This window comes from Amborella trichopoda, chromosome 3 (assembly GCF_054954075.1).
Source record: "Amborella trichopoda isolate Santa Cruz 75 chromosome 3, AtrichopodaSantaCruz75HAP2 v2.0, whole genome shotgun sequence".
Lineage (NCBI taxonomy): Eukaryota > Viridiplantae > Streptophyta > Magnoliopsida > Amborellales > Amborellaceae > Amborella > Amborella trichopoda.
In genome coordinates this window covers 60,380,607-60,502,162 of record NC_142338.1, presented here as the reverse complement: position 1 = coordinate 60,502,162, position 121,556 = coordinate 60,380,607, and the positions used below count along the sequence as shown (strand labels likewise).

Here is a 121,556-nt window from a genome sequence, read left to right as displayed (position 1 = left end):
ACAATGACCAAATACCTCTTAAATTTATAGGGTTATTTTGGTCATTTTATTTTAGAAAATTATTGCAAATATACCTTAATTGGAAAAAAAAACCAAAACTTTTGTTTATTTCATCTGCACCCTTTTTTCTCATTTTCGGTTTTATTTTTACCAAAATAACTTTCTCATTTTCGGTTTTATTTTTACCAAAATGACATTCGCGGTAGTCGTATTACCATAATAGTTAGTGCATCCTATACGTAATACTTAGGGAATTTTATACGGTACTTTTAGTACCGTAATACTGAGGGCATTTTATACAGTACTTAAACTTACACTAACCCTTATACGGCATTTTAAGTACCGTAAACACTAGCCCATATTATACCTCACTTAAAATGCCGTAAACCCTTTTCTTATTATGTTTATCTATTCTTTCTCACTCTAATTCTTTTTAATATCTATCTCTGCTTTCTCTCTCTAATTCTTTTTTATCTCTTCTTTCTCTCTCTCCGATCTCATCATCGTTTCCTTAGAGAGAGTAATAAAACATTGACTTCGGTTATGCAAAACATATGACAAGATCTATCTAAGTAAACAATGATGAGATTGTAGAGAGATAAATAAGAGATAAAAAATAATTAGAGAGAGAAAGAAAAGATAAATATTAATAAGAATTAGAGAGAGAAATAATAGATAAATATAAAAATAAAAATAAAAAGAGAAAGAAAAAATAATAAGAGATGAAAGAGATAAATATAAACATGATAAGAAAATGATTTACGACATTTTAAGTGTCGTATAAGATGAAACACTGACTTCGACTATGCAAAATAGAGGACACGATCTATCGAAGGAAACAATGATGAAATTGTAGAGAGAAATAAGAGATAAAAAATAATTAGAGAGAGAAATAAGAGATAAATATTAAAAAAAATCTGAGAGAGAAAGAAAAGATAAATATTAAAAAGAATTAGAGAGAGAAATAATAGATAATTAGAGATAAAAGAGATAAATATAAATAGGATGAGAAAATGATTTAGCATTTTAAGTGTGATGGATTAGTTTTTACGGTACTTAAAATGCCGTATAATGGGTTTTAGTTTTTACAGTATTTAAAGTACTGTAATTGGCTTTAGGGTCATGGTCATAGTTTTACGGTACTTAAAGACCGTAATATTACTTGATGTTACTATGGTATTTTAAATACCATATAAAATGATACGTACTACGGTAGCATGACTACCGTGAAGGTCATTTTGCTCCAAAAAAAAAAAAGCCAAAATTGAAGAAAAAAGGTGTAGATGAGATAAACAAAAATTTAGGGTTTTTTTTTTCCAATTAACCTTAAATTAAGGTATATTTGCGATAATTTCCTTTTATTTTATTGAAAATAGAATATTTATTTTATATTTTTGAAAATTATCACTAATATACCTATATTTTACTATAATAGGAAAAAAACCCTCAATTTTTCAAAACCTCACCTACACCCTTTCTCACAATGTTCGGTTTTTTTTGGACAAAAATAACCTTCACGGTAGTCTTTTTACCATAAAAAACATTATGGTAATTTAAATACCATAATAAGTTGAAAGAGTATTACGGTAATTAAAATACTGTAATACTTTAATAGGTATCATTTTATACGTTATTTAAAATCATAGTAACTTCAATTAGCATTACGGTACTTTAAGTACCGTAAATGGCTATGACCGTGAAGCCAATCACGTACTTTAAGTACCGTAAAAACTATTTTACAACATTTTAAGTACCGTAAAAACTAACCCATATTATACGGCATTTAAAATGCCGTAAAACCCTTTCTCCTTATTATATTTATCTCTTTCATCTCTATTTTTTGTATGTTTATCTTTTATTTCTCTCTCTCATTCGTTTTAATATTTATCTCTTCTTTCTCTCGCTAAATCTTTTCTCATCGTAACTTGCCGTAAAACCCTTTCTCTTTATTATATTTATATTTTTCATCTCTATTTTTTTTATGTTTATCTCTTATTTCTCTCTCTCATTATTTTTAATATGTATCTCTTATTTCTCTCTCTAAATCTTTTCTCTTCCTAACTAGGATATTTGGCCATGTCCAAATTGGCTCGTAGAGTAAGATTGTAGAGATAAAAAAGAATGAGATAAAAAAAGAAGAGATAAATATGAAAAAAATTAGAGAGAAAAATAATAGATAAACATAAAAAGAAATTGGAGATGAAATAGATAAATATAAACATAGAGAAATAATAGATCAACCTAAAATAAATTAGGGATGAAATAGATAAATATAAAAATGGCTTTGCCGTATAACATGGGTTAGTGTTTACTGTACTTAAAACACAGGTCAGTGCAAGTTTACGGTACTATAAAATGCCGTCAGTATTATGGTACTTAAAATATCGTATAAAATTACGGTACTATAAAATACTGTCAGTATTACGGTACTTAAAATATCGTATAAAATTCTTTACTTAAAGTACTGTATAACATGTATTAACTATTGTGGTAATACGACTACCGGGAAGATCATTTTGATAAAAAATAAAATAAAAAATAATAAAAAAGGTGTAGATGAGATAAACGAAAGTTTGAGGTTTTTTTTCCAATTAAACTTAAATTAAGATATATTTACGATAATTTCTCTATATATTTTTTTACGAGTGTAAATTTAAAAGAGAAGTGGACACCCAAAATTTGGTGTCCAAATGTTTTGTATAAAAATAAAATAAAAATAAAAATAATGTAAAAATATGACATTATAATTAAGGTCAGGTTAGACGTCCATTCATAATGGGTTGAATAGAAGGAAATATATAAATTTTATACATGAGCAGAAGTATAGAAAGCTTGCCCATTCTTCTGTTAGTCCAAGAACCAACCATCACCCTCTGACAAACAGTTTCTACGGCACTCGATTTCATGGAAGAAACTATGGGTGGCAATCGACAGGGCGGCTTTGACTTGAAGTCCATATTGTACGAATCTCGTTTTATTTGTTTTTCTTATAAATTTAAGGAAAAAAGATATATAAAAATCAAACCCAGCCGGACCCCCCTTAACAAGGCCAGGCCATGCCACCCAGTCTAAAGAGTTAATACATCTATGTAATTAATATATTTAAAATATTGGGGCTTGACAAATATTATCGGACTCGGGGTTAGACCCAGACCCGAACCCAATTGGATTTGGATCCAAATAGTGTTCAGATGTAAGATTTAAACCCAGATCCAACCCATCAGGTCCAATTTTTTAACCCATACCTAGATCCAGATTAGGCCTACCCCTTAAGTCCCAAGTTGGATCCGGATCCATTACCACCCTTACTAATAGTGTGGCCAGGCTTGTGCTAGGCTTGGGCTAGCCCTCTAACTTCCAGAGCCAAGCCCAGCGAAGCCCATTGCCAACCTTATCAAGTTTGACGCTCTTCCCAAAAAAAAAAAAAGAAATTGTAAGGAGGAAGGTTGAAATGCACATGGTATTTAATTGTATGATGATGGGCTCCAATCCAACAGGCGTGAATTTTCGTGTGTGTGAGAGAGAGATTTATGTGTCTGATGGTTTGGAAGACCCGCTATTTGATAGTATGCATCAGTGATTTAAAAAAGGGAAAAGTTTATATAGAGCTGAGGCTCTAAACAATTACATTCGAGCCTACATCAAAAATTTTGCTAGACGAGATTATTTTGATGTTCAAATGTCTTCAAATTGATCATCTGGACATCAAGATGCATGAACATGAGAAAAAAATTGATTTTAAGTTTTGGAAATAAAGTATTTTCTTACTATAAATTTTCAAGAATTTTAAGTTTTCATAAATCTATCGATCTATACCATTTTTTAAGCTTTAAATTTTATAAACAAAAATGAAAATATATTTTAAGGCTATTACAAAGATATCTAGTGTTGAGACCACATTTCTCAACACTTTTTAAAGGTAGGCTTCAATTTGATTGTTTAGAGCCTAGGTTCTATGCAATCTGTACCCTTAAAAAAAATAGACTTGGACTAGACAACACAAAAATTGGTCCAAATCGGTGAATCAATAGTTCGGGTCATTGTCTTATTACTATACAGAAAAATAGTGAATAAGTAAAAAAACAATGAACCGACCAAAAACATGCCCGTATCTATGAATCAACAATTTTAATGTAGCAAAACAACGTTTTTATTGCAGCAAAATAACGTTTTGTTGTAGCAAATTACTAGTTCTCTAAAAAATGAGCTGGGTAATAGTCGTAGTAGTTGTATTCTCACCGTCAATTACTAAAATATGATATCCATTCCTAACGCTTCCGATTTAACACTTTCAAAATGTAACTCTCCAACCTATTAAAAAAACGGGTACGACTTTTCTTTGTAAGAGGTACCCAAAAAAAAATTAAAAGTTCCCTTCTAGACCTCGACGATTACGTATATTGACCTCAACGATTACCTATATTTTGATGTATCAAGGACGGGTCGGGCTAATCGTGTATGAATTTCTATGTGTCTTTTTTGGCAAGGCTGGGCCCACCCATCCCAACAGCATTAACATGCGTACCACTTTTAAAAGAGGTTGATTATATTTTCTTCGAGTACATCACGTTTGTCATTCGGTGCATACGGATGCATCCGTAGAGCTGTAGAGGTAAGATCCGTCTTCAAAATTTATCGTGATATATAATTTTAATGTAAAATACTTTTAAGATTATTTTAAAAATAATAATTTTATAGGACTTTTTTCTACTCATATGAACTCATATGTACATGACCCCAACTTATCACTATTTATGTTGACACGGATCTTTAAAAAATTTATCACATAAATGTGTGATATTTGATTTTTCTATAAATCCATGTCAAATTTAATGGTGATCTTTTGAAATCCTATTAAAATCAATTTTTATATCTAATTATAAAATTTTAAATTTCAAAAGGGTTAAAATCAAGTAGATCTATAAATATATGAAAATCTTGAAAATTGACAGTATACATAATATGTTGTAACATGCACTATTTTTAAAACTTAAAATATTTTTATTTTTCATGGTCATACATCCGGATGTCGAGATGATCAATCAAAGGGTTTTTCAACTTTAAATCTACCTTTTCCGATGGATTTTTTAGGTGCACCCGTAGTTCTACATTATAAGGTTGCATCTTTATATAAACTTTTTCTTTATTTGAAAACCACGGACTATGAAGGTGAAGTACAAGGCTTTTAATGAACCAATAATGTTTTCCCGGTCATTTTACCAAATGTGAGTCGCGACATGGGCATCAATAAGTTCACAAAAACGCTACGGTCCCTATGCATTGCGTCCACTCGCTTAAAAGGTGTTTAATGGTTTAGATTGAACCAGACCCCTCCAAAGGCCAAAAATGAAAAGAAAAAATTATTTTAAAATAATATTAAACTGGAATTTAGGTTTTAACTTTATTTTATAAGTACATTTGTATAAAATTAATATATTTTTTTAATAATATACTGATCAAATTAAAATTAGAGGTATTTGCATAATTTTTTTTTAAAAAACTATTTTTATCATTTTTATTTAGTTCTCTTTATAGAAATAAATATACACACCAAAATTCAAATAAATATTTATTTAAATAAAAAAAAATGAAATTAATATTTTGCCATTCAATATATTCATGTAAAATTTCAACTACACCCATCCACATGAAATGTATGGGACAATTTTAATCCATATATATAAAGTATGGTGCACCTCAAAAATCCCCTGAAAATTTTATCTTGATGAAGAAAAACCCTGTAATTTATCATTTCAACATAGATATATATGTATATGAAAAGAAAAAGGATTTTATGGCCTAAAACTAGTATGTTTTGTTGGTAATAATATTAATACTAATATTAATACTAATACTAATAATACTGCTGATGATAATGATAATAATGATGATGATGTTGATGATGATGATAATGATAATAATAATAACAATAAAACATATCTTGTGACGCACTCGTTGGACTGTCCAATTTCAAGGTTTTGAAAATGACCTAGAGCATCAATGAGTTCTCAAAATGCTATAGGCCCTTTATATACATGGAAAACCATATGACTTAGATATGAATGTATTTATGAAAAGAAAAAAGATTTAAGACCCTAAAAATAATGTATCTTGTAACATTTTGTTTGGACCATCTAATTTTTAAGATTTTTAAATGTTAATATATCTATAGCATAATTGTTTTAGCTTTGGATTTCATACTTGTTGGTGGACACATTATTATCAAGTCATATTAGGGTTTCCGGTATTGAACATGTCATCAAGCCATCTAAGGGTTTGGAATGTGCCTTACATTGATTTTTGAAGGTTAGTGCCTCGTAAACCATACCTTTTATCGATATGCCCACTTTAGGTTTACACTATTTTTAACTTTAGATGTATAGAGGAAAAAAATGAACGTTTTTTATTTTAAGCGTGTAAAAAAAAAAAATCCGCTTTACCCGGTAGCAATTAATCTCAATTTCAAGTCAAACCGGCGATATTCTAATCCTATCCTTTAAGCTTGTCATAAAACAAAGAGAAAAGTTTATATGAGGTTGCAACCTTATACGGGGCCACTCAAAAAGTAGAAAAGAGTATTTCGAAGTTGGAAAATATTTTAGTTGATCATCTTAACCTCGAGGCATGTAGATACAAAGAAAAAAAAAATTAAAGTCTTAAAAATATTGCATCTTGTAAAAAACGTTTCTTAGACCATCTATTTTTAAGATTTTTAAATATTTATAGATCAGCTCGATCTATCTAATATTTTCAATTTTAGATTTTATAATTAGGGTTGAACATTGATTGTCAAACAATTGTAAGGTTATCGATACCAAAGGTACTGCTAGGAAAATTTCGACTTGAATAGTATAAGGTGGACATTTTATGCAAACTTCAATCTAAAAGCAAAATATATCCAGACTATGATAGGAAGAGAGAGGATCATCATCAATAGGAGAGAGAGAGGTTTTGAATCTTCATTGTTAAAATAATAATAATAGTAATAATAATAAAACGATATTTTTATTATTAAAATAATAATAATAAATAAATAAATAAGAGAGGTTTTCAATCCCACCTGTGAGAGAGCGAGATTGGGTTGGTTTGTTTTTCTCCCAATACGACCACTCGTTTTTCAAAGTGCTTTTATGAAGGTTTTTGTCTATTTGCCTGCTATTTTGTCTTCTTTTTACTGATGCATGTGCTTTTGTCTTTTGTTAATTGTCCAAGTATAGCTCCATTTTACTATCCCTATTTTACTCTAAGTGTTTGATAACTGGAAGTTAGGAGAAATTTTTTTTTTTACTTATTATTGTTCATGTTATATGTTTGATAAAAAATAGAAGGTAATTTGAGAACTCCTTTTTACTGTTGAAGTTCCTGCCTTTTAGGCTTGAGTAAAGTTCCATAGTAAACCATGGAACTTGAAAAGATAACTTTTTATTTTGTCTATGATCTATATATAATATTATATATATATTTTAAAAATAAATATAAAATATAGTATATCATATATTATAGTATGTTATAAATATTATATATTTCCATTTAAATTATTATCTATATAAAAATATAATATATTTACCATATATCTTAAGAGTTATCAAACACATAAACTATGAACTCCTTAACTTCCCAGTGAGGTTATCAAACACATAAACCATTAACTTCTTAAGTAATTTCTAATTTACAATTCTTTAATAACTTCCAATTTCCAGTTCACGTTATTGCTTCTTGTTTTCAAACATGTCCTTAAAGAGGGACATGGGCCTATTGAACACCATAAAGCATAGTTATTGAGACTCAATTGATTGAGCCAGCAGATCGGTCTAATCGGTTTTGGTTGGTCTAGTCTAATTTATCAATTATTTAGAATTAATGTTCGACTAATTGTAGACGATTGGACTTGTCGATTTTGTTTAGATTAATGGGCAATCGAACCAGTTTCTACTTTGACCAGATCCTTTGATAGCTCATATATGTGGAAAGGGTGTGGACGGAGAAATTGAGATGGGGATTTGGAAGTTGGCATTTATAGGTGTTTCACATTTACCAAAATATATGATGCTCTCAAGAGAGTATACTATTTATTTACCCCCTTGAATAAAATATCATCTAGGATTAATTTAGGTCCCCAAATCTTGGGAGTGTAATCGCTTCAATCTATAGATGGGCAAGCTTTTTATGCTTACCCTACAACATAAAACATATATATTTCCCCTTATCCAACCGCCCATTATGAATGGAGGGTTAAGATTGCCCCAATCACAATGTCACGTCTCAATACTATTTTATTTTTAATATTTTTCTATAAACTATTTTGACACCAAATTTTGGACGTCTAATCCTCTATTAAATTCGCACTAGTAAAAAATATAAAAAAAATATTTCCAATAAGATAAAATAACCAAAATACCCCTAAAAGCTTTAAGGGGTATTTTGGTCACTATATTTTATCGAAAATTTATTTTTAATATTTTTTATAGGTGTGCCTCAATGAGAAGATGACACGTACCAATTTTTATATTCATATAATTGTATAAAAAAAATAAAAAAAATAAAATACTTTGAGACATCGGATCTGAGATCAAACGGTGAGTGGCTCTCTTGATCAAAATTGGACGGCTAGATGGTAGGGGAAGCATAGATCTTCTATGTTGCAGGAGAAGTATAGAAACCTCTTCCTCTATAGATTAGCCTCAATAAATAATTAAAATTTAATTGCACCCTCAATACCTTTAAAAAAATCATATTTCAATATTGAATAGAGACTGTCTAATTATTAGAGGATGAGATATAAGTGTTAGAAAACTCAAAATTCATCATTTTTCTTTTGAGAATAACCATCTAGTGATTATTCGGTAGTTCCAAAATCTCGTACTGTAAACTCCTCCCAAGTAAGCCTTCAAGCAAAAACTCATAAGTCAATTTTTTTTTTTTTTTTTGAGAATAATCACCTAGCAATTCTTAAGTCGACATCTTCCCAAGTAAGCCTTCAGACGAAGAGGGTGGATGAACACTATGCTAATGTAGGAGCACGGTATACCTGTCCCATGGTTTTATAGTGCTTTGTAGAATTGGATCTAGGGAAAAATATTAAGAAAATGGGTTGTTGCGTCACGCTTTGAGAGACGTTATATAATGGAATTAGTGGGTCACGCCCCATATGTGGGTGTTGTTGGGCCAGGAATCTTACATATAAAACAAGAAAAAGGTTATGTAAGGTGTCACTTTAGATCATGAATCTTTCAAGCGAAACGCATCATGCCACTCGACTGCCAAACGAATTAAAAAATCTCCAACAAGTTATATATTCTTTTGCTTGATTATGACGGGGATCCGAATTTAGCCGATTCCCCCGTCAAATTGGGAATCGGGGAATTTTATAGGTGGGGAATGGGAGAGGTGAAATATGCAATTTTCTTTTTTTTGTTCTTATTTGTTTTAAAAATTCAAAATTGGACTCGCTAATTTGGCCATTCTTGAGTGGATAGGGAGGGACCAATTGGACAGCCGATTCGTGTTTTAAAACCCCCAATCATGACACTATTGAACACTATTGTTTTCCTAATTGGCTTTTAAAAGCAAGCAAATACGTCATTGAATGTGACTGCATGGATCATGATGTATTTCCTCTCTTGTAAATTAATATCAAAACGTTGAAAGGCTCAAAGTTTTAGGAGAAGAGAGATATGTTTTGGGAGCTTTGATAAAGAGGTGTGGCAAATTATGTTCCATCTTTTTACCCTACGTTGTTCCCTCTTCAGACGGGATTGTTTATAAAAAGATTTTTTATTTTATTGGTACGTAAAAGATCATAATCATTATTATTTTTTAAAATTTTAAATGAGTAGTTTGTTGGATAGATATGAAGGTTAATTTTTTTTTTCAGACCTAATGGCTCACTTCAAACTATCCAATTTGATATTGAGAATAATTGCAATCTCTATATATAAAAGATAAATGAAATCTTTATAGACAATCCCTTATTTAACCCGTCTCATCTCCCTATTTTCTTTGCGTTTACTCTATTTAAGGATTATCTACAAATAGATCATTTATCTTTTGTACATAAAGGTCATCAATAATTTTTGTCTTTTAAATTTCAAAATAGATGGTTACAAGAGTGTTATTGAATAGATATAAAAAATAATAATTATTGGACTTCGTGATTCACACCAAACCATATAACTAATTGTGACCTCCAAGTATCCAAAATAAATATATATATATTTTGTTTTGTAGATAATCCCCTCTATTTGACCCCATCCATAGTGTGTACAGTCGTGTACTTTTTGCGGTAGCTCATGTTACGTGTATATTTTGTTTAGGTAATTCAATAAAAGAGGTAATCACCGTACTTTTTTTTTCAAATAGTTTAAGAGTTAGTTTTGTAAAAGTGTTATGTGATTATAATATAGGAGTGCTACCACCACGATTTCAGCCCCTTTTACATTTTATTGATTTGGGGGTGATAACCCTTACCCAAAAAATAAGAGCATGGGGCTGGATTGGGATGGGCTTGGGCGACCACCCCCTATCTTACTCCTTTATATCTGTTTCTACATCTACCATTGCACATTTATCTCCTCACCTTTTGCATATCTCTTCAACCTTCCTTTCTTTCTCTCTCTAGGGCTCTGTTTCTTTATTTAGGGCGTCTCTCTTACGCGAGGAAGTACGAAATAAGACCATTTATTTTTGGCAAAGGGAAGTTACAACTATTAATAGTTCTCATGTATAAATTCATTGTGAGTGATTGTGAACTTTCTATACTAAAAGTAGACGCAATGTTTATAGACAAAAACGAACATTGTTTTCACCCACAAGGTTCATGCTGTATGATTTTTTTCGAACGATGTGGATAAATTGATCGCATCAGACATGCCCATTATGGTACGATCAAATTTTCACGCAAAAAATTCGGGAAACATCAAGGGATCTACAAGAGTTGTTGAGATTTTTTCGGCAAAACCACAACTGCTCTATTGGACAACATACTATTCATTTTCTCCTTGTGACGTTTTTAATATTTTTTCCTAAAAATAAATGATCTAATTAGTATAAAATCTCCTCTTGTATACTCATATGCATTTACATCTTCACTCCAGTACCCTTATTTTCTTGCTTATTAGCTCTCTCTCTTCAATCTATTCAAAATTACTCCAACGCGCTGTCTCTCTCTCTCTAACGCGTTTCTCACGCTTTTATAAGAGCGGGCGGACTTGTCTCTGCCCCTCTGTAGGGAAGCGGGCAGGGGACTCTCCGTACGTTAAACGGAGCGGAAATACGTTCTCTTGGGTTTGGTTTCCTTTGCCCGCTCCCTGTTTCAAATATTAAACGTAAAAGTAAAAAACAAAAATCCGTCCTGATCAGGCTTCGCATAATTGAATCCCTAGTTTGCCCTAAAAATCGCTGTGTTTGGATGGGATTAGTCGATGTTCAGAACGCTGGATCATCGCCTTCTTCTTCTGGTTCGTTTTCATGGGGCTTTCAGAGCCTTATAAGGAGAAAGCAAGTTGATTCTGCTAATAATAAACCAGAGGGTACACAGTTAGCTAAGGAATTGTCTATTCTTCAGTTGATTGCCCTAGGTAAGCTTCAAAGTTCCCACCTTTTTCCTTCTTCTTTTTTCTAAATCTCATTTTTTGTTTTTTTGTTTTTTTTTGGGTAATTTTACTTGTACATTTTCTTATGTTTTTCTATTTTTCTCATTTATTTGAATTTTGTTTTACAATTGGTTCCTGTTTCTTTTTCTTTTACACCAATTAGTTGAAATTGTTTTTTTGGGTCTGAATTATGGGTTTCTGGGTTCAATTTTGAATTATTTTCTGATATAGTTTTTATGTGTTGATGTGAGGTTCGGGAATTTTGTGTCTTGTTTGCGTATGTGGAAATAATTCTATTTGCAAATTGTTAGGTGTTTATCACTGCTTTGCTGCTCCTTTCTGAGAAATTTCCCAGGTTTGGAACTGTTTTTTAAGGTTGAGTTTTTGAAGCTTTCAAGTCCCCGAAGGTTGCCAGATATTAACTATGATGGTTTTCAGTTGTTGTTATTCCTTCTCTGTGCTGTCACCACTTACCATAACTGTACTGTTCTATTTTATTTTCTATTATTCCAAATTTTTCGGAAATTTTAATATATTTTTCTCTCACAGTAAATAGTTATATCAACTGGCTTTTGCTGTTATAAAATGTGTCCATTTTCTTACGTTTTTCTATTTTTCTCATTTATTTGAAATTTGTTTTACAATTGGTTCCTATTTCTTTTTCTTTTACACCAATTAGTTGAAATTGTTTTTTTGGGTCTGAATTCTGGGTTTCTGGCCTCGACTTTGAATTCTTTTATGATATAGTTTTTATGTGTTGATGTGCGGTTCGGAAATTTTGTGTCTTGTTTGTGTCTGTGGAAATAATTCTATTTGCAAATTGTTAGGTGTTCATCACTGCTTTGCTGCTCCTTTCTGAGAAATTTCCCAGGTTTGGAACTGTTTTTTAAGGTTGAGTTTTTAGAACTTTCAAGTCCTTGAAGTTTACCAGATATTAACTTTGATGGTTTTCAGTTGTTATTATTCCTTCTCTGTGCTATCACCACTTACCATAATTGTACTGTTCTATTTTATTTTCTATTATTGCAATTTTTTCTGAAATTTTAATAAATTTTTCTCTCACGGTAAATTATTATATCAACTAGCTTTTGCTGTTATAAAATGGGTTTTCCTGCCATTAGAGATGGGGTGGCATAGTTGATTTCGAGTTTTATTCTCTTCCCCCCCTCCCCAATGTATGAGAACTAGATTCTTGCATTAATGTATTCGACAAATTATTGTTGATTTTGGTATTGATCTTCTTTTGAAGGTTTAAAGCTTGGGAAATACTGGAATTACTTTGTATTAATTTGTTCCTTGCTGTGCCATTGTTATCAGGCATGGATACAAGGGTGCTGAATATGCATAATGTGTAACTTGTATCAATTTTATTTAAATCTTTAGGCCAATATCTGCAGCTTTTCATGTGCAAATATATGTCACAGCCAACACACACACGCACTCTGATGGAAATTTCTTCTTTCCTTTAACATGTTGATTTATCCCATTAGGTGTTGGGTCAACAATTGGAGCTGGAGTATATGTTCTTGTGGGGACAGTTGCTAGAGAACACACAGGACCAGCACTTACCATATCATTCTTGATAGCTGGAATAGCATCTGCCCTTTCTGCATTTTGTTATGCAGAGCTTGCTAGTCGATGCCCATCTGCTGGGAGTGCCTACCATTATTCGTACATTTGTGTCGGAGAAGGGTAATATATAATCAATTATGGACTATTTCCAAATTTATGTGCTTTCTCTACCTGTAAGTTATTTTAATCCTGAGAGTTCGTGTAATAATGGAAAAGCATGATGAAAAAAAAAAAGTGGATATGCATACGTTTTTTCTCTTGCATGCTTCATGTTTTCTTAGGTGGTCTATTGAAGAATAGCATTATACTTTCTGAGGTTATTATGGTTTGCTTTGGTTGGGAGGCATGGTTGGTAGGCAGTATGATGGTTGCGTTAATTTACAACCAAGAGTTGGACCATGGGACATGACCTGTAAAATAAAAATGGGAACAGAGTTACAAGTAAAAGAAAGGAAAGGAATGATAGGTCAGGTGAGGGGAGCAGAGTCCCTAACCAAAATTTCAAAATGTGCATAAGCCTTTTGTCTTCTGAGAACAAATATAAGATCTTAGGCAAACATTATGATTCTTATTTATTTTCATGTATATCTTATTATTGTTGTTGGTTGTACGATCATTTCTATTGTATTTTTATAATGATTGCCATTATTTGTTGGTTGTACAATCATTTCTATTGGATTTTTATATTGATTGCCATTATTTTCACTAGTATTTTTTTATTTTGATGGGTCATCTTTAGTAAATTGATTACGTCTAGTTGCACTATTGTATACCTAAATGAGGGACCATTCTTGTTTCCTTTGTTGAATAATCATTATTTCTATCTGAAGTTTCTGATTTTGGCAAATGGAAATTTTTTTTCTCAGTATTGCTTGGATAATTGGTTGGGCTCTTATATTGGAGTATACTATTGGTGGCTCATGTGTGGTTCGTGGCATATCTCCAAATCTGGTAGGTTAGAACTTCATTTCGTCACTCTCTTTATCTTAACACTTTAAGATTGTCGTGAATCTTTATTACCAAGTGACATGAGGATCCGTCACACTTGGGGGGTGGGGGACAAGAAGATGCATCACACTAAATCTTGAATACCATCTATCTATATAGTCTTGCTTACTCATGAGTCCTTTGATGGATCTCTAATGCATGATTTAAGTATTAGGGAACATTGTTGTATGGGATTACTTCAATACATCTGTCTGTAATCAATTCTGATTTTTCTGAGTCCTCTTTAAAAATTACATCTTACATGTCTTTACTTTCTCTCTCGTTTATTTAATATTTTGGTTAAATATGTTTTTCTTTCTATATAGATTTATGTTATGTTCCAGAATTACAGGTTTAATTTTCATTCTTTTGTTTACCTATGATTCTGATGTTTCAGGCCTTTTTTTTTGGAGGGGAGGACAGTTTGCCTGCTTTTTTGGCTCGTGTAAGCCTCCCTGGGACTGACATCATTCTTGACCCTTGTGCTGCTTTTCTTGTACTTGTCGTAACTGGGCTCCTATGTGTGGGAATCAAGGAGGTAAGGAAGTATGTGACCTTTTTGTGAGTTCTTATTGTTGTATGCTGCTATTCTTTATCTTGTTCAGTTCATGAATGCTATGTCTTTGCAGAGTTCATTCGCACAAGCTGTGGTCACGACAGCAAATGTTTGCATCATGGTTTTTGTGATCATTGCCGGTGGCTATCTCGGTTTCCGTAATGGATGGGTGGGATATTCCCTTCCTAGCGGGTGAGTTAACGCTCTCGCTGTAGACACATGTTTTGTATTTTTTTTTTTTAAAAAAGAAGAAATTGTTAAGGCGACTGTTTTCTCTAAGTTGCTTTTTGATATGATGATTGTGTGACCTGAACATGTGGGACTAGTTTGATTTGAACTTACCATGTTTCATTGAAAAGACCAAGACCTACCTAGACTTTTGGAACTGGTTCTTGTCCTTCTCACTTTGCAAAAAATATTTGGATAATGACCAGCTCACTTTCAAGAGCTCTACCAGGGCTGTGGGGAAGAGGGGGCAACTGAAGTTCAGGATAATTGTCGTTGGGCATTCAGGAAGTGAAAAAGTGATTTTTTTTTGGAACTATCAGTCACTTCAGGATTTTGATATTATGATTTATTTTAGAAAATAAAATTCAATTTGTAGGGTTTTCTTTCTGATAATAAAATTTGATGTGCTAGTGAGTAGCATGAAAATGATCTTACAATAGCACAGCGCACAAAAAAGTTACAACCCAGAGAATGCCAGACCCTCAATTTTTAGACTTAGCCAACACCATTGCAGACAAATGAATCAGCAACCTTGTTGGCTCTATGTTAAATGTTGAAATGAAAATTTCAAAGCACTGGCTTTATCATGGATCTTTTCCCAAGCATTCACATCAATCTTGAATAGGTTAAGTCTCACTAGCCCATCGGATGAAATTAACCCCCTTCCTTGAGATCTGGAGAAAGAATTGACATAGATCCCCCGTGAAGAAGCATTGGTTCTTGAACCTTTTCTAGATTCCTCAGTACCAATCATTTTATTGAGGTCTTCCTAGGCCCTACTCACTTCTTTGTGTATAACTATGGTCCATAGTTTCCCATTAAGGATTGAAAAGAAATTTTTTCTCTACACTCCTGGGATCCCAGATTCTCACTCTTAAAAAAGAAATCTCTTCTTTTTTAGCTACTTCTGTCAAATGCCCTTTTGATTAATGTTGTTATTTTGCAAATCAAGGAATTACTAATCCATCTACTGCTATCTACAGATACTTCCCCTTCGGATTTAATGGGATGCTTGCCGGATCTGCAACTGTTTTCTTTTCATATATAGGCTTTGATACAGTTGCAAGTGCTGCTGAGGAGGTAGGAAATAACAGTTTTCGGCACATTATTGTATTGTGTACACTCTTTTGGATTGAGTGTAAGAAAAAGAATATGCAATTAGGAGTTGTTTGTAACTTAACAATAGAGTATTTGTTGGGTTCATCATTGTGGGTCTGTGGGTGCCTAACTGTATGCATGTGCGCATACATGAATGATATGATTCCTTGGTTTCACCTTCCGATTTGAAGCCAAGAAAGTACTATATGACAAGTGAAATGTCTGTGGGCAAGAAACCAACGGCTCTCCAGATTTTGATGTCCCTTGCCTTTGATTTTTAATTCCCCTTTTGTTTCTTTTGGCCTTTCTAACTACTTCATTCTTATTTCTTTCTCAATTTGCTAGTTCACTGTATTTTGTGAGCCTCATTTCTTGGCATATATAGAAGAGAACATTATCCTTGGATACTGCCCTGGTTACAAAACCTATTTGGGAGAATGCTTTTAATCTGAAGTTCTGGGAACCACCTAAGAATTACTAGATGATTATTTTCAAAAGACAAAACTTTGAATCTTGAGTTTTCTAATACTACATCTCACCCTCCAAAAACTGGACGGCCTCTGTTCAATCTTGAGACAATTTGTTTTACTTTCTCAAGCCCATAGAGAGTGCAATTTGATTTTTTTTTTTTCTTTTGAGATTAGTCTATGGGTAGAAGATGTTACATACCCAGAATTTGAGATCCTAAAGTTAATCCTAGATTGGGTTTTACATGAGGGAGTAAATGCATAGTATACTCCCACAGGAACATAATATCTTTCGGCTATTCAGTACTTACTTCATCTATATCTCATTCTTCCTTGTCACAGGTGAAGAATCCTCAGCGTGATTTGCCTTTGGGCATAGGGCTTGCATTGGCCATATGCTGTGTTTTGTATATGTTGGTATCTGCTGTTATTGTTGGTCTTGTACCATATTATGCTATGGACCCAGACACACCAATATCTTCTGCATTTGCTAGTCAAGGGATGCAATGGGCATCGTAAGTAAAAAATCAAAATTTAATGAATCATTTGTTTTTTATATTTTTTATCTTTTCATTGTTTTTGCATGTTCTTTTGCAAGCTTGTTGAGCATACGTCTGTTATGCCTGTTTTCTTGGTTGGGTATTATTTGATGGCATTTAGTTGTACTTCTCTTGGCGCTTCTTTTACAGATACATTATCACTGCTGGGGCAGTTACTGCTCTTTGTGCAAATTTGATGGGCTCGATCCTTCCTCAGGTACATCGCAAATCATTTAGATATGTTGGGAATATCATATATGATGTCCTAATCGCTTGACTATGATTGATTGTTTCATATGTTATTGGGAGTGGCACTTCCATTTTAGGAATTGTTAATCCTTATTTTGGAGAAAATATGTATAATTGGTAGGCTTGCTTTTCATTATGATAACCAAAAAGATACATGGAAAACAACTTATTTATCTAGGCAATATACATTTAACTAAAACTGGCCTATACTTTGGTAGTATGAGATCGATTTCAGCATTTTATGTGATAAATTCCCATTGTTAGAAATGTGAGGGAGAGTTACTGCACTAATATCGAATATTCTTGAACTAATAACAGTCAATGTTTCTAATTTTGACCTCATGCATTCAACTAAGTGCCTACTGCATGTCTTCGGATTTGTTATTTAGCTCATTTTTTATGAACAAGTGATATGTCTAACCTATGGCTTATGCGTTCACAAAATACTAGGTTAGAGGTGATGCATGGTCATAATGATGACCTCTAGATATTAGTGTGGTGTCCTAGTAGGGTTATATTCTTCCCGCGTTTCTGCAATTAGTAGTAATGATACAAATATTTTGCTTCAATGATTTAGTCAATGTCATTATTTGTTTGTATTCCAATACACCCCAGAGAGACAATTAGACATAATCCATAGAATGAATCACATTTGCTTGGTCACCCTACTCAATTTGGAGTTGTATGTACTCTGCATACAAGTGATTGATAATAAAGGATATTGGTTCCATCCTTCTGGCATCATCTTCAGTAATTTTTCCTGTTAAGATTATTTTGCATGAGGGCGTGCACACCATTCTCCCATGATAGGAAAAAAAATCAATTTAGTCCCTCGGGATCTATAGGAGGATTTTCTCGATTTGAAAATTTGGGTTCCACTTTAGAAATGCCAGATGAATATCTTTTCGGAAAGTATATAAAGGGACCTTTGGCCTTTTGTACAAGGTGGTCACAATTAATCTTGACCGCTGGATGTGAAATTGGGTGGCTGTATTTATTTCTTCTTGGAATTTGGTGCGATGAGTTACAATGAATTCATATTCATTTGGTAACACTTGATATTCACTTTGCTCTCTTGGAACACAATTTCATTTATTTTGTACACTGATCTCTCCTTGAGTGTAGATGTGAAATGGTCAAAGTTATTATTATATATAATTCCTTCAATTTCTACTCTCTGTGAACCATTAAGTACGTTAAGAACAAAAATTAATGAATTGAGAATTTACTGCAGTAAATAATGTAGATAAAGGATGTGCATTTATTTTGTGTGGGGTACCTCCCTATCTATAAAGAGTAGCCTCATGATCATGTTTGCATTTATTTTGTTTATTCATCTCTGTTGGCAAGTTGTTTTGTCTTTGTCCTTACAATTAACAATCGACCTTTTATATGATCATGTTTGTTTTACTCGAATACGTGACTGAATGGGTATCTCTCGACCTTCCATCTTGTAATCTGAACTAAGAAATTCTATTAATACAAAAAAGGATGTTACTTTTAGTTGTAGCATAAAAGCTTCAATTATTTTAGGTCAATAACATGTCTTTTTACTGGGAAGCTATGGTTTATTGTAAATTTCTTTATATACGATATTCTTTGTGAAATTTCCTATTTGTAATGAATATTCCTTAATAAACACTTTTGTGGTCTCTTAGCAGACATCCGATATTTTCAGTACACAGAAAAGATAATTTTTTTTTCAAAAAAACACTTGTGTTTTGTCTGTTGTACCCCTGGAGAATGCAACATATAGTTCCCCATAAGCGAAGACATAATACTCTAAAAAAATTCGAACGAAGGGGGTTGCTTGTCCTTGAGTTGTGTTGATTGTCATGGCAAATGCGAGGTGAATTGAAAATTGTCTCCTCTTGCATTTTATTGGATAAATTGAATCATTTGAAGGAAGTATTGGTATCATATGACTAAACATGTAAAATTTAATCAAGTCCATAATTCATCGAATTCAGGTTTGAAATATATGGAGCAAATGGTATACCCTAATTGACAACACCACCATCCTCTCAAAAAAGAGAAAAAATGTCACGAACAAAGAAAATAAAAGAGATTTCGAATATGCAATTTGTTGAGCTTCAAAAGGTATGAACTCAAAATGGATTACTCTATCATTTACTAATTTCTACATAGACTAATATCATGTTATCAAAGTATATGTTGGTGAAATGCTTTTTTTTCACAACTTGAAACAACAATACTTCATGTCGACAATGAAATATGGTATAGGAGATTATTGAAATGCTTAAAAAAAAACTTACTAATCGAAGAAACAAAATACCATAGCTCAATATGCGTTTCAGATGATGTGGGGATACTGGCCTCATGTAACTTAGTCATAAACCAAACTTATATTTCTTAATATTATATATAATATCTAAACATTTCACATATCACAAAAGCTTCTACAGGTATTGTCTTAAATGTCATCCAATAGATGATACGACGGAGTTAAAAATAACTTTCTTCAGTAAAGGCATAGTGCATTTATTAGGTACGACGGTGGAAGAGCTTTACAACCTTCAACAAAAAGTATAAGCACCACTGCACCACATGGAAAAGTCTTCCCAACGCCTATAGGCAAAAATGAACAGTGATTTCGCCTACCCTCATCTCCGTTCAAAGTTCATCGCACGGTCATGATTGCCCGATATTGTTTCATTTTTCATTTTTTTTTTCTACGAATTGGAATGACCTGAAATTTGGAGCGTATGTACACTTTAGTGAGGTGCACCTAATAAAAATATAAAAAAAATAATTCGCAAAAACAATATTGACCAAAACATCCCAAAACATTTTGGGGGTATTTTGGTCAATTTTTTTCATGTAAAATATTTTTTTTTATATTTTTCGTAGATGAGCTTATTTTTTATGAACACACGCCCAAATTTCAGGTCATTCCGATTTGTAGAAAAAAATAAAAAATGAAATACTACCGGACAGTCGTGAATGTGCGATGAACTTTGGACGGTGATGTGGGTAGGCGAAATTACTGTTCATTTTTGCCTATAGGCGTTTCGTAGTATCTTCCGCACCACCTAGTTTACTGTTCCAAATGCATCTTTTTCTCAAATTTATTTTACTACTTAAAGTCAATTACTTTTTAATGCATATATTTAACATTCTACTTGGAAATATTGTTGATGTTGCACAACATGCCATGCAAAAATAGAGAATTTTGAAAGTATGGGCCTCACTAAATATTTTTTACAATCAAGCAGTAGTGAAGTACATGGTTACAAGCATATCTGATATTCCGTAACAACAAAAGACAAAAGGAAGCCTAATGTACATAGATGAACTATAAAATTGATTCATTGTCCTTATTTGGTTTGAATATACTTACACTTTTATTCAACCTCTATTTAAATGTGGACAATATTTCCTCAAAGCACATAACATTCTATAAATAAAAGTTATTGCTTGCTTTTCCACTATGAATAATTTGTTATTCTTCTAATGTCATTGCATATCTATGCACTCTCCCATTGGCAAATCATGTGATTATTTATGTGATCGCTTATTGCATATCAGTGTGTTGTTACATTGCATGTCCATTAGTTTAATATGATAAATTATTTGTGATATTTAAAAAATCATAACAAATGAAGTAAATTAGAGATGATATTGATATGATTTACAAATGTATTAATTAGTTATAGACTTAAATAATTAGCATTTTTAATATTTATTATTACAATTCTGTATATAATTATAATAGGAAAATGGTTTGATAGTACTGCAGCCCTATGAAAATAAGTAAAGCCTCACCTCAAAACTCACCGAAAATTGCAGTTTTGGCATTGGAAAACCTTCTATGGATCATCCCGGCCTTGACCATTATGGTTGTGAAAACAAAAGATTTAAAGCTCTAAAAATTGTATATATAGTAATACAATATTTAGACTGTCCATTTCGCCCTAAAATTAAGTGTTCACAGATCCACAAGATTTGTTCACAGATCCACAAGATTTGTACTATCTTTTGAGCTTCTAATTTCATATTGATGTTGGAAATTGATTTTAGAGCCATCGTGGAGATTTCCCGATGCCCAAAATGCTTTCCAGACAAGGATATGAGGTGTGGCGTTGCTTTGTTTCATAAGGCCTAGGCCGTATAGAAACTGCATCCATTATAATATTGATAATTTTAGTACTATTGATATATAATTACATAATTAGATCGATATAATTATAAGATTTTCATAATATTTGCTTAGGATTGTAAGTATTTTTTGTAAGTATTATAATATTTATTACAATATTACATATAAATTGTTATATCGTTAATATTACAGTAATACATATATATTATTCTATCATCAACATTATTATTTCTATCACATTTTTAATATTACAACAATCTGTACTCTAGACTTCATAAGATTTAGCAAACGGCTTATGATAATTAGAAAAGCAAGCAATTCAATAATATGAAAATTTTGGTAAGAGATGACACTTTGTTTTAACAGTGTAAATTATGTGGAAAGTAAAAATAATTATGGATGAAGGGAATTGGATTTGAAAATATATCCAAGTTCAAAGCCTGACTAAATATAAGAAAAATAAAGATTGGAATAAAGCTGAATTTCAGGCATGTTACCTTTGAATTTGTTAAAAGATAAAAGATATGCAACTGAACGTTCTGGCATAATCTTTTAAATTCAAATAATATTTACAATTTTGAGCTAATTTCTTGATTGCAATTTAGTTTTTTTTTTTTTTTTTCGGAGAGTTGGTTAATGTAATTATTGTATTCATAAAACTCTATTTCTCGCATTGTGACACACATACACATCATTACTAAGTGCTTTTTATGAGATTCGTCATGTACTATATAATCCATATGGTCACCATAACCCTATGATGATGAGGTTATTAATTGTCCTTGATGGTGATGGATGGTGTGCGGGAAGGTAATATTCATTTGGTTGAGTACATGGTGAAAATTTATCATATTTCTTAGATGATGATGGCGGTACTGTGGGGATGTACAAATAAATTAGGTGAATAAGTGGCAAAAACTACTCCCATTCATCAACTATTACATGGTGATGAATTACATGCTATAGTTGTTACTATGATTATATGGTTCATATAAATAATATTTCTCCTTTGATAATCTTTACATTGATTGTCCTAAGACTTTCGAGCTATATTATTATATAGTGTTAGACTTTTGTCTTTTGAATCTCTTTCAAGATTCTTAACACTACACGTTCTACTGATCCATTTCTAATGCCTAGTAGTTACAATATACCGATAACCATGGGGTCAACATTGGGAAAATCCATTCCAAGAGTAATTATAGGAATAACAAGCATAAGGAGATGCATTTACACCCATTCATACCAATGAAACTAAAGGGGAAGTTTTATAAGATGGCTGTAAGACCAGCCATGCTCTATGGGACACAATGTTGAGCAGTCAAAAAATAAGCATATCGAGATGAGGATGTTGAGATGGATGAGTGGCAAGATGAGAATGGATAGGATTCATAATGAATACATACGAGTGAACTTAGGGGAGGCTCTCAATAGGCGATAAGATGAGGGAAAGTAGAATTAGGTGGATTGGTCATATGCAATGTAGACCTAATACAACACCATTTAGAAGGAGCGATTTCGTTCAAGTGGAAAGGTAAAGGGAAGGCCCAAAAGGAAAGTTCTAAAAAGGTAAAGGGAAGGCCCAAAAGGACATGGATGAAAACTATGAGAAGATATGGTAACTTAAGGTCTGACTGAGAGTATGGCCCTTAATAGAGCAGGGTGGCGCAATTGGATTCATGTAGCTGATCCTAAATAATTGGGATAAGACTCGGATGATGTCGATATGTATATATATATATATCACACGCATATATATATATATATATATATATATATATATATATATATATATATATATATATATATATATATATACACGCACACACACACATGTATATATGTATGTATGTATGCACATGTGTATTACATGTATGTATATGTGTGTGTGTCAACAACGATTCTGAGGAGACACATATATGAAGATGGCATCTTAAGATAAAAGGCTGCACTTCGAGGGAGAGATCAATAAACCACACACCTTTTCAAATGGTTACATAGAATAATAAAGCGCGTAGCTTTTCAAACCACATAGTTTAGGATTTCATTATAAAGGAACGTATCGGTACCTACCCTATAATCTCTCTATAAATAGGGACCTTTCTTATTCTTGTGACATTTAGCTACCTCTTAACTTTGGTTTAATAATGTAGTATATATATTTATGAGTTTAAGCAAGATAATTTTTTCGAATGAGTGTTTTTGGAAGAAAACGTTTTTGACGAAGTCAATTTTGTATGCTTTTGAAATCTGAATCCAAAATTTGGTTGATTTCTAGAATTGTCTGATTCAGCTGTCATAGATAAAAATATCCTTGCGAGGAAAAAATTCAACTAGACAAAAATTGGTGCAAAATTTGAATTTCGGTTGTGGACCTTATGGCTTTCTGCTGAAATCATCCAACAGTGAGAGCTAGATGTTGGAACGGAACTTTCGAAACAGCTGAAATATATAAAATAGCTCTTATCCAGTTTTGCATCTAACTTGATGCATGTATATTATGCTTTTTTTTCCAGCCTCGTATACTGATGGCAATGGCAAGAGATGGATTACTACCTCCAATGTTCTCAGATGTTAACAAGCACACACAAGTTCCTGTCAAGGGCACCATAGTTACAGGGGTCCTTGCTGCTGCCTTGGCCATGTGTATGGATGTCTCCCAGTTGGCAGGAATGGTAGGTTACTATTTCCTTCCTCATTTTCTTTTAATTAGCAATGCTAATTTAGAAAATGAGAGGTAATGTATGCTGAGATTCATTTTGGTGATTCAAATTACTTCTTAAGGGCTCTAAGGTATGAATGTGAATTAGCAAGGGAAGAAAAAACTCCTAATATGATTACCTGAGCGAACATGAAGTTAAAATGTAACTGCATGATATATATGCAGCAGATGTTCGTCCAATGTAGGGACAGCAATGATACTGATGTACTTTTAGTTTCCAGCTTACTAGCAAAAAACGGCAAGTTGCAAAGGGAAATATTGGCCAATTCCCTCTGGTAGGTCAAATTAGTTGTGGACCCCTCTAAAATTCTAGTAATGTGGAAAGGTAGTGAAGAGTGAAAGGCATCCTTGTCTTTTGAAGAAAGTTTTAGGACAGTCAAGCATGGGGAGGAAAGGTCACCATTTCAGGATTGTCAGGGGATTGTTGTAAGTTGCATAAACCACTGGCTGGTTTTTGTCATCGGGAGATCTTCAGTGTTTCTGCATGTTTTCTAGAACCTGTGGCTTTTTAATATATCAGAACCTGTGGCATTTCATAGCTCTCTTCTGAAAAGAGAGCGCTGTCCTTTTCTTCTTTTTTCGGGTACTTCAATCTGGGATCTGGTATAACCCTTCTGATCTAATTTGGTTAATGCAGGTCAGCGTGGGAACGCTTCTTGCATTCACTGTAGTTGCGATTTCCATCCTAATTCTTAGGTATGTCCCACCGGATGAGGTACCGCTTCCACTGTCACTTCAGGACTCAATAGACTCAGTTGCATTTCGATATAATAAGAAGGAAATTGATGGAAATAATCCTGAAGATCCCCCACTTTGCACCTGTTGTGCTGTTGATTCTGTTGAGCATAAAGCTTTAGAAGACTGTCACCTGCATCCTGGTGATGCCCAAGCGTCACTTGGCTATCCTCTTATTATGAAAGAAAAAGATGAAGGTAATTGTAAATATTACTGCTACGTCTCCCAATCAATCAATCAATCATAGTAGTTAACTATATTTTATTGAATTGTTCTTTTCTTTATTATTCTCTAGAGCCCATTGTTGACTACTAACCCTTTTTATTTACTGCATTAATTACTAATCCTGGTCCTCTTGAAAATTCTATGCTTATCCATTTTCACATGCCAATTTGTTCTTTCTACATATATATGTGCCGCACACGTATCATATATCTCACAAAAATTGGATACTTCCTCTGTCGCTTGTGTTTGACTTCCTTTGTGTAGTTACTATTTAATGTTTACTATTTGGGTTATCTGCCAGTGTTCCATTGGCTTTGAAAAGAAATACAAAGGCTGTGTTGGTTTAGAAAAGATTTGAGTGGCAAAGGTTTGAGAAATAAACCAAGCTACCCCCACTCATTTTGTAATAATGTACTTCATGGATTTCAAAACGCGGCCTTTATATGCATAATCGGTTTGGAGGTCTTATAAAACTATACGTGTTTCGTTCTTGCAGACAAAGTGAATGACAAAAGAAGGAGAAAACTTGCTGCAGGCAGCATAGCATCTGTTTGCATTGGAGTTCTACTGGCTGCTTCTACAGCTTCTGCTGAGTTCTTGCCTGAGTGAGCTCTTAGTTCAGATGCTCAAAGCATTTTTCTTTTTTTGTTTATCTTACTATCAAAATTTGTTTGTGGCTTTGGGTTTGTCAAGAATCTTACCATTTTCTTGGTTCTGAAACAAAGGTGCTAGTCTTAGTTCATCATCATCATTTGAGCCTTATCCCAATTATTAGGGGTCGGTTAAAGGTGCTATTCGTAACCGAGAGTAGGTGCTAGTCTCAGTTATGGCTTATTTTTTGGAGTTAAAAGAGTTTGAAATTGAGGTTTAGGCAGTTTTTCTGGAGCTCTGTGGTTATAGTGAATTGGTGTTAAATATCAAGATCTGGAGCTGGGGCATTTTGAGTTATTGATTGGGATGGAAAGATAAGGTTTGCTATCACTTGACTTTTGGAATATACAGCTTATATTGCATTTTTTATGAGGATTCTAAGTGATTTCCATATTTTAAGCTTGCCATACCTAGTGAGCTGCCATGAGATGAGCTTATGCACCAACAAATGATGTGAAACATTCCATGTTCTCTTTCCTCTCTACTGCTTTCCTTCTAACAATTTTCTGTTGGTTTGCAAATTAGCCTCATCAGGATATCCGTGGGTGGGGTTGGAGCAATGCTTTTGTTGGGTGGCTTGACTGTACTCTTGTGGATTGACCAAGATGATGGACGGCACAGCTTCGGCCACTCAGGAGGTAGTTTCTTTCCCCAAACTTCTCACATTTTCAGTTTATTTCTTTTTAATGAAAAAATTTATATAGAACTGAGGCTCTAAACAATCAAAATTAGAGCCCACCTCACAAATTTCACTAGAAGAGATTTTTTAGATGTCCAAATATCCTGAAATTGATCATCTCGACATGTAGATGCATGGACGTGAGAAAAAAATGGATTTCAAGTTTTGGAAATAGTGCATCTTATAATGCATTTTTGGACCGTCAATTTTCAAGATTTCGTAGATCTGCTCGATTTGCACTATTGTTGAAGCTTTAAATTTTATAATTAAAAGTAAAAATATATTTCAAGGCTATCACAAAGATTTCTAATATTGAAACAACATTTCTCCACGCTATTTGAGGGTGCGCTTTACGTTGATTGTTTAGAGCCTTGGCTCTATACAAACCACACCCTTCTTTTAATCTAATTTATAAATACAAATTAGAAATGAAGAGAGATTTATTTAGCTTAAGAATTTAACCAGAAATTCCTATGTTTACAGGTTTCATGTGCCCATTCGTCCCGCTTCTTCCAGTTTGCTCTATCCTCATTAATGTGTACTTGTTGATCAATCTCAGGTTTGTATCAAGACATGCATTAGAGTTTCTCATAATTTCCATCACAAAGAACTTTATCACCTCCTTCCAAGAATGATTTGCAAGAGAGGAAGGGGATAAGAAGGATTAAAGAAATCTTAGAGGGTATTAACAAACTTTCACGCCATACGAGTATGTTCATAAATTGTTGCAGGAGAGGAAGGGGATAAGTAGGATTAAAGAAATCTTGGAGGATATTAACAAACTTTCACACCATAGGAGTATGTTCATAAATTGCCCACTGAGACTACATAGATTACATGTACACAAATAAATAACAGATTGTATAGTATAAGGTTGTTTAGCTCTGGTAATACCACCTAATAACTTTAGCTGTCAGATGTGAAATCGGGGCTAGATGTGTCATTTCTCCACAAAGTTTGAAAAAAAATCTTCCGGGACTTAGTGCTGTCAATAGTACAGCTCCTGCTACCAAGTTTCACATCTGACAGTTAGGGGATTGTGAACTTCTTATACCACAAGTAAATAAGTAATTGGTCTTATGGTATACTTTCTCAGTAAATGAATGTGGGGGTGTGTGTGAGAGAGAGAGAGAGATAGAGAGAGCATATCCTGTTGGTATATGTATGTATGTACACAGAGAGAGAGCATATCCTGTTGGTATATGTATGTATGTCTAGAGAGAGAGCATATACTGTTGGTATATGTATGTATGTACAGGGAGAGAGAGGGAGAGCATATCCTGTTGGTATATGTACACAGAGAGAGAGCATATCCTGTTGGTATATGTACAGAGAGAGAGAGAGCATATCCTGTTGGTATATGTACAGAGAGAGAGAGAGAGAGTGAGAGAGCATATCCTGTTGGTATATGTATGTAGAGAGAGAGAGAGAGAGAGAGAGAGAGAGAGAGAGATGTATGCATTTAGACGTACAGAGAGAGAGAGAGAGATGTATAGTTTTTTCTGTTGTAGTAGAATAATTATTTGTTTTCCTCAGCTACAGTAAACGACTCAGTCCCTGTACATAGGTTGGCGCACACACATTTTTAACTTATGTATAATGTTTTATATATAGCTATTTGTCATTGTATTAGCCTCTATATACCTGCATGTGAATATTTTTATGGAAGAAGATTATACAGAGCCGAGGCTCTAAACAATCAAATTAGAGCTTAATTTCACTGGAAAAAGTTGTTTTGATGCTCAAATATCCTCAAATTGATCATCTGGATATCAAGATGCAAGATTCGTGGACATGAAAAAAAAGTGGATTTTGAGTTTTGGAAATAATAATGCATTTTTGGATCATCAATTTTCAAGATTTTCAAGTTTTTATAGATCTTCTTGATTTACACTATTTTTGAAGCTTTTAATTTTATAAATAAAAATGATAATATATTTTAAGACTAGCATAAATATTTCTAATATTGAAACATTATTTGTCGACACTATTTGAGGGTAGGCTCTAATTTGATTGTTTAGAGCTTTGGTTCTATAGAAACCGCGCCCAATTTTTATTCAATATGAATGTATTAGTGCATTGCAAAACACAGACGCATTCATTTGTGGTGTATATATCTTGTTCAGTATGGTCACAAGAACTGAGTTTTATGCCTTTTTGCAGCTTGGGCACATGGGTTCGTGTATCACTATGGTTGATAATTGGAGTATTCATCTACTTATTCTATGGCATGAGACATAGCTCCTTGTCTGATGCGGTTTATGTACCCACCTCCCAGGCCGATGAGATTTACCGAAGCTCTTCTGAACATTTGTCGTAGGAAAACTAGGCTCAAATTCAACACACAAGTGAAGAAGAACTGGCCGCCTTAGAAAATTTATTTGTTGGATGACTTTGAAATGTACTTATTTGCATCCATCCATTTGATGGTCTTTTTCTTGTTCTTCTAGTTGATGGTGACGTTGTATTATGATAATGGATAGGGTAGGGAAGCTCAGTCCTTAATGTGCATATACAGTGGAAGGCTCTGATTTATGTAAATAGTTTGTTGGAATGATGGGGGTAGCATATGAAAGTATGTCCCCAGATGGAATAAACTATTAGTAGTTTCTGGTTCGTGTGTTGCTGTGTGTTTTTTTTTTTTTGGGGGGCAAAGTTTATATAGAGCTGGGGCTCTAAACAATCAAATTAGAGCAAACCTCAAAATTTTCACTAGAGGAGATTGTTTTGATGCACAAATACAATCAAATTGATCATCCCAACACGGACATCAAGATGCATGGATATGAGAAAAAAATAGATTTCAAATTTTGAAAATAGTATATTTATAATGCAGTTTTGGACGGTCAATTTTTAAGATTTTTAATTTTTCATAGATCTTTCGATCTACGATATTTTTTGAACTTTGAACTTTATAAATAAAAATAAAAATATATTTTAAGGCTATAACAAAGATTTCCAATGTTGAAACCACATTTCTCTACGACGCTATTTGAAGGTAGGCTTTAATTTGATTTTGAGTCTAGGCTCTATACAAACCATACTTTTTTTCTATTTCTTTTTTATTTTTGAGAGAATTAGAAGTTTTCGGTGTAACAGATACAATTTGAAGGAATCAAGTTTGATTTAGATCGAGAGAGAGAACTTCTTTGACACTCTTAAAAGGAGCACTCAACTGGTCAATTTTGATTTATTTAATTTTATCTCAACTGTGAATTCAATCATTCTCTCCTTTCTATTTCTAGTGCACGCTTTTAAAATAAGACAAGCACGAAACAGAAAAACCCTGTCTTTTTTGAGGTAATAGGATTTTCAATGTCATAAGTCCAGTTCAAAGACAGTATAATAGATTTTTCATTGATTTCGTTAAGAATATAATAAATGCAATTTAAGTATGTTTACACTGACGAATTTATATACAATAATAATCCGGGAAGATTTTCAAGAAACAATGTAAAAATTCCACCTAGGGCAAACATGAAACAGAAAGCAAGTATTATCTTCCCAAGGTAAAGAACGGAGTCATCTGACCGCAAGCTACTGCTTGATTTCTCTCCACTATGTAAAAGAGCTGGTTTCTGCAACATACAACAAAGAAAGTATGTTAGAAAGATTTTCCATATTGTGATGACAAAAAAAGGCCAAAAGAAATATTTAAGATATAATTTCGTTTCTGTGAAAGAAACATGAGCTTAACTACTTACAAGATTTCTAGGAAAGAAAGACTCCTTTCCTTGGCCTTTGATAAATGCCTAAATGACTGTGCAGCTAAAACGGGCATCTCTTGAAGTTTCCCATTGAACAAAACACAGGGAACAATATTAAAAGCCTTCCAATCTTAGTGTTTTTGGAAGAAGGTTCTTTTACCCTACTTTGGGCACCTAAATGAGTAAATTCTCCTTCATTTCCTCGTTAGACCTTTACTCTTATCCTTCACTGGAGAACCCACAAAGATAATATTCATCTTAGTGCACTCCATAGTGTCCCACCACCACAAGACCCATAGAATAAAAAACTGATAGTCTCCAATGAAAAACGACCACATATGAAAAGAAGGGGCCAGACCACAAATTAACGGAGCACTATAGATATTTTGCATGTTACCCAAGCAATTCTAACAAGAAAATCCACTTTGGATTGCGGGTGATAACAGACCCAAACCCAACCGTGGTCCCTATGCAACTTGGCCCAGACCCATCCAGGGTGGGTCTGGATTCAAGTATGGCCTGACCTAACACTGTGTGTGTGTGTGTGTTGGGGGTTACGTTTCTAGGTCCAAGCTCTGGAGCTTGTGGATTTGAGTCCATGACGGACTAGATTCCAGCCCCGCTTAAAAGGAAAACCATAGTGAAGGGCACAAATTCTCCTCTTCCTATTCAGATAATATGAGAAAATTTGGGAACTGAAGACCTTGGGAGATGCTTGCTCATCTAGGATTCTCTCTTCAACTGCAACACATGCTAAACGAAAATTTGCAAAACATTTAAACGTTATCATCTTTCAAGAGCTCAATAGAATCAAACCAATCTACAAGGAGAGATGGTACCCACCAAACATTCAAGCTAACTAACAAATCTCTGCCTCACAGAATCCTTTCCAAATCTTGCGAACCAAGCCACTCCTCTACACTCTATTCCACTCAAAACAATCCACGCAACAAGTCCTGTGATACGTAATTAGCCTAAATAGGTGTAACTAATAGGGTTCCTCAGTAACCGTAGTTTAGAGAAGTGCCTTCAGATAAATTATTTCGGGATTTACATCAAACTTAAAGATGTAAAGGATGAACAAACGTGGGAAAATAGGAACAATCATTTATGGAAGGAAAAAGAGAGAAACGAGGAATTCTCAGAAGAAACATCCAAAACAAAATCCTATCAATTACTAAAACATAGAAAATAATACAATTGATAACAAAGGAACACAAGATTTCAACACAAACCAAGCCAATTCATGCTGTTAAAAAATAAACTTCCCATAAGAAATTGAATATCAAGGAAGGAATACGTACCACTTCAAAGGGAAGTTGCGTCACAGTTGAGTCTACCTTCCTTATTTCACAATCTGTTTCAAGCAATACACACAACTATGGAGATTAGTTCCACACTTCAAATCTAAGCATAGCAAAGATAAAAATGATTCAATTCAATAAGTAGTAAAGGATTACCATCTCCTAGAACTGTTTGTAGTCTCCAGCCTTCACCATAAAAAACAAGGACAGAATTAGGTCCAAAGTTAACTGGTTCTTCACCCTCTTTAGCAGCCTCAATAAGTAAAGCTGGTGTAGCACCAAGGTCCAGCTTTGCATTAATCACATTTAAGGCAAATCCAGCTTCTGTACCAGCAGCGAAACGCCTGATCTTACCACTACCTCTACAGTACACCTCTAGAAACTACCAAGAAAAGCAACCAATAGATAAAGATATCTACATCCTATATATATATACATATAAATCTCTCTTACCCACACACACCCACATGCGCATGCACACGTATTGGCACACGCACATGGACACACAAGCACAAGCAGATGCACACAAATGCATACACACATGATAACCTCGACCACCATAATCATGAATGAAAACTTTTTTTTTTCGATCCTTCATTTTAATTAAAGAAAAATCTATTTTTAAGTTTTAATTCCAACCCCCCCCCCCCCCCTTTTTTTTTTTCAGATTCATACCAGGGTGGTTGAGATTATTCCCCATGAAATTTTATAACCCAAATCCATTCCTAAGATGGATCATTTGAAGGAGATGCATATGAACATTTGCTAGATCTACAACATTTTTTAAACTTTAAATTTTACAACTAGAGGTGAAAATCTATTTTTAGGCTATTGTACCATTAACTACGACAGAGTCCCAAATCTCTCTCTTCTACCTTCCTCCCCTGATCCTATTTCTCAAGGCACTCTGGTTAGGCGATCCCCGAGGATCTCTGCTCTTCTCCGCTCTTTTTAATGATTGTTTTTTCTTGGAATATCCGTGGGTTAGGCCTCCCAACCAAAAAAAAGGCTGTTAGGGATTTCTGCCACAAATACAACCCTTCTATCCTTGCCCTCACTGAAACTAAAATGCCTGCCCCTACTCTCCAACAGGATAGACAGGTTTGGGGCCATCACCCTTGCCAATGTGAAGCTCTTCCTGCCCTAGGGGTCTCGGGGGCAGTTGGGTGATTTCGGACCCAACTGCCCATATCATCTCCCAAGCTCACATTGCCACTTTTCGGTCTCCCTCCCCTGTCCAGAATTTCTGACAGCCTACAATGAAAATTCACTACCATCTATGGTGCCAATTCGGATTCTTTGAGACATTCTTCCTAGTACGAGCTAAACTTAATTGTCGCCTTACCCTTCCCCATTTGGTTTCTAGGTGGGGATTTCAATGTGACCAGATGATCCTTTCAAAGAAACACCTCATCTACAATCACCCCGGCCATGTGAAGTTTTTCTGACTTCGTATCTCACAATAACCTTTTGGATCTCCCCATTCAGCGTACACAATTCACTTGGTCAAACCATTCTTCCAACTCTTCTCTCTCTAAACTGGACCATTTTCTTGTCTCCCTAGATTGGGATGCTACGTTTGCTAGATCCCACGTCACTGCCTTACCTAAACCCACTTCTGACCACTGCCTGTACAGCTAGATACCCACCCGATCATGAGAGGCGTCAAACCTTTAAGATTTGAGTTGTCCTAGTTTGAAGAGAACTCCTTCTCCTCCATGTTCCCTATTTGGTGGCAATCCCTAGGGAACTCGACTCTAGGGTGGGCGGGGTTCAAATTTCAAAGAAACTCCAGCTACTCAAATCCACTCTCAAAGCTTGGAGTAGTAGTCTTCCGGGATCCTTTGGATCCCAAAAAAAGGCTACTCTCCTGGCTATTCAAGCTTTAGACTTGATTGAAGAATCCAGGCCTCTATCAAATTCAGAGCACCAAAGTAGGATCCAGCTCAAACTGCACTACCAGAACATTCTAAAAAAAGAGGAGATATTTTGGTTCCAGAGATCTAGGATCAAGTGGCTCAAGTCGAGGCAATCTGAACACCGGCTTCTTCCACAAGACAACGAATTGCAGACGTAGAGATAGCACTATTTCCCATCTTATGGATGGGGACACTCTGCTGGATCAAGCTAGGGAGATAGACGAGGCCATTCTATCCTACTTCAAAAACCTATCCACCGCGCCTCAAGGGCTCAGGCCCACTATGGGGGATTTATCCTTCCATTCCTTGCCTCCTGATAAAGCCCTGTAGTTGGAAAGGCCATTCCTTGAAGAGAAGATCCTTGCAGTCATATCGAACCTTGCTCTAGAGTGGGCCCCTGGCCATGATGGTTATCCTGTTGCCTCATTCAATATCTTTTGGGAATCTTTTCGTAGTGACTTCTTGGCTCTGTTCACAGAATTTCACTCAAGGGGTATAATTCACAGAGCCATGAGCGCTACTTTCATTACTCTTGTCCCTAAGATTGAGGGGGCCGAACACCTCAAAGACTTCAAGCCGATTAGTTGGGTAAACTCCATCTACAAAATCATTTCTAAGGTTCTAGCCTCTCGCCTTAAAGAGGTTCTTCATTTAGTCATTTCACCCTCTCAGGGTGCATTTGTCAAAGATAGACAGATCTTGGATGGGGCCCTAGTTGCCAACGAATGTGTGCACTCTAGGCATATGACCAAAATCCCAGGCCTTATTGTCAAATTTGACTGTGAAAAGGCATCCTAGAAGAAACCCAAATTAAGAAGGGTTTTGGGAGCAGGTGGAGACCTTGGATGAGAGCTTGCTACTCAAATCCTTACTTTTCTATCCTTGTAAAATGGATCTCCCAAAGGTTTCTTCCCCTCCTCTAGGGGTCTAAGACAAGGAGATCCGCGCTCTCTTTTTCTCTTTGCAATCTCGGCGGGTCTCCAGTTAATCTATATCCCTTTTGTACGCGACCGATATGCTGCATGGCTTTTCTTTCGAAAACCAGGGACACGTCGTTTCGCACCTTCAATATGTGGACAACACCCTGGTTCTTTGCGAAGCCAACCTGGAGGAATTAGACAACCTCTTCCTGTTTCTCATATGGTTTGAATTCGTCACGGGGTTCATAGTCAATTTCAAGAAATTAAAAATGATGGGGGTAGCTATAGACCTGCCAACTCTCAAAGGCTTTGCAGATAGCTGGGGGTGTGAGGCTGAAGAGCTACCTTCAACTTATCTATGGTTACACCTTTGCATCGGTAAACCGAAACAAAGCTCTGGTCACACATCATAGACAAGGTAGACCGGAAATTGGCAGGGTGTAAAGGCTGCTTCCTCTCTCCGGTAGGAAGGTTGACCTTATCAAAGCCACTTTGGCCAATATTCCCGTCTACCAAATGTCAATTTTTCACATGCCGACGGCACTCACAGCTCGGATCAAACAGCTTATCTGTAGGTTCGTCTGGTTAGGAGTAGGGAATAGCCACAAATTTCATATGCTCTCTTGGGACAAATTATGTCAACCAAAAGGCAGGGGGGCCTAGGTACCAAATTGTTGAAAAAACAGAATCTGGCTTTGCTTGGAAAGTGGTGGTGGCGGTTAGCCACTCAAAGGGATCAACTTTGGATTGATATTATTAGGCACAAATATCGAATCCCCTCTTCGCCATGGGTCCCTTAGGTTAGAAACAACCACAGGGTGTAAGGCTTCTAGAGGTCTCTTTGCTCGTCCTGCCAGTTCTTTAAAATTGCATTCACTTACACCCTAGGAGGGGTGATCGAGTTTGCTTCTAGCATGACATCTAGCCAGGTCAAGAACCCCAGAGGGATCGATTTCCTACCCTCTTTTTGCTAGCCTGCTACACAGATGCCACTTTGGCTGAAGAGATGACCCTTTTGGGTTAGTCTCGTTGCTGGAATCCTACTTTTAGACAGCCTCTCAATGATCTCGCGATCCCACTATTTATGGACCTTTCTAAGGCCGTCCACCTATGTTTCATTGCCTCAATTGGAGAAGACTAGTTCGTTTGGATACCCAGTGCCTCAGGAGCCTTTTCAGCCTCCTCTTTCTACAAAAAAACATACCTCACCACCAACTTTTCCTCACTCACCCCCGTCTATAGTGGCCGTGGCATGGGCATCTTTCACACCTCTCAAGATAAAGGTTTTCATGTGGATTGCTCTTTGGCAAAGGGTTTTTACAGTGGATATGCTGCAAAGACGAGGCATCCCATTGCCGAATTGTTGTGCTCTTTGCATGGAAGAAGAGGAAACCAATGACCACCTATTCCTGCACTGTCCGTATGCTTTTGCTATTTGGGGTAAATTGCTAGGACTCTTCCATGTGAAGTGGGTTCTTCCGGCCACGGTACCCCTAATCTTCTCATCAATTCAACCTTACCCCTGGCCTAAACCAGGGATTCTACTGTGGAAAACAGTGGTGGGAGCTACTACATAGGCTATTTGGATTGAGCGAAACAATAGAATCTTTAGGGGAGAATCCTCCCCATGGTCAAACATTTTTACTAAGCTCAAATCCTCTATTGTGTTTTGGGTTACCAATCACAAGGTATTCAAAGGACTTTACCCCCACAGTTTTTCTAACAGCTAAGGTATTTCTCAAAGTTCTTGTTAGAGACCTCCTGAGCCACGACATCTCAAACTTCATTTCGATGGTTGCTCGCTAGGAAATCTTGGGCCTGCTGGCATTGGGTCTATCCTCAGGTACTGTGCAGGCACAACCTTAGCATCCCAATCCAAATTTATTGGTCATTCTGAGACAATGGAAGCCGAGGCAACTGCACTTCTTGAAGGCCACAAACTTACTCTCCCTTTCCACTCGGAGTCCCTCATCATTGAAGGAGACTCCAAGAATGTTATTGCTTGGGCATCAAAATCTTCTCGTCCACCATGGACCCTTGCTCATATTTTTTATGAGATTCAATATATTTGCAGGGATATGCATGCCTCAAGGAGGCATATCTAGAGGGAAGGAAACCAAGCAGCGGACACTCTTGATAAAGATGGAGCAGCATTAGATGGTGCCTAATTTTTTGGGATCGGCATCTTTTTGCTGGTTGCTTTGTTACTGTCCTTGTAACCTTTTAAAAAGATGCTTTTGGATTCTACTCTCTCTCACCACCCCTTTTTCACAAGGGTTCTATTTTGTAAGCTTTCTGCCGGTGGAAAGCATTTCTCCTCTAAACTTTGTACTCCCCTATCTCTATAATTAAAAGTTAACTTTATCATATATATATATATATATATATATAATAGGTAATTTAAGGGTTTCTGGTACTGGAACTGCATCTTTTAGCAAGATCTTGTGGTGCACCTTACTTTGATTATTTAAGGTCAACACCTTATACAAACCACATGTGTGTGTGTGTGTGTGTGTGTGTGTGTGTGTGTGAGAGAGAGAGAGAGAGAGAGAGAGAGAGATGAGTTCAAATTAGAGCATAGCGAAAGCAAATGCAGCTATACCACTATATAGAGGAATAACATAGAAAAATGAAGGAAATGGAGGATTTGCACAAACCAACCAAAATGTGAAGATGGATGCACAAATCATGACAGATACACCAACCATGACAAATGCAACAAAGAAAAAAGGTCCCGCAAAACACAAGTAAATGAAACCAAGAAAACCATTTAATCACCATGAGCATTTCAAAACTAAGCAAATAGTAATGTTAGGAAAGAGAAATGGTTCTACATGCATCCACACTCAAATAATTTATGTGTATGGAGGCCCACAATTAGATGGCTGGGAGTGAGCCCAAAACAATGTCATAGGCTGGCCCCAGCCATATTTGTCAAGTCATTATGTGTCATATAATTGTTAGCTCACTCCCAACCGTCCGTTTATGATCAGATAGTTGGATTTCTCCACACACACACACATGATCGCCCATTGGGAAAATATAAGACAACTAGAAAAAAGAGAAGAACTTCACACCAAAGGAAATGTGTTATGACGTTCAACAGCACAGATGATTAAAGGGAAATTCGCAAAGAAAATACAAGGATTCAAGATAAAGACTGTGAAAGCAATGGTATGCAAAAATAAGTACCAGAAGAAAATGGTTGAGCAATTGAATTTGACAACCATCTTAGATGGAGTTCATACAGTGACTTTGTCGAGTATCTGCAGTCTCACTATAATTCGGCAACTTTAAAGAAGACATAAATCTTGGCCAATTGAAATTTACTAAGTTCCCCAAAGCGACGATAACCCAAGACTCAAATCCTAAATCTCCATCTATTCCTCTAATTTCCATCCAAACCCTAGCTCTATTTCACAGGACCAAAGAGAATCAGTGGCTCTTTAGATTCCATATCAGATTTCAGAATACTGACGTAGATTTGGCCACCGTGAAGCCCTAAAGCACATAATATGTGCTCCAATTTTCATGAAATCTATAGAGCTAGGTTAAGAGAGCTCAAGATCTTATCGACCAACTCCACAAAGTAATATATGCATTTCCTATGATTTACAAGAACTTTTTCTTTTCACAAGAAGAAGCAATTTCATATGTGATCTGGTAGAATTTAGCTTGAAAATGAGTATAGCTCTATAGATTATCATCCTACATTTAGTAAAAATCCGTTCGAAATAACAAGAAATGGATTTGCAGAGGTTGGTTAACCAGATGCCATGGAAGTACGGAAAATTATATATAAAAGAAAACCACACTAGGAATCCGAAAATAAACACAGTTGAATTGCAGCGAACCCGGTCAAAATACGCATCGAAGAGCAAATTTAAATATCTCAAAGCAATTCAGCAGGAGCAAGGTGGGAGGAGTTCGTACCTGAGCTTCACTGTTGCTCAGGTTTTCTTTATTTTCGACCATTTTTCACAGATCTGTATTCTTCCTCTAGATAAAGAGGAGACTTTGTTTTGCATTTGTAAAGTTCATTTTTACTTTATACGTAGGTTTTCGAACTTAGCTGGGACAAATGTGTTTAATGAGCTCCCGTGGGAGATAGCTGTATGTATGCTCCCTCGAGTAATAGACCCATGAGGGTAAAAGGTTTCGTCTTGGTACTTATGGGATCCACTTTAAAACTAGAAGAGTAATTCAACAAAAAGAAAAAAATGATTTTGAGTTTTATATAGAGTGCCTAAAACGTGCCAAGCCCACTCGATACTTGCCTAAGTTGACCTGGATCGAGCCTTAGGCATCTGGGTCAATTCTAAAAACCCTTTGAATTGATTCTGACAAGCATATGCTCCTTTTTTTTTTTTTTTTGACAAACTCCCCTAAGTTGGACTACGGTGCTTTAGGGCCTTCACAAGTCTGACCATGACTTCGACTTTTTAAGCAAGGCTTGTACATTAGATCTTACTGTCCAAAAATTGGATGGTGTGTGCTCAATCTAAGGGTGGTACTTTCCGGTGAACTTCTAAGGTGATGAATACAGGTCCCAACAACACATCTAGCCAAAGATCCACCTGAGAGAGCATGTATACATTTTGTTCACTTGGCAGCATTTAGTCACTTCATGGGCAGTTTAGCAATTTTGTTTGTTATTCCATTTGGTTCCTTTATTTCTAACATTTAAATGAGGGGAAAGATGATATTCAATTTACTTATATAGGATCCTCCTTTATGAATTATAGGGGAATGTTTTTCAGTCCTTTTCCAGCACTTTAAAAAAGATATGTCACTTACTAAGGGTCTTTAAAAGATTCACAAAAATACTCCCATCCAAAGACAATTTATAAATGGGTGCGGTTTTTGTAAGGTTGCAACCTCAAACAATCTAATTAAGGTGCACCTCCAAACTTTATCATAACATGCATTTTTTGTGTTGAAAATTCTCGTAAGAATGTCTGAAAATCTATTTCATATCTAATTATAAAATTTTAAACTCTAAAAATAGTTAAAATCAAGTAGATATATAAGCATATGCAAATCTTGAAAATAGATGCTCTTGATAATGTGTTACAAAATGCACTATTTCTGAGACTCGAAATCCTTTTTTTTTTTTTTTATATTCATACATCTCGATGTCGAGATGATCAATTAGAGGGTTTTTCAACATTAAAAAAATATTTTTCAATGGATTTTTGAAGTATATATGTTGTTCTACATTTTAAAGTTGCAACCTTATATAAATAGAAGATCAAGGTAGTTAAAGCTTAAATTTCTTAGTGAAAGGATAACAAAAGTTGACTATATAGAAAGCCCCTGAAGTAGAAGTTATTTTGTGGAACACATGGTGGAGGAGGATAAGTAGCCTCTCTGCCATGTGCTTGTTTGAAAAAAATCAATAGTTAAGGGCTTTTGCATGAGTATTTTTTATATGGTTTATGAGTCTCGTCAAAGTACAATAAGGGTGGTTTTAGTTTTGGGAAAATTTCCAATAAGTGCTTACCAGGAGAGATTGAATTATTCATCACCACAACAATTTTTTTCAATTTATTTTTTAAAAAATTCCATCGAAAGGTGCAAATCATGAATTAGAAAAGATTAATTTTTTAATCAACAAAGATTGAATTTTCATCAAAAGTGTTTATGTCTAGTATGTTACAGTTCTGATCACTGTGCCTCTCTCTCTCTCTCTCTCACATGTTTTATAACGATGTGCATGCCTATGATCTAGTCATTTACTTGGAAAAAAGGTTTATATAAGGTTTCAAATATTACCTGCACCAATTAATGTCTAAAGTAGGGTTCTAGAGAACCTCCCATTTAAAAATCAAGAACTTACTCTCACTGCAAGTAGAAATATATAAAGAAAGTGTGGTTTCCATAAAGCCGAGGCTCTAAACAATCAAAGTAGAGCCCACATTTAAATAGTGTCAAGAATTGCAGATTCAACATTGAAAATCTTTGCAAAAGCTTTAAAATATATTTTCATCTCTAATTATAAAATTTAAAATATTTATAATAACTTTAAAATACGTTTTCATCTCTAATTATAAAATTTAAAGCTTAAAAAATAATGTACATCAAGCAGATCTATAAAAACTTGAAAATCTTAAAAATTAACATCCAAAAATACATTACAAAATGTAATATTTTCAAAACTTAAAATCCATTTTTTTTTCATCTCCATACATATTGATGTTGAAATGATCGATTTAAAGATATTTGGGCATCAAAACAACCTCTTCTAATGAAATTTTTTGAAGTAGGCACCAATTTGATTATTTAGAGCCTTGGCTCTATATAAACTTTTCTCATATATAAAAAGTGCAGTTTGTTAAAAGTGCCAACCTTGAACAATTAAAAGTAACGTGCCCATCTAAGTAGTGCCTAAAGATATAGTTCTTGTGTCTGAAACCCATGAACAGCCTGAAAATCTAATTTTATCCCTAATTAAGAAATTTAAAGCCCAAGACAAATTACAGACCAGATTTATAAATGCTTGAAATTCAATTCATAAAAATAGACAGTTCGAATAATATATCACATGATGCACTATTTTCAAAACTTAAAATCTTTTCTTTTTTTCATATTTATACACATCGCATATCAATCCGCTAGATGATCGATTAGAGGCTTCGCCAGGCTGGAACAACCTCTTCCAATAAATATTTAAGATACTCCTTACTTCAACATGATAAGGTTGAAGTCGTATACAAATTTTTTCATATATAAATACAAGGATTATTGTCCCTACCTTGACCATCTGGAAAACACATAACCAATATTTTTGGATCATTACACAAGGACCAACTAAATCCATGTAATCCCTATAGGAGCACAAAAGAAGGTTGCGTCCATGGAGAAAAAGAAGGCTGCGCTCCATGGAGAGAGAGAGAGATTGAATTCCATTAGAACTTATTCCTGGTAGGATAATTAAAATCCATTTGAAAGAGATACACATACTTTCATTTGACAACAACAAAGCCAAGACATCACGCAAAGAAAACAAAAAACTAGGCTCGCACAAGAAACAAAAAGCATTAAAACATGACCATATAATCCTCCCTAATTTGTTCTTCTCATTAGATAAAGTACATCGTGCGTGTCCAACATGGACGGAGCTAATGGACGAAGCGTTGTGCATATTTCTCACTGCATCAAAAGACGAAGAGCCTCATTATTCATCTCGAGCATGTACTCGTACCCAAGAACATCAGCTTTATCCCTCAACTCATCCATGTCGCCCTTCGGAACTTGAATACCCACCAATACATTTGCCCCTATATCACCCTGGCAATAGACAAACAAGACATCAGTATACAAGGGACGAGATAATCTTTTTCTATTTTTAGTAACAAATTTCACTTCCAAAATAATAGGGGCAAGATAATTGAACACTGATACAGAACTCTGGTCATATAAGAAAACAAATGAAAGATCTCCTTTCCCAGATGACAGAAACATAGCCATCAACCGTTGGAATCTCATCAGGCTACCTCAATGGATGCTTCTTTTTTGTACAAGCAATATACCATGGTGTAAAGATTTACCTTTGGACATTGAATGAAACACTTAATGTAAATATAAAAACAAAACCTAGAATGCAGCAACATACCAACAGCATTCTATTTCGATAAGAGCTTGGATCACATTCAACTAATAACTGTCCTCCCATTTAATTAAATAAACAAAAAAGGTCTAGCAAATTTCAGAAGTTTCAATCCACGTTGGCTTGCATTTTGAACCATTTGAATTTTCTAAGAAAGAAAAACCAGATTATGAAAGAACAAAAACCAACTTTGGGTGGAGCAAGTCCCAAATGTCAGCCATGCTGGTTGTGATCAAACTGAGTAAATCCATAATCTACATCTCTTTCGTATTAAAGTACGTCAAAAATAGACTACCGTGAATGGCACCAAAGGTTGTAGATCTTCTCTAGTCACATCTCAAAGGAATGCCAATAAATTCTTGAATATCATGTTATTATCAAATCACCTGCTGCGACAAAATGTGCAAAGTGAGACATGTAGAGAGCACCCCGTTGACAACGCCATGGACCCAAAGTAAACATCGTATGATCTTTATTAGGCTATTTGACCCTGCCTTAACAAAATTGTATCCGGGAGTAAGCCCACAACAGAAACACATCACTTCTCAAAACGTAGAAAAAATGGGAAGTACATCTCATATAGGCATAACTGAGGTCAACTAAGATATTTGGCTAGATAGTCGCACCTAAAATGAGCAGTTTACTTCCTAACAGATCTTAGAACAAGGACACAAGTGCCCCTATCTAGCTTCTACCAAAGTGAAACCCTACTTCCATGGATGCCCACCAGTCAAGATCAGAGATGGCATCTTAAAAGGTTTTCAAAATGAGAGTTAGATAAAAGTTGGGAACTGGGCAGAAGATAGGTTATCAAAGAAACGACCCACGTTGCAGAGGTGATATCCTCAGGCAAGATTATCCGATGTCATCTCAACTTGGTCACCTCCTGCCTCATTTGAACAATGGACCACCATTGGGCCATGCTTTGTTCATGGGGGTCCCACAATCTCTCCATCAATGTCCAATAACTTCAATAGATGGGAGATGACCCAATTGACCATAGATAGATTGCCTTGGGCATCATGCATCCCATAACTTCAGTGAGCTGCAGCTTTATTGCACTAATAAGCGAGATATTCAGGTGTTCTGCGCAGCATATACAAGACCTGCATGCATGCCTTTGAATAAATATACTACTCTTACAAACAAAACAACCAAAGAGAGAAGCAAAGTAACCAAAAAAAAAAAAAAGAAAAAAGAAAAAAGGGAAGGAAAGGAAATTATACAAAGCAAACAGAATCCCAAAATTCAACACTAGGCAAACATGTCTGCAAGTTCTTTGTACCATTCAAATCAACATTGTTTGACCAACAACGTATCGAGAAGACAACAAATATCCGTTTGTGAATTATCAAAGTAACCTAGCGGTCAGGTCATATACTTGCTCACAACAAATCCTCAAAAGTAACTAGATGAGGGAACAATATTAGAGGATGTGATGCAATATATATCTAAATTAGTATCCTGCATGCCCTTAGACCAAATATTGCCTCACAGAATGAAACCTTGAACGTGCACTAGAAAAATAAAAATGAAACCTTGAATAAGTCAAAGACTGAAGTGTAGATATACAAGGCCTTGGGTGCTTGGTAATGTACAATCCCTAGGAAGCATAAAAGTGATATTTTATCAAAGACGTGTTATTTAATGGCATGAAATTGGTATTAGTCAAGCAGGAAGCCATGTTATGAAGGAAAAATGTTTCACAGACATACAAAACTGTGGCTTCAGTCATAAATGAGTGTACACATATTGACACCGCAATGGGTATATACCCTTTCAGTATGTCCATAAATGTATATGCTCTGTGTTAACATACTTCCATTCTATTTGTAAAAGATGCGAGCAGCAGGCATCACTGAGCTGAGCATGAAAGAATAAGGAAATGCAATAATACAGGATAGCCACAAATCCAAATCAAATTTCCTTTTTTCATTATTTTTAATCATTTCATCACTTGAAGATTGTAGAAAAGTGGGTGGCAATAACAAAAACATTTTCTTCCATTTCCTATTTTTGTTTTTAGGATACCTGGACAAGAACCACTAAACTGTTTTAACAGCTGATACTCTCTCTCAGTTGCAATAGAGGGCTTGAAGTTGTACGGTCCTTTCGAGTACATACATTGTTCACAGATGTCAAAGTCACATCAGCTTTGACATTGGTTTAAACTCAACATTATGATTTAACATGACTCTTGCATTGTGGCCCTTGTTCTGTGCCAAGTGTAACAATGTCAATGTTAAATACATAGTTTCCTTGTTTGAAATTTTAACAGAAAACCAGTTTACTAATAGTGCTCTACAATTCCAATACATAGAGGAAACTTGCTTGTGTCTATCAGATAGAACGAATGAAATAAAACACTGAATGTATAAACATTGACATGGGGCATAGCAGTTGGAGTCCATCATCATCTTTAAGTTCTCATAATGGAGATACCTTCCTCTTCAATCCTTGATTGGACAGATTTCAGCTTATAAGGGAGCAGATAAGTGAGGATTTCAGCTTATAAGGGAGCAGTAGGGAGCAGAAAATTTGGACCATGATGGACTCTTGCATTGCTTGGGCATGTCATGGAGCATCCCCTTTTGCGTAATTTGTGCATTTTCTAAGTGATTTCAGCAATCACTAGCGGTCAGCATACCTTTATATGAACATGTGAATTCCATCATGCTTTACTTTACACAGTTATGCCGATTCAATTTTCTGAAAATAAAGAGGCCCAGAAACATAGCATTGAAGTAGCTCCTGTCTGCAATTAAATGTAGCTGCATTTGTTTCACTTTTTTTTTTTTTTTAATCCATGCTCAGGTTACTCTTATTTCTCCACATTTATTTACGAGTTCCGAGTCTCAACTCTCTCTCTCTCTCTCTGATGCTTTTATCTTTTGATAGTGCTCATGTACAAAGCAGCTAGTATTGGGGTAATGGGTTAGTTGAGTCATGCTTAACTTGCTTTCAGCAAAAAAATTGTGGAACAGTCAGGAAAAAAAAGATTATATCATTACTATAAGGCTTTGAAGCCTTCATGACCATAAAATAAATGAACCTGCTTCAAATGAATGCATAGAGTGTCATTGGCGGCTGTCCCATTAAGTCTTGTCTTGGTCTGATGGAGCCACTCTCCCCATCAGTGTCCATCACTTCAGTGGACAGTGATGACCTAATTTGATCATGGTTTTCCTACAATCCAACATATTATACCCCCTCTCAACATTGAGGCTAATCTATTTCCCCTGGAATTTATTGACACATATTTATATTCTACATGCAATGCATGACAGATCATATGGCCCAATGCCTCAGCTACAACCATGTACCCCCACAGCACGACGGTCATGTGACATCACTCACTCATTATACATCACAAAAATTAGTGGTTCAAGTATTCTAATGGCCGCCATCCCTCATGCTTCCAGTCGCTTCATCAAATAACGTAAATGCCAGAATGCTTCATTGTTAGTCTCAAGCGAGTACTCATACCCAAGCACATCAGCACTGCACCTAAAAGCATTGAGTTCCCCTTTCCCAACTTGAAAACCAACCAATACGCTTGCACCCATTTCACCCTGTCAATAAAATTTAAAGAGAAGGAAAAAATAATGGGAACACAGCATACCATAAAAACTGTAGCCCCTTGGATACAAATCAACATACGAAGAAGACATCCTAAAATTAAGGAAAATAAAGAAAAGCACAAAACCAGTAAAATTATAAGAAAACTGAGTAAGGGGCTATCCACGAGGAGGCAGAAGAGTAATTTCACATTGTAGTTGCATATGTAATATATGAAAATCTGAAGGCCTTAGCTAGATTCATTCCTATTTATTGGGGCCAACTGCCAAATTCGTAATACGATGATACACCAGAACCTATTTATTAGGCTGTTGATTGCTTAGATCGTATTATTCACTAATTTATTTGCTTAACTGGAATAATTCATGTACCTGTTAAAATAGCAGATGATTAACCGATTAAAACAATTCAACTAATGCTATCTATCAGTACATCATTGTTCCGTGTTGGTTAGCATAAAACTACTGAACTACCTGACCAATACTTCCAACATGGCAGGAACAAGAAATTTGGTTGCTAAATATGTAATTAAAAGGTTACTCATTCCAACCTGTGCACGATAATGAAATAAGCTGATGTTCCAACGTGGACTGAAAGCATTCAAGAACTTCATCAGTGCACCCGGCCTCTCAGGGAAGGTGAATCTGCATAGTAGCTCATCTTTTACATTTGATCGCCCACCCATCTAAGAGAAGAAAGGTCAAAGGGTGTCAAAATTCAAAAGATACTGAAATATTCATAAAAGCTAAAGAACTGTAGTGATATACTGAAATACAGGAGACGGAGAGAGAAAGTAATAGCTATTCTAATGTGCATACTGAGTTAAAACATTCATTTATGGCTCCATGCAAGAGTATTCCAACAGGAATGCAGTTTGGAGCGCTTGAGCAATACTTCCTTGCTTCGGTTACTCTAATATTTGAGGACCCTGCTGGCCTGCTGCAGAATGTAGCAGAGCTCAATCCTTGACTGGGTTCCAAGATTGACGAGGACTTAGTGTACAAGCTAGAATATTTAATACTAGTGCACGGATGCACATAGAAGTCACATACATATGCATGTTACTTAAAAATAAAAAAATTGCTGAGAAAACAAAACATACTTCAGACCTGCAAATATTTTAATCTTTCCCGTCAACCAAGCAAATTCATAGAATTTGACCTAATTAACCGTTACATGCAAAAGTAGCAAGAGTTTGATCACAGGCAGTGTTGATAACCTGCCAAGGAGGCCAAGAAGGTATAGTCACCCATGCATGATGCATGGCCCAGACAGGTGTAACAATCCTAAACTTTCAAAATAAATAAATAATTCTTTATAGTGTGATGGTCCATATAAGTATTATGGTCTTTAGGGACCATCACCACTTTTGTTGACATTTTCCTTTCATATACTACGTGGGCCTTAAATGTTTCATGTATAATATTATTGTCACACCTCATGTATGAGGTGGAGCTTAATAAAATAATATAATAATGTCTAAAGAATTTAAATAAGAAAGGTGAGGACTCCCACCCTAAAATACTTTTGTATAAGCTCTCCCAACACATTGAGATTTTTCTCTCTCTAATCGAAACGCAGTGAGCTCTTTCTCTCTCTAACCAAATTTTACCGAATGTCCCACTCAAACACTCAAATATTATAGGTGACTTCATCATCTTGAAAAATAATCCTTTCTTTTCAAAAATGAAATGAAATAATTACTTCTGCTTATTATCATGAATTTTAAGCGCGATAAATTTCATGCGCAAGCGACCTCATTATTTTGAAAAATAATCTTTTTAATAAATTTGTGATATTTTATCTATGTTAGAAATTTTAAATGCTGTAAATTCTTAGAAATAAATTTATTTATTTTTCTTGTCTATTGTTAGAAAGTTTTAGATACTGTAAAATTATTAGAAATAAATGTGATATTTCTGCTTTTAGTAAAATTGGGAGATTTCTTTCTACTGTTTTTGAATATTTAGATATTGTAAATTTCATGTGCAAATGACTGCCTTATTATTTGAAAACTGATATTTTTGCAATATAGCATTGTCTGTGAAATGTTTATTTGCTAATTGACATCCCATAAATTGTGATAATTCCGTATTCTTGAATTTCTATAAGAGTTTTTCTATATATATTAGATTGGCAATTATGCTCTAATGTCTTTACGAACTGCTACCTTTCTAAATTTGAGCCCAAAATATTTGACTGGTTATTTTTGAAATGTTATTGAAAGTGACTGTTATTAATGGTTTCAGTGAAATTCATATTAATAATTTCAGTGATATGTTGAGTACATGATATTGCTGCTTTCAAATGTTTAAAGAGATTTAAAAATATTTTAAGTATGCAAGTGGACTCATCCGGTTCGCCGTTGAGGTATGCCTTTCACCCCCAAACTGATGGACAATCAGAGATGACCATCCAAACCTTGAAAGATATACTGAAGGCCTGTATCACCGACTTTACAGGAAGGTGGAATGACCATTTATCCCTAATTGAGTTTGCTTATAATAACAACTTCCAAGCCAGTATTCAAATAGCACCATATGAACCCTGTATGGAAGGAAATGCAGGTCACCTATCTGTTGGGACAAAGTTGGTGAAAGAAAGCTTTTGGGGCCACAAATTGTCCAGGTAACCACAGATAAGATAGCATTAATTCGAGAAAGGCTCAGAACAGCTCAGAGTCGGCAAAAGAGTTATGCCGATAACCGACGGAGAGATCTTGAATTTGAGGAAGATGATCGAGTTTTCCTGAAGATCTCACCAATAAAAGGCATTATGAGATTCGGCAAGAAAGAAAAGTTAAACCCACTTTACATCGGACCATTTGAAATCCTGAAAAAAATAAGAGGTGCCGCTTATAGCCTTGCCTTGCCACCCGAATTGGCAAACGTCCATAATGTCTTCCATTTATTATCACTACGAAAATATCAGCCCGACCCATCCTATATCTTGAAATATGAACTTTTACCGATCAAGAAGGATCTATCCTTCATTGAGCAGCCAATTTTGATATTGGATAAAAGGGTACAAGTGTTGCGCAACAAGAAGATTCCTTTGGTTCGTATATTATGTCAGTACCATTCAAAAGAAGAGTCAACTTGAGAACAAAAAGACGATATCAGAGAAAAATATCCCTATCTTTTTCAGTAATCAGGTACACAAATTTAGAAGACTAAATTACTTGGGAGAAAGAATGTATCAATCCTAAACTTTCAAATAAATAATTCTTTATAGTGTGATGGTCCATATAAGTATTATGGTCCTTAAGGACCATCACCACTTTTGTTGACATTTTCCTTTCATATACCACGTCCTTTAGTTGACATGGGCCTTAAATGTTCCATGTATAATATTATTGTCACACCTCATGTATGAGGTGGAGCTTAATAAAATAATATAATAATGTGTCTTAAGAACTTAAATAGGAGAGATGAGGACTCCCACCCTAGAAAACTTTTGTATAAGCTCTCCCAACACACTGAGATCTTTCTCTCTCTAATCCAAACGCAGTGAACTCTTTCTCTCTCTAGCCAAATTTTACCGAAAGTTCCACTCAAACACTCAAATATTATAGGTAAATGACTTCATTATCTTCAAAAAGAATCTGTTCTTTTTTAAAATGAAATGAAATAATTACTTTCGCTTATTATCATGAATTTTAGGCGTGATAAATTTTATACGCAAGCGACCACATTATTTTGAAAACTAATTTTTTTAATAAAATTGTGATATTTTATCTATGTTATAAATTTTAAATGATGTAAATTCTTAAAAATAAATTTATTTATTTTTTTATCTATTATAAAAAAAATTTAAATACTGTAAAATTATTAAAAATAAATGTGATATTTCTGCTTTTAGTAAAATTGTGAGATTTCTTTCTACTGTTTTTGAATATTTAGACATTGTAAATTTCATGTGCAAATGACTGTCTTATTATTTGAAAACTGATATTTTTGCTATTGATTATATCATTGTCTGTGAAATGTTTATTTACGAATTGACATCCCATAAATTGTGATAATTCTGTATTCTTAAATTCTATAAGAGTTTTTCTATACATATTAGATTGTTAATTATGTTAGAATGTCTTTACGAACTGCTACCTTTCTAAATTTGAGCCCAAAATATTTGACTGGTTATTTTTGAAATGTTATTGAAAGTGATTGTTATTAATGGTGTCAATGAAATTCATATTAGTAATTTCAGTGAAATATTGAGTACATGATATTGCTGCTTTTGAATGTTTAAAGAGCTTTAAAAATACTTTTAAGTATGCAAGTGGGCTCATTAGGTTCGCCGTTGAGGTATAAGTGGGCTCATCCGATACGCAGGTAGGGATTAAGTGGACTCATACGGTACGTCGGTGAGGTATAAGTGGACCTGCAAGGATTAAGTGGACCTATCTGAGACGTCGATAGAAATTAAATGGACCCATCAGGATGCTGATGGGGTATATAGGTGACCTACTTGGGATGCCAGTCGAGTAATTTGTGAAATCCTTTGAATTATGCATTGCCGTTAAAATGTTATATGTATTTCAATTATTTGGATTATACTTAATTATGCATTTTTTAAAATGAAACTATTAATGCATTTCCGTTAATAGATCTCCTTTTTGAAAATATTGATATCTTTCAACCATGATTATTTTTAGGATTATAATGATCACTTACTGAATAGCCAAACTCATCAAATTATGATAAACCTTTTTTTCAGGATAGCTGCGGTTTCATTTAGAGGGCTTGTCAAAATCAACTCTGGAAGATATTGTAGTTGTGTTTAAACTTTCTTTTGTTACTTTGTAAGAATTCGCCATTGTAAATTTATCTTAAAAAAAGATGTATATATATTTTGACTGTCACATCTCAAGAATATCAGTATTGTAAATTCTTGGGGAATGACAACAGGTGCCTTGCACGCACACGTGCCCACACATACATATATTGAATTGAGGCGAGATCCTCAACTGAGGTGTAATGCACCTACCTAGGGACAAGCTGCATAGGAGGGCCACATCGGCTAAGGCGCAATCTGCCATCTAAGGGAATGCAGCCTAGAAGGGCCACATAGGCCGGGCTCTTAGGCAACCACCCCGCCTCATATGGGAGCGTAGGCGTGATGCTGATGATATGGGGTGTTACCAGGAAATAGACATGTGCATGATATCTAATATCAGACACACTAATGGCACTAAGTTATCCTATACCATAGTATTATATTATACTTGTTAGATTCAAAAAAAAAAAAAATTGTTATATACTTGTTTATTTATGAGCACATCTTGTGATCTTCTGCTATTTCTATAACGTTCTGCAAAGTAAATGGGTGACTTCCCATTCTCAAGGGATAAGAATAATATGTGACATCATAAGATATACAGGTGAACTTGTATATCGGAGGCATTCTTAATATTTATAATACATTTTTTTACTTGAGTTACCCGTTTACCTCTCATAAACAGGGGGCATTTTGTACTGGTCCTTTTTTCCATGAGAAAATATGAATACATAAAAATAGTATAGCCAGAATAGGGCATACAAGATGTACACAGATAGAGAAACGGCATGTGCCAAACTATCACTTTATGTGAAAAAATAAAAATAAGACAATTCAGAGAAGGCAAGAAAATTACAAGATGCCGTAGATGATCCTTTGCCAAGTCATTGTTTGTAAGATCTATAGTCCTTAAGTTAGAAGATCCCAAGCGTTCCACCATTGCTTTGAGTTGACTAGATGTATGGACACCAACACTGTGCACAAGAGAAAAACAGATTTGTGTAAGCCTGTGTAAGAGGGAGAGAGAGAGAGAGAGCATGATGAACCGATAGTCGAATACAAGTAAAACATTTGTTGAGAAGGCATACAAGTTTAATAAAACCAAGAGATGAATGAGCTATAATATGATTCGGTCAATAGTCACAAGCCTCTGAATGATGAGTCTATATACCACTTTCTCTACAAGAGAAGAAAAAGAAAGCGGAAGAAAGAAGAAAGAAGAAAAGAGGTGCACGGGAAAGAAACAGAGGAAAAATGTCTATAAATAGGATGAAATCCTCGAATGTACTCAATTAGAGTAAAAAACAGACATTTACTTGATACCCTGAAAAACGTCTTAAGGTATCATGATGAAAAATTTCTGAAACTAACTTTTCAAACGATATGCTGCAGTAAGTGATAGGGGAATAAAAAGAAACATTAATGGTAGACTACCAGCAAAGAATAAAACGGAACCCACCTACACAAAACTAAAGCTTCTTCTTTAGTACCATCGTATCTGTATTTGAACTCCGTAATGTTAATTGGACCAACCTGCAAAAGCAAATACATTATTAAGAAGAATAAAGTTTACCAAAATTTGGGAGACTGAAGCAACACAATTTCGTTAAAGCTTGACCATCTCAGCAAACGTTTTGAAGCTCCCGGGCTTCTCCGGCATAAAAGTTGCTAAAACAGCCTCTCGTTTACGACCAACATCAGCAAGTTCAGTTACAAGTCTCAGCCGATCAAAATTCATGTTTGCCCCACTGGTTATTGCCACCACTGTTTCACCCTTCAAACCATAGTACTTGCAATATGCCTCCGCTCCAGCAAGCGAAAGAGCACCTGATGGTTCTAATATGCTCCTCTTCTCTTCAAACATGTCCTGTCATGCAAATGCAAGGATTTCTTACACAGGTACAATTAACAAAACAAGCTAATTATGTGTGGAAGCGTAATTCACATATGGTGGAGGTCCTAAATCACTGCAATATGCTTTCCAAAGCACAGAGCAGCCCCTCCAAACAGGCCCCGGCCTCTCCTAACAGGCCGCACTCTGCCGTCCTCCCTCACTCTGTCATACTCCTATTATCCTATACACATGTATGACACGTGTAAAGAACAAGAGTGGTTGAAATTGTCATTTCGAGATTTGTTTTGACCATATTTGTGCCTAAATTTGTTGGGGATGGGAGGACAGAAGTTTTGTTTTGACCATAGTTGTGTTTAAATTTGTTGGGGGGATGGGAGGACAGATTATCGATGATCCTGAATTGTTTTTGTAATATCTAGCACAGAAGATGCTCCCATGAGGCCAAGTAAAGATTAACTTGACAACTTAATATGAAGATCATCTCATAGAAGAGGTATAAAATTCATTGAGATTGGAGCCCACTAACTGAACAGCTCCTGATGTATTGAAGCAACGCCACAAGCCAGGATAACCTCTTCGTCGAATATTTCATTTTTAAAAAATGAGAAACCAAACTAAACTAGACTTACTTAAACTAAGGGCCTCAAATTATGTGTAAACTACTGAGTTATCAAACATCAGACACAAGCAACTCATTAGATATAAACTCACCTTTATCGATGCACAAATGGCATCACGGCCGACAAGAACCACCCCATCCACCAAATCCCTGCACACACGGAAAGTCTCTTCTCCTATTAATTTTACAGCTACACCATCTGCAAAGCCACCTACATGATCCAACAAGACTCTCTGCCCATGATATAATGACATTGCCAGAGTGTTTGCATCCACAGGCTCCACTCCAATTATCTTCACCTGAAAAAGAAACAAACAAATCAACTTCACACATTACAATGTCATAGCATGTTCATACTTTCAAAACACACACTTTTTTGCAAGGGAAGATTTTGGTGACCAGTAAGTTCCCTACAGATTGTTTTTTATGTTTTACGTGCTAATAAGAGAATATTAGATGAACAAAACAAAAAACTCATAATAATATGTTAGCCAATACACAAATAGTCCAAAACTATAAATAAGATCTGTTCAAAAGTCGAAACTACTCAAGGTTGGATGGTCACAATGTTCAATAAGTTGGAGGTGGCCGCCTAGGTGGGGGGGGGGGGGGGGGGGTGTCCTAGACCCAAAAACAGCTGGTGATTTTTTAAAAAAATTTGGATCCCCCACACCTCCCTTCATTTTATTATATATAAAATTATCTGTTTAATTATTTACAACTTAAACATTTACAACTTTTAGACTATAAATAAAATAATTATGACTCGAAATCAACATTAAAAGATAAAATGAACTCGAGATGTCAATTAAATCTCCCAAATCACAAGTCACCCACAAGTCACAAAAGTTTGAAAAGTCATTAGCAAAAAGTCGTATGAACTTATATCCGACCAACAAAGGCCACAAACTACATCGAAGAAACACATTACACATACAATTATTTAATAAGCAATCAAGAATTGAGCAATTATTAAACTGACTAATAAAATAATAATCCAAATAGACAATAGCATATCAAATATATATCACAAAGTACCAAAGAAAAATACAAATAGCAAAAAATAACATCATTAGACATTAAGGAGAAAAAATACAAAACCTAATGAAAACTATTGAAATATACCAACCTTCTTGAAGTGGGCTCAATTTCGGGCCAAACCGAAATGTTTGGGATCCCAAGTCTCCCCTTTTATAACCCCTATAAGCCTCAAAAAGATTAGGGTTGAATATCCTTTAATATAGTGACCATTAGAGGATTTCGAAAACAAAATTGATCTCTCAAAAAATCTTCAAATCTAGTTTTTTTCAAGTTGTTTCTCACTCTAAAGTTCACTAAAATTGTTTTTGGGGGTAAGAATGGCCGCCCAAACCCTTATCCCCTCTTAAAAGGGGTAAAAGGGCCTTTTTTTCCCCTCCCAAAATTTTTTTTGGCCAAACTCCTGCATGCTGCCTAGGCGGGCGCCTTTTCAACTGCCTAATTGTCCACCCGACCGCCTAGGCGGCTGCCTAGTTCTGGTGCCCAATAGTGACCGCCTTAAGAACGAGAAAGCCGCCTAGGCAGTCAGGCGAACGACTTTTTGATCATTGGACCGTCATATTCCAATTATCAGCATATTCATGAGCCAATATGCTACTTAAGGAGTACAGATTATCATTTGCCAAAATCTTGTGTCATTTTTTTTATTCAAAAAGAATATTAACTCTTGTATGTGATGATAGCCAATCCCCAGTAAATGCAAGGCTAGCCTCATCTATCTACTGATGAAAAGAAAAGAAAAGAAAAGGCCTGATTTCATTGCATAGGTTTGAATCAACCAACCTCTGGGCGAACCCGCTTAACATAAGCAGCGATTCCTGCTATCAGACCACCCCCACCAACTGGTACAAAAATTGCATGCAATGGACCCTTCAGTTGGCGTATTATTTCCATGCCAACTGTTCCTTGCCCCACAATAACATCTGGATGGTCAAATGCTGGTATAAACACCATCCCTTCCTGCTTACTCTTCTGCTTTGCATATGTTTGTGCATCATCATAGGAATCACCATGAAGAACAACTGTTGCACCCAACCTCTCAACAGATTTCCACTGAGAAGCAAGAAAAATGTCAGCAAATAAAAAACTTTCTACCTCAAAAGCAAAAAAAAAACAGCAAATGAATTAACAAATCTAACTCTCTTTCTCTTTCTCTCACAAAAAAATAAAAAAGTAACTGAACATACACAGCTCTCCATCAAAAAATAAATATGAGCATCCAGATCTCTCTCTCTCTCTCTCTCTCTCTCTCTCTCTCTCTCTCTCCCTCTGGGCACACATATACTCATAAGGGAAGACAAGAAAAAGGCGTGTAAGACAACTTGAATAAGCATATTTTGGCATGAAAATTCAAAGAAAGCAATGAAGTAGCCAGAAGAAAAAAAACCTTAATTTCAGGTGTTGTAACAGGCATAACAATCACTGCAGTGCACTTGAGTTTCTGAGCAGACAATGCAACTCCTTGGGCATGGTTTCCTGCCGATGAACAGATAATTCCTTTTTCCAATTGCTCCCTCGTCAGTTTCGACATCATATTGTATGCTCCCCTCAATTTGAATGAGAAAACCTTTATAAAACAAATTCTTGATAAGCATATCATCGCCATAACAGTTAACAATTTTTTTTAAAAAAAAAGAGAAGTATAACAATCTAAAAAAACAAAAAAAAGAGAAAAGCATATCATCGCCACCAATCCATTTATTTGGGTAAATTCTTCCCTTTTTGCATCAAAACCATGTATAAAACCAATCTCAATTGTGCCTCATTTAACAGAAAACCAGCAGTCACTGCTATTCTACGATTCTCACGAGTGAAAGAGAGAGAGGGCATCAAAATTGAGCAATAGCCCAACTTAAACCAGTAAAAGTATATAAATAAATAAAAAGAGTAAATAATATGACAAAATAGCCCAATTCATATAATCTTTGCTTAGTAAGCCAGAAGTAAAACAAAAATAAATAAATAAATAAATAAATAAAATGTCACATTCTGATGACTCCTACATGAACAAGAGAAATCGATTCCCAACGAAATCCATAAAAATAAGAACTGCTAAAGTTCTATTAATCCCGCTGAAAGGAGGAGGAAATAAAAATGAAATTCCAAGGAACCTGAGGTCAATAATACGGGCCTCATTTTCAAACAACCAGATCAATGAACTCTCAGGAAAGCAGCTCCATGGAGAAAGCAAGGTAGCTTAGTAGTTAAACAAATGACTCAAATTATTAAAAAGAAAAAAGAGCAAAACACTATTAAGAACAATTCAATGATGGTAACATACGAATCAATGAGTTAAACCACTAAAAGCGATGCTAAACCAAAGAGTAACTGGAGAGAGAGAGAGAGAGAGAGAGAGAGAGAGGGAGACCCGTTTTGGCACAAATACGCCCCCCATAAAAAGTAACAGGAAAAGAACATGGAAAGCACAAGAGATATACAGAGAGAGAGTGAGAGGGAGAACAAAGCAAACGAAATCAGAAGCACTTACAGGTTGGAGATCCTCCCTCTTCAACCAAATTTTAACCCCCGCCCTCTCTGAAAGCTTCGTGGCATACTGCAATGGCGTCTCAATTGCCACATCATAAACCCTAGAAGACAATATATTGGTCAAGTAAGTCATGGCATTGGGCATATCCTCCCCTTCCTTTGAGCGAGTCTTCTCAGTAATGGCGCCCATATACCCGCTCTCGTACTGCAAAGACTCACAAGAAGCCCTCTTAATTGGAGAGAGAGAGGTTTCTTTGTCGTTTTCATGGGTAATGGTTAACTGGTTCGGGGTTAAGGTGGCAGGAACGCCATGAACAAGGGCACAAGTCACCAGTGTCTTGGTTTTAATGGGGTTGAGAGATAGAGGAGAAGAGCTAAGGGTTGGTTTGGCGTGGAGAGAGAAACAATAAGGATTAGGGTTCAGCTTCAGAGGAGTTTGGAGTTGCAGGGTCGAAGGAGCAAAGGCCATGGTCTTCATTTTTTCGCGGGGGTAATGGGACCAAGAGCAGACGTAAGGTGGCCTTTTATTGCGTGGTGTTCGTAGAGAGAGAGAGTTCCGCGAAGGCACGTGGGATCGTTTCCGCCGACACGGGAAGTCTCCCTTTGCGCCACCTCCGCCACCTCGCTATGAGCTCTTCCCCACTGTCTCCTGTCATCTCTCTCTAGAATTATCTCTGTTTTCTCTCTGTAAATTATCCTCTCGCCACCTTTTCCCGATTTTAAACGAGGCAAAAGTTCGTGTAAGGTGTCAACCTTATACTGTACAAATAAAGTACACCTAAAAATCCAACTAAAGAAGGTCATTTTTATGGTGAAGAACACCCTCAAATCGATCATCTCGACTTCAAGATTCATATACATAAAAAAAAATAGATTTTTAATCATAAAAATAGTTTGTCTTCTAATATATTACTAGACCGTCAATTTTCAAAAATTTTAAATGCGTATAGATTGCTTGATCGTCACTATTTTTGGATTTTTAAAATTTTGTATTGGAGAGGAGTAAGGATAGTTTGTCATATCATCACAAGGCTTTGCAGCATCAAAATTACATTTTTTAAATAGATTTGAGACGCACCTTATTCCAATAATATAAAGTTGATACCTTATATAAACCCCACCCTTTAACCACGGTTGCATATTCTTAGATTTTGATTTGTTCTTTGTGATGGGCTCTATATTATTTCATTTACTTTGATTACTTTTCCTTTTTGAATCTATCGCTCCAGGTAGCCTTAACGAATTTGCGTGTATATTGTGTTCTGGCGGGAGCAGTACTGTGTATATACTCCCTTAGTTAAAAGACCTACTTAGGATAAATTTTCCGGTCTTAAATTTTGGAAACCACCTAAAACTACTAGATGAATATTTTTAAAAGAATAAATTTGATTTTAAGTTTTGAGATTGTATATTATGATACTATTTATCTTATTTACATTGATGTCACAATTACTATTAGTTATAGATATTAAATTGAATGGCTAGGGATATGTCACAAAGTTTGAGAATTATTTTAAACTTTGGGTCTAGCCAATGACACACTTACAACCACTCAGATTTGAAATCTGACAAACAAAAATAATTGTGACTTCCTTGTATTAAAAATAAATGGATGGTCAATCTCAAAATGATAGTGACTTCCTTATATTAAAAATAAATTGTCAAAATGGATGGTCAATCTAAATAGACTATTTATTTCTAGTATATAGAGCGTTTAATTAAGATTTTTTTTTTTGATGAAGTTCTTGTAAGGCTTATGCTTTATAAAAACAAAATAAAGCCTCGCCTCAAATTCTTGTCCAAAAAGTCATTTCAGCAACATAAATCTCCATGATGGCTCTAAAATCAATATCCCACAACAACAATAAAATTCGAAACTCAAGTAGAGATCTTGCGGATCTATGAACACTTACTTTTAAAGTGAAATAGAGTATTATAATATACATTATTTTTAAAGCTTAAAATCTTAATTTTTTTTCACAACCATAATTTTCAAGTCGAGATGATGAGTGTAAAAGTTTTCTAATACTTGAATTGCAATTTTCAATGAGTTATAAGATAAGGCTTTACTTATTTTGAAGGGTTACAATCCTGGCACACCATTTTCCATTATTTTTATTGAGGTTAGTACATGTGTTAAAGACCTTTCAACCCCAAATTTTAAGAACCTAAAAATATTCCATTCTGTTCTACCGAGGGAGTAAATGGATAATCTACTCCTGCAGGAGTATAAAATATTTGTGCGACACTCTTTACTACCCAATGGTTTTGGCCTTTTCTACATGCATGTGTACCAACAAGAGCAAGCTATCCACTAACTCCCTCTGACGGAAGCCCTAATTAGGAAGGACTATTTCGGATAGGGTTTGTTAAAGCGCGCTCTTTATATTATAGAAGTAAGGAGCACATTTCAAATTTGATTGGAGATGTAGTTTTGGTGTCAAAACTTTTACAATAGCTTGAAAATATATTTTTATTATTATTTATAAAATTTAAAAATTTAAAAACAGTATAAATCAAGTATATCTATAAACACTTGAAAATCTCGAAAAATATATGGTCCAAATAATATGCTACAAGATGTATATATATGAAAAAAAAAAAAGAATTTCAATTCTTGAAAATAATACATCTTGAGGTCAAGACGATCGAATTCGAGTAGTTTCCAATGTTGGAACATTCTCTTCTAGAGGATTTTTGAAGTGCACGTTACATTAATACAGTAAGAAATGGAGTTTGTACACTTTAAACAATCAAAGTAAGGCGCGCCTCCAAACCATATATGAAAATGTAATTTTGGTACGAAAAATCTTTACAATGGCCTAAAAGTTTATTTCCACCTTTATTTATAAAATCAAAACTCCAAGGATGGTGCAAATCAGATGATTTGCAGACACTTTAAAATCTAAAAATATATAGGTTACAAGATGCACTGGTTTTAGGACTTTAAATCCTTTTTTTTATATATTTAGTCATTTCAAGGTCGAGATGATCAATTGAAGGATTTTCTAGCATCGAAGAATTATTTTTCAATTTTGAGGTGCAGCTTACTTTTATAGTATAAGGTTGATGCTCTATATGAATTTTTTCCTAATTTATTTTAAATTATTTGATACACTTAAGAGTTTTGTAGGGATTATTTTTCAAAAAATTGATTTTTTTTTAGAAATTTACGCTCATGTTCCTCTAAAGTTTTGTTTGAAAATTATAATATTTTCCATAAGTTGTTTTGTTTTTTACATGCATGCTTTTAAAAGCTATTTTTCCCAAAATGGCAAGGTCGGGGATGGTAAGACAATTCTTAACTTCGAATATTAAATGTTCATGGTATCGACTCGAAGTCTTGGCCTGAAAACCTCTGAGTCCAAAGCAGGACCACATATGACTTTGGAACTTCAAAATCAGAAGTCACTTGATTTAAAATTAAGAAAGTATTGATTTCGAACGATCCAGGTCCAAAATCAATACATGGTGCAATAAGTTTGGATCTTGAAGATCGAACCTTGTATCAACAAAACTTGCATGCAGACCATAAAAGTGTGTGAAGTCACAGTAAAAAACAATTGACTTTAGTGCTTCCATCTCAAGTCACCATTATTTCGTACCCTAAATATATGAAGTAAGAGCGTTTTATGAAAAAATAAAAATAAAAAAACAATGAAGAAGAGTATGATGCAAAAGAGTGAAGAGTGAAAATTTTCATCTTTAACATTAGTTGCTAAATTGAAGAAGTTAAAGCCTCCAAAATAAGGGTTTTGAATATACTCTTAGATTTTGTTTTACCTAATGGAGTAAATGGGTTGTATGCTCTCGTGAGAGCACCAATTTTTTGGCCTTTCCAACTCGCTCTAGGAATAATTCCTCTCGTTTCACACTCTAATTTTTAGTTATTGAGAAGAGGGTCACGGAGGCAATGGTAGCATACCACCCCATACCTCAGTTGCAGTTGCAGTTGCAAGTTGCACATTGGGGCTTCCTTCCCACTATTCCCACTAATACCTTCAAAACCTACTTACCATTTCAAAAAGGGAAATGTTTATATGGAGCTGAGGTTCTAAATAATCAAATTAGAACCCACTTTAAGAGGTTGTTTTTATGCTCAATATCCTCAAATTGATCATCTCGACATCAAGATACATAAACATGTGAAAAAAATAGATTTCAAGTTTTGGAAATAATGTTTCCTGAAAAGCATTTTTTACTGTCATTTTTCAAGATTTTAAATTATTTATATAAATCCACTTAATCTACACTATTTTTAATTTTTATATTTTATAATTAAAAATAAAAATATATTTTAATGCTATCACAAAGATTCCCAGCATTGAAACTAAATTTCTCGGCCCTATTTTAACGTGCGCTCTACTTAGATTGTTTAGAGCCTCTTCTCGAGGCAAACCGTGCGCCCTTTCAAAAAAACGGGCAGGGCTGTACGTCCCATTGAATTATTGTACTCTTTGTCTACGGACCTTTAATTATTGTACGCTCATTTCCAACCCTTTAATTATTGTACTCTCTCTCTCGCGCACTATAGGGTCATCTGCCCGTTTGGTACCCCTCTTTTTCTTTCATTTTTATTCTCTCTTTCTCTCTCTCATATTCTTGTAATCTCTCTCTCTCTCTCACTCAACTATAGCGTTATCTCCTCTTCTTCCCCGATTATTACCCTAAAAGAGTTCCCATTAATGAGTCTTTTTTAAAAAATACAAAATTAAGCTTAGCTAATTAATATTATCCTAAAATTTCTAAACTTTATTTTTATAACATGTAAATAAAATAATTTTTTTGACACGTGTCTCTCTTATTTGAACCTAGGAAATAATAATGGATTTTACGTCTCTCTTATTATTTGCATGAGGGTCATTATATAACATATTTCATTATATAACCAAAATAAATCTGTGCAAAGCACGTATTTCTAGTCTTTATTCATATGTTTGTTTACTAAGGAACCAGCATTTTTTTAGCCTTTTCCACCCATATGTTATTAAAATAGATTAATAAAAATATTGTTACAAACACAGAGAGGGCCCAGTATAGAGAAAGGGGGTTAGGGAGAGAAAAAGAGGTTGTATGAGAAACTTTAGGATAGATGATAAAAACATGAAACAAAAACATATAGAATATATTTTAGGAGAAGTAAGAGAGAAAAAAATGAGAAATAAATACTGAGAGATCTTAAGATAGATGAGAAAAATATGAAGCAAAAAATATATACAATAGATTTAGGACAAGTAAGAGAGAAGAAGATGAGAAAGAAATAGAGTAACACGATGGAGAGAGATGATTTGGAGAGAATATCCATATACATAAAAACGGGCCAAATAAACCATCAGTTAATTTTCAGAAGAGACCAAAAAAAACCAAAATCTACAAATTACATATATAACCAAGCAATATAGTAATATATTCTAACAAAGAAGAACCAAAATCTACAAATTATACTGATATAACCAAGCACTATGGTAATACATTCAAACAGAAGAGAAGAACGATAAAGGCGTAACTTTTATTACTTCAGTACTCCACTTTCACTTTTTGTGTTAAAAAATATAGTCATATTAAGCTTTCTTGTTAGGCTTTCATTCAAAGAGTGTATGAGGCTTTCAAGAGTGTACGAGGAAGAGTGAATATGATTTGTATGATAAAGAAAGAGAACGATAGTGATGAGAGAATGAAGAATATGAGTAAAGTGAATGAAGAAAGAGAGTAAGGTGAATGAATGAGAGAAAACGATACTTATAACAATCATTTGGTTGTGGTAGTTATACATTTGAATTTTGATGGAAGTAATGCGTGAGATGAAGGTAATTATAGCATGTTTGAGTTTTGATAGGAGAGTTTTAAGGCACCTCTTAGAAGAGATGCTTGAGATGAGAATAGTTATAAGCAGTTTGAATTTGATGAGAAAGTTTTAAAGAACATTTTCAAATTAAGAGAGATACATTTGAATTTTAATGGGAGAGTTTTAATACATTTTTAATGAGAGAGGTTTAAGGTACCTTTTCAAATTAAGAGAGAGACATTTGAATTTTAATGGAAGAGTTTTAATGCAATTTTGATGGGAGAGTTTTAATGTACCTTTTCAAACAAGAGAGACTTTTAAAAAAAAATAAAAAATGTCCTCTTCTCACTTAATATATGACAGAAAGATAGATACTTTTGCATTTAACTAGTTTAATTTAACACTCTCTCTCTCTCATGAGGCTCAGACTTTCTCTCTTTAATAAAGAAACAAAGCAAAACACAGTTTGCTTTCCTTCGTTTCTTCGCAGCCACCTTTTTGTCCCTTCTTATTGGATCTAAGTTTTTCTGCTTGAAAAAGTTTGGTGCCCATCACTTTTCTCTCAAACTTTGAGACTTTTGCCTCACTTGTCATCCATTATGATTTCCTAATCACTTTTTATCGTCATCCACCTTTGAATCTCTTTCTTTTTCTCTCTCCATTTTCACCATGTTTCTCTGTCCTAACTGTAGGACTGATATGACATTGGAAAGTAATACAATAGGATTATTTATCTTTTGGAAGAAAAATTTATAAAGGCGAGGCTCTAAACAATCAAATTAAGGCTCACCTCAAAAATTCACTCGAAGTGGTTGTTTCAATGGAAAAAGCCCTACCTCAAGATGTTTGGACATTTTGATTGTTTAGGGCCTCGCCCTTTAATATGTAAAGGCACCCCTCAATTTGATTGCAAGGGCCTCAGCCTTAAAGCTCCACCAAAATAAGTAAAGCCTCACCTTGTAACTCGTTGAAAATTGCAATTCAAGCATTTACATCGATCATCTTCACTTGAACATTATGGTTATGAAAAAACAAAGATTTTAAGCTCTAAAAAATAGTATATATTTAAATCATTCATTTTGCCCTAAAAATGACTGTTCAATAGATCTGTATCATTTTTTTTACTTTCAAATTTCATTACCGATATTGAAAATTGATTTTAGAGCCGTCATGGAGATTTCAGTTGCCAAAAATGCTTACAGGATGAAGATTTAAGGTAAATTTTATTTTGTTTTCATAAAACTTAGGCCTTAGAGAAACCTCATCTATGGGGTCCGCCCCTCCCATTATGGGGGTCAGGCATTTGTTTTGATTCTATCCCGCTTGGGCCCATTGAACAGAACCCGTAGTAATTAATTGAGCTTTTTTATTATTATTTTTTTACTTTCATCCAACTAAAGGCGGACCACTGTATGGCACACGCTCTTGGGCTTATTGAGCAGAATCGTACTTTGAGAAACTTAATTTTTTTTAAGGAAAATAATAAACATAATATATTCGAATGTTTTAAGGGTATTTTTTTGTCAATTTTTTATCTTAATTATTTTCTTAAATTTCTAGTGAATGCAATATTTTTAAGATACATGCATGTACCAAATTATATAAAAATAAAAAATTTAAAATAAAATATAGTTTTTTAATTCATAAATAAATCCAAATTCAATCTAGACCATTAAAAGCGTGATCGCAAGCATGTTGTACTTTCCATAAATTGAGGGGCCTTTAGCTTACTACAATTGAGGGGCATTTAGATAAAGTAATCGGTTTTGGTAATGCATAGTAGTGTGATATCAATTATCATCATCATAACTTTTTTCCAATTATGTGCAGTCTATTATATGAATCTTAGTCTATTATTCTATTATATCAAGGGTCATGTCATCAATGAAGTTATAAGTCTTCATATCTTTTCTCATTACGTCTAACTATTTCCTTCTAAGTCAACCTCTTATTCTTTTCGAGCCTTCAACTTTAACCAACTCGTACCTTTTAACACGTATTGAACTGGATTTGTATAGCATATGGCCAATCCATTTAGGTATACTTTCTCTCATCTTATTGCCTATTGAAGCTACATACAAGCTCTTCTGAATATACTCATTTCAATTTCTATATTTTATTGTCTCGTCACTAATCCATCTCCTATTCTCATCTCAGATACGCTCATGGTATGTTGCTTTTTAATCACCCAACATTATGCCCCATAAAAGCAAAGCCGGTCTTATTGCTGTCCTATAAAACTTTCCCTTCAGCTTCATTAGTGTGCGATGATCATATAAAACTCTGGTTGTATATCTTCACTTCAGCTACCCTGCTCTAATTTTATACGCAACATCTTCTTCAATCTCCATATTGTTTGGATTATCAATACAAAATATCGAAGCTGCATTTTTTTAGGTATTTATTGGCCATCAATCTTAACTACTTCCTTGTCTCTATTCCCATATACTATGTTTTAGTCCGACTAATTTTAAAGCCATTGGATTCTAGAGCCCCTCTCTAAAGTTCTAACTCTGTGATGACGACGCTTCTTACAATTATTAAATATATATTTTTCAAAATCATCAATGTTTGTTCCTTCAATAGATCTAAGAATCGATCTTTAAAATTCAAATAAAATTTAAAAATGACAACACCTAGTTTTTCAAAGTTGTTAACTCTTTTATTTTGAAAGCTGACATTTAACTCAAGAACAAACTTGAATAAGAGGTGGTCAGGTCAGAGTAGCACTCTCACCACTTGGCCACTAACTGGTGGCGAAATCCTTAAAAAACACCGTCACGCAAAATTAAAAACATTTCACAATTATCTCCCACGTATTCATTCTATCACTGTTTTATTATGAGAAGTTATAATGCATATTATAACTGAGTTTATCTTGATAAACTAAATTGCTGCTCTTTTTCCATTTTATTATGAAAAAAAAACGCTTCCTAATAATAACATGCGTGTAATCTAAAAGGAAAATTAGCAATTTGAATATGAAAAGAATATGTCACTTATATAAAAATGATTCTAAAATCTCAATAGGGAAAATGGGAAGCAATTTACGAGGAATCGATATGGATTGAATGTTAAAGTCAACTAATTTCGATAATAACCTTTAGGCACATTTAGATCATGTGGTCAAGTGTAAGAATATGTTTACATCTATTAGTTGTCAATTGGTGTGAAAAGATGCACTAAGACCAATTGATATGAAAATATTTCCACACGCAACCGCATGAGATAATTTTTTTCATGTGATTCATGCGAACCAAATGTGCTTCATATTTTAAGTTGAAGTATCTTAAAAATCATCCATAACTCATATAATTTCCAAAAAAGATGAACATATTTGTGCCCTTAATTGTATTGCTAATTCCAATTAAGATTTATTTACACAAAACGTTAAATTTGTTATAATATAATCCGACCAATCATTCGAGAATTCATCATAAAAACCAAATGCAATAATTTCCCAACAAAAATTGTCATCTAAAAGTACATCATTTCTGGTCACGGGTTGCAAATTGTACAGTCCCTACCTCAGATTGTGGCATGGTTCTCTTTACCCCAATGGTTCAAAAGCTTACACATTACCCTTATCGGCATGGTTTTAAATTTGTATATCAATCAGGTGCGTCCTCAGAAAAGATAATTGAAAATTTTCCAAATTACCCCAATATAATTAGGGGTACTTTGATAAAAAAAAATCTCAACTATCATTAAGTTAAGGCCTCTTTGGCATACAATTATCAAACTACCCATATTTATTGTAGTTCCCCAACTCCAAATATGAGATTTACCTCATTCTGTAAAAAATTACAAGAACGGTGTGGTTTGCAAAACGTTGCAACTTTAAACAATCCAATTAAGATGCACATCTAAATTTATCATAAATATAATTTTGATATCAAAGTTTCTTAGGATGATTTGAGAATCTATTTTCATCTCTAATAAAGTTTTAAACTTTAAAAATGGTTCAAATCTATCTATAAATATATATGAAAAACATGAAAATAAACTGTCCAAATAATGTGTTACAAGATACACTATTTTGCAAACTCGAAATCTTGGTTTCTTTTCCTATTCATACATCTCAATGTCGAGATGATGAATTAGAGTGTTTTCTAAAGTCCAAACAACCTTTTATGGTGAATTTTTTATGTGCACTTTTACTTCTACGTTTTTAAGGTTCCACGCTTATATAAACTTAAAAGAATACTCTCAAATATAATTTGTATTTTTTTTTTTTTACTTATAAGGGGTTTCAACCCCTTTTAGGTACTTTCCCCTGAAAATATGGGTGGGGCCTACCTTGGTCCTCATCATAATGCAGGTACATTCGATTCATGTAATAATACACTCGCAACAAGACAGGGATAGGGTAGACAATAATTCAGATATTGGACGTGCCATAAAGGTATTCATTTATAAATAAATGCAAGAAATCTGCTCTGTATATTATACAATAATAATATCAAGGGCACATGTCACTAAGAAACAGTACTTCTTGGCCACATTTTCCCATTCGTTGACTGTGGACCCACCAATAATCAATAGTGACCCACACTGGTCGCCTCATAATGCAATTATGTCTCATTCATATAATATGGGCCGCACCACACCAAGGACAAAGTGGGACCCTTAACAACTTGTATACGACGTCGAGTGGGCACATAAGGAAAACGCACAGCGGGCTCAGTGGAGCCACTCTAACAAACAAATCATACTGGCCAACAAACCGGTGGGTGGGGACTCCGTAAAAAATAGAATAGTTCAATCAATTTAAATTAATTTTTTTTTTTTTAAAATAAAATAAATATTAAATAATATAATATGCATTAAAAAGAGTTGCCCCAATTTTGTTTAAATGATCTAGTTGATCCTTTGTTTGTCGTAAAATCTCTGAAGTATTGGTTTTGACTAATTTTAGATTGAAGATAATTTTTATTTTGGACAGGATTGTTTAAAGCATTATTTAGTGATCCAATCGATCTGAATAGCTGGTCCGGTTTGGTCTTAATAATTATGAAGCTTATGCTTTAAGCTGATTAATGTTTGGAAGCTGATTAATGTTTGGATAATTCTTAGTCGTCCGATGTGAAGTCAAACATATACTAGGAGGTGTATTCAAAATCTGTGAAAATTTTATGAGGCTTTGCAGGGAGAAATAACACACACCATGGATCATGCATAAAGTTTGACAAAAATGTCATGTGGTCTTTTACAGATAAATTATAAACTCTAACTATCAAATTTTACACTTACCTCTTTGTATAAAAGGTGAATGATTTTATCATATACAATCATTGAACTTATTATACACAATCATTGAACTTATTATACACAATCATTGAAGGATTAAAAAACGGACAATAGAGCATGTATAGCATGAGCTCAATAAAAATTTAATATTATTTCTCTAAAAATATTTTATTTCAATAGTTTAATTACCATAGCCCATCAAAGCTCGATTGGCCCTTCACGATTGCCACAAACCAAAGTAACAAACTTTAAATCTATGTCCACCATTGAAATGAATCCAAATAAGAACCACATATAAACATGACTATAAATGAATTGCCAAATTTGATCAAGGATTTCCATGCATCACAAATTTTACTGAAAATGTTTCTTCCAAAGTAATTCTAAATTTAGTTACACTCCTTTATGTATTTAGCAATGAGGTAAGGGCCAAAACAAGAAAATGGTATAAATTATACACGAAAAATAAATTAACCAACATTGGAATAAAGAAAAAGTTTATATAAGGTTGCAACTTTAAAATGTAGAATTACATATGCACCTCAAAAATGCATCGTGAAATGTTGTTTTAATGTTGAAAAACCATCTAGTTGATCATCTTAATATCGAGATGTATGAATATGAAAAAAAAGAAAATTGAGTCCTAGAAATATTGCATATTGCAATACATTATCTAGACCGTCAATTTTCAAGATTTCCATATATTTATAGATCTACTTGATTTTAACCATTTTTGAAGTTTAAAATTTTATAATTAGATATAAAAATAGATTTTTAGATAATCCTAAATAAAATTTACACCAAAATTGTCCGTTATGATAAAAATTGGAGGTGCATCTTAATTGGATTGTTTAAGGTTGCAGCCTTATAGAAACCGTACGCTTGGAATAATGGAATAAGAGGCTCAAAAGAAGAAGGGTGCAGTTTGCATACGGATGCATCCGTAGGTATAGAGGTAAGGTGCACCTTCAAATTTTATCATGGTATATAATTTTGATGTACAATGTTTTTAGGATCATCTCAAAATATATTTTTATATCTAATTATAAAATTTTAAATTTTAAAAATGGTTAAAATCAAGTAGATCCATAAACATATGAAAATCTTAAAAATGGACGGTGTAGATAATATGTTGTAAAATATACTATTTATAAAATTTAAAATCTTTTTACTTTTCATAGTCATATATCTCTCCGTCCAAAATGGCAAAATCTACTCAATATTATATGCCACTTTAAGGTGCACGTGTTAAACCTGAGCGATTCAATGATAATATTATTACAAATCAATGTGGCCCAAGTGGGGCCCACCATGAACAAACGGTCCTTATTTTACAAATGGAGCCCGCAACCAGCAGAAGGCATTTACTGTAAGCGTAGGATCAAGGAGGAACCGACACCAGTGAGTGGTCCAGATGATCTGATGACTTCTGACATAGCCATAACGGATCAAGACTTTTAACGGTTAAATATTTAATACCCGGTTTGAAAAAGGCTCTTAGATCCAACATCTATTCTCTACAGTTGTCATGGGTGATGGGTAGGGCCGAGAATGGGTCGGTTCAAGTCTTGATCTATCTGGATCTAGAAAATATATATGGGATCTAGATTAGGATCCAATCGGATCCAACAAATTATTTTGTATTTATAAAATAATATCTAACGAAAAAATTACTATATAATATATATGTATATATAAAAATAATAATATATAATATTGAATCTATACCCAGATCCAGATAAGATCCAAAATTTGAATTTCGAATCCAAACCGGATAAATTCTCAACCCTAATGATGAGTTGTATGCCTAATTCTTTAATGAAAGAAGTTACCAGTATTTTAAAACACAACAATCTAGATTGTAAATTACCGTTTTTATTCGAACAGGTGGATAGATGATCTTGGTCGCACTTTCCTAAAATCACCTGATAATGTTATTTGAAATATTTATTGCCAAAAAAAACTGGACGTTTGGTAAGACTACCAAATATAAACTATTATCTATTTGGTAATGCAAGAGTAGAGTGGACCTATCCATTTATTGATTTCAATCACCTATCCACAAAGCAAATAAATATATGAAATTCTTTAAGCTTAGTGACCTTCCCATTTACTTAGAAAATGTTCTAAAAAAAGGGATTGAGAGAGAGCATTATAAAGGAAGAGAGAGAGAGAGTATGAGAGATAGAGAGAGAGAGAGAGCATTTATAAAGGAAGAGAGAGATACGATGATCAAACCCAACTCTATTATCCAAAACATCCAACAACTTTTTTAATATCCTTAAATCTTCTCATAGGACATTGTTGGAATATAATTGACATATGGAGTGGATTAGTTGATATGTTGATGTGATTATATTTATAATTAGGCATGCGTGAAATGCCTAAAACCACTGAAACCTCCCCAAATTCCGATACACATCATATTTGGGTACACATATATAATAAAATTATCCTAAACTTCTCTTTTTATCTCGTATCTTAGTGAGAGAGATGTGAAAAGAGAGGTTAAAAATAGAGGAATAGTTTATTACAATGATATATTCTATAATAAGCGGGATTAAAAAGAGGGGTAACCTTAAACAATCCAATTAAGGCGCACTTCTAAATTTTATCATAAAACGTAATTTTGGTGAAAAAATTATTAGGATGATTTTAAAATCTATTTTCATATCTAATTATAAAAGTTTAAATTACAAAAATGGTTAAAATCAGGCAGATCTATAAACATGTGAAAATCTTGAAAATAGACGGTGTAGATAATGTATTGCAAGATACACTATTTATGGGATTCAAAATCAATGTTTTTTCATATTCATACATCTCGATGTCGAGATGATCAATTTAGAGGTTTTCAACATTAAAACAACTTTTTTCGATGATTTTTTAGATCAGGTTGCAACCTTATATAAACTTTTTTCTAAAAAGAATGCCTTGATTATTTTATCTTTTATGTTCATGCTCCTTCTTTTCGTTTGCAGTTTTTCGCTTTTCTCGAAATGCCCCGTGTGGAACAAGCAATTCTGATAAGGATACGGTTTCTTTGAATCCCCAGCCTCATATGTAGAAAGGTGCCCCCTCTTTATAATCCATTTTTAAAATGGATTTTGGCCCTAATTTTTAAGAACTACAAAATCTCTAAGATGGAGATAATTAATATGTTAAAAAAAGAGAGTAAAAATTTAGAAACTAAAAAATGAAGATTTTTTGAAGGAAGTATTTAGACCATTGTGTATTTTTTTGGACGGACCACTATTTACATCCATCTTGGGATCCATGGTATATACCTTGGGGATGGAGATGTAGGAATGCATAACCTAAGTATTTAACATTTTTCATTCTAAATATACGTCTTTCTTGCATATTCGGAAACGCTAATTTTGGACCAATGTTAATTCATGTACAAAACACTGCTTTTAAACTGCCAGTTCCAAACTAGCGGGTCACATACGTTTTATGTTACGTTACACGAAAATAATGAGCACTTTTAAACTGGTGATAAAGGACATGGTTTGAAACAAGAAGTTCTGAACTGGTGTTTTTTATACAAAAACGCTAGTTCATAACTAATAATTCTAAACTAGTAATTAAGGTACGGCTTCTTCTAGAAAAGAAAAAAGGGGGAGAAAAATAGATATGAACTCGAAATATAAAATATCAAGAATAAAATTTTAATTCAGCTAATTATAGGGAATATTAGCATTAATTTCCCTAAAAAATAAACACTTGTAAGGCTAAAAGGCTACCCAATGTCAAATCCAATCTTTCAATTTGAAAATAAACTTCTACGAACTGTTTATGGAAAAAGAACATGTATTTGAACTGTTTAAAACACTCAAATTTCCCAATTGCCAAACACCCAACCATTCAAGATTCTTAAAACTCTCCTCTTATGGAAATATTGTGGTCAGTCGTCATTGGTGTTTACAAATGACACACACAAAACCCTAGAAAACACACAAAAACCAATCTTTGTAGACCCCTCGAAGTGTGCTCTTACGACTCTTACTAGGTTGATGAAGAAGAAAATATGTGGAATATTTTAATTGCTTAATGTCTCATCAAGATTAATTAATTATTTTCATCAAGACTAATTAAATATTCGCATGTGCCATCCCAAATACATGAACCATTCCAAACCTTTTCTTTTCATCATGTGATCAACTGAATCTTTAGAGATCCTGTCTCTTGAAAAAGTTACCAAACTTTATTATATACGGTTACAAACTTACAATATTGCAACACGGAAGCCCAGACCAACAAATGCAAAATCCCATTAGCAATAGACAAATCGCTCTCGGACCAAGGTCAAGTATGGGTCTAAATATTGGACTCAACGGGTAGGGTTTGGGTCCAAATATTGGACCCGAGCATTATTTGGGTCTGGGTCCATATAGACCCAACGTAAATAGTATTCTTATTTAAATAATATTTAATATATAATATTTAAATATTTAAATATATATATTTATATATTTTTAGTTATAATATTTATATAATATATGTATATATTTAATATAATATTTAATTATATATATTTTTATTTTTTAATCGGATCTGAGTCTGGGTCAAGCTCCAGCCGGACCTGGGTCCTACCCGTTGCGAACCCTACCTGTTTTCGGCCTCCTTATTCCTTTCTCTATATACATGTAAGGGAACAATTATCTTGCATAATAACAGAGTGAAGCAAGATTTGGATAGTGTTTCTTTAGGAGGGTTATTTCTAAGATAAAAATGAATAAGAAACGTATGGTTAAATTCACTTAGATATATTTGGGCTTAGATGGTTGTCTATAACCATACCCAAGCCACGCTAAACAGCAATTTAAAATTATGAAAACATCCCACCAAAAACAAAAAGGAAAAAAAAAAGAGTGAAGTTTAATAAGTCCTTAATAGGAAATTATCATAAATATACCTTATTCTTTTAGAAATTAAAAAACGTAAAAAGTTAGCAAAAAGTTAGAAATTATGATAATGAATAGAAATATAAGTTGATTTTTAGCCGTTAAATCTTTGAACAGACGGGTAAAAATACATGTCTCTATTTGAATTATATTTTATTTTATAGATTGGATTGAGATGAAAATTTGAGCATTTGTATGACAAAATAGGTGCACAAGAAAAATATAAAAAATATTTATATAAAATTTAAAATGACCAAAATACCCTTAAAAATTATGGAGGTAGTTTGATTATTTTAAAATATTGAAAATACTTTTTTTTATATTTTCACATAATGTTCAATAGTATCAAGTATATATCCTCAAAATTTGAGCCTAAAATGACTTATAAAAAAAAGATTAAAAATCAAATAGTAGCATACACTTTCAACCATCTGATCAAGATATAATGACCAAAAGCCATCTCATATTATTATTCATTATAAGTGGCAATCTTTTGGTAACTTAATCCTTTAAAAAATACCAAATTTTTTCTAAAAATACATTCATACCTATTTTTCCACACTTCCCTATTTATTTTCCAAAATACCCTTTATGTATCACAATTCTATTAGAACTGAGATGGAACCATGATATAACCCTCGCCCTCTTGCTCTCTCTCACTTACAAAAGGCACTGTGGTGGCGCTTTGAGCATTAGGTACTATTAGTGCCGCAGGCATCATCTACTGCGATTCTGTTTCTCAATGCACCACAGGGTGCTTAGTGCACCGTGGCCTCTAAGTGCCGTGATGCATTATAATGGCACTAACATGGTCGTGATGTTTTCAAACCAATGATTTAAAAAATGGAACAGTAATTAGGATCGAGCATTATAAAATCGGTTCGGATCAGTGAATCGGTAGTCTGGATCACCAGTTTATTGATAGTGAACTAGTGAAAAAACAATGAACCAGCCAAGGACTAGTTTGAATCGGCATTTTTACTGTAGCAAAATGATGTTTTATTTTAAAAAATCGCCGGTTCTCTTCTAGACCCGGGCGATTTCCTATATATTCACAGAACCAGCACGGGATGATCGATTTTTAGGTCCAACCGAACGATTTTGTGCCAACCCAGTATTTTTTAAATCATTATTTTAGATACATACTTACACAATCATGATACTCATAATACCGTGAGCTCAAAGCACAATTACTATGCATCAAAAAGTATCACGGTACTAATAGCATCACGTCACTAATAATGTTGTGAAGCAAAAAGCACGTGGCGGTTCCAAGAAGTGTGAGAGAGCAAGAAGGCATAGCATGAAGGGCACTCTGGGAAACAAATAATAAAGTGTGCAAAAATGGATATGGACGTATTTTTTTTTTAAAAAAAGTAGGCGTTATTTAATTTTTTGGAAAACATGAGATATTTGTGATATTTACCCCACAAAGAAAGGAGTCCAAGACAAAGCAAAGAGAATAATATCGGGAAGCCATACCGTTTAAACGACAGCATTGCCACACTAAAAAGAAAAGAAATCTTGAGGAGTTGAGATATAAATGAAATTTAAACTAGTACTATGTTGTAAAACTTCTTAAACTAGGGTGTCGAGTTAGGCATCACGATATAATTTTTTGCCCTAATAGTTCTTGTTTTGGTACCTATACTAGCAATTAGTCTATAAACTATAGAGTTTATAACATGGATATATTGTATATCACCCCGAAGAAAAGAGGAAGAAAAAGGAAAAATTTCGTATAGAACCCTAATTTTTCATATTATTTTATGGTAGATCATCTTTCTGTTTTTCTTTCAAGCAGTATAAAAAAATCCTTAAGGATTTCAACGTACTTCATCATCTTTTATCTCCCTATTTTATTGACTTTTGACCATAAAAATTAACCCAACAAATAATTTTATACTATTTCTTCTCAAACATAATTTTAACCCACTTTTTCCCTTTCTACCTATTAAAAAAGTTTTTAGGTTAAAATAAGAGATGATGGGGTATAGTAAAATCTTCAGGGAGATAAAAAGTCAATAAAAGATGGAGATAAGAGACGAGGGGGTAGTTTTTATGATCAAAAGTCAATAAAAGAGAGAGATAAGAGATAAAGGGGTATAGTAAAATCTTTAAGGGTTTTTTAATGTCGGTTGAAAGAAAAACGGAAAGAGGGTATACCATGAAATAATATGAGAAATTAATGTTTTATACGAAATTTTCTTGAAGAAAAATTAGTTACATATTAGAAAGGTGTACAATAAAATTATTTCTTTTTGGTACAAGAGGTCATAATAACTTTTGGCTATTGAATTTGAAATCAACTGTAGATTTTTTCCTATTGCGTTGCTACCATGTGGTTGACCAATCTCAAATTCTAAAAGAAAGTTATCCAAAATTTGTGACACAAATAACATATAACAGATAAAGGATAATTATAACCTCCTTATGTAAAAAAAAAAAAAAAAAACGCTCTTATAAATATTATAGTCTCGTGTATATTCACTTGTAGGGCCTTGTAACATGAGGACACGAATAGAGGAACAACCACATTAGCTTTATGATGCTTGAATCGAACTGTGCCGTGTGGTATATTATTTATTTATTAAAATTAAATAGTTATATATTGCGAAATTATTTCATCTCCCTAGTTTTTGCGCAATTTAGTACTCCAAACACATCCAAAATCGTTTCTATCCATTTCTACTTGACAAAACATAAATTTAGAGCTCCAAAAATAATAAAGATTTGATGAACGTTCGAGAAAAATTTACAACTCATTTTAAGTTTTGATTTTTTTTTTTTTTTTTTTCAAATTCATCATTGTCGTGATCGAGAAAAGTACTTTAAAATAATAGAACCCCCATCCATCTCTAGGATGATAGATTTTGAAATGGATGTATCCACCACCAAAACCCTACCCAAATATAACCCGTCCTAGTGTTCATATCAAGACAATCGAAATTAAAACTCATACAACTAGGGTGCTTCGAAATACGATATATATAAAAGAAATCATACTCAATATTCAATGACCAAGAATTGGAAATTGACACTAAATAATTGAAATCTCTCAATAATCCCAATTTTTAAAAATTGTTCATTCAATTAATTTCAAATAAATCGTATCATGTTCAGGCTAATCAATAAAGTTGAAGTTATAGTTGAAGCAACCAGTAAAAAATCGGAATAACTAGTTATATGGGCCTAAAGGAGCTGAATTTTTTTTTAGATCCCAATTCTTAGACTAGCAGTTTCTTGTAGCCAATTCTAAGATTAGGATTCCATGTACCTAATGCAGTAAAACACTAGTATTTGGATCTAATAACTAAAAGTTTTCTTATGACAAGAGGCTCTATAAACTAACCAAACCATTAGGCACTAATTCAATATTTTATGAGTGTGTTTAGAAAGAGTCACCTTTAAAACGTGGGAGAAGCATGGGCCCTGTCATATTCAATATGCAAAATACGTGATTCATCCTAACCACAAAATAATGGACAGTGATGCCGAAAGTTCATCTTTACAATTTACAAAGATTAGTAGACTGGTGAACCAAAAGCGTTGGAAAAATAAATGAATAGAAAAGTCAAAAAGTATTTTGCTAGTATTTCCACCCACATTTTTGGTGCATTGATCAGAATGTGGAACTCACACTCTTCTCAAACTTAATTTTAAAATATTCATTAAAAAAATTTCTCACACTCTTCTCAAAATTAATTAAAATATTCATTAAAAAAATTTCTCACACTCTTCTCAAAATTAATTAAAATATTCATTAAAAATATTTCTTACTTGCCCAATATCATTTTGAAAAAGCAGAGCAGACAGGACGTCGTCTATACTACCCATCCATTCAATTTTTCTATGCTTCTTTATTACAAAGACAAATGTCGAAAAGAAGTGCCAAGAGATAAAGCCTACGCTTCATAATTGTCCTTGAGTTTTTGGATCTTTGGTCCTGTGGTCCTCGAAGTTGAGGGGTGGGGCTTAGGCCTACCAAAGCCTAGGATTAATGTAATTGTCCTTGAGTTTTTGGAGCTTTGGGCCTGTTGTCCTTGAAGGTGAGGGGTGGGGCTTAGGCCTACCAAAGCCTAGGATTAACTCAGATTGTCCACCATTATGACTATATGGCAGTATTCGCATTCAAGGTCATATCTTTTTTCATGGGTATTTTTAAATGGGATAGCATACAATGAGATCATTTACGTTTAATATAGAGATGTCATTATTACTTATAACCATCCGATTTCAAATCTGATAACTAGGGTGTGTCATAAAGTTTAAAATTTTTTTTTTAAAACTCTGAACATTATCAATGAAATAAAAGCAATCATCTAATTTCACATTCAATAGTCAAGATTAATTGTGACAATTTGTACCAAAGGTATATGGTCACATTATAAATTTTTATTTTTTAAATTAAACCAAAATATATAGGTAAAATGTTATGATGTTCATCTCTCGTAAGTAAATTGATCATTTTCCTTTTATAATCTAAAAGAATTATGTAATTACCTGTAATGCAAGAGGGGTCACAATCATATTTCAAATCGAATAAATGTGAATGTGTCATTGTCTAGACTCATTTAAAAAAAAAAATATTGTTAAAACTTTATGGCACACAACAAGCCATCCAGTTTGACATGACACAAAGATAAATAATGTGATTTATGAGAAGATCCAATACCACTACCAAATGGCCGCATTTTCCTGCGGAAGCAAATCGTACATTGGCTCCGTTGGAATACCTACACATGATTCGTTTCTCCTAAGGCTTCTTACCAAAATATATAAACATGTTTCCTGTTTATTGGAGAAATTTACTCGTATGTCTCATTTAAGAATTTTCATTACGAAAATCCCAACAAATTTTTGTATATTATATGTATATCCATTTTTTCCTCCTTTTTTTTTTTTTTTTTCAGTTCGGAAATTAAAAATCTAAAGTTATTAGAAATCTTGTTTTTTTTTAAGTGATTTTTCACTTCGGATATTGAAAATCCGAAATGACTGTTAACTTCGGATTTTAAATATCTAAAGCTACATGAAAACCCAATTACAAAGCAAATTCCGATATAAAACATACGAAGTCAAGAGTGACTTTGGATTTTCAACCTCCAAAGCAATTTCGATGTTTTCCTAAAAATAACTTTAAAATAAAAATATGACTAAATATATGAAAAATCCGATGCCACTTACGACTTCGGATGTTAAATCACTAAAGCTAGGGGTTAAATTGGAATTAAAAATAACAGACAAAATGGCTATGCATAATATACAAAAATTAAGGGGGTGTTTATAATTATAAGCCTTAAATGAGATATCTATGAGACCATGTTTGTTATGAGGAGGTTACTATTCTCCTAGCAATTAGATGTTAAACTGAATGGTGTGGGGTGTGTCATGAAGTTCAAAGTGAACTCTGAATTTAGTCAATGATACACTCACACCCACACGATTTAAACTCGGATGGACAAGAATAATTGTGACATCTTTATACTAAAAGTAAATCTTTGTATACTTTTATATATAGGTGGTCTAAGAATAGTGAGGACCTTAAACTTTCCCTTAACCCATCATATGCCTGGATAAAAGGGTTGGGTTGTGTAATAGGAATAGAGACGAGAAAGTAGTTAAGATTGACAACTAGGAAATATAAAAAATAACACACTTTTGATATTTTAAATCGATAATCAAGAAAAATGGAAAGATTGGGGCAAGTATCGCAATATAATTAGAGTTGGGCGTGCTAAGTAGAGATGTGCAACCAGAATTTTATATGATGGCCACCTACCAATGAAATTGAAGGACAAATTCTACAAGACAACTGCGAGACCGGCTTTGCTCTATAAGACGGAATGTTGGGTAGTTAAAAATAAATATACCTTTATAATGAGTGTAGTGGAGATGAAGATGTTGAGATAGATGGGTGGCAAGACAAGAAGGGATAGAATTCGAAATGAATGCATTCGAGAAAATTTAGGTGTAGCAATATGCGATAAGATAAGAGAGAAGAGACTTAGGTGCGCTGGCCATGTGTGACATAGACAAGACAAGAGATAGGCCTAAAAAAAAACATGGTTAGAAATAGAGAGAAAAGATATAGGACTTATGACCTTACTATAGCGTGGCCCTTCATAGAGCAGAATGGCATAACAGAACTCATTCAGCCGATCCATTTGTCCTCTCTGTAAGAGTATTGGTGAAACTGGTTCCTCATTTATTTCTCCACTAGTCATTTACTTTTGATATCTGGCGATGGTTTTTTGGTTAGATTGGTGTGGCTTTAGTTTTGCTTTTTGATCTTTATGGGATTCTTGGAGCATTTTTAGTTCCAACCTTGCCACATACAGGTGTGATTATTTGGCAGATTGCTAGGGGTGCCATTCTTTAGGAAATTTGGAGGGGAGAAATAGAAGATTTTTTTATGGAAAGTGCTTGCCTAGTAGAATCCTAGATAAAATCCTTCATTCTATTTGGATGTTCTTATCGATCTTGAAAGTTGATAAAGATGTTGTTGAAGTTGATGTTATATATAATTTTTCTAACTTGTTACAATTGGGTATCCGAAGTTGCAAGCCTAGAAGTTTGTGGTCTCCGCCTTCTAGGGGGTTTTTAAATTGAATTTTGATGGAAGTTCCTTTGAGAATCCTGGACCTACGGGTTATGGAGGTGTGGTCAAGGATTGGGAAGGTAATATCTTGTTCACTTATGCAGGTCCTCTAAGGATGAACTCGCGGGAAACATATTGGGACTCATTGTATTGTGGAAGGGGATTCTTTGAATGTTATCCATTGGTGTAAAAAGAAAAAAAAAGTCCCGTAAGAGTTGCGTCATTCTTGCTTCAAATTTTGGATCTCTCTCTCTCCTTTGTTCATATGTATCGGGAGGCCAATGTTTTGGCGGATACTCTTGCAAAGAGTGGCATTTCTCTTGCCAACTTAGCGGAGTTTTACGATGTACTTCCGTAGTTTGTTGTACCTCCTTTGACCTTTTAATAATATCCTTGAATTTCTATGAACAAATAAAAAAAAGAAAAAAAAAGAGAGGATACTTTCCTATATAAATAAGGTTCTCTTTTATGCGTCCTGCATAGTGTACTTGGAGTGGAGGTTATTTTTGCTTCTTTATCTTACGTGCGAACATTCTTTTGGGACATGTCTATGGTGGTCGCGCCACCACTTGGGACAGACGCAGACGTATGAATTGAAATGATGTGAGACCATAGAGTCCCATACAATGGTTTAAAAAATGGATCGGTGACCCGGATCGAGCTCCCAAAAAACAGATCTGGACCGGCGAATTAGCGATCAGGATCGAGAATCGGATGAATCGGTCAGAATAAAGCTTAAAAAAAATCAGAAAAAATTATTAAAATTCATTATAAATATTATTTTTTAAGAATTCAATAAGAAATATGGGTACTCCATTAAGAATTTTCATGTTTTTGAATGAATATGCGAATATTGATATGTTCTTTCCCTGCATGAACCGCCATTCAACAATTTAATTTACATCACACAAAAGGATAAATATAGAATTATCATGGAATAAGTATATCAATATACATGGACTACAATAAAACATAAGATTAGTAACATATGATCTAAAAATAAAATGATAGACGACGTTATTGTTCTTCTTGGTCACGCTGGTGCCATTGATTGAATTCGTTTAATAATTCATTGATTCGATCTAAAAACGAATCATCGATATTAGCAGGCGTCTGACTATTCCCAAATCCCTGAGTGTTAGTGTTTTGTTGTGTTCCCAATTTAAAATCCTCGAAGATTGTCCATCCTTCATGCTCACCTGCACTGTCGTGCTCATCCCTACACTGTTGCTGTTGGGACTCGATATGTGAATAATATGGCTGGGATAGGGTGGCCTCAGAATCATCATCTCTCTCATTTTCTCTTTGAATAATATGGATTAACAAAAAAAATTAACAAATTTTTAAAAAAATCGATCATGGATTAAAAAAAAAAAATCACAAATTTTCAAAAAATTCTATCATGGATTACAAAAAAAAATTCGATCACGGATTAAAAAAAAAAAATCACAAATTTTCAAAAAATTCTATCATGGACTACAAAAAAAAATTTGATCATGAATTAAAAAAAAAAAGTCGCAAATTTTCAAAAAATTCTATCATGGATTACAAAAAATTCGATCATGGACTACATAAAATTTGATCATGGATTACAAAAAAAAACAAACAAAAAAAAACAAAACATTTGATCGTGGATTACAAAAAAAGAAAAAAACAATTCGATCATGGATTACAAAAAATTCAATCATGGATTACAAAAAACTCTATCATGGGTTACAAAAACGAAAAAAAACAAAAAATTCGATCATGGATTACAAAAAAAAAAAACAAACATTTCGATCATGGATTACAAAAAAAAACAAACATTTCGATCATGGATTACAAAAAAAAACAAACATTTTGATCATGGATTACAAAATATTCGATCATGGATTACAAAAAATTCTATCATGGGTTACAAAAAAAAAAACAAAAAGCAAAAAATTCGATCATGGATTACAAAAAATTCTATTATGGGTTACAAAAACAAAAAAAAAACAAAAAATTCGATCATGGATTACAAAAAAAAAAAAAAACAATTCGATCATGGATTACAAAAAAATCAATCAAGTATTACAAAAAAATCTATCATGGATTACAAAAAAAAAAAAAAAAAAAAAAAAAAAAAAAAAAAAAAAAAAAAAAAAAAAAAAAAAAAAAAAAATTCCGCACAGGACTCGTCCATTCACTGTACGGGACTCGCTGATTCCGTACAGTGAATCGGTGAGTCACTGTGCAGAATAGTCCAGTTCTCTCTAGAACCTGACGATTCCCGTTTTTTTCACCGATTCGATCCGTCCATGGCGATTCTCGAGTCGAACCAGGCGAGCCGGTTCGACTCGGCGTTTTTTTAAACATTGGTCCCATACAATGGTTTAAAAAATGAAACGGTGACCCGGATCGGGCACCCCGATTCGGATCGGTGAATCGGCGATCCGGATCGGGAATTGGGTGAATCGGTCAGATTGAAGCTTAAAAAAAATCCGAAAAAATTATTAAAATTCATTATAAATATTATTTTTTAGGAATTCAATAAGACATGAGGGTACTCCATTAAGAATTTTCATGTTTTTGAATGAATATGCGAATATTGATATGAATATGCGAACATTGATATGGATAACAAAAAATTCGATCATGGATTACAAAAAAAAAAAACATAAAATTCCATCGTGGATTACAAACAAATAAAAAAACAATTCGATCATGGATTACAAAAAACTCAATCATGGATTACAAAAAATTCTATCATGGGTTACAAAAAAAAAAAAAAAAATTGATCATGGATTACAAGAAAAAAAAACAAACATTTCGATCATGGATTACAAAAAATTCGATCATGGATTACAAAAAATTCTATCATGGATTACAAAAAATTCGATCATGGATTACATAAAATTCGATCATGGATTACATAAAATTCGATCATGGATTACAAAAAAAAACAAACAAAAAACAACAAAAAATTCGATCGTGGATTACAAAAAAAGAAAAAAACAATTCGATCATGGATTACAAAAAATTCAATCATGGATTACAAAAAACTCTATCATGGGTTACAAAAAAAACAAAAAACAAAAAATTCGATCATGGATTACAAAAAACAAAAAACAAACATTTCGATCATGAATTACAAAAAAAAAACAAACATTTCAATCATGGATTAAAAAACATTCGATCATGGATTACAAAAAATTCTATCATGGGTTACAAAAAAAAAAAAAAAACAAAAAATTCGATCATGGATTACAAAAAATTCTATCATTGGTTACCAAAAAAAAAAAAAAACGAAAAATTCGATCATGGACTACAAAAAAAAACAAAAAACAAAAAATTTGATCATGAACTACAAAAAAAAAAAAAAAACAATTCGATCATGGATTACAAAAAAATCAATCAAGTATTACAAAAAAATCTATCATGGATTACAAAAAAATCTATCATGGATTACAAAAAAATCTATCATGGATTACAAAAATACAAAAAAAGAAAAAAAAAAAAAAAAAAAAAAAAAGTTTTTCCGTATGGAACTCGCCGATTCCGTACAGTGCATCGGCGAGTCACTATGCAGAATCGTCTGGTTCTCTCTAGAACCAGACGATTCCCGTTTTTTTCACCGATTCGATCCGTCCACGGTGATTCCCTAGTCGAACCGGGCGAGTCCGATTCGACTCGGCTTTTTTTTAAACACTGGTCCCATATATTCATCATATTCTAAGTCATAGTTGGACGCATAAGCTCACTAAATAATTATCATCAGGCCAAAAGAATCCGAGTAGATAAATCGCTCAGTTTTGTCGTTAGGCCAAAAGCCCTAAAAAATAACAAAAAGATAGAAGGTATGTATAATAAAACTAGTTGCTTTTAATACAAAGAGGTCACATTTATTATTAGGGTGCAGTTAGGTGTAGAGGTAAAGTGCACTTCAAATTTTATCATGGTATATAGTTTTGATGTAAAATGTTCTCAGGATTATCTCAAAATCTATTTTTATATCTAATTATAAAATTTTAAATTTAAAAAATAGTTAGAATCAAGTAGATCTTTAAACATATGAAAATCTTGAAAATGGACGGTGTAGATAATATGTTGTAAAATGCACTATTTCTGAGACTTAAAAATCTTTTTATTTTTCATGGTCATACATCTCAATGTCGAGATGATCAATCAAAGGGTTTTTCAACATTAAAACTACCTTTCCGATAGATTTTTGAGGGGCATCCGTAGTTCTACATTCTAAGGTAGCATCCTTATATAATTTTTTTCCTTATTATTAATAATTAAATGTGAAACTAGGTGGTTTATGATGTGTTATTGACTGGGCATAGAGTCCAAAGTAAAATTTCTCGAATGTTGTAATAGTTTATTGAATTTTGCATCTAATGGATAAGATTGATTTTAATCGACTTTCATAGTATACAATCCCAAAAGAGTAGTAAAAATGAATAAAGCCAAAAATAACATTAAAAAGTTCAAACAAACTTAAAAAATTATAAAAAAATAAACTTAAAAGAAAATTATTAATAGCTAAAGACATTTTTAAAAAATCTAAAAAATACATATAAGAAACGAGATTATAACAAAAAACAATCACCAATCCTTACCAAAGACCTCCAAATTATATAAAAAAAATTTATACAATGTCCTTATATTGTTTACAATTTTTTTTAGAAAATGTTTAGTGTACCTCCATCGAATGTGGGGCAATCACACCTTGGGCGAGGCCGAGTCCCATAACACTGCCCATCATATTCTAAAGGAAAATTGTTTCACGTGGGGTGGACAACATTTCTACAATATACAATCCCAAGGTATAAAACATCTATATTAAAGATGGATACAGAAAGGTGGTCCACCTAAAACAATTGAAACTAACGATCCAAATGTTTTTTTAATAGAATTATTATTACTAATTTCAAAATTATTTATTTTTGGATACGGTTTATACAGAGCCTAGACTCTAAACAATCAAATTAGAGCCTACCTTCAAATAGTATTGGAAAATGTGGTTTCAATACGGGAAATCTTTTTGATAGCCTTAAAATATATTTTCATCTTTATTTATAAAGTTTAAAGCTTAACAAATAGTGTACAAAGAGAGACATATGAAACTTGAAAATCTTGAAAATTGACCATCTAAAAATGCATTACAAAATACATTATTTCCAACACTTGAAATCCATTTTTTTTCTCATGTTCATGCATCTTGATGTTGAGATGATCAATTTGAGGATATTTAGGCATCAAAACAACCTCTTATAGTGTCATTTTTGAGGTAGGCTCTAAATAAACTTTCCTTTTATTTTTTCTTATTCATGATCTCCATGTTAGAGACTACATGTCCTTAAAAATTAAATCCAAAAATTCATCTCAAAAATAGATTTTTAAGAGGTGACTCGTTTCTACATGGACTTATAAAACTGTCCTATTTTAAATTATATTCGGCTCCCAAATAAATTAGTGGTACGGTGACTCCACCCATACATCCACCTTGATTTTTAAGGGTTTTAGGATCCAAACACATCCTAAATCACTGCAAATCCATTTTCATATCAAGCTCGAAAAATCATGTTGATCGAGGACGGAATGGTCCCAACAAAGAGAGGAACTATTTTAGGCCCAAAATTTTTTTTTTTTTCAGATTCATATTCACAATGGTCGAGATGATAGAACTACAAGGTTTTTGAGACATGGATTTTGGAAGGTGGACATACCAGAAAAGACGCGTGACTCACCAAAACCCTACAATTTAATAAATAAATAACCATAGAAACCATTTCTTCATCATGCGACCTCTTGGGAGATTTAACTCCGCTAAATCAGAGGTTCATGATAGATATCAAATGCATTAGGCAAGAACACATAAATGGTTGATGCTTTATGTAATAACTAACCCTCGAATCCATAATATATGCAAGGGCCAAGCACTTCAACAAAACTAGGATTTAAAATGCTGATTCGGATCAAAATCGCCTAATTCAAATCGAAAATGTGGGACCGCATCTACCAAGAATCAGCAAGTTCTTTGATAGACAGGTTTTGTTAGGTAACCAACAAACCCACCCCACCTTTTATTTTTAATTCTCTTTTCAAATTTTTGCTTTGTTCTCTACTTTTTTTAATTGGCCAATTCGCTTGGCCAGATTGCCAATCTAGACCCTCAATCTGGAGCGATTTTCCAGATAGGGAATTCAAATTAACTGGTCCGTTTTTCTTTAAACACTCTAACCAAACCAAGAAGATTATGAACACTTCATACCTCTCTCTCTGTCTCTCTCTCTCTTTCCTTGTGCGTGTAAAACCCCCATTCTTTATTTACTTGATCCATCTCACTATGTCATAGGTCAATCTCCATTGTGTTAATAAACATCCGAGAATGAGAGGTGTCACTTATCAACAGGGCATCTAATAAATAATAATGGAGAACCATCCCATTCAATTCCCTTTTTGAGATGAATACTCTGCAACAAAATTTTCAAGGGCAACAATTTTCCACCACCATATTTCATCCGAGGCCTCCATAGACCAGGGTAAGGAACTTCTCACCTGCACTCCTCTTTCAACACAAGGGCTCAGAAGGAATCATCAAGTTCTCTAAAAGGCTTGGGGATTTAATGGTGCATTCGGATGTACCCTAATCTGTCAGATTTTGGATGATAAGTGAATAAAATTTCCCAAGGACACATTGGATACCGCTAGTTATTTTTGGATACAAACAAGAAAAACTAGAAAAAATCCTAATCCAGGTTGAATTTTTTGGCACATCGGGCCTCTCTCTCTCAGACCCACCCTTCCGATCTCAAGGCCCAAACCACAAACTCCCTGTCTTTCTAACCCTTCTTTGGTTCCCCCCTCTCTCTCTCTATAGCCACAACCTTTGATTACAACAATCAAATCCCTTTCTCTCTCTAGGGCTAGGATTAGCATTTCATCTCTTGGTAGCAAATGAAGATGGTAGCAGACAGAAAATCAGGTAGAGAGATTGGAGAGATCGAAGTTTTCACATTGGGTGCTCTAATGGCTCCAAGTTCATTGTTCACATCAATTTGAGCTCCACTCTCATGAGTTCAAGGCCCTAGAATAACAATGTACTGGCAGACCAACAATGTCTCATTTACAAGGGTCGCTTCCTTAAAGATGATCATACAATTTGTGGAGTAGCACCAGCTTCAGGAACCATTACCACACCTCTATCCAATGCCCCAAATAACACATCAGACTCAATTAGAAGGCCTAGATTTACTGATAGTGGAGCTCTAGGAGGTGCTGGTTTATTTGGTGTTGGACTCCCCAAACTCGAAAACATCATCAGCAGCCACTAACACAAAACCCAACACGACAAGTGAGAGAGAATAAACATACCAGTTATCCAAAAGCTCATAAAACCCTGACCTACTGTATAACAAGCTCGCTCCCTCGCACCCTCCCTCCATTCGCTCTTAGAAGAAGAAGAGGGTGTTTCCAGGAGAGAACTGCATGCTCTCTCCCCCCTCCCCATTGGCTCCAAGAAGAAGAAGCAGAGGATGTTTCCCCGAGAGAACTGCATGCTTGTGGATCTGGAATTCGGAAGCTTTCATTGATGGAGTTTGTGTAATAAAATTTGCAGGAATGTCACTGAGAACATTGGGTTTCATGGAATTGGTTATTGGAGAAGGAGGAGAGATTGATAGATATGAGGGGCCCTTGTTTTCTCGCCTCCCTTGCAACCAAACAGTTCATGGACAAAATAAAATAAAATGGCAAAAAATTTCAATTTACATGGAAAAAAAATTTGGAAGTTTTTTAAGAAAAGGAAATTTAAATCATGCATCTAAAGCATACCTAAAATAGCATTTACCAAGTGAATTGGCGTCCCCTTTTCCACCCTATAACACAAGGCTATGTGCAAGTTAGCCCAACACTTTAGTATTGCATGTCGATTATGTTTTGACATGGCTGACCGGCCCTGAAACATAACTGTACGTGCTGATTGATGTAATTGAGTCTAAGCACCGCATTGATACTTGTTATAGAAGTGTCTTCCAATTTATATCATTTAAGCCAAAATGCTCAAATGCTAGTGTAGATGCACATGATTGAGAAGTCATGGTTTCGAGCTCTACCCATATACACTTTTAGCACTGTTTTTTTTTAGGTCAACACCATTTATCAAAGGGTGCGGTTTGTATAGAGCAGAGGCTCTAAACAATCAAAGTAGAATGCACCTTAAAATAGTGTCGAGAAATGTGGTTTTAATACTGAAAATCTTTGTGATAGCCTCAAAATATACTTTCATATCTAATTATTAAATTTAAAGCTTAAAAAATGGTGTAGATCGAGCAGATCTATAAAAATCTTTAAAATTGACGGTAAAAAAATGCGTCACAAGATGCACTATTTTCAAAACTTGAAATCCATTTTTTCTCATGTCCATGCATCGTGATGTCAAGATGATTAATTTGAGGATATTTGGGCATCAAAACAACCTTTTCTAGTAAAATTTTTGAGGTGGGCTCTAATTTGATTGTTTAGAGCCTCGGCTCTATATAAACTTTTTCCTTTATCAAAACCCAAACTAGGCTTGTAGAGCAATTGGATCCCAGGACCTTTCAATAATGCAACATTGCCTCTTCCATCAAGTATATCTTATTGGGTGTGGTTTCTATAAGGTTGCAACCTTAAACAATCAAATTATCCCAAGACCTTTCAATAATGCAACACTGCCTCTTCCATCAAGTATAAGAAAGCATAAGAAAGAAACACACCAACAGAAAGAAACTAGGCTAAGAGGCTCTAAGCAACGCTCTGCCGTTACAACTGACTTAAGGGGCCTTATATAGACATCGGACTTGAAATCTGGATTCCAAAAAATAATAAAATAAGACAGGTGGCCATTATGAACAGTAAAAACTTATTGTACAATGGACAGGTGGCCGACATGAACAATGCTTTCATCAAGAACTTAGACGCCAAATTTACCCTGAACATACCTATATCACCCAACATCCTCAAATCCAAACCATTGGATGGTATGATTCTAATCTCCTGAATTTTTGGATATTTCAGACAGAGTTATGAAAAGAGTTAAAAATTATCATATGCTACATTAACAAAATCCAGCCAGAATGGATTCCTTTAGATGTCTATGCATGAACCAAAGTCTGGAATGATGATACTCCCAGAGGAGCTGCACTGCTACACCAACTGCACATATGGCTTGCTGATCATCCTCCTCCTGCAGAAATACAAACTGATAGCTCCAGTGATAATACATACATTGGACCCTCACACAGCCCGTCCAATCCTTCTTCACCAAGCTACGATTCTGATGGTCATCCCCTCAATTTATGACACTAATTAAAAAACACTGTTTGATACTATTATGTCGGCAACACTGTTCAACATCACTGTGGACATCACTGTTCAAGATAAGAAGCCACCTGTCCACTGTTCACTTTTCATGTCGGCCACCTGTTCACTGTTCATGTCGACCACCTGTCCATTGTACAATCACTTTTTACTGTTCATAATGGCCACCTGTCTTACTTTATTATCTTTTGGAATCCGGATTTCAAGTCCGGTGCCTATATAAGGCCCCTTAAGTCAGTTGTAAAGGCAGAGCGCTGCTTAGCCTCTCGGCCTAGTTTCTTTCTGTTGGTGTGCTTCTTTCTTATGCTTTCTACTTATGCTTGTATTTGTAAGCTTGATCCTTATAGTAATCGACCCTCGGTGTGCATGTTTGTATGTCATTAATTATGTTCAACTGTTTCATTAATATTTTATCCATGTTATCCTATTCCTTATCTGTTGATTTCTTATGCACATCTATATTCTGATTTAGGCAATCTTTTGCAAAGTGTCCTTTCTTTCCACAAACATAGCATCTATCTCTTTTCTTGTGTCCTCTGAATCTTGATCTTCGAAGATATTTGAATCTTTTGAATTTCTGCTTTTTTGTTCAAACTTCTGTTTTCCTTTCGAAACAGGTGGACACGAACACTGTTTTTCTACATCACATGTACAATCACTTTTTACTGTTCATAATGGCCACCTGTCTTACTTTATTATCTTTTGGAATCCGGATTTCAAGTCCGGTGCCTATATAAGGCCCCTTAAGTCAGTTGTAAAGGCAGAGCGCTGCTTAGAGCCTCTCAACCTAGTTTCTTTCTGTTGGTGTGCTTCTTTCTTATGCTTGTATTTGTAAGCTTGATCCTTATCGTAATAGACCCTCGGTGTGCATGTTTGTATGCCATTAATTATGTTCAACTGTTTTTTTTAATATTTTATCCATGTTAACCTATTCCTTATCTGTTCCTTATCTATTGATTTCTTATGCACATCTATATTGGTAATCAATAGGTAAAGAACCGATAATAGGATAACATGGGTAAAATATTAAGGAAACAGTTGAACATAATTAATGACATACAAACATGGCACCGGACTTGAAATCTAGATTCCAAAAGATAATAAAGTAAGACAGGTGGCCATTATGAACAGTAAAAAGTGATTGTACAGTGGACAGGTGGCCAACATGAACAGTGAACAGTGGACAGGTGCTTCTTATCTTGAACAGTGATGTCCACTGTGATGTTGAATAGTGTTACCGACAAAATAGTATCAAACAGTGTTGCCGACAGAATAGTATCAAACAATGTTTTTCAATCAGTGTCATAATTGAGGGGATAACCATCAAGATCGTAGCTTAGTGAAGATGGATTGGATGGGCTGTGTGAGGGTCCAATGTATGTATCATCACTGGAGCTATCAGTTTGTATTTCTGCAGGAAGAGGATGATCAACAAGCCATATGTGCAGTTGGTGTAGCAGTGCAACTCCTATGTGAGTATCATCATTCCAGACTGTGGTTCCTGTATAGACATCCAAAGGAATCCATTCTGGCTGGATTCTGTTAATGTAGTATATGAGAATTTTTAACTCTTTCCATAACTCTATCTGAAATGTCCAAAAATTCAGGAGATTAGAATCATACCATCCAATGGTTTGGATTTGAGGATGTTGAGTGATATAGGTATGTTCAGGGTAAATTTAGGGTGGGTCAAAGTTCTTGATGGAAGGCTATAATGATATAAGGTCGGTGAGGGTAACCAAAGGATTCAATCCATTGATTATAATGGTAATGCTTTAAAAGGAATTTATAGAAATTAAATGCTCTGCGGTTGGAGTGGATGTAATTGTTCCATTGTCGAAAATGACAGTGTCTGAGGTAGGATAATAATTTCCTTACATGGAAATTAAAACATATGTGGTGGTTTTGGGTAAGATACCATATGAAACAAATAGCTTCTTTTGGCATATTATAATAGTGTCTGGTTTCGAATAGGGATAAAAATGGTGTATGTAGGATGCCATCGAATTCCTTGAAAACATTCTCCATGATTTCTGATTAATATTTCATGCATTTTTTGTTGCATATTCTCATTTCTCGATTCCACTGTTTTACTAAGAATGATGTCATATATTTCATCAAGAACATCTTTTGTTTCTTCATCTATTCTGATAATTGCTTCTATGAAAGGAATAACTGAAAGACTTGTTTCTTCTGAAATTTTTCTTCGAGAAAACATATCTGCCAAAATATTGTTTTTCCCAAAAATATGTTTGTACTCAAAATTCCATTGAGAAAACTAATTTGACCATCTGAGTAGTTGAAGATTCGGAAGAATCTTGTTTTTGAATTTCAGCATATTTGGAAAAGCAGATAAGTCCATTTCAACAAGGAAAGTATGTACTATCAAATGAAATTGAAATTTTTCAATTCTTCTTTTTACTGTAAGGATTTATGTGAATGTTGAATGGTAATGAAGTTCAAAGTCTTTGAACTTTCCACTTTTGTATCCACAAATCATTCTATCTCTTTCTTTTTCTTCAAGTAAAATACATGCCCAAAATTCATCTGAAGCATCTGTTTGCAAAATTCTTTTTCCTGTAAAGGGGATTTTTAAAGAAGGTAAATTTTGAGATAATCTTTTGAGCTCTAGAACATACCCAGTCTGTTTTCTTGTCCATGATGATGCTTTTTTCTTTAGCAAAAGGTAAAGAGGACTAGTAAACAGAAAGAGTTTGGGAATAAAAGGGGCCATATAATTTACAATTCCTAAAAATTGCTGGATTTGCTTTACAGAAGATAAAGTATCAAGGAATTATAGCAAGTGTTTAGCTATATGGGGCTGGAGTTTGTACATTCCATTATGAAAATGCATTCCAAGGAAGTCTATTTCGGTAGTAGCAAATACACATTTTTTTTCAGAAAGCATAATACCATATTTACAGCCTAGGGAGTAGAACTTTTCTAACAAGAGAACATGACTATCTTGATCAGGAGAAAAGAGGAGTATGTCATCTATATTGGTATCAGAGCTATGTCAGTGAGATTATAGTTTATATTTACTTTGTTGACTGGGTTAATCTGCAGTTCATACTGAGATTAGTATGCTCTGCGTCTGCCTAGTTGATCTAAGATCTCTCGCATTGAAAAACGAAGCAAGAAGGCCATGAAGGGAGTTCATACTTTGTTAACTAGAAAAGGAAAGTTGGCCTTAACCTTTATTTCAAAAAATTACAGTCAACACAGTAGATAATTTCAAAATGACAGAAGAAAGTGTTTCAGATATCTCTTTAGATAGTGCTTTGTCTTCTAGTCCAAATTTAGGTCCCATGTTTTCTAAACAAGAATATCTTTTTGAAATAACTTATACCCCTAAAAAGTTTTCTGAAACTAGTTCTCAATTAATTAATCCTTATCATGTTTATGATAAATCTAGCTTAAATTGGACCAAACGAATAAAAAAGCTTTGTGGAAAAAAGAACCCTTAAGCCATCAAAGAATATGTTCAAGCCTCTTCTTTTGATCAACATCAAATCCCTGCTACCCAAGTTGAACAATACATCACTATTACCTTACCTAGAAACCTATTTTCCCAATGGCTGAGTATACGCATATTCATTTTGGAGCCATCAAATTGGCCTTAACATTTCATGGAAGAAAATGTATGGAGGCAGTTCCCGAATTGCTTTGTTAAATTCCAGATTTTTAGAATACCAGCATGCCTGTATCGAAACTGTGCAAACAACCTTAAACGCTAGCACCATTTTTGTTACTTTTTTCCCAAACTTTAATATCTCAATCAAAGACCCTCATTTGAGTTCTGCTTTTCAAGTCCAATTGCAAATTACAGGAACCAAGCAAATTGAAACAGCCACTGTAGCTACACTCCATTATCAAATGGTGTATAGATTACAGAACCATGCTTTTGATATAATTACCCCTTTATCCCCTGAACATGAGAATATTGCCTTGTTCATCAAAGTTGACAATAATTCCCAACCTGTCTGCCATTACATTCCTAGACAAATATCTCGAGAAAGGTTGCTTGAATTGATTCCATCCACATAGATGACAAATTATGAGAATTTCCAAAAACAAAGTCAACCAGTGATGCAATCAGATTCCAGAATGCCTGATGGAACAATTCAGATAAGTTTTCAGACACCTAGAGCTATTGAAAATCAAACCAGAGAAATATTCCCTACCCAATTTCAAGGACTACTTGAAAAAGTTCCAATTGTTGCTTTTGATAAAACAAGGAAACCAATTTATGAACAGAAAACTTTTGATGGTCATAATTGGTTTGATACTTGCAATTGTTCCACTTGTCTTAGAGATGATTTTGATGAAATACCAAAAAACAAAAACAAAAAGAAAAATTCATCTCAAAAAAAGCTTCATCAGAGATACATCGAAGGTGATCCAATTGTTGGATTACTTGGAGAAAGTTCAGGAAAATGGGATTATTACGTGACTTATGGTAGTAAAAAACCCAAACACACTGTTTCTGATATCGTCCCTACAGGATGGGATGGTCAGAATGAAATTCTGACAAAAGAATTCACATTCCAGAATGCTTAGCTTTTGATCTTCAAAGTTCAAGTTATGCCTCAAATATTCCTCCATTGCATGATTATGAAAAAATCCAAGAAAATGAAAAAGATGTATGGAAGATAAAAAATCCCAGTATAAGAGATGTTACTGGAGTACAAAAGTCTATATCCCCAGCTGAAGCAAGCCTCAATTGGCAAGCTGAAAATGCTAAATCACATAATTTAGCATTACTTCGAATAGAGGAAAAACAAAATGTTATGTCTTCTCAGTTACACGGAGTAGCTGGCATAATTGTTCAATTAAAAGAAAAGATTCAACTGTTGCATGAAGAGTTGATGCACATCTTATATACAATAAAGGATATTCATGAGCAATCCTATTTATTGAATCAGAAAGGAAAGGAAAACGTTTTTTTAGAAAAACAGTTACAAAGCCTTGAGAAAGATCTTTGGATGAAATCTCAATACCCTCAGCCACAATACGATTCCCAGAAGAAATGTTCTTTCCTCAATTACGAAAAAAACCAAATGTTTCAATACCCAGTTCTTCACAAAATCCAATACCTAAACCCTCAGTCACCTCTGCACCCACACCCATAACAGTTCTACCTCATAGTAGTCCTCAAATACCTAAAAATAAAACCCAAATGTTCCAGTTATCTGATACTGAACCTGATGTCATAGCCTCTTCAGTCCCAACTCAGATATTGATTCCCTCCAAACCCATGAACAATATGAGTTCATTCCTCAAAAACCTAGCAAAATAGCCTGAAGTAAATCTTCAAACTGAAACACAATCCTCAGAAGATATGTCTGATACCTCTGAAACTCTTGATGATAAATCCTCTTCTTCTTCTTTGGATTCAGATTCATTATTAATCATGAACCCTCATGAACCACCCCAAGAACCAGACCCTGTCATGGAAGAAGAATTTAGACCCCCTGACAACCAAGAACCTCAACCTATCCCAACCTATGGAGATTCATCTAAAGGATTTACTATTGATGACAATCTACCGTCTCGTTGGAATGACAAATTCAGAGAGATTCAAGGATGGATGCACTCAGAGATGCTTAATCCTGCAAATACATTAGCCAGTACAATTTCTAAAGTCATTGTAAGGCTAAGGGGACGCCTTTTTGATTGGTACATAAGTCCTGGAGAATATAGACAAACTCAGTTAAGAAATAGTCAGTCCATTGTTGAATTTCTTAATTATTTGGTCTCTGAATTTTTTGGCCCAGTTAAGTATGAACAAATTGCGGCCAGAGATGAATTTTTTCATCTTAAATGTTGTTCTTTCAAGAGACAAGATCTTGAAAAACATTTTTCGGAGATGAACAAGAGATACCATAAACTAGGAGGAATTGATGATATAAATTTGAAACAATTTTGTCTTGAATCCATACCTCCCACTCTTGGTAAAGAAGCAACAAAGACAATGGAAAATCAAGTACTTACTATTCAGAAAACTAGTTTTGGTGAATTATACCAGTTTGTTCTCCATGCTTTGAAAAGACTCTGCAACCAAGTTGAATTTGCGAAACAAATGGAAAAAAAATAAGTATTTCTTGGAAAATCTTGTGATAAACCATATCTCAAGATTAAATGTGATGCAGAAAAACAGTGTTCGTGTCCACCTGTTTCGAAAGGAAAAAGAAGAAATTCAAAAGATTCAAATATCTTCGAAAATCAAGATTCAGAGGACACAAGAAAGGAGATAGATGCTATGTTTGTGGAAAGAAAGGACACTTTGCAAAAGATTGCCCAAATCAAAAAAAGATAATACATCTTTTGTCACAGGTTCTCGAAGAAGAAATTGATGATGATTTAGAATCTGTGTTTTCTCTTGATGATGAACAGAGTCCTGAAACATTGATATCCATTTCCTATTTTGGTAATTATGAGCTAAATGAAAACAGCAACACCCTTGTTCCAAAGATATTGTCTCCACGGGAGGAAATTTCAGACATAAACAGTCTACCCTATCAGTCTACCCCAATAGCCCTTGTTCAGATACTCCAAGAATACTATTCCAAGCCTTTGACCATGCCAGCATTTTTTTATTCAGGTGCATCAGCTAGTATTTTAAAACCTGATTTATTACCAAAACAGTTTTGGGAAACATGTAACCAGACTTTTAAAGCTGCAAATGGAGAGAAATTTACCATAACTCAAATTAGCAAACCCATTTTGATAAAACTCTTTCCAAATTAGTTATTCAACATAAACTCTTAGAATCCTATTTGCCAAGAAGGAACTTTTACTTGGATTTGATGTTTTGCATCAAGTAAAACTTCAATAGATTTCCAAAGGATTGCATTATAGGAACCTAACCTTGCTCTAGATTGCTTCCATAGACCAACCTTGCACCTTAGAAACTGTGAGACAAAAAATTATATCAGATTGTTGTGCCAATTCCCACTCTGAGTTTCTCAAAAAATGTACCAACCCATTATGGAGAAATCAGAATTTTTATGTTAAACTGCCTTTTAGGAATAATGAAGACATAAATCCTACAAAGGCTTCTCACAAAGGTTTAAACCCAGATCTATTGGAACAAGCTAAGCTAAAGATACAGGATTTGATAAAGGAACAATTAATTGAAATTACTAGTTCTCCTTGGGCTTGTGAAGCTTTTTATGTAAATAAAAGAGCTGAACGAATTCGAAGAAAACTCAGGCTAGTAATCAAGTATCAACCTTTGAATACACTCCTTGCAGATGATAAATTCCCTTTGCCTAGTCAAATTGTACTATTTTCTCAGATTTCTCATGCCCACATATTTTCCAAAATTTGACTTAAAATCAAGATTTTGGTAAATAGGAATTCACCCAGATGATAGTCCTAAAACAACCTTTTGTTTACCAAATTACCATTTCCAATGGACGGTTATGCCTTTTGGTTTGAAAAATGCACCTACATATTTTCAAAAAGTCTTAACTACCATTTTTGAACCAATCTCAACACAAGCACTGATATATATAGATGACATACTCCTCTTTTCTCCTGATCTAGATAGTCATGTTCTCTTGTTAGAAAAGTTCTACTCCTATGCTGTAAATATGATATTATGCTTTCTGAAAAAAAAATGTGTCTTTGCTACTACCGAAATAGACTTCTTTGGAATACATTTTCACAATGGAATGTACAAAGTCCAGCCCCATATAGCCAAACACTTGCTAGAATTCCCTGATACTGTATCTTCTGTAAAGCAAATCCAGTAATTATTAGGAATCGTAAATTATATGGCCCCTTTTATTCCTAAACTCTCTCTGTTTTCTAGTCCTCTTTACCTTTTGTTAAAGAAAAAAGCACCGCCATGGACAAGAAAACAGACTGAGTGTGTTCTAGAGCTCAAAAGATTATCTCAAAATTTACCTTCTTTAAAAATCCCCTCTACAGGAAAAAGAATTTTGCAAACAGATGCTTCAGATGAATTTTGGGCATATATTTTACTTGAAGAAAAAGAAAGAGACAGAATGATTTGAGGACACAATATAGATGAGCATAAGAAATCAACAGGTAAGGAACAGATAAGGAATAGGATAACATTGATAAAATATTAAGGAAACAGTTGAACATAATTAATGACATACAAATATGCACACCGAGGGTCTATTACTATAAGGATCAAGCTTACAAATACAAGCATAAGAAGAAAGCATAAGTAGAAAGCATAAGAAAGAAGCACACCAACAAAAAGAAATTAGGCTGAGAGGCTCTAAGCAGCGCTCTGGCTTTACAACTGACTTAAAGGGCCTTATATAGGCATCGAACTTGAAATCCGAATTCCAAAAGATAATAAAGTAAGACAGGTAGCCAGGACAGGTGGCCATTATGAACAATAAAAAGTGATTGTAAGTAGACGGGTGGCCGACATGAACAGTGAACAATGGACAGGTGGCTTCTTATCTTGAACAGTGATGTCCACAGTGATGTCGAACAGTGTTGCCGACAGAATAGTATCAAACAATGTTTTTCAATCAGTGTCATAATTGAGGGGATAACCATCAGAATCGTAGCTTGGTGAAGAAGGATTGGACGGGCTGTGTGAGGGTCCAATGTATGTTTCATCACTGGAGCTATCAATGGTTTCTATAAGGTTGCAACCTTAAACAATCCAATTAAGGCGCACCACCAAATTTTATCATAACATGTAATTTTGGTGTAAAAATTCTTAGGATTATATGAAAATCTATTTTCGTCTCCAATTATAAAATTTTTAACTTCAAAAATGGTTAAAATCAAGTAGATCTATAAACATATGAAATCTTGAAAATGGATGGTTTAGATAATATGTTGCAAGATGCACTATTTATGAGTTTTTTTTTCATATTCATACATATCGATGTTGAGATGATCCAACATTAAAACAACTTTGCCGATGGATTTTTGAGGTGCATCTTTAATTCTACATTTTCAGGTTGCAACCTTATATAAATTTTTCCTATCTTATACTGCACATGTTGGACTTTAACAAAGTAAAAAGTTAAAGAGGCCAGGTATTGAACCCTAGAGGTCTCACCCCATAAAGACTTAAAAAGGCACAACTACCATCTTAGGTCACTTATAGTGTTGTTTTCAATTTTGGGAATTATTATATATAAGATATTTATAGAGTAATACCTCGTACAATTGTGTCAAGGAAGTATTGGGGTTTTTACCCCGCCTACTAGACACCTAGACATGTACTAAACACAAACACTCGATATAATACGGGGGATCCAAAAAAAAAACTCAGCCTACATAGTTAACATGTAGAAATAGGCATAAACATTTCTTTCCCCATATATCATGACTGACTATGAGTGTAAAAATCTCTACATGTAAGGGTGGCACTAGCTACCTACATTACATAGGACATGGATACAAATATTTGTATCTGACTCCAATTTGAAGACTCCAACATCTGACTCATCTACCCATAGTTTGCCAAGTACGGTACTAACACGACACATCTCCTGCAACGCATATGTATCTACATATATTTATACATAAAACTAATTTTTGACTTTTTTATAATAGTAGTAATTTAAAATAAAAGAATGTTATGCATAAAACTAATTTTTGGCCTTCTGATAATAACGATATCTTAAAATAAATAAAAAATGTTGGTCTAAATCAATGACTAATGTCCAAATCATTTGACACATATGCCCAAGTCTCTTACAAAATAGACATGTGCGTCTTACTCTAAAACACACGACTAACCAAAACAGAGGGCAGGTCTTGTTTGTCCAATCTGTGGACTTGCATGTCAGTCAACATAATAGCCATGCCATGTCTACAAATCCATAAAACTGAATCTCCGGAGACGAATGTCGACACTTCTTTACCCATGTCTTCCATGTCTGCACAGGTGTCTATGCTTTGGCATGTGGATGGTCCTAAATGCACGCAACACTAATGTCATTACCCAACTACCTATTAATAAGTGTGTTCCATCCCCAATTTGCTTTGCAGGCAAGAGACTTCACCATGACAACATGGAAGCACAACCCATAAATTACTCGCTCTTCCAGTCATCTCTCATCCCATATAGTGAGCTTTCCATCATGTACCACCTTCAATCAATGGATCCATCACTTGTTTACTCTCTGTCATGCACATTAGCATCACATATAAGTGTATCATGATTCATAACTGTTCCTATTAGTCCTAAATCTGGAAACCTCTTTCATAACTGGTCAGATCATCTCTACCCATGTAACCAAGTCAATTATATCAAACCTCATCTACCCTCTCCCTTGCACTTGTAAATCTTTTTGTACCCTCTCAAATCTGTCTCCCCAACATGGATCCTAGATAGCACCCAGCAGTATATGGAAATGTGTGCACAAAAAGTGCAATATGCATGAATGTATATGCATGAATGCTATACATGGATCCTAGATATCTCCCCATATGTTACTTTAGCATATGGGTCTCAAAGTTCCTTCTTGAACTCGTCGGAAGGTCAGACTCTTTTGGAAGCTTTGCAAATTCAGAGGTTCACGGAGAGAGAGGAATGACAACTCTGGAGAGTTAATATCCTCTTCTGATTTGTCGTCGTCTAGTAACTTTGGTGTATCTCCAAAGGTACCAATGGCTTGTCAGTAATGATCGGTGATGGCAGCATCAACATATTCTAAAATAAAAAATTTGCCTTTCTGAGAGCTCTTAATGCATACCCATAATCCCACAAAGTCGTTCCCATGATAAATTACCAAATTAAGATGACAGAGTCAAATAAAGATTCAGCATGTGTGATATTTCCCAAAGTTAGGAGTCAGAATGTAAGACAAATTACCAAATTAAGATGACTGAGAGTCAAATAAAGATTCAGCATGTGTGATATTCCCAAAGTTTGGAGTCAGAATGTAAGTTGCAAAAAATACGTATAGACTAGATCCCCACATACCAATCAAAAATAAAAAAAGAAAAGCAAAAATAGAACATGAAGCAAACAAATCCTCAAGGCAATAGGAACAAACATGCATCAACACACAATGGCTGGATTTTGGATATTTCACAGAAAAGTAAAAGAAGACTAAGGAGAAGAAGGAAAAGAGGAAGGCCTCTACTAAAACCAACAAGATTAGCTTTAGGCGCGCTTTATCATATAAAGAATTCCAGAGGCCTCTCTTTAATGCTGAACCCAGAAAAAAAAACAAGAATGAGAAGCTAGTCAAAGCCATAACCCTAAGAAGTATGTTAACAAGTGAATATAATGGAATCTACTTGTTTATCATCATTTTACGCATAAAATACAAAAATTCTTGTATCAAGCCATCCGCAATCACCACAAGAAAATGCTGTCAAAACATCACTGATGACAAAAGATTACCCCAAGAGAAGTCAAGGCACAGAGATAAAACTAACATTCGTCAACATCAACAGAACCTTTGCTTGTCGCCCATCTAGCCAAATATGGCCTTGAGTCCACAACATGAAATCACCGTTGGTCCCAATCCTTCAACTTTTTGCTCCCTTTAGGTTTGGCAATAGGCATGTTCATGGCAGCCATTTTGGCATTGTATTTTGCTCGGAGAGTATCATTATATGTCCATCTACAGATACAACAAGAACTAACCAATATGAATAAATACAAAGAAAGAACCCTTTGTCAATAGAATCAACACCAGTAACTTGCTCTAGAAAGATAAACACCAATAAAATCTATTCCACTCTTATAACTTGAGTACTCACAACCGAAGTCTATCCTAGAACAATAAGCATTAGAGCTAATCGAATTTTCACCACTGAAGGATAAATATGTTACATGAATAAAAAATTGACAGAGTAATAATATCCAATGGACTGGGGAAAAGACAGTCTATCAGGATCATCACCATGCGATGAAATGATGGGCAAATGGTGGGAGATCCACTGGACCCCAGTGATATCCCCCACTCCTCCACCATAATGGTAAATCAATCCATGGCCCGGTGATGACCCCAACGAATTTTAGTTTTCCATAGTCCATTTAATCATGAAATAATCGTACCAAACAAATATCAAAGAAGTTTGCATTTCAAAAAGGGGACAGCTTTCCATGTGACCCCACCCACATATAAATTATATCTAACTCCAATTCTCAGCAGTTCGATCTGAATAGGTGGCTAGGATTGCTCATGCCACAATGTCACACCAAAACCTCTGTTTGATTTTTTATTTTTTCTTTTACAAAATATTTGAGTGAAATTTGGGGTGTCCCATCTTCTTATTGAGGCGCACCAAGTAAAAATAGAAAAAAGATATATTTCTCATGAAATAAATGACGAAAATGCCCCCAGTAGTTTTGGGGGTATTCTGGTAATTTTTCATCAAGGGAAATTTTATTTTATTTTTCTCATGTCTGCCCTGCCAGATGTATGCATGCCCCAAATTTCACTGCAAAATGATTTATACAGTGAAGATTAAAAATGAAACACTCTGAGCCGTCGGATCAAGATCTGACACTCGAGAACCATCTTGAGATATTGTGACTCAAGCCATCCCAACCATCTACTCGAATTTGACGGCTGAGAGCAGAGGTCACATATACTTTATATGTGGGTGGGGTCACATGTAAAGCTTTCCCTTTCAAAAAAACAAGCAAATCAACTCCTCTTTTCAAGAATGTAAATAACTATACCAATATCAACAAACGTAACATTCCAAAAAACACGAAATCAACTTATTAAGAAATCAAAGAATTATAATGTCTAAGCCAAACTTACGGGTTGTTCCAATCAGTCGTATCCTCTGCAACAAGATGCTTCCACTTAGTCCTCCCGCTACGCCCAAAATGTTTCACTTGCATAACCTTTGGCAATATGGTTTTGTCCATCTTGTCCTCACCAGTGGGGGCTGAGAAATCACGGCTATAAATATCATTAGCCCCTGCTGTACCAGAGTTATCATCTGGGTCAGTTTGGTAGAAAGCACCTTTGTGATAATACTTTTGCATAAATCTCCATTTTTGTTTTGGTGGGGCTAGAGGTTTTGGGTTCTTCCTCTCCCACTCTCTTCTCTCTTCCTCAGTCATATTCCTAACCTTCTCTATCTCCTCTTTCTCCTTCAGCATAGCCTCTCTTGCTTCTCTATCCCTCTTTATCCTCGAAATCTCTCTAGCCTTCCAAGCTTCGTATTCTTCAGCTTCATTCATCTCATCATCTGTGTCCACGTCCCCAGTATTGGCCTCCATTTCTGCATTTTTTTGGATTTCTTCATCCTTCCTAATCTCTTCGACCACTATTTGCTTGGTTTGAATCTTTCTCTCATCTAATCTCCTTCTCATTTTCTCTTCGAAAGCACGCTCCTCCGCTTCAATCCTTTCACGCTCAGCTATCGTATCACGCTCAGATTTGGGGATAAAAACAGGTTTCACCATTGCAATACCAGCTTGCTCCTCTTCTGAATCAGTCTCATATTCAGATTCTTCCTCTTCCTCTTCTTCTTCCTCCTCCTCTTCTTCTGGTTGAACAATAGCCTCTTCTCTTTCCAATAACTTCTCTCTAATCCTTCTCCTTCTCTCCTCCAAAGCCTCCTCATCTTCTTCCTCTAAGTCCAACCCTTCTTGGGCTTTCTTCTCTTCCTCTCGTGTCGAGACAATCTCAGCTTGACGAATCAGCCTATGAGTTGCAATGGCTTCTTCTCTATCTTTGCGACTCTCTGCTAACCTACGAAGCCTAGCATCATCTTTGTTCTGAAGTTCGATATCTTCTCTTGGAAAAGCCTTCTCCAAGGCAATGGCTTTAGATGTTTTTATGTCAGTTTCTTCATCTGCATCATCTGCCCATTCTGGAGCTTTACCAGGCCAATACCTCTTCACCTTTGTTTGCCCTATCTTACCTCTAAGTTTATCCCTAATGGCTATAACGGTATCACTAACTCCTGCTGTAACGGACATGGCTGATTTCTTTGCCCTTCCTGGTGTTATTTAGATATCAAAGCAGAGAGATGCAAGATTTAAGGACAGCGATTTTGAGTTTCCCCAAATTCTTCAATAGTTCAGACCCAGAACACACTCAGAGACATTGATGTGCTCTCCCTGTTTTCAATTTACTCAACTCTTCAATAATTCAAACAAATTTCAGCTTCAAAGCCCTATTTTATCTTGAACCAAAAACCCTAATCTCCTCAAAAATTTCTCTAATACTCTCAGTCAACTTAACTCATCCAAATTTTCTCCATGCATGTATTTGATACTGGATCCTTTGTCTATGAAAATCGGAAAACCACAGCCCTAATTCATCAAAAAAAAAAAAAGTCCATAAAATATAGATTTTCCCATTCTCATTTTTATGTATATCTTGAAATTAAGGCATAACCCTAATTGTGCTGCCTATTAATGCGTGTCTTTCCCAACGTTGCAGAATCATACAAAACCACAGAACAAAACCCTAATCCGTAACTCTGTAATGGAAAAGCAAATCCAAGGAAAACAGAAAGAAATTCAATAAAAAGCCCTGCAAGAAAAATAGAGACAAGTTCTTTTAAAAATAAAACTTACAGGGAGCCGCTGCTACCAGAAAAATTGGGCGATAACAGAATAAAAAGCTTCGATTCTAGCCCTTGGACTTATATACCTAGAAGTTTTGAAATGACCTGGTACACAGGGACAGGCAGTGAGCCGCTAAAGGGGTAACCGCAGAAGTGTTGAGCCTAATTTAAACCAACCCACCCACCCGTAGTCACTGTGCTGGGGGATGAGACGGGAACAGCGAGCTCATTCGTTAATCATCCGGTTGTAGCTCGGTCACCGAGTTCACCCATTTCGGAGACTTTGCGTTTCGCCCGAAGAATCCCTCATCGTTTATGTAAAGACAGAAGTGAAAGTAACCTTACCTTAAATAGTTTTATCCAAACTTCAAGTAAATACGATTCTAACAGACAACGACAACTACGCCCAATTTTGGAGCGCTAATAGTAAACTCAAAACAGGCACATGTCTAAAATCTAAAAATAATAAAATAAAACATATTAAAAATCCCTGACATCAATCCTTAATAACAAGTATGATAAAAAAAATTTGATTAATGTAGTGATTTTTTTACATTATGTACCTAGGTCATGCTTTCTACATGTTTCTATACATCTATGAACCACCAACATATTTATCTTTTGGGTGCGGTTTATATAGAGCCTAGGCTCTAGACAATCAAATTAGAGCCTGCCTTCAAATAGTGTAAAGAAATATAGTTTCAATATTGGAAATCTTTATGATAGCCTTAAAGTATATTTTCATATTTATTTATAAAATTGAAAACTTCAAAAATAGTGTAGATTGACGGCTCAATAAAAACTTGAAAATTGATGGTCCAAAAATGTGTTATGAAATACACTATTTCTAAAACTTAAAATCCATTTTTTTTCTTTTCTCATATCCATACATCTCGATGTTGAGATGATCAAATTGAAGATATTTGGGCATCAAACAACCTCTTCTAGTCAAATTTTTGAGGTAGGCTCAAATTTGATAGTTTAGAGCCTCGGCTTTATATAAACTTTTCCCTTATCCATTTATTATGGGGACTTATGGCCTCGGGGTACGACATACAGGATGGCAGATTTGAATTCGCACAGCTGACCCAAATAGTTGATAAAGATGATGATGATGATGATAACTTATTTATCTTTTATATATTAAGTTAGAAAGGCCACTATTGCGACACCCTAGTTTGATGTATGATTTTCTAGTAGCCCCACATATTTAAAAGAAGGAAAATTGTCTCATGCAGGCTGGACCACATTTCTACATATGCAGTCCAGAAAGTGTAAAGCATCCATCTTAAAGATGGATGCAAGTGGGTGTTCCAGAAACTAAAGGTCCAAATGTTTTCTTACCAGAATTATCATTTTTAGTTTTAAAAATTTATTTATTTTTTCACATTCATGATCTCCATGTTAGAGATTACATATCCTCAAAATTTAAGTCTTAAAATCCATGTCAAAAATAGATTTATTAAGAGGCCTCCATTTCTACATATGCGGGCTTGACCGAACAGAAATTGGGTCCTTAAAGAATTATCGGTATTAGTTTTTCAAAAAAGCTGTCTCCTAACTCCTTGAACCCATTTAACTTTATTTTATGACATTTTAAAGTCCCAAACACATTTTAGAATAACATACTCTATTTCTCTCATATTTTTTTTTAAGATCTTCTTTTCCATCACCCTCTCTTTGCATTTACAAGGCAGGGTATGCATTAGTTACTAACTCACTAACATTATTATGCATTCCTTGAGGTCGCTGCTCGCCTTTCATGCCCTAAAACATGGCATCAAAGAGAGAGGGGGAAAATATGACCGTAAAAAGAGGGAGAAAGATAGCTTTGAAAATCGTTTGAGATATAAAAATATCATAAAATATAGTCAAATGAGTTTAAAGAGTTAGAAGATAGGTTTTTTAAAAAACAAATGCAGCTCATTTTACTAGGGAGATGGTGCAATAAATTTAGGTGTAGATAAATTTTTAATTTTTAATTTTTTAATTTTTTTATCTTCATGCTTTAAATATATTTCACTTTTGTCCTTCTATTTGTATATCCCTCCTACCTCTATTATCTTATCTTTTATCTTTATTTTATCTTTTTAAAATTAGATTCTATTCGGCCATTTTTCTTCATCTTTATCTTTTAAGAATTGGATGCAACTATTTTTAGATGTGCACATGAATCTCTCCCTCTACTCCTACAATATCTAAATTTAAATTTAATTTTGAATAAAGTGACATCGACATAACTCTATATTTTATCCTAAAAATAGGAATTGTTTTTTATCTTTGTCTAGAAAATAATCATATATTTATTACAATTTTACAACAATTAAAGTAAATAATTATATTCTAATTATATGTAATCATTATCATAATTAGATTATGATAATAATTAATGAGTAATGATTCTATAGGACCCTCTTGCACCTTTGTGTATAAGACCCTAAAAAAGCATCATTAAAGTTGGCACGAATCTCTAAAAAAATCAGTATGAGACTTGACTTTTCTATAGATTCGTGTCAAATATAATGGTGATCCTTTGGGAACCTACACACATAGATGGGGGAGGGTCTTATAAGATCATTTCTCATAATTAATATGCAAACTAATTTATTAAGTCTAGTCATTGTTATAATTCACACTTATTTGTGTAAAATTTTATATTTATTATAGTTTATAATCATCATCATAGCCTTTTTCCAACTATTTGGAATGGTTATACAAATTTGGTCCATTATTTTGCTTTATCAAAGACCATACTCTCAGGCCATAAATCCCCATTTTTTTTTTAACTACTTCTATCCATGTTTATTTCGGCCTACCCTATACTTTACTTCTTGCTCTTTTTTAACCTTCCACTTGAACCAACTCTACCTCTTAACAAGTGTTGTACTAGATATGTGATATTTTAGTTTTATAATAGTAATATTAAATAAATCATAATTATACATCATAATAATTATACTTAGAATATGATGATACTTAATACATCAAACAATTTTATTATAAATACGAACTATATAATAATAATTATTATAGTATAATTTATTTATATATATATATATATATATACACTATGAGACCCACCCGCAACAATGTGAGTAGGACCCCAAAGGATCTCCATTAAATTTTGAGACAAATCTCTAAAAAAGTTATCAATAAACCCATTCACCCAAGTCTCACACCCATGTGATAACTTTTCTTGCTATTTGTGTTAAAATTTAATGGTGATCTTTTGGAATTCTACTCACCCATTGGTGTAGGAGGGTCTCATAATGTCATTACTCATAAAATATATAAAAATATTATAAAAAATTAAACATAAAAGTTTTAGAAAATTTTTTTAATAGAGATTTCCTTTTTTGCTTCAGCCCAAAGCAGAACTGAATCTGACCAAATCAGATCTGAATCTGACCAAATCAGTCTGAAGTGGACCGAATCTGATTGAAATAGCAACACTAGGCTTCGTGTCGATCTAAGCCTAAAATCCGAAGGCTTCGGCCTCTTCGGCCTAAACGAAGTGAATTTGACAACACTGCACAATACACCTACGGATTCAAATATAAGGGCCCTTGAATCGCATCAATTTGCAGCTAAGAGCGCCTCTCACATAATAGGTAAATCTGTTGAATTGTTGTATCCCATCTTATGAGATACAATGGGTTATGTGGGTGATGATGAACTATTCGGTCTCTCTCTATGTGTATGCGGTCTCTCTATGTGTTAAAGTGGCTCAAGCTGTAAGCTCAAAACAACATAAATTTGGCAACAAAGTGTTGGAATATATCCTAGAAATTCAAGCACGATTCAGTTGTAAAAAAAATAAAAAATAGAAAAGAATAGAACAGAAAAGAAGAAGAAGAAAATTCACGCCCGTTAGTTGATTTACAATGTGAGAGGTGCTTTTATACAAAAAGCTAGAGGAAAGTATTGGGCAAGAGGAAGGTGGGATTGTGGGTCTAAAGTATTGGGCAAGAGGAAGGTGGGATTGGGCAAGGGATGTTTTTCACTTGCTTTCTTTACACACTAATAATTTATAAGTAGTTCAATCTTGATTTGGCAATTGAGATAGAGCAATATGGGACCAGCACAAACTCATTTTATTCTATTATACTTAAAATGCACCATTGTTGTCGACTCGCACATAATTTTCAGTCATTATTAGGGCATATGTGTATAGAAACATATAACAAACTCATCCAAGAAAATACGTTGATAGGCGATTAGAATGATTATTCACAATTAAGTTTTAATTATGCAAGAAACCAAGATAGAAGCGATAGAGAAAGCTTTAATCCAAGATATTAATGTTTTGGTCATGAACCTTTACTTCATCCCTCAACAAAGGATTATAGGTGACTGTAGGTAACTTGTGGTAAGAAATAAAAAATAGTTGGGATGAAGCTCATATAATAATGATAATTGTCAAGTTTCACCATAGTTTAAGCTCCGTTCACCATCTATTGTCCAAGCCACTGTTTTAAAACCCCCAATCTAGATTGGAATTGACAATCTGGACAAGATTCGGTGGATGGGCGATTGGGTCCGCAGCCCACCCCAAACCCCCTCTAATTTTATTTGTTTAACTGGTTTTTCATCGGCATGGCCAATCAGGATCAGTGCAGTAGTTGGGCAATCCAAAGCACGATTTAAGGTTTTTAAAACATTGATCCAAATAGATGATCGATGCCTTCCTGGTGAACAAATGACAAACAAATTAGGCACATTGTACCCATCCCTCGATATAATCCCTATCGAATTATTACCAATGGTTCGTAATTCATATGCTATACGATATAACGCACAAACAAAATGGAACATGCATTCTTAGTCCAAGCTCTCACCCAAACTGCATTTTCAACATAGTTTGGTGGCGCACCTGACTTCAACAGTATAAGGTTGACACCTTATACAAACCTCACCCTTTTTTTATAAATGTGAGGTTGGCACGGATGCATCCGTAGCTATAGAGATAAAGTGCACCTTCAAATTTTAACATGGCTTATAATTTTGATGTAAAATGTTCTTAAGATTATCTCAAAATCTATTTTTATATCTAATTATAAAATTTTAAATTTAAAAAATAGTTAAAATCAAATAAATATATAAACATGAAAATCTTGAAAATGGACGGTGTAGATAACATGTTGTAAAATGCACTATTACGAGACTTGAAATCTTTTTATTTTTCATGGTCATACATCTCAATGTCAAGATGATCAATCAAAGTGTGTTTCAACATTAAAACTATCTTTTCCTATAGATTTTTGAAGTGCATTTGTAGTTGTAGAGGCAAGGTTGCAACCTTATATAAACTTTTTCCTTCTTAGTCCAAGCACTCACATTAAATCGTAAAATGATGGGCTTTTCCATTCCCCAAAGCCCATCTTCGTTTTGTTTTTCCACAATGTCACAGCAATGCTTATGGGAGAGTATAGAATGCACCTTTGGGAGCACAAAGAAGCTCTCTCTCTCTAGTTGTCTTGGACAATAAATGGGAAACCATATTTGGTTATCTAAATAACCCATTCAACCATCCCATAATCAAAACCTTTTTAACAAAGTGAACTCATTCCTACTGGAAAAATCATAACTAAACAATAACCATAAAACTACAAGTACAAAAAAAAAAAAAAGAGGGAAAAGAAAATAAAAGAAAGTCCCTTGTTAAAAGGTACAAAAAGGACAAAAAAAAAAGGAAAAAAGCTCTTGAACAAAAGAAGAAAAGAAAGTCTCTTGTTAAAAGGTACAAAAAGCAAAAAAGCTGTTCTATAATCTCAAAACCAAAGAAGCATAAAACTACAAGTACGAGAAGAGAACATTCAATAACCCATCAAACAAACCCCTAAAAAACCAAAAGACAAGGCTAGCAGAAATATGGTTGAAATGCACCTTTTTAGTGTAGTTTTACTGATTCTCTATATACATCCCAAAGCAAAGCAAAATTGCTCAGGAAAGCATAACTAAACAATAGGCTACTTATCAAATTGGGAAGAACCAGTGAGCTTTTGAGAGCCTTATAAGCCAAGGTAAATCTCGCCCTTGGGTTGTTAACCAAAGGTGGCAATGAGGAATTTCTTGTAGATGCTCATAAACTTTGCCACAAATGCTGTATACAAAATCCAAGATCAGTCCCTAAAGAAACAGGAAGCATACATGTGCAAATGAATATGAGAGAGAGAGAGAGAGAAAAAGAGAGAGAGAGAGAGAGAGAGAGAGAGAGTGTGCGTGTGTGTGTGTGTGTGTGTGTGTGAGAGAGAGAGAGAGAGAGAGAGAGAGAGAGAGAGAGAGCTAAATGTAGAAGAACTGAACTTCACTGTTTTATGAAAGGAACATTTCACATATATATATAGGTAGTGAACATCTTACTTCATTGGAAAACTCCAATTGAGAATATGAGCTCATTCAAAAGATTAGAGGACATTGGATTCCCACAAGAAGCATGTATCACGAAGGAACCATTTGCTGATCTTTATTACGATGGTTTCCGTGAAGAATGTTGAGTGACCACTAATTTATTTGGACTAATTAGAGGGAGGCGAGAAGTTACAATTTGCTAAAGCTTTTGAAATGAAGTTTACAAAAGAACAAGTATTAAGTCCTGTGTGTGCAAAATTCACATTGATGGAAATGTAATGCTCATGCTAAGAAATACAATAAATGCAGTACTTATCAATTGCAGAAAGGCTATCATAAGTAAAGAGATTGATGCACAACATAGCATGACTACCTTCAATATGAAAGATGGATTTTTGCCCAAGACGCATCCTGTGTTCCTGTGGAGATCGTTGTTAAAAGTGGTCAGTGAAATGATGGCTTTCATGGCTAAACAAGATGGATGTTTTATTATATTAAATTAATTTTTTTGAAAATGTTTATTACAAAAATTAATTACGAAAACTGAAAACCTAAATGTGCATTGTGAACAAAGAGGCCCAGGGAGAGAACTTGAATATGGAAAAGGTCTAGTTACATAGAAACAATAACATCTGGGAAGCTGCCATATCTTTTTTTATAAAAAAATTGATCTCTTTTTTGGTCGGACTCTTTTAAACTTTTTTTCATCTGATGTCATATCAAAATTATGAAATTTGCAACAAAAAAAAAAGATGTAGAAGAAATTTATCTAAAGAAAGGGATTTACTAGGTCATTCCAAATACTAACATGAATTCAAATCTGTGGATGGCCAATACAAAATTTAACTGTAACCTAAATTTACAAAAGCATTTCTTGGCAATAGATTGTTATGGTTGGAAGCTGTATGCATAAACCTCAGAAAGAGTCCACAAAAAACATTCAAAAATATCATAAACAACATTAAAACTGTAAAATTAGAAGGTTATTAGAAGTGAACTAGATGGTAAAATGTCTGCCAAATTTGATATTTACTCAATCCTTTAAGGATAACAAATGACTTACATAGTATGCAGCCCAATGGGAAACTTCGTGCTTCAATTCTGAATCCAACTTCTTCATCAATTCTGACACCAATTTCTGTATAGAGCAGCCCATAATTTTAGAACAATAAAATAGATTTAATGAGATGTTCCAATGGAAAAAAAAAGGAGAGGAGGGGGGCGGCTTTTCTTTAGTACCTTCAGAATGACTTCCGGTGGAATACAATTTACTAGCAGCTCATAAATTTTCAACCTAACTGAATACAGTCTGCACACAAAGGACATCCACAATGACAGTTGGATAAATGGAGGTATCCACTCTTACAGAAGGCTAGCAGCATTCAATAGAATTTAATGATATAGTCCTACTTCCACCAACAAGTAGAGCATACCATGATCGTGATTATGATGTGGAATCATCTAAAAGTTCCTTTTTTTGTTACGAATTTGCATGCAAATATTGCCTCGATTAAGTGAAGTTCAGAATATGCAAACCGCAAGAAAACAAAGGAAAAATATGCATCTGGTCCCCTTTAAAGTAGAGAAAAGAACAACTTTCAAGGGATAAGAATCAATGATACTCAGCATTTCAAATAAAATAATCCATCCCAGTTAACAACTGCCAGAAAGTCCTCAACGCACACCTAATGTGAATGACTACAGGTTCATCCCAAGATGTTCGAATAAAAAGTAAGGATGCTCATCTGCAAACAGAAAAAGAAAAAGATTTTCATTTGAGTTTTGCTAGCTCATCACCTGTCAAAAATTATGTTTTCCATGTCATAGATAAATAGTGCATTTTCTCTGACTAGAACATGTTTTAGTTATACTGCATTTTTTTAGGTTGTATGAAGGTAATTGTTATTGTGTAACTGGACAATAGTTGTATTTAATTGTCCAGGTAGATAAGCCAAAATACCCATCTACTCAAGTGTACAAGTCAATACAGGAATGCAATACAATTATCTTGTACATTGCTTAATGGACATTATACTTCTTTATGGTTCTTACATCTTCTATCTAGCTCATTCATTTTGCTCAATGAAAGGTACTTAACGGATGCACTTCTTAGACAAAAGTATCATTACCTAGCATCATGAATGGAAACAGTATTCCAATAAAGTCCAGTCATGGTGACTCGCCTTAATTCTTTAAGTGAAACCAAGAAATCTAAATTTCCTACTAGAACATTGGGTTATCCTTTTGTGCATTATCATAAAAGGTAAAAGGTTATGATTCAGCACATGACATTGTTAGAATGCACAAGGTCCCGTGTTAGCAACATGACAAAAGTATCACTACCTAGCATCATGAATGGAAACAGTATTTCAATAGGAGTCAAGTCGTGGTGAATCGCCTTAATGCTTCAAGTACAACCAAGAAATCTAAATTTACTACTAGAATATTGGGTTATCCTTTCGAGCATTATAATAAAGGGAAAACGACCTCTACCCCCCTCTCCAAAATTTCCATCCCTAGAAGCCCCTTGGGTTCACCAAAATCCCTTGTACCCCCTCAATTTTAAAATTTTAGGACCGTTAGCCCCCTAATTATGCTTTTCTTTGTTCTTTTTACAAATTTGATATTTTTATTTTACAAAATGCCAAACCCTCCATTAGTGAGCTTCCTTTCCTTTCTCTTCCATTGCCTAAAATCAATCTTACCTTTGTAGACCCCACTCCATAAATTTAGACATGAAAAGAAAATGAATTTTTTTATTTATTATTATGACCTATTTTACAATTGCATCAATATCTTTTAAACATGAAAAATGATTAATCACGATATTTATTACTATTGTTAATGAATTATTACTATTTATTTATTCATTTAATTAAAGAAATTTCTCAAAATACCAATAAGAGATGAATTATTTAACAATTCATATATTATTGTTCTTGTTGTTATTGTTATTATTATAATTATTATTAATTGTAATTGTTATTATTATTATTATTATCATCATCATCAATAAAATTTGTTATATCAAGTAGCAAAAAAAAAAAAAAAAAAAAAAAAGGATGACTAATGCATGGGTTTGGCATTTTGTTGTCAAATTTATAAAAAGAACAAATAAAAACATAATTAGGAGGTTAATGGTTCCAAAGTTTTAAACTTGAGGGGTACAAGAGATTTTGGTGATCCCAAGGGGCTAATAGGGATGGAAATTTCGGGGAGGGGGTTAGAGGTCATTTTCCCTATAATAAAAGGTAAAAGGTTACGATTCAGCACATGACATTCTTAGAATGCACAAGATCCCGTGCTAGCAACACAAACGCCAAACGGTAATAGCAGCTTATATTCTTGACAATAACCATTATCCAAGAGTAGTGCGAAGATGCCAACTACATCTAATTAATACAAATTGGAACCTTGCTAAATAATTGGTTTATATGAACATCTTAGCATACCTTTTAGGGCTTTGCTCATTCACTATATCTGATACTATCTCAGCAACGTATTGCTCCCAATCCATAGTTTGAACAACCTGATTCTCAGTAAAAGGATACCTGAAACCAAATCAATGATACAATTTGAGTAATGAAAGAACGTGTCACTGAACTTCCTGTGATGAAACAACAGTAACACAACTCAAAAATTCAATTCAATTAACAAGAGAGAATTGAAAATTTTGAGTCTAAGACGTTTTAACTGTTGCACCCGGCAAGCTTCGAAAGAGAGTATTGCCCTTCTTAAATTCCTGTTTGACTGAACTGCTATACGAGTTGCCAATCCAATGGGAAGTTCAAGGTGTTCCTTCTTAGCTATGTGCCTCAATACACCAACAATCTAAATTGATGCAACAAAATATAAGAACTATGAAGCATAACCACTTCTTCATATCAAAAAAAGTGCCAGGCATACATCATTTTTTATGAACCATAAAATATAAATGGATACTGAGACCTGTTCATTAGTTGGTGCATTAATTCTAATATTCAAACACCGCGAACGAACTGCTTCAATTACTCTCGATGCACTGTTGCAACACAATATCAGTCGGCATGATGCACTGTATTTCTCCATTGTCCTTCGAAGAGAATGTTGTGCTTCTTTAGAAAGCTTGTCAACCTCATTGAGCACTAGAACTGCCATCAAAAGTAAAATTTCATTATGAAGGAGCGCGAAGTCAGGTCATTATAGCATCAGCAAAATAAGCCTGGAAATGAACAATTACATAAGAAATGCAAAAACAGAAGAAAATTTGACTTTTTTCTTATACTGCAATAAACATATATACAAGTTAATGTTTTTTAGATATTCACAGCACACAAAATTCATATGAACATTAATTGAAAGTTTGCTACTTTGTATTAAGACTCATAGATCCTGATTAAATATAAAGGAAACGGAGAAGTAATTCATTTTTAAGATAAGTAACTTTATTTACATTGATTGAAAATGTTCTACAAGTCAACATAAGCATTCTCTTGTATATGACTTGTCATGTATCAAGAAGAATAATTTCAAAGGAGGCTATTGTTGACACATTAAAAAAAAATAATAATCAAGGAAGGCCTCTTGCATTCCTATTATGAGGAAATCGACAATCTGGGTTCGCCTTCCCCATAAATGGAGGAAGGAAGCCTCCAAGTCGCTAATTCAGTTAAAGTTTCTTGTGAACACATGATGCAGCATCAATGGTGTCTCCTTCTTTCAGGTAGCTCAAGCAATAGCAGAATCCCCATCAATTATATCCTTTTTCTATTCAAATTCAATAGACTTGATTCTCCACTGCATTATTTGGTCCTGGACTTAGAAAGGCATAGCTGTTAAGGACGTTGAAGATAGCAAGGAAGAAGACTTGGTATCAATTTTTCAAGGCACATATCAATCCTTTTCTAGATACCTTCTCCATACCACGCAGGCTATTGGAGCAGCAAAGAAGTAGGAGATCGTGGTGCTAACAAATAATTAATCTTAGCCCACTTCAAACTTGAGGATGAGTTTTCTCCAAATAGGGGAGTCTAATGCAAAACATGAAACCTCTCTTATGTACTCTCCTTTTCATCAATTTAAGGTTAACATCTTCAAAAAAAAAAAGCAAAACATGAAACCTCTTATTTTTAATTTTTCTATTAAATATTAGGGATGCATTTTTGGGATTTTTAGGGCTTTTAAAATTTTGTAGGGATTTTAGAGTTTCTTTCTTCTTCTTCTTCTTCTTTTTTTTTTTTTTTCTACTTTGAAAAAGTAGTTAGAATCATTATGAAATTATTTATTTTGTCAAGCGTAGAAATGACATTATATATTTTTTTTATTAGAACTTCTACTTCAATTAGAATTAGGATTCCTTGGGTTATATAGGTAAGGCCCTTTATTATAAGGAAAAGTATACCGAGAGACTATTTCTAAATTTTGGTCTATAAAAGGTGATGACCTTAAATTTTCCCTTTACCCATCCCAAGCCCGGGTATAGGAGATGTGTTGTGCTAGTTAGGCAGCCAGCGTAAAACTTTGCCACATCTTATCATGAACCCCGAACCTAAAGGAAAATGGAGGAATATGATTCATGTAGCCAACCCCAATTAATTGGGGTAAGGCTTGGATGATGATGATAATGATCAACCAATCTTGTCCGTCAGATTTTAAATCAAGTGATTGTAAGTGTGTCATTGACCAGACTCAAATTCCATTAAAAAAATTTGCACTTTGTGATATCAAAGGGCTAGGAGCGATTGTGACCTCCTTGTAACAATGATAAATGGTCTTATAGCATACAATCCCTTATTATAAATAGGTGTTGTGTTAGGGTGTTAAACTTTCAGAGTTGAATATTATGTGTTTTGAGCATCTTGGTTAAACTAGAGAGCTCAGAAACTTGGCTTGTAAGCTTCCATCATTATTATCAAACAAATTTTAAGCTCTTTAATTTCTTTATGTAAAGTCTCCACTACATTACTTGAGGCCGACAAGATGAGCTCTCACCTCAATCTCATATGAGTCACACCTTGGAGGGGGCCTGAGAAGGACACATGGGCCTGCCTTATGATCTCTCAACAGTCCCCCAGGTCTAGCAGGACTGGATTTCCATCAAAGTTCAACTAACACTACCTTCTGTGGAGGCTCCCAAGTCTAGATTCTTCTGCTTCTTGGTAAAGAAAATCCTTTTACTTTCCTCTTTGTCATTGTTTCATGATGGTCTTATTTCATGTTTTTCATTTTAGTTTGTGAGCATTTCGGGCTTTGCTGGTTGAGAGAATCCCTAGGTTTTTCAGCCGACCAAAATGTTCTGAAATTGCAATAAATCACTAGTCATTCTGGAAACTGCAGAAAAATTTGCTGCTCTTCAATATAGAGTATTGGGTCAAGTTACGAACAATTAACCAAGGAATACTTCACATAATATGGGGTACCTACCAAACAGCCAAAAAAGCAAATACCATTCTGAATATATTAATTTTTGACAAAACAGTCAGTTCCTGATAAAATTAATGATCATCCCAAACAGGGCCTCAATATAGCATTCACTTCAACAAGTTACATGCAATGTAAAATTAAATCTTAAATATTAATCTTGAAATGACAACCTAGTAATTTGATTCTAAAGTATAGTAAAACTAAATCTTAAATATAAATAAAAATGGTGAAACAAGATTCGTGTAGCCCACCCCAAGTTGGGATAAGCCTTAGATGATGATGAAGATGAAGATGAAGAATAATATATTTACAGAAGTTTTTGAGCGCATAGGTATTTGATATGTAGCCATTTGAGGGTACCAAACATAACCTTTCAGCAAATTTAAAGGAAATATTATGGGCACTTAGGTTCAACCCCTAAGTTTTAGGGTTCCAAAAACGTTTCTATTAATTGGAACCTAAATCGCATTACATTGGCCTAACAAAAGGGTTTTCCAAAATCAAGCAACCAAAAAAGGGGACTGAAACTGAAAGACCAATTGACAACAACAAACAGTGAATCAATACACAGTTAGATGCCCACAAAGTTTCACACTCAAAGTGATTCACTTAAGTCCAACATGCATAGATTGCCTCCATTCCCTAACCTTATAAGATGGACCAAGATTAATGAACTTTTTGGATTCCTTAGTTCTTGTTTATAAGATTTTAAAGTAGCTCAAAACTGATCCCATGAAAAGTTCATCTTCACCATAAGACAGAATGTTTTGCCATGCATTATACACAATGTTTTAAAAAACGGCCCACCTGGCGCCTACCTAGGCGTCCTGGACCAAAAATCTGCCCGCCTAGACCCAGGCGGCCCTACACGGGCAGATGTACCTAGGCGGGTGCCCAGGGCGCGCCTAGGGTGGATATACTTGGGCGGGTGCCTAGGTGGCACCTAGGCAGGCTATGGGGGTGCCCAGGCGAGGGCGCCCAAGGTGGATGTACCTGAGCGGGTGCCCAGGCGAGCGCCTAGGCAGGCGCCCAGGGTGGATGTACCTGGGCAGGTGCCTTAGCAGCATAGGCAACACCCAAGCGGGTGCATAGGCGATGCCCAGGCGGGCACATGAGCGAATGCTCAGGGTGGATGTACCTGGGCGGGGGTTGATGTACCTAGCTGGGCGCCCAGGGCCGTAAGGCATTTCTCGTTTTTTTAAAACTACGGGGCGCCCGAGGTTCTGGCCGCCTGCCTAGGCGCTCGGCGCCAAGTAGGCTGCCTAGGGGCCACCTAGCGTTTTTTGAAACCTTGATTCTACAATCACTCATCAGAGGATCTAAGCTATATGAGTGCATAATGTAAATATAGTTGATACCTTTGTAACTTTTGTTTCCATTCACATCAATAGGCCTACTCTTGGCCATCTCTTTGATAATCTCCTGAACAATATACCTATCCTGAAAGCCGGCATCACTAGGATTCAGCTCAACATGGTGAGTGCTTGATAATGTGGTCAATTCAAGCTCGATCTTTCTAGTTCCAGTCTGCGTAACAAAGCAATCGAGATCATGACCTTGTCTTAGACCTAGTAAAAGGTCTAGGAAGTTTCTACTAAAGAAATCATATCCATAGTTACTTTTGAAAAAATTGGAAATAGACTCGATCTATCTCTACTCTCTAGATATCAAACTTTCCAAATTCCCTGAGCTTTGCATGTTCTTTTTTCCTAATAATGCACTTTTTTTTTAATAATGCTAACCTTCTTCTTCCTATTGCAATTATATTAGTACATTGGAAAAAAATTCCATTAGTTATGAAAGGTGAAGAGTTTTATTTTAATGAAAAAGTTACCACTGCTTCCTTTAGATACAAGATGAAACTCGTAAAGAAACAAAAGTTCTCCACTGCACAATTTCAAAGCTACCGAAAACTACAAATCTATCTAACAACAATAATTCATAAGCTGGATAACATCACAGGAAATAGAATAGACCATTACCTCTATCTTCCATGTTTTGTTCTCAATTTTCACCTATCATCACCAGAAATTTAAAACCTCCATGTGAGAGACAGAGAAGAGAGAAAGCAATAAATTCCACCCCAAAACCAAATCCAGATATCCTAGAGTACCGTACTGATAAAGGCAGTCACGAGTTACCTTCTCAGCTGCAGATCCAAACATTTCCCTGAGAAGAGCCATGATGAGGGTTTTCTTTCCAGAGCCAGATGGACCATAAAACAGGAGATGAGGACAATCATGCTCGGAAACCTCAATAAAGAAAAAAAAAAAGAAGAAAAAAAAAAAAGTTAGCAAGAAAAAAATTTGTAACATAGCTTGTACAAGCCACAAGAATATAAAATCGGAGACAAATAATATTAGCATTGGACGCAAACAGTAGATCAAAAAAGAACAAATTCTTGAAGTCAAACATAAAAAATAACGGACAGGACACGCTAGAGTAAGATGAGAAGTGTAATGAAAGATTACATTTATTTTTTGTTTTCTTCTTTGTTAAGGTACACTAATGTAACAATTAGAAATTTAGATTGGATAATGTGAAAGACTGAACAATAGAGATTGAGAAAAGAAACACTTCTTCAACCGAGGAAATCCTTAAAATAAGAAAAAATCAAGGAACATTGGCAATCATTACAAAGCACAACAAATTCAAATACAAGAAGTCAACAAACCATGGAATAGATGGAGAAAATCAATTTCAAAAAAACATTTACACAAAAGAAATAAATAAGCTGGGTACAATTAATGTAAGACATATGAGCCGAATGGGAAGAGATACAGAGAGAGAGAGAGACGTAAATTAAAAACAACCAGTAGTGGTCATACCAAAAGAAAATAAAGCAGAAAGAAATGTTACTGGAAAGAATAAAGAAAAACTCCATACTAAGAGAAAATCATGGATGGAAGGAAACAATTATTGCAAAACCTGGGGAAAGAACAGGAGACCCTACAATAAAACAAGATGAAAACCCTATACAAAGAGGGAAACCACTTCTCAGACAGAGAAATTTCTGGAAAATGTGTTGGCAAAACATTACAAATACACTGCACATAGGAGAGAGAAACTTATTAAAGTTTCAGAAGAAACTCTAGAGTAAAAGACGAGACATATACACAAAATAAGCAATAGATAACATACAAAAATACTGTAAAATAGGAGAGACAGAAAGAGAAATAGAGAGAATGGCTGTAAAAGCGGATGCAGAAACAGTGTAAGCTTCTAAGAAGCCAAAGCATATGGAAGTCATCTCGAATAAACTAGAAGGACTATTGTCAATTAGGACCGAGGAGACAGAAGCAAAATAGGATCAGAAACAGTGCTAGTTCCCAAAAAACCCTAGAATAAGAGAACCACCACTGTTTAAACATGAATATTTCTCTAAATCGGATGAGGATAAAAAGTCGAATTGCTACAAAGGAGGATACCGCTGGTTTCCCAAAAAAATCCCTAGAATAAGAGAACCATCGCAGTTTGAACATTTCTCTAAATCGAATGAGGATAAAAAATAGAATTGCTACAAAGGAGGACACTGCTGGTTTCTCAAAAAAATCCCTTGATTAAGAGAACTATCGCAGATCAAACACAGCAATTTCTCCAAAGTTAGAGAGAGTTAGGCATAGAATCAACAAACACCATAAATTTTTGAGAAAAACAAATAATTGCAGTAGAGAGAGAGAGAGAGAGTACAAGTTTCTTTAGGTTTTCGGCGATGTCGTCATGGACAGCAATCTGGTCTAGGGTTTTTGGCCTGTACTTATCAACCCACAACATTTTCACAGCTTTGTTGTGCTCTTGGCCTCTCTCTGCTTCTGATTTCAGTGCAAAAAGGGCGGCTCTCTATGTGAGAGGGCTCTGTCTCTCTCTATTAGTTCAATGCAAAAATGGCGGGAACGGGAAGACGGAAAAGCTTATATGGAAAACCATCCTCCGACCCTAGAGAATGAGAAGCCGAATATTCGGTAACCGAAATACTTAATTATTTTGCTTCCCTCGACGTTTTCGGTGACCGGATATTCGTCCCAAAATTCCGAAATTTCGGATCACTTGCCATGTTTTCCTACGTCCAAAGAGCGCGTGTCAATGGTTTTTTGAGTTGCACAATCCTAACGATTAAAGTTGACTTCATATAATTTCTTTTCATATATAAATTAAGGAAAAAGTTTAAAGAAGCTTGAGGCTCTAAACAATCAAAATTTGGGCGCACGTCAATTTTTGCTAAAAGAGGTTGTTTTGATGCTAAAAAATCTTCAAATTAACTATCACGACCTCAAATGTATAGACATAAGAAAAAAATGGATTTCAAATTTTTGAAATAGTGCACCTTGTGATTCATTTTAGACCGTGAACTTTTAAGATTTTCAAGTTTTTATAGATCTACTCGATCTACACTATTTTTTAAGCTTAAAATTTTAAGGCTGTCACAATTATTATCAATATTGAAACCGCATTTCTCGACATTATTTGAAGCTACACTTTCTTTGATTGTTTAGATATCCACCTTATACAAACCGCACCCACAAATTAATGAGGTATTGGATCCAATTTATCGAGTTACTTTGCCTCGTCGTCTCTTCAATTTAAGGATGAACATCGGTGCCTTAATTTTTTTTTAACGTCGAACTTATTTTCTTTTATCAAAATAATAATTTTGGCAGACCTATTATTTTCTGAACAAAATTCTTATTTCAAAATTATTAGGAAAAAATTCTAACCAAGATAAAGCATAGGAGCATAAATAATCAAATTTACAAGACTAATGATGCAATTAAGGCTCTGTTAAAACATAGTAAAGCCTCACTTCCAATCCTCCTCTGGGAAGTACTTTGCGCATTGGAAATATCCTGATGACTCTATAATCAATTTCTAGCACTGACTATGAAACTTGAAGCTAACAAATCTTACATATCTTATAGATCCATGAACACTTATTTTTAGAGTGAAGTAGACGGTCTAAATAATAAAATACAATATAACTACTTTTAAGATTTGAAATCTTAATTCTTTTCACAACCATACCAATCAAGGCCAAGATGATCGATTTAAAGTTACTTTATATCGGAATTATAATTTTTTGTGAGTTTTAAAGTGACGCTTTATTTATTTTGATAGAAGTGCAATTCTATCAAACTATTTTCCTTTTTTAATTGAAAAAATTATGTTACTTCTTCATTTTTCAAGAGTAATAGACTCAACTAGATCGGAACTTGAAAAGCTCACTCAAAACTCATGGAATTGACTCTCTCCGGCCCATAACAAGTACATGAACAATCACAAGTAATAAAAAGCTAGCCATGAAAAACATGATGCGAAATTATGTAAGACCTATTTCAAGTCCTAAAGACTGCATCTTGAACATATTATTTAGACCATCCATGTATTTAGAAATCTAATCAATTTGCATTATTATGAGTTTTGAATTTGGCAGTAGAAATAGATTTTCAAGTCATCATAGGGCTTTTCACACCAAACCTGCATCTTATGACAAGGTTTAGAAGTACTCTTATGTTGGTCATTTGAAGTTGATAACTTGTAAAACAACCCTTCACATTACTGCCAGATACGAGTCTAGACTCTTTTTTCTGCCTTGTTCACAAACTCATTCTTTTGAGAAATCTATCAAATACACGTACCTCCTCTATTATTTAATATTTTATTCCTTTCAAATATTCCAACTATTATAATGTGTCTTTTGATAGAATTTTTGAAATTAAATCAAAAGAAATAAAAAATATTAAACATACATTTTGATAATATATTGTATACTATGAGTCCATTTAATTTTTTTACAAAGTCTAAATAATTTTTAGTCCTTGAATGCGAAATCCAATACATGAAATGTTTTACAACTTTCAAAAACATTTCTTTTGAACTTTATGCCTAAACAATGATGAATAAATGATTGTGATCTCCTTATATCGAAAATATACTTTTCCTTTTGAAAAACCTACCTATCTTTTTAAATACTTTGCAAATAGAGCGTACTATGTTCACCATGCAATAACTTCGGATTGCATGAGAACATGGTAAAAAAATCATGCTCACTTCATCACCATCCGATCCGTGGGTAAGATGGCCATGAAGAGAGAATGGTACACAGGAATCAGGCCTCAACTCGCTATAGATATATTCCGATTTTTCCAGTAAAACTTGGGAGGTTTTTCATTCTCTCTCTCTCACACACTCAAACTAAAAC

At 34.4% G+C, this 121,556-nt stretch overlaps 5 protein-coding genes across 26 annotated transcripts; 1 reads left to right on the top strand and 4 right to left on the bottom strand.

The window, feature by feature from the left end:
- The first annotated feature begins 11,226 nt into the window (after nt 1-11,226).
- LOC18421521 (cationic amino acid transporter 2, vacuolar) lies at nt 11,227-29,035 on the top strand. Of its 6 annotated transcripts, none has more exons than XR_016052034.1 (14): nt 11,227-11,576; nt 13,082-13,283; nt 14,030-14,114; nt 14,548-14,688; nt 14,780-14,898; nt 15,918-16,014; nt 16,842-17,014; nt 17,189-17,255; nt 23,924-24,082; nt 24,767-25,061; nt 25,586-26,059; nt 26,266-26,378; nt 26,903-26,978; nt 28,583-29,035. XR_016052034.1 is itself a non-coding variant. In XM_006826267.4 (14 exons), exons 1-14 carry the CDS (start codon nt 11,408-11,410, stop codon nt 28,737-28,739), a joined length of 1,962 nt encoding a protein of 653 aa, XP_006826330.1. In that variant the 5' UTR covers nt 11,227-11,407; the 3' UTR covers nt 28,740-29,035. The 6 variants fall into 6 exon arrangements, 2 of the variants coding, with proteins under 2 accessions (XP_006826330.1, XP_011624287.1); XM_006826267.4 differs by having other exon boundaries at nt 25,586-25,694; XR_016052035.1 differs by lacking the exon at nt 23,924-24,082.
- A 720-nt stretch (nt 29,036-29,755) lies between these two features.
- LOC105420800 (maltase-glucoamylase, intestinal protein) lies at nt 29,756-38,413 on the bottom strand. 2 transcript variants are annotated; one of them, XM_011625918.3, is made up of 4 exons: nt 38,203-38,413; nt 31,587-31,812; nt 31,431-31,483; nt 29,756-29,997 (listed from the first exon to the last, which is right to left on the bottom strand). In XM_011625918.3, the coding sequence occupies exons 1-4, from the start codon at nt 38,242-38,244 to the stop codon at nt 29,818-29,820; spliced, it is 501 nt and encodes a 166-aa protein (XP_011624220.1). In that variant the 5' UTR covers nt 38,245-38,413; the 3' UTR covers nt 29,756-29,817. The 2 variants fall into 2 exon arrangements, with proteins under 2 accessions (XP_011624220.1, XP_088718065.1); XM_088861939.1 differs by lacking the exon at nt 29,756-29,997 and adding an exon at nt 30,231-30,355.
- A 2,740-nt stretch (nt 38,414-41,153) lies between these two features.
- On the bottom strand, nt 41,154-56,730 carry OMR1 (L-O-methylthreonine resistant 1). Of its 6 annotated transcripts, XR_002282230.2 has the most exons (11): nt 56,237-56,730; nt 55,136-55,315; nt 54,532-54,801; nt 52,803-53,009; nt 51,855-52,103; nt 51,696-51,769; nt 51,093-51,210; nt 46,008-46,142; nt 42,706-42,984; nt 42,265-42,368; nt 41,154-41,559 (listed from the first exon to the last, which is right to left on the bottom strand). XR_002282230.2 is itself a non-coding variant. In XM_006826266.4 (9 exons), the coding sequence occupies exons 1-9, from the start codon at nt 56,711-56,713 to the stop codon at nt 41,419-41,421; spliced, it is 1,851 nt and encodes a 616-aa protein (XP_006826329.1). In that variant the 5' UTR covers nt 56,714-56,730; the 3' UTR covers nt 41,154-41,418. The 6 variants fall into 6 exon arrangements, 2 of the variants coding, with proteins under 2 accessions (XP_006826329.1, XP_011624135.1); XR_016052039.1 differs by having other exon boundaries at nt 42,174-42,984; XR_016052038.1 differs by having other exon boundaries at nt 42,265-42,984.
- Nucleotides 56,731-99,348: 42,618 nt separating this feature from the next.
- On the bottom strand, nt 99,349-102,899 carry LOC18421518 (microfibrillar-associated protein-like protein). 11 transcript variants are annotated; one of them, XM_020661624.2, is made up of 4 exons: nt 102,793-102,899; nt 102,618-102,712; nt 100,843-102,520; nt 99,349-99,690 (listed from the first exon to the last, which is right to left on the bottom strand). In XM_020661624.2, the coding sequence occupies exons 3-4, from the start codon at nt 102,012-102,014 to the stop codon at nt 99,576-99,578; spliced, it is 1,287 nt and encodes a 428-aa protein (XP_020517283.1). In that variant the 5' UTR covers nt 102,015-102,520; nt 102,618-102,712; nt 102,793-102,899; the 3' UTR covers nt 99,349-99,575. The 11 variants fall into 11 exon arrangements, with proteins under 11 accessions (XP_020517283.1, XP_088718062.1, XP_011624002.1 ...); XM_088861936.1 differs by having other exon boundaries at nt 100,843-102,350; XM_011625700.3 differs by having other exon boundaries at nt 102,618-102,899.
- A 5,426-nt stretch (nt 102,900-108,325) lies between these two features.
- On the bottom strand, nt 108,326-119,481 carry EMB2775 (ATPase family associated with various cellular activities (AAA)). Its single transcript, XM_011625624.3, has 11 exons — nt 119,051-119,481; nt 117,502-117,612; nt 117,343-117,375; nt 116,719-116,887; nt 112,907-113,088; nt 112,653-112,789; nt 112,411-112,509; nt 110,198-110,267; nt 110,022-110,096; nt 109,332-109,377; nt 108,326-108,710 (listed from the first exon to the last, which is right to left on the bottom strand). The coding sequence occupies exons 1-11, from the start codon at nt 119,132-119,134 to the stop codon at nt 108,652-108,654; spliced, it is 1,065 nt and encodes a 354-aa protein (XP_011623926.1). The 5' UTR covers nt 119,135-119,481; the 3' UTR covers nt 108,326-108,651.
- Nucleotides 119,482-121,556: the final 2,075 nt, after the last annotated feature.

Bases quoted from the DNA above. Each gene is read 5' to 3' on its own strand.
- LOC105420800 (XM_011625918.3), bottom strand. From the start codon at position 38,244: ATGGTCGAAAATAAAGAAAACCTGAGCAACAGTGAAGCTCAG. The intron at 31,813-38,202 runs GTACGAACTCCT...TTTTCTTGGTAG, and splicing joins TGAGCAACAGTGAAGCTCAG to TTTCTAGAGGTGTACTGTAG. The intron at 29,998-31,430 runs GTACGTATTCCT...TGTATGTTGCAG, and splicing joins CGCAACTTCCCTTTGAAGTG to AAACCAGCTCTTTTACATAG.
- LOC18421521 (XM_006826267.4), top strand. From the start codon at position 11,408: ATGGGATTAGTCGATGTTCAGAACGCTGGATCATCGCCTTCTTCTTCT. The intron at 16,015-16,841 runs GTAGGAAATAAC...TCCTTGTCACAG, and splicing joins TTGCAAGTGCTGCTGAGGAG to GTGAAGAATCCTCAGCGTGA. The intron at 24,083-24,766 runs GTAGGTTACTAT...TGGTTAATGCAG, and splicing joins TCTCCCAGTTGGCAGGAATG to GTCAGCGTGGGAACGCTTCT.
- EMB2775 (XM_011625624.3), bottom strand. From the start codon at position 119,134: ATGTTGTGGGTTGATAAGTACAGGCCAAAAACCCTAGACCAGATTGCT. The intron at 117,613-119,050 runs GTACTCTCTCTC...TTCTTTATTGAG, and splicing joins CCGAAAACCTAAAGAAACTT to GTTTCCGAGCATGATTGTCC. The intron at 108,711-109,331 runs GTAGTCATGCTA...TTTTGTATACAG, and splicing joins ATCCATCTTTCATATTGAAG to CATTTGTGGCAAAGTTTATG.
- LOC18421518 (XM_088861931.1), bottom strand. From the start codon at position 102,014: ATGTCCGTTACAGCAGGAGTTAGTGATACCGTTATAGCCATTAGGGAT. The intron at 99,691-100,842 runs GTAAGTTTGGCT...TTGTATCTGTAG, and splicing joins ACGACTGATTGGAACAACCC to ATGGACATATAATGATACTC.
- OMR1 (XM_011625833.3), bottom strand. From the start codon at position 56,713: ATGAAGACCATGGCCTTTGCTCCTTCGACCCTGCAACTCCAAACTCCT. The intron at 53,010-54,531 runs GTTGGTTGATTC...TTTCTTTTTCAG, and splicing joins TTAAGCGGGTTCGCCCAGAG to GTGAAGATAATTGGAGTGGA. The intron at 45,451-46,007 runs GTTGGAATGAGT...TTTTATTGACAG, and splicing joins TATTTCATTATCGTGCACAG to GGTGAAATGGGTGCAAGCGT.